The following is a 120,423-nucleotide window of genomic DNA, read 5'->3' as shown; positions in this document are numbered from 1 at the left end:
AAATACATAAATAAAAAACAAGATTAAAAAATTAAAAATAAATACAAAAATAAATGTAGAAATAAATACAAAAATAAATATATAAATAGAATTACATATCAATAAATAAATAAAAGCACTCTGCTCTCATATGTATTTATTTCATGCAGCAGACAATGTCAGCTTGAAATGCAGAAGGAAAAACTATTCAAATGAGGGGGCGGTCCTAAGTGTGTCTTGGGTTGAACTGTTCGCCTATTGGTTGATGGACATGTGAGTGCGAAAATGGACTAGGTATGCCTGCAAACGGCCACAGCAAGAGGAAGTCACCACACCACTCTCAATGGCGGTAAATATGGCTGCAATCTCCAGGGATCTCCGTTTGCTAGCAGATATTTCGGATAATGCTTCCCCGGATGACCTGCTTTTCCGGGTGGAAGCCTTATTGGAGCCTGATCTCTCTCCTCCCCGACGGAGCTTTTTCGCACTCACATGTCCATCGACCAATAGGCGAACAGTTCAACCCAAGACACACTTAGGACCGCCCCCTCATTTGAATAGTTTTTCCTTCTGCATTTCAAGCTTTTATTGATATGTAATTCTATTTATATATTTATTTTTGTATTTATTTTTAATTTTTGAATATTGTTTTTTATTTTTGTATTTATTTTTGCTTGTATTTATTTATGTATATATTTTTTAATTTTTGTTTTTATTTCCATTTTTATTTATTTTTGTGTATTTAATTTTTTTATTTTTTTTTTGTTTTTATTTTCACTTTTATTTATTTATTATTTTGGCAGTTTTGGTCCTCCATAAATTCTAACCGCTCTAATGTATATAAATGACGATAAAATGGATAAATGAACATTTCACATCACTTTTTCCTTTCCTGAAGACTCCCGAGTCACATGGGATATTTTTTGTATCTCTACTCACCGTTTGTTGACATAAAGCCAGCATTTGTCTCGTTATGGTCTTCTGCTCGTTAGGAATATTGATACTGCGCTGATGATATTTCTGATCATTGCTTCATTGTGATCTTTATCATATTCATGTTGGTCTCCTCTTTGCTTAATCTCGGCCCCCCTCGCCCTTAATTTCTCCTTTTTGTTTTATTTGTGACATTTCTTTTCTGTTTTTCACTTTTCAACTCGCTTTGCTTTTTTTTTTCCGTATTCCTTCCCACAGGTCGTGAGTCAGAGATTCCCACAGAACAGTATCGGTGCGGTGGGAAGTGCCATGTTTCTCCGTTTTGTCAATCCGGCTATCGTGTCCCCGTATGAGGCTGGAATCTTGGAGAAAAAACCCTTGCCGAGGATAGAACGAGGTCTGAAACTCATGTCCAAGGTACGGATGAAGTGATCTTTGTACTTTTGGTTGTCGAGTACCTTGAAGTTTAGCTTCAGTTTTACATCAAAGATTGACAAAATGGCGTTCAACCCGAAGGAATTACAACCCTTCCAATGCCATTACTTTAAAAAAAAAAAAAAATCAATTTAAATCAATTATTCATTCATTTTCTTCGCTTTTCCTCACGAGTGTCGCGGGGGTGCTGGAGCCTATCCCAGCTGTCTTCGGGCGAGAGGCGTCGTACACCCTGGACTGGTTACCAGCCAATCACAGGGCACATATAGACAAACAACCATTCACACTCACATTCATACCTATGGACAATTTGGAGTGGCTAATTAACCTAGCATGTTTTTGGAATGTGGGAGGAAACCGGAGTACCCGGAGAAAACCCACACATGCACGGGGAGAACATGCAAACTCCACATGGAGATGGCTGAGGGTGGGGAAAGACAAAATAAGAAGCCAAAAAGTTACCACTTCCACACAAAATAGGAGGAGAACTCATTCATTTTCTACCGCTTCTCCTCACAAGGGTCATGGGGGGTGCTGGAGCCTATCCCAGCTGTCTTCGGGCGAGAGGCGTCGTACACCCTGGACTGGTGGCCAGCCAATCACAGGGCACATATAGACAAACAACCATTCACACTCACATTCATACCTATGGACAATTTGGAGTGGCTAATTAACCTAGCATGTTTTTGGAATGTGGGAGGAAAGCGGAGTACCCGGAGAAAACCCACACATGCACGGGGAGAACATGCAAACTCCACATGGAGATGGCTGAGGGTGGGGAAAGACAAAATAAGAAGCCAAAAAGTTACCACTTCCACACAAAATAGGAGGAGAACTCATTCATTTTCTACCGCTTCTCCTCACAAGGGTCATGGGGGGTGCTGGAGCCTATCCCAGCTGTCTTCGGGCGAGAGGCGTCGTACACCCTGGACTGGTTACCAGCCAATCACAGGGCACATATAGACAAACAACCATTCACACTCACATTCATACCTATGGACAATTTGGAGTGGCTAATTAACCTAGCATGTTTTTGGAATGTGGGAGGAAAGCGGAGTACCCGGAGAAAACCCACACATGCACGGGGAGAACATGCAAACTCCACATGGAGATGGCCGAGGGTGGGGAAAGACAAAATAAGAAGCCAAAAAGTTACCACTTCCACACAAAATAGGAGGAGAACTCATTCATTTTCTACCGCTTCTCCTCACAAGGGTCATGGGGGGTGCTGGAGCCTATCCCAGCTGTCTTCGGGCGAGAGGCGTCGTACACCCTGGACTGGTGGCCAGCCAATCACAGGGCACATATAGACAAACAACCATTCACACTCACATTCATACCTATGGACAATTTGGAGTGGCTAATTAACCTAGCATGTTTTTGGAGGAAACCGGAGTACCCGGAGAAAACCAACTCCACACAGAGATGGCCGAGGGTGGAATTGAACCCTGGTCTCCTAGCTGTGAGGTCTGCGCGCTAACCACTAGACCGCCGTGCCGCCCGTCAAATCAATTAATTGACTATAAAAGATATATAAGTGATAAATTCTGAATAATTATGTTATATTCCACAATGAAATAATACATACTTTAGTACAGTTTCTTCATATTTATTTAATAATAAAAAAAAAACTCTCCAACAAAAATGGCACAATGTAAACATTCCGACACTTTCCAAGGAAAATAACATGAAATGAAGTCCACGGAGCTGGACACATCCAAGATGGAGAACTTGGAGAACGATATTACCAATCTGTAGTCCCAGCAAAGTGGTGGCCTATTGTGGCTTTTTCGGTAAAGTTGTTGTTATTGTCCGCATTAACGTGTCAATTGTGTATTTTCTTGTAGATTTTGCAGAGCATCGCCAACCACGTGTTGTTCACCAAGGAGGAGCACATGAGGCCTTTCAATGATTTTGTGAAGAGCAACTTTGATTCAGCTCGAAGGTGAGACCCTCATGGTAACGACAGCTATGGAGTATCTCCATCAATGACTGTAGTTATAACCATAGAAGTAGCTATGGCTAATAGCTAATAGCTTTTATTGGAAATGCATTACAGAAAAATCGGTTCTTTTTTTAATCTGTCCGTTGTGAGCGAATTTCCGATATATCCGAGTCCGATATATCCGAGGTTTACTGTACCTCAGATTAACACCCAACAGTACTGGCAAAGTGATATTCAGATCCGGAATTACTTCACGTTCAGAGTAAGAAACAAATAGAAGTCATTGAGCTCACCAGGAAAACAGAAAAAGCTCTAACGCAGGGGTCTCAAACTCGTGGCCCGCGGGCCAAATGCGGCCCGCGAGATGCTAGTTTGAGGCCCCCCACCTTGATACCAAAGTTTAGTGTTGAAATGACAGCTTAAAGCTTATTAAATCCTACCCCTCCATCTGGTACTTTTACAATCAGTAACTGTTACATTTGTTCACTTCCTGCTTTCATAATATAGTTTAAGTCTATTTTTTCTTATTTTTTTGTTTTTAATTTTTTAATTTTTATTTTATTTTATTTTTTGCCATGTACCGAAATACAGTAAACCTCGGATATATCGGATTCAATTGTTCCCACTGGTTTTGTCCGATATAAGCGAAATCCTTTATATGCGTATACCGGAAAATGTGCGTTTTACGCATATATGGGATTTATATCCAGTATATGCGTAAATGGGATTTCATCCGTTATAAAAAGGCACTTCCTTGACTATGTTTCCAATGTACCTGGACGCGCAGGCAACGCTGCAAACGCTGCAAATGACGTCGTATAGCGGCCTGTCACCATTCGGCGAATCGGAGCGCCACGATGCGGCCATCCGATATATGCCAGGGAAATTTCATGGAAATGCATTGGAACGGGACTGGAGATTTTGTCCGAAATAGGCGAAATCCGTTATAAAAAATCCGATATATGCAATGAATTTTTATTGGAAATGCATTACAGAAAAATCGCTTCTTTTTTATCCGTCCGTTGTGAGCGAATTTCCGATATATCCGAGTCCGATATATCCGAGGTTTACTGTAACATGAATATGTCATATTTTGTTTTAATATTAGCTAACATTTATATATATATATAAAATATTAGCTAATGTAGCTCATATTTTGTTAGCTTTATTTTCCCATATGTAGTGGGTAGTTGTTCCAGATCGTTGTAAAAGCACGGAAATTTGTAAGTTAGCGCTCCTTTTAGCGAACAACTGCAGGTCGACCTTGGCTTCACTTTTCGGTGTAATTGTGCTCTTCGTTCCTTGTTGCCATAGTTTTTTCTTGGACATAGCGTCGGACTCGCCGCCGAGTGACTCCGTAAACCACAGTCTGTCCTTCATCAGCGACGGCAACGTGCTAGCCCTCCATCGACTATTATGGAACAACCAGGAGAGGATCGGCCAGTACCTCTCCAGCAACAGGTTAGCGTGTACAGTACCGGTTACTGCGTATGATGACAATGTACGTGACTTTTTGGTAATCGTCTTTCCAGAGATCATAAAGCCGTGGGCAGGCGTCCTTTTGACAAAATGGCAACCTTGCTGGCTTATCTCGGGCCTCCTGAACACAAACCCGTGGCCGACACTCACTGGTCCAGCCTCAACCTGACCAGTTCCAAATTTGAGGAATTCATGACCAGGTAAGATTCGAGGTATCTCATTCTCAAAGTGTGGGGCCGTGGCTCCCTGGTGGGCCGTGGCGGTACTGCAGGTGGGCCATGAGCGGCCATGTACAACCAGCACTGCTCCCGATAGACTTCTACACCGCTATGTACATCTGTGCAATACTTTGTTTTTATACTCGGTATATATTACTCCATATCTCATCAACCTCCACGTGCAATATCAAGGCTCTAAATACGATATATTAAATGTCAAGTACTTCAATAATGCCTCATATTAACTCACTAGCAAGATCTCATAGTGCAGGGGTCTCAAACTCAATTTACTTGGGGGCCACTGGAGCTAGGGTCTGGGCAAGACTGGGCCGAATCAGGTTTTCCAAAAAAAAAAAAAAACCCCAAAAAACGCATTTATTAAAAACAGAAAAATTAATAAACTTTGTTTTGGTTTCGATTTTCTACAACAAAAGCTCTGATAAAACATTCCACTGTTCTCAAATATCTTACTTTTTAATTTTCTACACAAAATAAGATGAAAAATAAATAAACAAATCAAGAATAAAGAAAATCAATCAATCAGTAATAAATAAATATAATAATAATAATAAAAAGTTAAGAAAGCACATATAGTTGGTGGGTAGACAAATGATTTTTTTCATATTAAAATGAACAAAGCATTATTAGAGCCCTGTAGACATGACAAAACACGACTATAGTCACATTTATACTCTTTTTATTTACAACATATTGCGCAACTGCAGGGTCTTGAGACACATGCTAACTCGCAAACTAGAGAGCTAGCCACCTAAACGGTAGCCTTCAAGTTATTTCCTTTCAACTTAAATAGCCAAAAACTTACCACTTCCACACGGATAGGGAGGATAACTATTAACAGTTATTTAACCTTTAACATGAACATGAATCAAACGTAATCATTTTTTCTGGGTACATGATACCATACAGCATCCATATCAAACTTGCGCTTAAACTTTCATATCAAGGCGGGGGCCTCAAACTAGTGTCCTGCGGGCCACATTTGGCCCGCAGGCCGCGTGTTTGAGACCCCTGTCATAGTGTATAGACTGCTCATATATTTCATCTGGTTTCATATTATCTGCATACTGTATTTGTGTATCACTCTGGGTAAAACTGTTTATTTGTGTATACTTGGGTTGTTTATATTGTGTATTTTTGTTTTATATTGGGTATTTTTGTACTGCTTAACTGATTCTGTACTCTTGCTGCTGTGCAATGCAAATTTCCCCACTGAGGGACAAATAAAGGCATATCTTATCTTATCTTAAAAAAATTAATATTTGCAAAAACTAATATTTAAAAAATTATTTTTACTGTAAAATATTTATTGCACGATTAAAAAACAAAAAAAAATTATAGGCCTAAGTAATAACCTATTGAGTGTTTTTGACCTGTCACAATATTTTAGGAACCTTTATATAGTTTATAATATATACTTGTGTGTACACCAAAGATCATTTCAATCCTGAATCTTTATTATTATTATTATAATAATAATAATAATAAGTTAAGTGCTGTGAGAATTCAACATTTCTTCTATCTTCTGTCTTGTAGACACCAGGTGCACGAGAAAGAGGAGTTCAAAGCCTTAAAGACCCTCAACATTTTCTACCAGGCGGGAACGTCAAAAACTGGCAATCCAGTATTCTACTATGTGGCTCGCAGGTAAGACCGGAAAAAATCACTATTCCTGGAATAGGTGAAACATTGGGAAAATGTTTCCCATGATTGAATTGTATGGCTATACTCATTTAATAACATTTATATATATACATATATACCATATATACCATATATATATATCATATATACATTTAAACGACAACATAGCGACGTGAGTTGGAGTTGGATCACCACCACCACCGTCCAGTGTGGGTCTAAAACCTGTATAAACCCCTCCACAACGCAACCCAACACCTGACCGGCACATGGGCGCAATTCTTTGTTTCCTGGAAGCATCTTGGCTTCCTGGTGAAACATGCATGAGTGTCCAATGTGTGGTGTAGGGGCCATCTGTGGAACGTGGCTCAAACGTGCAGAAATACCATCAACAAAAACCTTGCCTTTTTATGACAATTTAGCCATTTTGGTTAGGAATAATCACTTGTATGATATTTAGTATTATATTTAGGACCACACAAGAATGATTTCATGTTAGAAACATCTTCATTTTTCACTTTTTTACATCTTTGACAAAGAAAATGACCCCGTACACCAATAGAAAATGGGAGGATCCATTGTGTGTTGCATAAAGGGAAGTTAAAAATGGGAATGGCATGATATCAAAAATATGTTTTTTGAGGAATACCTGGAATATGAAATGATGAAAACATTTTATGATGAAGATATTTCAAGAAAACAACCTGACCGGGTCATTTTTGCCCCACTTATGGAAGGTTGGGGTAGTAACACAAAAACTAAAATTTCTTAAAATGTATAAAAGGTAAGTTAAAAATGTCAATGGCATGATATCAAAAATATGTTTTTTGAGGAATACCTAGAATATGAAATGATGAAAACATTTATTATGAAGATATTTCAAGAAAACAACCTGACCGGGTCATTTTTGACCCACTTATGGAAGGTTGGGGTAGTAACACAAAAACTAAAATTTCTTAAAATGTATAAAAGGTAAGTTAAAAATGTGAACGGCATGATATCAAAATATGTTTTTTTTTAGGAATACCTGGAATATGAAATGATAAAACATTTTCATTATGAAGATATTTCAAGAAAACAACCTGACCGGGTCATTTTTGACCCACTTATGGAAGGTTGGGGTAGTAACACAAAAACTAAAATTTCTTAAAATTTATAAAAGTTAGAATGGCAAGATATCAAAAACATTTTTTTTTTGCGGAATACCTAGAATATGAAATGATGAAAAATTTTCATTATGAAGATATTTCAAGAAAACAACCTGACCGGGTCATTTTTGACCCACTTATGGAAGCTTGGGGTAGTAACACAAAAACAAAAAAATCTTAAAATGTGAATGGCATGATATCAAAAACATGTTTTTTGAGGAATACCTGGAATATGAAATGATAAAAAAATTTATTACAAAGATATTTCAAGAAAACAACCTGACCGGGTCATTTTTGACCCACTTATGGAAGGTTGGGGTAGTAACACAAAAACTAAAATTTCTTAAAATGTATAAAAGGTAAATTAAAAATTTGAATGTCATGATATCAAAAACATGTTTTTTGAGGGATATGTGGAATATAAAATGATAAAAAAAAAAATTTATTATGAAGATATTTCAAGAAAACAACCTGACCGGGTCATTTTTGACCCGCTTATGCATCTAAGGGTTAAATAAAAAAACAAAAAAAAATCATATTTTTTCCTTATACTTTTCTTCATTCTCGTGTATGGTCTCTCATGAGTTGGGCGTCTCGGGACACTCTTACTGGAGGACCCTTGGATCTTGTCCTCTTTGACCAGTCCATTCCATACTCTGTTTTATTGCGTACGTAATAAGTCTTTGTTATATTTGCTCAGGCTCGTGATGTCGTCCAAAAGTCGACACTGATCTTATATCGTCTGACTCCTCCCTTATTTCCTTTTCAAAGGCCATCTTTTTGGAGAGTTTTTTCGGCAGGAAGGTGGTGAGACAAATCTGTCCCGATGAGCTCGGTGCTACTTGTCCATTGTCAGCTCCTCCGCTGACAAACGGTGTCGGTCCCGCCCAGTCGTTCATCGTTATGTGCTGTTTTTGCAGTTTACGTTTCTTGATATAGATAACCAAGAAGCTAACAATCATCACTGCCAAAGCCAAACCTATTAGACCTGCTGCTACTTCACTGTGAAACGGTTTCTCGGGTTTTTCCTCAGTGGGTTTTATTTTATTATCTGCCTTTGTGGTAGGGATGGATGTTGTTCCCTCGGTGAAACGTGGAGCATGGCTACTCCGAAACAGGATCGTATTAGTCGGTTTGTTTTCAAGAGTTGTTAGAGAAACTGTGCTTGCAGAAGCTTTGAGAGTTGAGTCTGTGGAGAAATATCCGTAGTCCACGTTAGTCGTGGAGAATCGGAGAGTCTGTCCTGTGTACCGGTTTTGGGTAGATCCTATCAGCACTGGAGCTACAGTCGCCGTTATGGCGTCTGTGGCTATTTCTGCTGATGAGTTACCCGTGAGGCTGGTTGCTGTCGCTGCCGAGTCTCCATCTGACAGGAAGTTCCTGGAAATCAGAACCTCGGTTCGAGGGGTTGTTGACCGGAGTTTGTCGCTTTCCTTCTCGGTTTGATCCACCGCGATTGGTTGTGTAGTACTGTCAGGAAGTTCATTGAACCGATTGGAAGTGATTGTTGGGAGAGAACGTTTACCAGTTGTCACTTGCGTTGTACTGACAAGATGGCGAGATGTCACCGCACCGCTTGATTTCAGTAGCAATGTAAAAACCAAGCTTATAAAATGGAGCATCATTGTTTTTTTTTCGGTCTTGTTTCTTCTTGGTCAGTCTTAGCACCTGGAATTATAGAAATGTATTTCAGATATAATGCTTATCACAGCACGGGCAAGATAATAAAAAATATTAATTGGCTATGATTTCATTTATTTTGAACGTGCATTCAGTTTATTATTGAATGCTTCATGTTAGGATTCACAATTCAACATGTCCGGAAAAAAGTATCAAAAAGCAGGTTAAGGTTTGTCACATTATTTGAGCCCTCTAGACCAGGGGTGGGCAAACTTTTTGACTCGCGGGCCGCATTGATATGACAAAATTTACGGGGGGGGGGGGGGGGGGCAGACTATATATTTTACACGTAACAGTCCACCTGGTATTATTGTATCTGTAAAATTGTCATGCAATCTGCTATTATTATTAATTATTTTATATTTATATTTAAATATTTTAAAAATAATAAAATATTATAATAATTACAATAAAATTAAAATAATAATTATTATATTATTATTATGTAAATATGCAAATATAACTAATATTATATATAATTAATATAATAATTAGCATTAATATAATAATTATAATAATCATAATAGTTCTAATAATAATTATAATAATCTAATAATAATAATAATTATTATTATAATTATGTGCTTGTGTCCCTTTTTTCAGGAGCACTTTGTAAACAGACCATGTCAAAAAACGAAATTGATACAACCATCAAAAGGTTGGCTCAGGCCATGATGCCAGGTTGTATGTTGACTTTAAATGAAATACTTTGGAAAGATTGGGCGGGCCGTATTCAAACACTTGGCGGGCCGGATGTGGCCCCCGGGCCGTAGTTTGCCCACCCCTGCTCTAGACATTAACTAACACCCCTATAGTCACCTTTACACGAGAGTCAACCAATATAGTTGATATAATCAGACAAAATAAGCCATAAATAAGACTCCTGTAAAATGAGTGGCGTTTAGGCAGGAAGTAATGTAAGTAACGAGTCTTCGCCGATGTTGTTATTATTGTTATGATGCCTGTCGCGAGGTCGTTTAAACCTGCAATAAAGGCCTGTTGTTCCGGTGATCAAATCGGATGAATTAGTGACACCTAGTGACCAACATAGAATAGTACATTCACATCGTCTTTGTATTTTATTTCTTGAAAATGCTTAATTTATTTAGTTCAAATATTGTGTGCTTATTTTTTTGTACTTTAGCATTCAACCACAAAATAGTATGATTTATGAATTAATATTTTTTTTTAAACATGAGGCTGAAGAAGTCACAGAATTTGAAGTCCAAAGTAGCGATGGACGAGTAAAACAAAAAATTACCAATGCAGATTTTTTTTTACTTTTGACATATTTTCCATTGACTTTAAAGTAATAAATCAAATAGGCACTTAGTGTAATAAATGTATATTAAATCTCTTATTTCCAAATCATCTTTAACAATAACATGAACCAAACTGACTGATATATTTTAATGATAACTTTGAATAAACCTTTTTTTATCTATTAATGCCAGAAACATGCTAGAAACATTTTTTGTCATGTGTGTTCATGCGCATCAATTCATTGAATTTTGAGACTAATATGTGAGTCCTTTTATTTATCATTTTGAAAGCATAAAACAAAAATCAGTAAATTGTAAAGTAGTTGCTTACCGATGATTCTAGGATCCTCTTCAACCACTTCAGCTGCGTCTTTCACCAACGGAGTATGTGTTAGCGGTACGGTATCATGCCCGTTTGGCAGCATGTCTCTTCATTTGAAGCAGAAAGACTTGACTTTTTTTTTTGTACTTTGAGGAAGTCTCGGTTGTGAAACTGTTGATCCCAGTGCAATCTATGAAATCTACAACTGCGTTAACACTTGAGCACACAATTCTGCAACATGACACAATGAAGCACATACTTTATTTTCTCTAATTTCATCAAAAATCAACACACCTCATAATCTGCTGCGCCAAATGTGGCCCGCAGGACACTAGTTTGAGGCCCCCGCCTTGATATGAAAGTTTAATGTTTGATATGGATGCTGTATGGTATCATGTACCCAGAAAAAATGATTACGTTTGATTCATGTTCATGTTAAAGGTTAAATAACTGTTAATAGTTATCCTCCCTATCCGTGTGGAAGTGGTAAGTTTTTGGCTATTTAAGTTGAAAGGAAATAACTTGAAGGCTACCGTTTAGGTGGCTAGCTCTCTAGTTTGCGAGTTAGCATGTGTCTCAAGACCCTGCAGTTGCGCAATATGTTGTAAATAAAAAGAGTATAAATGTGACTATAGTCGTGTTTTGTCATGTCTACAGGGCTCTAATAATGCTTTGTTCATTTTAATATGAAAAAAATCATTTGTCTACCCACCAACTATATGTGCTTTCTTAACTTTTTATTATATGCCGTTTTGTTATTATTATTATTATTATATTTATTTATTTATTACTGTGATTGATTTTCTTTATTCTTGTTTTATTTTTTATTTATTTTGTTTTTATTTATTTATTTTCACAGTCTCACCCAGACCCGAGCTCCAGTGGCCCCCAAGTAAATTGAGTTTGAGACCCCTGATCTAAACCCTTCTATACGCCATTCACAAGTCCACTTTTATTCAAATATTAAAAATAAAAAAAATATATATATATATAATTTGTTATATATTAATAGAAATAAATAAATAAATAATCTATTTTTTTATATTTTTATAAAAACTTCAATGAAAAAAAAAATATATATATATTCTATTTTAATAAAATGAATTTAAATGAAAAAGAAAGCAGGCAAGGCAAGCAGCTTTGGTGTGCATTAGCGCCATCTGTGGAACAGAATCTATACCCTTCTATACGCCATAACACATATGTTATACTCCTTATAATACAGTACGCCTTATGTATGTATGTTATGTATCTGTTACAGTACATCTACCATAAAAATATGAACTTGGAAAGTAGTCGTGTCCTTGGAAAGACATACAATATAATTTACAGTGTAAAGGAGACCGTTCCAAGTGAAAGAACTCATTGATTTGAAACACAATCACACTCACAAATTACAAATATTTTTATTTAAAACATAAAACATGAAAAGTGTGCAGCCTCTAATTAAGTTAATCATGTAAACACAAGAAATATCCATTGATAGGCAGTTAGAAAAAGACCAAAACAATGGAACATAATACACGATAGAACCGCAGGTTAGCGTCATTAATAAACACAAAACACGTTTTTACAGTTTGAAACTTGTAGCCGAACCGCGTTAGTTGTTAGTCAGAAACCGATGACATCATAGACGCCAACTTCCACTTCCTGTTTCCGCGGATGACCAAACTAACAGGGGCGCTTGGTGCAAAACGTGTTGTCAAATTGCTCCTTCAGTGGTGGCGTTTGATGCTGGAGTCTACCAGATGCTGGAGTCTACCAGATGCTGGAGTCTACCAGATGCTGGAGACTACCAGATGCTGGAGACTACCAGATGCTGGAGACTACCAGATGCTGGAGACTACCAGATGCTGGAGACTACCAGATGCTGGAGACTACCAGCTGCTGGGGACTACCAGCTGCTGGGGACTACCAGCTGCTGGAGTCTACCAGCTGCTGGAGACTACCAGCTGCTGGGGACTACCAGCTGCTGGGGACTACCAGGTGCTGGAGTCTACCAGATGCTGGAGTCTACCAGATGCTGGAGACTACCAGATGCTGGCGTCTACCAGATGCTGGCGTCTACCAGATGCTGGAGACTACCAGATGCTGGAGACTACCAGATGCTGGAGACTACCAGATGCTGGAGACTACCAGATGCTGGAGTCTACCAGATGCTGGAGACTATCACATGCTGGGGTCTACCACATGCTGGGGTCTACCACATGCTGGGGTCTACCAGATGCTGGGGTCTACCAGATGCTGGGGACTACCAGGTGCTGGGGACTACCAGGTGCTGGAGTCTACCAGGTGCTGGAGACTACCAGGTGCTGGAGACTACCAGATGCGGGAGTCTACCAGATGCTGGAGACTACCAGATGCTGGGGACTACCAGATGCTGGGGACTACCAGGTGCTGGGGACTACCAGGTGCTGGAGACTACCAGGTGCTGGAGTCTACCAGGTGCTGGAGACTACCAGGTGCTGGAGTCTACCAGGTGCTGGAGTCTACCAGGTGCTGGAGACTACCAGGTGCTGGAGACTACCAGGTGCTGGAGACTACCAGATGCTGGAGTCTACCAGATGCTGGAGTCTACCAGACTCACACAACAAGTGGCATGTCCTCTAGATCTTTTGGGTTTTCCAAACAAGAGTCTTTTGAGCTTGAACTCACCATCTGACCGTCCCTATCGTTAAGATCCAAACCTGCAGCAGAGGCCCCGGGATCAATTCCCGCCTGAGCCCCCTCATCTTTCTGGTGCTTTTCTTCCTCCGCCATGTTGTCTTCGCCCACATCATCAAGCATGACACTGGTTTCACAAGGCCCGACCAGTCCTCCCAGTTCCGGCGGGTTAGCGTCCCAGTAGTCTGTACTGCTCACCAAGTACATGTTGGAGTGGGAGTTTCGTGGAGCGTAGACCTGCCGCCGAATGTGGCAGACTTGGCAAGCTAACGCCACGGTAGCGACCAGCAGGCACACGATCAGACCCCCCGCTGCGCCTACGGCAATCAAACCCGTGTCTGCGTCAACCCAGCAGTCCGCTCGCGTGCCGTTGTCCTCGGGACCGTTTGTAGTTTGGTTGGCCTCGATGGCTAAAAGCCGAAGGTTTGATTTGGTGTCGCAGAGTAACGGCACGAGAAACAGACACAGAGCTCTCGTTCCTTCCATTTGTTTTCTGGAATAAGAAGAAAAAAGATTAGACCAGGGGTGGGCAAACTACGGCCCGGGGGCCACATCCGGCCCGCCAAGTGTTTCAATATGGCCCGCCTGTTTTTTCCAAATATTTCATTTGAACTCAACATAAAACCTGGCATCGTGGCTTGGGACAATTTTGATGGTTGAGGTAGCTGCTTTATCAATTTCGTTATTTGATGTGGTCTGTTACAAAATGCTCCTGGAAAAAGGGACACAAGCACAATAATAGTAATAATAATAATAATAATAATAATGTCAATAATGATAATAATACTACTATTATATTAATATTGTTGTTAATAATATTAATATAATAATGGTAGTAATATTACAAAATACTCCTGGAAAAAGGAGCACAAGCACAATAATAGTAATACAAATAATGATAATAATACTACTATTATGTATATTGTTGTTAATAATATTAATATAATAATGGTAGTAATATTATTATTATTATAACAAAATAATAATAATATAATAACATTACTATAACTAATAATAATAATAATTCTAATAAAATAACAATAACAATAATAATAATAATAATAATAATAACAATGTTGTCAATAATGATAATAATACTACTATTATATTAATATTGTTGTTAATAATATTAATATAATAATGGTAGTAATATTACAAAATACTCCTAGAAAAAGGAGCACAAGCACAATAATAGTAATACAAATAATGATAATAATACTACTATTATATTAATATTGTTGTTAATAATATTAATATAATAATGGTAGTAATATTATTATTATAACAAAATAATAATAATAATAATAATAATAATAATATAATAACATTACTATAACTAATAATAATAATAATTCTAATAAAAATAACAATAATAATAATAATAATGTCAATAATGATAATAATACTACTATTATATTAATATTGTTGTTAATAATATTAATATAATAATGGTAGTAATATTACAAAATACTCCTGGAAAAAGGAGCACAAGCACAATAATAGTAATACAAATAATGATAATAATACTACTATTATATTAATATTGTTGTTAATAATATTAATATAATAATGGTAGTAATATTATTATTATAACAAAATAATAATAATAATAATATAATAACATTACTATAACTAATAATAATAATAATTCTAATAAAAATAACAATAATAATAATAATAATGTCAATAATGATAATAATACTACTATTATATTAATATTGTTGTTAATAATATTAATATAATAATGGTAGTAATATTACAAAATACTCCTGGAAAAAGGAGCACAAGCACAATAATAGTAATACAAATAATGATAATAATACTACTATTATATTAATATTGTTGTTAATAATATTAATATAATAATGGTAGTAATATTATTATTATAACAAAATAATAATAATAATATAACAACATTACTATAACTAATAATAATAATAATTCTAATAAAAATAACAATAATAATAATAATAATGTTGTCAATAATGATAATAATACTACTATTATATTAATATTGTTGTTAATAATATTAATATAATAATGGTAGTAATATTACAAAATACTAGTAATACAAATAATGATAATAATACTACTATTATATTAATATTGTTGTTAATAATATTAACAACAAAATTATATTAATATTGTTGTTAATAATATTAATATAATAATGGTAGTAATATAATTATTATAACAAAATAATAATAATAATATAATAACATTACTATAACTAATAATAATAATAATTATTCTAATAATAATAATAATAATAATAATACATTGAGAAACACACTTTACATCAAATAAATGATTTCAAAGTGCACATATAGCAGATTGCATGACACTTTTACATGTAAAATATGTGTAAAAATATAGGTGTAAAAATGGACTGTTACGTGTAAAATACTACATAATCCCCCCCGTCAATTTTGTTAAATTAATGCGGCCCGCGAGTCAAAAAGTTTGCCCACCCCTGGATTAGACAGAAGTTTTTTTGCTGCTTTTTGCTTAAAGTTATCATAAGTGTCAATTCAAGTATACATTTCAGGATATTGCCTAAACTCTGAAGTGTTGCACAAGATTGTGTAAAATACTTACTTCCTTTGTGAGTTCTTGGTGGAGTTGCAGAAGTGTTCTTGAAATGGTTTGAACACCCTTTAAGTTGCGCTTGTTTTGGATCCTTCACTTTTGTAACGCAAATCTGCCAACAAAAAAAAGCAGTACAAAAATACACAATATAAAACAAAAATACACAATATAAACAACCCAAGTATTCACAAATAAACAGTTTTACCCAGAGTGATATACAAATACAGTATGCAGATAATATGAAACCAGATGAAATATATGAGCAGTCTATACACTATGACAGGGGTCTCAAACACGCAGCCCGCGGGGCCAAATGTGGCCCGCAGGACACTAGTTTGAGACCCCGCCTTGATATGAAAGTTTAAGCGCAAGTTTGATATGGATGCTGTATGGTATCATGTACCCAGAAAAAAATATTACGTTTGATTCATGTTCATGTTAAAGGTTAAATAACTGTTAATAGTTATCCTCACTATACGTGTGGAAGTGGTAAGTTTTTGGCTTAAATGTGGTTTGTTTTTTTTTGTTTTTTTTTGAAAACCTGATGCCCAGTCTCACCCAGACCCTAGCTCCAATGGCCCCCAAGTAAATTGAGTTTGAGACCCCTTGTTTACACCAATAATATTTCATATAGTATTTCCAGTCGCCACCACCTCCAAATATCGTTTTTACTCAAACTGTTCCGAACTTGACGGATCAGAGCACGTGCCTGTCTTTAGGTGTTAAGGCGCCCCAGCGCGGTACGAATAGCGAGTACCCAGTGACATGCTCTAAACCAAAACCAAAGTTCAACAATTTTTTGTGTGTTTTCTGTAGATTCAAAACCGGCCAGATCAACGGAGACCTGCTTATCTATCACGTACTCCTCACCCTGAAACCGTACTACGCCAAGCCCTACGAGATTGTCGTGGACTTGACTCACGTGGGCCCCAGCAACCGCTTCAAGACCGACTTTTTATCCAAGTGGTTTGTGGTCTTTCCCGGTTTCGCCTACGAGAACGTGGCGGCCGTCTACGTCTACAACTGCAATACTTGGGTGAGAGAGTACACCAAATACCACGAGCGGCTACTGACCGGCTTGAAGGGAAGCAAGCGGCTCCAGTTCATCGACTCTCCGGCCAAGCTTGCCGAGCACGTAGAACCCGACCAGCAGAAGCTGCCTGCTGCCACGCTGACTCTAGAAGAAGACCTCAAAGTCTTCCATAACGCACTGAAACTGGCTCACAAAGACACCAAGGTTTCAATCAAGGTGAGGTATCTCATCGGTGAAGGCGACGTGACCGTTACTTAGGAACCATTTCTTTGTGCTTATCAGGTCGGCTCGACAGCGGTGCAGGTGACCTCAGCTGAGCGAACGCGAGTTCTCGGGCAACCCGTCTTCCTTAACGACGTCTACTATGCCTCGGAGATCGAAGAGATCTGTCTGGTAGACGAGAGCCAGTTCACCCTCACCATGGCCAACCAGGGCACGCCCCTTACCTTCATGCATCAGGAATGCGACGCCATCGTTCAGTCCATCATCCACATTCGCACGCGATGGGAGCTATCGCAGCCGGACTCAATCCCCCAGCACACTAAGATCCGGCCCAAAGACGTTCCTGGAACGCTGCTCAATATCGCTCTGCTCAACCTGGGCAGTTCGGACCCCAGTCTGAGGTCAGTCCTCCAGATCTGTTGCCGTTCTCTTCAACGACACTCTTATAAAAACACTGTGATAGTAATCGGCGAGAGGTTTTTCTTAAGGACCTCACGTCCTTAAGAACAGCACTCCTTTGCTGTTTTTGGACAGCACTACGATCTCTTTTCCGTCCTTGCGCTTATAAAAACACTGTGATAATAATCGGCGAGAGGTTTTTCTTTAGGACCTCACGTCCTTAAGAACAGCACTCCTTTGCTGTTTTTTGACAGCACTACAATCTCTTTTCCGTCCTTGCTCTTATAAAAACACTGTGATAGTAATCGGCGAGAGGTTTTTCTTAAGGACCACATGTCCTTAAGAACAGCACTCCTTTGCTGTTTTTTGACAGCACTACAATCTCTTTTCCGTCCTTGCTCTTATAAAAACACTGATAGTAATCGGCGAGAGGTTTTTCTTTAGGACCTCACGTCCTTAAGAACAGCACTCCTTTGCTGTTTTTTGACAGCACTACAATCTCTTTTCCGTCCTTGCTCTTATAAAAACACTGTGATAGTAATCGGCGAGAGGTTTTTCTTAAGGACCTCACGTCCTTAAGAACAGCACTCCTTTGCTGTTTTTTGACAGCACTACAATCTCTTTTCCGTCCTTGCTCTTTTGAAAACACTGTGATAGTAATCGGCGAGAGGTTTTTCTTAAGGACCTCACGTCCTTAAGAACAGCACTCCTTTGCTGTTTTTTGACAGCACTACAATCTCTTTTCCGTCCTTGCTCTTATAAAAACACTGTGATAGTAATCGGCGAGAGGTTTTTCTTAAGGACCTCACGTTCATAAGAACAGCACTCCTTTGCTGTTTTTTGACAGCACTACAATCTCTTTTCCGTCCTTGCTCTTATAAAAACACTGTGATAGTAATCGGCGAGAGGTTTTTCTTTAGGACCTCACGTCCTTAAGAACAGCACTCCTTTGCTGTTTTTTGACAGCACTACAATCTCTTTTCCGTCCTTGCTCTTATAAAAACACTGTGATAGTAATCGGCGAGAGGTTTTTCTTTAGGACCTCACGTCCTTAAGAACAGCACTCCTTTGCTGTTTTTTGACAGCACTACAATCTCTTTTCCGTCCTTGCTCTTATAAAAACACTGTGATAGTAATCGGCGAGAGGTTTTTCTTAAGGACCTCACGTCCTTAAGAACAGCACTCCTTTGCTGTTTTTTGACAGCACTACAATCTCGTTTCCGTACTTGCTCTTATAAAAACACTGTGATAGTAATCGGCGAGAGGTTTTTCTTAAGGACCTCACGTCCTTAAGAACAGCACTCCTTTGCTGTTTTTTGACAGCACTACAATCTCTTTTCCGTCCTTGCTCTTATAAAAACACTGTGATAGTAATCGGCGAGAGGTTTTTCTTTAGGACCTCACGTCCTTAAGAACAGCACTCCTTTGCTGTTTTTTGACAGCACTACAATCTCTTTTCCGTCCTTGCTCTTATAAAAACACTGTGATAGTAATCGGCGAGAGGTTTTTCTTAAGGACCTCACGTCCTTAAGAACAGCACTCCTTTGCTGTTTTTTGACAGCACTACAATCTCTTTTCCGTCCTTGCTCTTTTAAAAACACTGGGATAGTAATCGGCGAGAGGTTTTTCTTAAGGACCTCACGTCCTTAAGAACAGCACTCCTTTGCTGTTTTTTGACAGCACTACAATCTCTTTTCCGTCCTTGCTCTTATAAAAACACTGTGATAGTAATCGGCGAGAGGTTTTTCTTAAGGACCTCACGTCCTTAAGAACAGCGCTCCTTTGCTGATTTTTGACAGCACTACAATCTCTTTTCCGTCCTTGCTCTTATAAAAACACTGTGATAGTAATCGGCGAGAGGTTTTTCTTAGTCTGATTGACATCTTCATCTACAATCTCTTTTCCGTCCTTGCTCAGGTCTGCAGCTTATAATCTACTGTGTGCCTTGACCTGCACCTTCAACCTGAAGATAGAAGGTCAGCTGCTGGAGACGTCGGGCCTGTGCATCCCGGCCAACAACACGCTTTTCATCGTGTCCATCAGTAAGACGCTAGCGGCCAACGAACCGCATCTGACACTGGAGTTCCTGGAGGAGTGCATCTCCGGCTTCAGCAAATCCAGTAAGCACCCTCAACACCATTAGCAGCACTACTACACCTACAGACGGCCATCTTGATGTGATGGAAGGTAGCGCATTCAACATTCGCCATTTATGGATGCCCTGCACATTTATGGATTTTTGTCAAAATGTTTTTTTTCCTTCTCTCTCTTTTTTCTCCTTTTTTCTTTCTTTTTTTCTCTTTCTTTTCTGTACTTCATTTCCTTTCTTTCATTCCGATTCATTTGGTTACCTTGAACACAACCAAACACACAAAAATCAAAAATCCTTGCTGTGCTTGGCGGAGTTAATAATCATCATCATCATCAATAATAATAATAAGAATCGTCACCATAATAATAATCATAATCATAACAATAATCATATTCATAACCATAGCCATTGTTATTGTTATTATTATTATAGTTATTATTATTATTATTATTAAAAATAATAATAATTATATATTATTATTACGTGTTTAATTGTGTTCAAAACTACCAAGTGGATTGTAACTAAACCCTCAGTAATTGTTGGAAATTTTGGGGGTGATCTGGATCGCCGTCTGGGTATAATAATAATATAATAATAATAATCATCATCATTATTATTATTATTATTATTAAAAATAATAATTATTATTATGTGTTTAATTGTGTTCAAAACTACCAAATGGATTGTAACTAAACCCTCAGTAATCGTTGGAAATTTTGGGGGTGATCTGGATCGCCGTCTGGGTATAATAATAATACTAGACTAATAATAATAATAATTATGGTTATTATTATAATTATTATTAAAAAATAATTATTATTATGTGTTTAATTGTGTTCAAAACTACCAAATGGATTGTAACCAAACCCTCAGTAATCGTTGGAAATTTTGGGGGTAATCTGGATCGCCGTCTGGGTATAATAATAATATAATAATAATAATTATTACTATTATAATTATTATAAAAAAAATATTATTATTATGTGTTTAATTGTGTTCAAAACTACCAAATGGATTGTAACCAAACCCTCAGTAATTGTTGGAAATTTTGGGGGTGATCTGGATTGCCGTCTGCGTATAATAATAATAATAATAATAATAATAATAATAATAATTATTATTATTATTATTATTATTATTATTATTATTATTATTATTATTATTATTATTATTATTATTATTATTATTATTATTATTAATTATAATAATAATAATAATAATTATTATTATTATTATTATTATTATTATTATTATAGAACAATATAATAATACAACAATAACACTAACACTATTATTATTTATTTATAATTTTTTTTCCAAAATATGTTTTGAACTTTACCCACAATGACCCAAACCTTGACGTCCAAACCAAGTCACGTACCAAAGCGTGATCGCGGCGCACCGTTGCGCACTTGATGGCGCTGTAGCGTGTACGTAAGGATTTGTTGCTGTGCAGGTATCGAGCTGAAGCATCTGTGCTTGGAGTACATGACGCCCTGGCTGCTAAACCTGGTTCGCTTTTGTAAGCACAATGACGACGCCAAGCGCCAGCGCGTCACCGCCATTTTGGACAAGCTCATCACCATGACCATCAACGAAAAGCAGATGTATCCCTCCATTCAAGCCAAGATCTGGGGCAGCTTGGGTCAGGTGGGTCCGCCACACCGACAACTTGTAGCGGTTCTAATATGTATATTTCGACTTTATGTTTTTACTTATCTTATGCTTTCTCCTTAGATAACAGATCTGTTGGACGTGGTCTTGGACAGTTTCATCAAGACCAGCGCCACGGGAGGCCTGGGCTCCATCAAGGCTGAGGTCATGGCTGATACTGCGGTGGCTTTGGCATCAGGGAATGTTAAACTGGTCTCCAGTAAGGTGAGGTTAAACCCGGTCTGGCACCAAATACCTTTTCATGATGTCATATGTGCTATATATACTTACTACACTACACTTACTATGGTACCCATTATGGCATTGGATGCTCATATCATTATTATCATAACATTATTAAAAAAAAGACCTTAAACTATATTATGGAAAGCAGGAAGTGAACAAATGTAATAGTTAGTGATTGTAAAAGTACCAGATGGAGGGGTAGGATTTAATAAGCTTTGCTTCTTCCTACTCCTTTTGGACATGTGGAACTGGGAACTGATTATGGGATGCACTCAATTGGAATCTGATGCATGTTCAAATGAAAACAATTAAATTTTTAAAAAATTATTAAAAAAATAAAAATAATTAAAAAAAACTATATTTAATTTTTTTTTAAATGTATTTAAAAAAATACAAAAATGTATTTAACTAAACTAACTAAAATAATTAATAAAAAACTACAAAAAATAATTAAATGAAGAAATAAATAACTTCAATTATATTAGGAAAGCAGGAAGTGAACAAATGTAACAAAATTATTTTTTTTTTAAATTATTTAAAAAAAATAATTATTTAAAAAAGATTTGAAAAAATATTTAAAACAATTTAAAAAATGTATTTTTAAAAATTTAAACAAATTATTAAAAAAATACAAAAATTAATTAAATAAAGAAATAAATAACTTCATTTATATTATGGAAAGCAGGAAGTGAACAAATGTAACAGTTAGTGATTGTAAAAGTACCAGATGGAGGGGTAGGATTTAATAAGCTTTGCTTCTTCCTACTCCTTTTGGACATGTGGAACTGGGAACTGATTATGGGATGCACTCAATTGGAATCTGATGCATGTTCAAATGAAAAAAAATAAAAAATTTAAAAATTATTTTAAAAATAAAAAGAATTTAAAAAATTACAAAATATATTTTAAAAAATATTCAATTTAAAAAAATGTATTTAAAAAATAAAATAATTAATAAAAAAATACAAAAATTAATTAAATAAAGAAATAAATAACTTCAATGATATTAGGAAAGCAGAACCATTACCATTACCTTTTAGTCCATGAAAAATGATCAAATGACTTCTTGCAATATGGCCCCATATTAAATGCTTCTTAATGCATTAGTTCGTGTCGCCGTTTGTAGTTCATTTAGACATTTTTATGGGCTCAAAAATCATGCAGTTTTACCCTCATATTATCATACAGTATTATAGTCATGTTGAGGTTATCGTGTAGGACTATCCTCCTGTTGTATTAATAATACAGTATTTTATATGCACGGCATTGAATTAGTCTGTAAATAAATACTTACTTCTGTGAAGAAATAAGTCCAAATGAAATCTTCCACGTCTTGGGGGAAAAACTCTTCATCTGTGTATGCGCTGCATCAATGAGGCTTACTACTGGGATAAACAACACACACACACACACACACACACACACACAGACACACACAATAGTAAGCCCGGGCCCTGGCTCCTTTTATTGCGGACGCCAGCGTTGCCGTAAAAGGGCGCCATTGTGTAGACCGTTTCATCAGAGCAATCAGTGTTGACTCAAGTAATCGTCATCTTAGTGTGCGTATTTGGCGTCGACCGTCAGGAGATTCTGCTTTACTTTTCAAATACGTCCTAAATGACTTATTGTTTGTATTAATCAAACAATTGGTTGCTCGCTAACTATAAGACATTTGTATGAATGTATGTTTTTATAGCGGTTTAGCATAATATTGCAACATTTCTGTTTAATAGGAGAAATGACCTTGACAAGGACGTTTGAATGACAGTCCTCTTCCTTGTTTCCCTGACAGGTCATCAGTCGAATGTGTAAGATCATAGACAAGACCTGCCTGTCGCCAACACCGACGCTGGAGCAGCACCTGATGTGGGACGACATCGCCATTTTGGCACGCTACATGCTCATGCTGTCGTTCAACAACTCGCTCGATGTCGCCGCCCATCTGCCGTACCTATTCCACGTCGTTACGCTGCTGGTCGCCACCGGGCCGCTATCCCTCAGGGCCTCGACCCACGGCTTGGTCATCAACATCATACATTCCCTCTGCACTTGCTCTCAGCTTAACTTCAGTGGTGAGGGTTGAAATCGGCGCCGCAGTCGTAGATATTTATTCCAATCAATGCACTCGGCGTTAACGAGGTTTGTGTTTTACACCCGTTTCAGAGGAGACTAAACAGGTTCTGCGGTTGAGCCTGACGGAATTCTCCTTGCCCAAGTTCTACCTGCTTTTCGGCATCAGCAAAGTCAAGTCGGCAGCTGTCATTGCCTTCCGCTCCAGCTACCGAGATCGATCCTTCTCCCCGGGGTCGTACGAAAGGGAAACCTTTGCCCTTTCCTCCTTGGAGACCGTCACTGAGGCCTTATTAGAAATAATGGAGGTCAGTCACCGACTTGTGCTTTCACGCTTTCATATAGTTACAGCATGAACTGGGAGTAATGATGTTAATAATGGTAATGGTAATGGTTTGATTTCATTTGAACATAAATTGTTTTAAATATTTTTTAAATCTTTTTTTAAATAATTGTTTTAATAATTAAAAAAAAATTTGATTTAAATATTTTTCATTTGAACATGCATCAGATTCCAATTGAGTGCATCCCATAATCAGTTCCCAGTTCCACATGTCCAAAAGGAGTAGGAAGAAGCAAAGCTTATTAAATCCTACCCCTCCATCTGGTACTTTTACAATCACTAACTGTTACATTTGTTCACTTCCTGCTTTCCTAATATAATTGAAGTTATTTATTTCTTTATTTAATACATTTTTGTATTTTTTTAATATATTTTTTATTTTTTATATATATATTTTTTAGAATAATTAAAAAAAATAAAATTATTTTTTTAATTTGTTTTTATTTTTTAAATAATTTTTAAAATTTTTAATTTTATTTTTTTTCATTTGAACATGCATCCGATTCCAATTGAGTGCATCCCATAATCAGTTCCCAGTTCCACATGTCCAAAAGGAGTAGGAAGAAGCAAAGCTTATTAAATCCTACCCCTCCATCTGGTACTTTTAGAGTCACTAACTGTTACATTTGTTCACTTCCTGCTTTCCTAATATAATTGAAGTTATTTATTTCTTTATTTAATACATTTTTGTATTTTTTAAATATATTTTTTATTTTTTATATATATTTTTTAGAATAATTTAAAAAAATTAAAATTATTTTTTTTAATTTGTTTTTATTTTTTAAATTATTGTTAAAAATTTAAATTTAATTTTTTTTCATTTGAACATGCATCAGATTCCAATTGAGTGCATCCCATAATCAGTTCCCAGTTCCACATGTCCAAAAGGAGTAGGAAGAAGCAAAGCTTATTAAATCCTACCCCTCCATCTGGTACTTTTACAATCACTAACTGTTACATTTGTTCACTTCCTGCTTTCATAATATACTTTAAGTTTTTTTCTTTTATTTTATTATATTTTATTTTCCTCATACTCGGTGATATGAGCATCCAATGCCATAATGGGTACCATAGTAAGTGTCAATATAGTGATATATATAGCACATCATGACTGGTTCAAGACTCTTCATCCTTGTATTTAGCAAATTTATTTTATTTATTAATTTATTTTATTAATTTTTATAAATTTTTTTTAGTTTAAAAAAAAAAAAATATTTTTTTTTTTTGTCCCGTACCAAAGTACTCGGTGATATGAGCATCCAATGCCATAATGTGTACCATAGTAAGTGTCAATATAGTGATATATATAGCACATTATGACTGGTTCAAGACTCTTCATCCTTGTATTTAGCAAATTTATTTTATTTATTAATTTATTTTATTAATTTTTATTAATTTTTTTAGTTTTTAAAAAATATATATATATTTTTTATTTTTTGTCCCTATTCGTCAAAAATGTGCATAAAATGTGCTAAAAATGGACAAATGAAACACAGTCGGCTCTGGAACCCATTAAGCACAAAAAAAAGGAATTACTGTAATTCTGTTTAATTACATTCCTTTTTGGGAAATTCACTAATTAGTTTTCTGTGTTCTTGGTTTTCCAGGCTTGTATGAGGGACATCCCAGCCTGTAAGTGGTTAGACCAGTGGACGGAGCTTGCACAGAAGTATGTCGTTTTATCTCGCTTCAACGCAAATGCGTGCATACGTACGTAAGAATTGTAAAAATGAGAAATTGTGCCCAGGTTTGCGTTCCAGTACAACCCGTCTCTGCAGCCCAGAGCTCTGGTGGTGTTTGGCTGCATCAGTAAAAGGGTGAGCCATGGTCAGATCAAGCAGATTATCCGCATCCTCAGTAAAGCCAGTCCTCTTCTCAGCATCGATCGGGTAAGAAAGAACGTCTCTTTTATCAGACCGGGACATTTAGGAATTGAAAAATATTGTTTTGAACTTTCCTTAGGGTCTTGAGAGCTGCCTGAAGGGGCCTGATAACTACAACAGCCAAGTGTTAATTGAGGCTACAGTCATTGCGCTCACCAAACTGCAGCCTCTGCTCAGCAAGGTATAGAAATAGAACAACTCAACCGAACTGCAGCATCCATATTCCAATGCAGGGGTGGGCAAACTTTTTGACTGGCGGGCCGCATTCATTTAACAAAATTGACGGGGGGGGGGGCCAGACTCGATATTTTACACGTAACAGTCCAGCTGGAATTATTGTATCTGTAAAAGTGTCATGCAATCTGCTTTATGGACACTTTGAGATCATTTATTTGATGTAAAGTGTGTTATAAATTTATAATAAGAAGAATAAATTTATTATTATATTATTATTATTTGTATTATTATTATTATATGCTTGTGTCCCTTTTTTCAGGAGCACTTTGTAAATAACAGACCACATCAAATAACAAAATTATTAAATCTGTGTCATGCAATCTGCTATATGTGCACTTTGAGATCATTTATGTGATGTAAAGTGTGTTATAAATTTATAATAATAAGAATAAATTTATTACTATATTATTATTATTTGTTATTATTATTATTATTATGCGCCTGTGTCCTTTTTTCAGGAGCACTTAAATTTATAATAATAAATGTATTATTTATATTATTATTATTTGTTATTATTATTATTATTTGTATTATTATTATTATATGCTTGTGTCCCTTTTTTCAGGAGCACTTAGTAAAGAAACAATAATTGATAGTATTTATTATTATTTGATATTATTAATTTTATTATTATTATTATTATGTGAAGTGCATTATACATTTATAATAAGAAGAATAAATTTAGTATTATTTTATATTATTTGTTATTATTATTTTATATTATTATTATGTTATTATTATTATTATGTGTCTGTGTCCCTTTTTTCAGGAGCACTAGTAAACAACAGACCGCATCAAATAACGAAATTATTGTATCTGTAAAAGTGTTATGCAATCTGCTATATGTGCACTTTCAGATCATTTATTTGATGTAAAGTGGGTTATACATTTATAATAATATATAATAATAATAATATAATATAAACAGATCGCATCAAATAACGAAATTGATAAAACCATGAAAATGTCGTCTCAAGCCATGATGCCAGCTTGTATGTTGACTTTAAATGAAATACTTTGGAAAGAACGGGCGGGCCGTATTCAAACACTTGGCGGGCCAAATGTGGCCCCCGGGCCGTAGTTTGCCCACCCCTGTTCCAATGTGTGGATGGATCCGTGTTGCTGGGGTTCTAAGACCGCACCAAAAAACTCCAGTGTCTCGTGTTGTGTTTGGTGATTCCGACCCAAACTGAAAGGCTTTCTTCCGCAGGAGTCTCCCATGCACAGGGCGCTGTTCTGGGTCGCAGTCGCTGTGCTCCAGCTGGATGAAGTCAACCTGTATTCTGCCGGAACCGCTTTGCTGGAGCAGAACCTCCACACCCTGGACACCATGCATGTCTTCAACGACAAGGCAAGTCACGTCTTCCAGAGCAAAGACGGCGAAAAACGTCTGATGCAAGTCAAAGCGAGCGCTGTTTTGGCTTTAATTAGACAAGAAAAATTAGGAGAAATGATACATTTTCACGTCGGTGATCAACATTTACAATCGTTACATTTTTTTTAATCACTTTTTCCAAAATATATTGTATATTGTAGCGGAATGCTGCCTATACATACAGTATGCATAATTCTATTCCCAACTTAGGCATTTTCAAGTGTAAGAACGACAAATAAACTTCTTTTTTTGGACACATGGTCCAAAAATTGTGAAGTGTAATATGTGATGTATGTAAGTATGTATGTAAGTAAAACATATATATATATATATATAAACATATACAGTAAACCTGGGATATATCGGATTCAATTGTTCCCACTGGTTTTGTCCGATATAAGCGAAATCCGTTATATGCGTATACCAGAAAATGTCCGTTTTACGCATATATCGGATTTTTTACGGATAAATCGGATTTTACCCGTTATAAAAAGGCACTTCCTTGACTATGTTTCCAATGTACCTGGACGCGCAGGCAACGCTGCAAATGACGTTGTATAGCGGCGACGTCACGATTCGGCGAATCGGAGCGCCACGATGCGGCCATCCGATATATGCCAGGGAAATTTCATGGAAATGCATTGGAACGGGACTGGAGATTTTGTCCGAAATAGGCGAAATCCGTTATAAAAAATCCGATATATGCAATGAATTTTTATTGGAAATGCATTACAGAAAAATCGCTTCTTTTTTATCTGTCCGTTGTGAGCGAATTTCCGATATATCCGAGTCCGATATATCCGAGGTTTACTGTACCTCAGATTAACACCCAACAGTACTGGCAAAGTGATATTCAGATCCGGAATTACTTCACGTTCAGAGTAAGAAACAAATAGAAGTCATTGAGCTCACCAGGAAAACAGAAAAAGCTCTAACGCAGGGGTCTCAAACTCGTGGCCCGCGAGACGCTAGTTTGAGGCCCCCCACCTTGATACCAAAGTTTAATGTTGAAATGACAGCTTAAAGCTTATTAAATCCTACCCCTCCATCTGGTACTTTTACAATCAGTAACTGTTACATTTGTTCACTTCCTGCTTTCATAATATAGTTTAAGTCTATTTTTTTCTTATTTTTTTTGTTTTTTATTTTTTTATTTTTATATAATTTTTGTCAACTTCCTGCTTTCCTAATATAGTTTTATTTTATTTTTTTATTTTATTTTTTGTCATGTACCGAAACATCCGCTAAAAATCCGATATATGCAATGAATTTTTATTGGAAATGCATTACAGAAAAATCGGTTCTTTTTTATCTGTCCGTTGTGAGCAAATTTCCGATATATCCGAGTCCGATATATCCGAGGTTTACTGTATTTATAAATGTATAAACATATATATATATATATTGTAGTGTTGGATGAGACCCAATCATCAGGTTTGAGTAATTACTGACTTTGATTTAATTAATTTCTCACAATAAAAACACAAATGGGTGAGTTTCCCCACAATGATAAATATTTATGTATATTTTTTTCTGGCTGCTTTAGAGTCCAGAAGAGGTGTTCATGGAGATCAGGCGTCCTTTGGAATGGCACTGTAAGCAGATGGACCATTTTGTTGGACTCAACTTCAGCGCTAACTTCAACTTTGCACTCGTGGGCCACCTTCTCAAAGGTATTTCACTTGTGAAAAAGAAATGTTGGTAACATGAATTTTCACCATACGGCCAACGTTTTGGAGAAATCTATTAATGTCAGGCTGACGGCATAGCGTATTTCCATTTTTTGGTCATGTGCCTCCAGGTTACAGACACCCGTCAGCCACCACCGTAGCGAGAACCGTGAGGATCCTTCACACGCTCTTGGCTCTCATCAGCAAGCATCTGAAATGTGACAAGTTTGAAGTCAACACCCAGAGTGTGGCGTACTTGGCTGGTATTGGCGCTTACCAACTGGCTGGAATCTCACATTCTTCTACTGTGTTTACTGATAATCGTATGTTTTTTTTGTTTTGTTTTTTTGCAGCACTGCTGACTGTGTCTGAGGAAGTCCGAAGTCGCTGCAGTCTCAAACACAGGAAGTCGCTACTGATTTCAGACCTCTCGATGGATCCTGTTCCGATGGACACCTATTCCAGTCTCATCAGTGATCCCAGCTGCAGGTCAGCCGGTTCATGTTAATATTTAATATTTTATATTTTATATTATGCTCTTTTAAATCAGCTTTGTTATCGCTGTCCATTTCATAGCAGCACATTCTTATTCTGATTATTATGATGGTCGGGACAGATGAAGTATGCAACCACATTCTGGTCATTTTATTATCCTTCATTTTCACATTCCTTTTCTTTGTTGAAAAAGAAAAGGAATATATTTGTGGGGTCCAATTACCGTATTTTCTGGACTATAAGTTGCACAAGGCCAAAAATGCATAATCAGGTCGAAAAAAACATACATAAGTCGCTGCGGAGTATAAGTCGCACAATGCCAAAAATGCATAATCGGGTAGAAAAAAAACATACATAAGTCGCACTGGAATATAAGTCGCACAAGGCCAAAAATGCATAATCAGGTAAAAAAAAAAAAAACATACATAAGTCGCACCGGAGTATAAGTCGCACGAGGCCAAAAATGCATAATCAGGTAGAAAAAAACATACATAAGTCGCACTGGAGTATAAGTCGCACAAGGCCAAAAATGCATAATCAGGTAGAAAAAAACATACATAAGTCGCACTGGAGTATAAGTCACACAAGGCCAAAAATGCATAATTAGGTAGAAAAAACATACATAAGTCGCACTCGAGTATAAGTCGCATAATGCCAAAAATGCATAATCAGGTAGAAAAAAACATACATAAGTCGCTGCGGAGTATAAGTCGCACAATGCCAAAAATGCATAATCGGGTAGAAAAAAAACATACATAAGTCGCACTGGAGTATAAGTCGCACAATGTCAAAAATGCATAATTAGGTAGAAAAAAAACATACATAAGTCGCACTGGAGTATAAGTCACACAAGGCCAAAAATGCATAAATAAGTAGAAAAAAACATACATAAGTCGCACTGGAGTATAAGTCGCACAAGGCCAAAAATGCATAATCAGGTAGAAAAAAACATACATAAGTCGCACTGGAGTATAAGTCGCACAAGACCAAAAATGCATAATTAGGTAGAAAAAAACATACATAAGTCGCACTGGAGTATAAGTCGCACAAGGCCAAAAATGCATAAATAAGTAGAAAAAAACATACATAAGTCGCACTGGAGTATAAGTCGCACAAGGCCAAAAATGCATCATCAGGTCGAAAAAAACATACATAAGTCGCACTGGAGTATAAGTCGCACAAGGCCAAAAATGCATAATCAGGTCGAAAAAAACATACATAAGTCGCACCGGAGTATAAGTCGCACAAGGCCAAAAATGCATAATCAGGTAAAAAAACATACATAAGTCGCACCGGAGTATAAGTCGCACAAGGCCAAAAATGCATAAATAAGTAGAAAAAAACATACATAAGTCGCACTGGAGTATAAGTCGCACAAGGCCAAAAATGCATAATCAGGTAGAAAAAAAACATACATAAGTCGCACTGGAGTATAAGTCGCACAATGCCAAAAATGCATAATCAGGTAAAAAAAAAAAAAAACATACATAAGTCGCTCCAGAGTATAAGTCGCACAAGGCCAAAAATGCATAATCAGGTCGAAAAAAACATACATAAGTCGCACTCGAATATAAGTCGCACAAGGCCAAAAATGCATAAATAGGTAGAAAAAAAACATACATAAGTCGCACTGGAGTATAAGTCGCACAAGGCCAAAAATGCATAAATAGGTAGAAAAAAAACATACATAAGTCGCACTGGAGTATAAGTCGCACAAGGCCAAAAATGCATAATCAGGTAGAAAAAAACATACATAAGTCGCACTGGAGTATAAGTCGCACAAGGCCAAAAATGCATAAATAGGTTAAAAAAAAAACATACATAAGTCACACAAGGCCAAAAATGCATAATCAGGTAAAAAAAAACATACATAAGTCACACTGGAGTATAAGTCGCACAAGGCCAAAAATGCATAAATAAGTAGAAAAAAACATACATAAGTCGCACTGGAGTATAAGTCGCACAATGCCAAAAATGCATAATCAGGTAGAAAAAAACATACATAAGAAGACGTCAGGGAGCTGTGGGACGCCTGATCCAAAGTAAAATAGTAAAATATTTTTTAAAATGACATTTGAATGAGATTTCTCATGATTATGTGTCGCACTTCTGCCCTTCAGAACGCTGCGAGAAACTCAACCCTGGACATCCCCTCAGGTTTCCGAGCGCTACCTTTCAGCCCACCACTACCCCACAGTGGGCCAAATAAGCCCACGCACGCGCAAGTCCATGAGCCTGGACATGGGACAGCCGTCTCAGGCCACCACAAAGAAACTTTTGGGTACGCCGCAATGACGCAAACACGCACCCAACTTATGTACTCAATGAATTGTCCGTGCTTGCATGTTTGGCAGGTACGAGGAAGAGTTTCGATCATCTCATATCCGACTCCAAAGCACCAAAGAGACCTGAGATGGAATCGGGCATGACCACCCCTCCCAAAATGAGGCGCGTTGCAGAAAACGATTATGAGATCGGTGAGATGACACATCAGCTGATATGATCCTGATATGATTGCTGGTGTGTTCAAATGCAATCTATAATTTCAGAGACGCAAAGAATAGGAAACTCCCACCTCCGCAAGGTGTCCGTCTCGGAATCCAATGTTCTGCTGGACGAGGAGGTGCTCACCGACCCCAAGATCCAGGCTCTCCTTCTCACTGTGCTGGTAAAAAAATAAAAAAAAACAAAAACCATTCCACCCACCAAGTATCTACTGTTTAATTTTTTGTGGTCTTGGTCTGGTTTTTGTTCCTAGGCCACCCAGGTCAAATACACCACGGATGATTTTGATCAGCGGATTCTCTATGAGTACTTGGCTGAAGCTAGCGTTGTCTTCCCAAAGGTTTTCCCAGTTGTGTAAGTACCCCAGTGTGGTACTACTACTACTAAAACCTCTTTTAGGCATTATTAGAGACATGAAAATATCGCTTTTACACTCTTATTACTTGCACTGTGAGGCGTTCAGGCGCACTTGTAATTTTTACTTTTTATTGACGTACCCCTGGGAGTACGCCGACCCCACTTTGCCAGGTAGACTGAGATCTGAGACACGAACAGGACGTTACTGACGGGGACCACGGCTTGCGTTAGTCTTATGTTTGTGTTGTGTAAAAATGTGTTTACTTGTGCAAATGCATGCTTTGTTTTTTTTAACAGTTTTTTAACAGTTTTTTTTAACAATATAAATATAAAAGTGGCAGGTACTGTTCAAAATAAGTGTAAATATTGTACATCAAAAACAATAACCTATACAGCAGGGGTCTCAGACTCAATTTACTTGGGGGCCACTGGAGCTAGGGTCTGGGCAAGACTGGGCCGCATCAGGTTTTCCCCCAAAAAAAATGCATTTATTAAAAACAAAAAAATATACAAACTTTTTTAGTGCTCTGATAAAACATTCCACTGTTCTCAAATATCTTAATTTTTATTTTTCTACACAAAATAAGATGAAAAATAAATAAACAAATCAAGAATAAAGAAAATCAATCAGTAATAAATAAATATAATAATAATAATAAAAAGTTAAGAAAGCAAATAGACAAATGATTTTTTTCATATTAAAATGAACAAAGCATTATTAGAGCCCTGTAGACATGACAAAACACGACTATAGTCACATTTATACTCTTTTTATTTACAACATATTGCGCAACTGCGGGGTCTTGAGACACATGCTAACTCGCAAACTAGAGAGCTAGCCACCTAAACGGTAGCCTTCAAGTTATTTCCTTTCAACTTAAATAGCCAAAAACTTACCACTTCCACACGGATAGGGAGGATAACTATTAACAGTTATTTAACCTTTAACATGAACATGAATCAAACGTAATCATTTTTTCTGGGTACATGATACCATACAGCATCCATATCAAACTTTAAACTTTCATATCAAGGCGGGGGCCTCAAACTAGTGTCCGGCGGGCCACATTTGGCCCGCGGGCCGCGTGTTTGAGACCCCTGATCTACAGTAACAAGGTGTGGAATTTGAGTAAACAAAATGTAGTATTGCACTTGGATGAATGAGTATCAGTATTGCATGTTTGAAGTATTATAATACATAACAGTGAGATGTATAGTATATGTTTTAGTAGTATAAAAATAAGTATGTTCATTTCTGATTCATTGCAGTGATGGCTTTGGGAAAGAAGCTGTCCCTGAGTCCGTTTTGCGTATTTGTCCTCCTTAGGCACAACCTGCTGGACTCCAAGATCAACACGGTGCTGTCCATGTGCCAGGACACCAACCTCCTGAACCCGGTCCACGGCATAGTCCAGAGTGTGGTGTATCACGAGGAGTCTCCCCCACAGTACCAGCCCTCCTATTTACAAAGTAAGAAGTGCTGAGTTTCGCCGAGCACACGGCTTTCCGGTATTTGGACCCTGTCACCCCACCCGGTCTATACCTCTCCCTCTTCTGTTCATTTACCAGGTTTCGGCTTTAATGGACTGTGGAGGTTTGCCGGTCCTTTCTCAAAGGTAAGAGTCAGAACAGATTTGTACATAGATGGTGAAAATGCGATGAAAAAGCTCCAAAGAAGGAGGTCATGACTCTCGGTTTCATTTTACAAACATTAAACTCATCACACAGCAGCTTAACAGCAGCTATTTTAGCATCTAACTGCCAGAACATGAGCTCATTTTGTGAAAATGTGATGAAAAAGCTCCAAAGAAGGAGGTCACGACTCTCGGTTTCATCTCACAAACAACATTAAACTCATCACACAGCAGCTTGACAGCGGCTATTTTAGCATCTAACTGCCAGAACATGAGTTCATTTTGTGAAAATGCGATGAAAAAGCTCCAAAGAAGGAGGTCACGACTCTCAGTTTCATCTTACAAACATTAAACTCATCACACAGCAGCTTAACAGCAGCTACTTTAACATCTAGCTGCCAGAACATGAGCTCATTTTGTGAAAATGCCATGAAAAAGCTCCAAAGAAGGAGGTCATGACTTTCGGTTTCATCTTACAAACATTAAACTCATCACACAGCAGCTTAACAGCGGCTATTTTAGCATCTAACTGCCAGAACATGAGTTCATTTTGTGAAAATGCGCTGAAAAAGCTCCAAAGAAGGAGGTCACGACTCTCGGTTTCATTTTACAAACAACATTAAACTCATCACACAGCAGCTTAACAGCAGCTATTTTAGCATCTAACTGCCAGAACATGAGCTCAATTTGTGAAAATGCGATGAAAAAGCTCCAAAAAAGGAGGTCATGACTTTTGGTTTCATCTCACAAACAACATTAAACTCATCACACAGCAGCTTAACAGCAGCTATTTTAACATCTAACTGCCAGAACATGAGTTCATTTTGTGAAAATGCGATGAAAAAGCTCCAAAGAAGGAGGTCATGACTCTCGGTTTCATTTTACAAACATTAAACTCATCACACAGCAGCTTAACAGCGGCTATTTTAGCATCTAACTGCCAGAACATGAGCTCAATTTGTGAAAATGCGATGAAAAAGCTCCAAAGAAGGAGGTCATGACTCGGTTTCATCTTACAAACAACATTAAACTCATCACACAGCAGCTTAACAGCAGCTATTTTAACATCTAACTGCCAGAACATGAGCTCATTTTGTGAAAATGCGATGAAAAAGCTCCAAAGAAGGAGGTCATGACTTTTGGTTTCATCTCACAAACAACATTAAACTCATCACACAGCAGCTTAACAGCGGCTATTTTAGCATCTAACTGCCAGAACATGAGTTCATTTTGTGAAAATGCGATGAAAAAGCTCCAAAGAAGGAGGTCACGACTCTCGGTTTCATCTTACAAACAACATTAAACTCATCACACAGCAGCTTAACAGCGGCTATTTTAGCATCTAACTGCCAGAACATGAGTTCATTTTGCGAAAATGCGATGAAAAAGCTCCAAAGAAGGAGGTCATGACTCTCGGTTTCATCTTACAAACAACATTAAACTCATCACACAGCAGCTTAACAGCAGCTATTTTAACATCTAACTGCCAGAACATGAGTTCATTTTGTGAAAATGCGATGAAAAAGCTCCAAAGAAGGAGGTCACGACTCTCGGTTTCATCTTACAAACATTAAACTCATCACACAGCAGCTTAACAGCAACTATTTTAGCATCTAACTGCCAGAACGTTAGTTCATTTTGTGAAAATGCGATGAAAAAGCTCCAAAGAAGGAGGTCACGACTCTCGGTTTCATCTTACAAACATTAAACTCATCACACAGCAGCTTAACAGCAGCTATTTTAATATCTAACTGCCAGAACATGAGTTCATTTTGCGAAAATGCGATGAAAAAGCTCCAAAGAAGGCCATGACTCTCGGTTTCATCTTAGAAACAACATTAAACTCATCACACAGCAGCTTAACAGCAGCTATTTTAGCATCTAACTGCCAGAACATGAGTTCATTTTGTGAAAATGCGATGAAAAAGCTCCAAAGAAGGAGGTCATGACTTTCGGTTTCATCTTACAAACAACATTAAATTCATCACACAGCAGCTTAACAGCGGCTATTTTAACATCTAACTGCCAGAACATGAGTTCATTTTGGAGCGACCACAAAGTGATGTCTCCTGGTTTTCTGTTTTTCATCCCCACAGCAAACCCAAATACCAGACTATGCAGAGCTGATCGTCAAGTTCTTGGAGGCACTGATTGACAGCTACCTGCCCGCAGCCGAGGAGGAGCGAGGGGAGGAGCAGCTGCGGACGCCCACCTCACCTTACCCCCCCACCAGCCAGAGCCAGCTCAGCATCACTGCCAACCTCAACCTGTCCAACTCCATGACCTCACTGGCCACCTCGCAGCACTCGCCAGGTCCTTCACACGCGTAGCGATACCCGTAGACGTGGCGTTTGGCGTGAAGTGAAGCGTTCCCGAATAAGACTGTGTCTTCCTCCAGGTGTGGACAAAGAGAACGTCCAGTTGTCCCCCAGCTCGGCTCTCTCCGGCGGGGGTCGAACTCGCCACGGGTCAGCCAGCCAGGTCCAGAAGCAACGCAGCGCCGGCAGCTTCAAGAGACCCAGCATCAAGAAGATTGTCTGATGGTCCGATTGTCCCTCCTCTCGCCCCCCCACCCCCCCACCCATTTGCCGACTCGGCGTCATGCTGCATTTTTATCTTTTTACTATTTTAAATCCTTCGACGTAGAGGGAATATTCCACCGACTACGTTCTATGAGTTGCAAACATTCAAGACGGAGAAGCTGCTGCTGTGTGGACTCTGCTCCGGCGCCAGTTTGATTCCGGCCGCACGTCAACCATGACACTAATATTAATCCGGTTTGGACACTCCTGTGAACAAGGCGCTTCTCCGTGGTCGGACGTCGATGGACCGCGCTCGTCCTGTGAAGAGCCTTCGCTCGTCTGAGCGGATGCCAATCTCCTTTTCGGTGCTTCGCCCAGCCGGGAAAAGGACGACTCCAGATATAAAAGATGTTGGCGTTTTTCCTCCATAGTGTGCCTTTTGTCTGGATTTTCAGTGTGTACAATTTGTAAAGTAAACGTCAAACCTCGGTGTGGACACGGAACAGGTACTAATTACGAAGGTGCAATGTGGACGTCACAGCAGGCCCGCAGTGATCGCCGGATTATACAATCATCCCATGTTGCCTGCGAGTACGTCGTCCTCTACAGCCGCACGCAACCTGTGTAAATAGCGCTCGGCTCCGTCTTTGTTTTTCTTCATTTCACCAAATTTCTCGCTTTTTTTTGTGTGTGATTTTTTTTTTTTTTCAGCACTGTACAGTTTTAATTTGGACAAGGAAAGATTATTCGCTTTGATTTTTACTTGATATTTTATCATCTAGACGTATAATTGGCATTCTCCGCAATGTATATTTTAATGTCATACCGCATATTCATTATTCACCTCATTTTTGGTTTAAATTTGTGCTTTTTTCTCTCCGAAATTGTCACAATTTTTTTTTTTTTTTTGCAGAAAACAAATCTCAGTCACTCCAAGTCGGTAAAAATGTATAAATACGTGATAATCCAGCATACATGTCGACCATAACGTGTCCTGTGTGCAAAGATGGCGGCGCCCTGTTTGGCTACGGAAGCGTCTAGACTCGACTCTCTTCCAATAAAGTAAGCAAAAGTTAATATTTAATAGTAAATTGTTCCAGGAATTAATTGGAATAAATGGATTTAATTTCCCGTGTAAATATAGATGTGTGAAAATTAGCGTGGGACGTTCAAGGTCACCTTTCCAATTATAAATAATGTATATAATGAAATGAATTGACTTATGTTAATCTCCAAAAAAATGTATTCCATCTTTCATGTCCGATTCGGCCCAAAACAAACCCTCTCATTTTGGACTTTTCTCCTTTTTTTTTTTTTTTACCATCGCTTCCACGACGTTCCAATGGGCCGTTTTGGAAGCGTTTTTTTGTTTTTTCTGAATGGAACTGGTAAGGATGACGTGTCCATGACCTCTTAATCAAGCGGTTAACTTGCACTATTTTAATAACGATCATGTTTTGTCAAGCGACGCTAAAAATGTGGCATGTTTTATTTGACGCTTATGCAACGACGTTCATGTCACCGGTATTATTAGTCTTTAGTTTTTAATGCAGTATGTGTAACAGCTGTAAATACTTTATGTACAATTTTGAGATGGTATATTTACTACACTGTATATACATGTGATATTGTATCATTTTGTTTTTGTAAAGCAGTTGGTTTCTGTATAATAATATACATATTGAGCTATTCCAGTGTTAGTAATAAAATGTTTCGCTCTCCATTCTTTGGACTGGTACTCATTTATCACTGTTAATTGGTTCCGGTTCTGACTGTGATAAGTGAATTTATACACAGCTTATTTATAAATTTAAAAATCTTAGTAGGTAACCGGTTTACGACGTTCTAGATATGCTTTTTAAAATCATTATTAGAGCTCTCCAGACATGGACTAACACCCCTATAGTCACTTTTACACTAATAATACTCAATATAGTACATTGCGTGTCTCATGGAACATGACAGATATAACATTTGTTTAAAAATATTGTTATTTTGGGAGTATTAATAGATCATATTCAACACCATTTATGAATGAATATATTTTGGGAAAATGTGATGGGGAAAATCCACGACTATTCTGTTTTGTCTATACCCAAAGGTGGGATCTCTATTGGTCCACTTCCATACTGAGAGGACACAAACATAGGGTGCTACCAGGGATTCTGGATCCCATGAGAACCAATCACATTGCGGCACCCCCTTTTTTGTCAGTATCAATCCGCTGTAAGGATTCGCTGCTTCGTTATGGGGTTATGAATTTGATAGCATTTTTCTGGCCGCGGTTGCCGCGCTGGTGTAGCTCAGTGGTTACTTCGTCTAGTATCAATTCTCATTGAGAATTCGCTGCTTCTCGATCCCTACCCGGGATCGAACCACAGGCGCCGTCCAGTGCTTTTTGTTATTTTGTTTTTTTTCTCTTTAATACAAATGAGTGCTTGTGTCCACCTTAACGTATTGTTACCACATGTCCCAGAATGCATTGCAACAATTCGTGTCTGCCTTCCAAAGTTTTAAAGGTCAGTCGACATCTTCTCCGTGTGGAGTTATGAATAAGAGAGCATTTTCCCTCACGTGACCCCCGCATTGGTGTAGCTCAGTGGTTACTTCGCCTAGTAACAATTCTCATTGAGAATTCGCTGCTTCTCCATCCCAACCCGGGATCGAACCACGGGCGCCGTCCAGTGCTTTTTGTTATTTTGTTTTTTTTCTCTTTAATACAATTGAGTGTTTGTGTCCACCTTTACCAGTTCGTATATTGTTACTACATGTCCCAGAATGCATTGCGACACAGTGTCCTTGTGGAGTTATGAATAAGAGAGCATTTCCCTCACGTGTCCCCCGCACTGGTGTAGCTCAGTGGTTACTTCGTCTAGTAACAAATCTCTGTCAGATTTCGATGCTTCTCCATCCCTACTCGGGATCGAACCACGGGCGCCGTCCAGTGCTTTTTGTTATTTAGTTTTTTTTCTCTTTAATACAAATGAGCGCTTGTGTCTATCTCAGGGGTCAGCAACCTACGGCTCCAGAGCCGCATGTGGCTCTTCAGCCTCTTTGTTGTGGCTCCCTTTGCAATGCTCAAATATTTGTTTTAACACCCAAATGAGGAAAATATGCATCTTTGTAATTACTTTTGAAAAAAATGGGACTTTCTGTGAGACCGTATACTAGCAAGAGTACTTGATCAACTCCGCTTTTTCTCCTCTGAACTACTTTGATACCCCAAAATTCCCTCCAAATCTGGCAGTCAATCAAAATCTTGGGAGACTCGCAATTTGCTCTGGATGTGAGCATGTTGCTACACATTTCTTGCACGGGGAGAACATGCAAACTCCACACAGAGATAGCCGAGGGTGGGATTGAACTCGGGTCTCCTAGCTGTGAGGTCTGCGCGCTAATCACTCGACCGCTATGCAGCCCCTATATTCTGCTGTTAAATTATGTTTCGCGGCTCCATTCTATTTTTCTTCAGTGAGCGAGGGGGTAAAATGGCTCTTTTGATAGTAAAGGTTGCCGACCCCTGGTCTATCTTAACCAGTCCGTATATTGTTACTACATGTCCCAGAATGCATTGCGACATCGTCTCCGTGTGGAGTTATGGATAAGAGAGCATTTTCCCTCGCGTGTCCCCCGCATTGGTGTAGCTCAGTGGTTACTTCGTCTAGTAACAAATCTCTGTCAGATTTCGATGCTTCTCCATCCCTACCCGGGATCGAACCACGGGCGCCGTCCAGTGCTTTTTGTTGTTTAGTTTTTTTTCTCTTTAATACAAATGAGCGCTTGTGTCTATCTTAACCAGTCCGTATATTGTTACTACATGTCCCAGAATGCATTGCGACATCGTCTCCGTGTGGAGTTATGAATAAGAGAGCGTTTTCCCTCACGTGGCTCCCGCACTGGTGTAGCTCAGTGGTTACTTCGTCTAGTAACAAAACTCTGTCAGATTTCGATGCTTCTCCATCCCTACACGGGATCGAACCACGTGCGCCGTCCAGTGCTTTTTGTTATTTTGTTTTTTCTCTTTTATATAAATGAGTGGTTGTATCCATCTTTACCAGTCCGTATATTGTTACCACATGTCCCAGAATGCATTGCGACATCGTCTCCGTGTGGAGTTTATGAATAAGAGAGCATTTTCCCTCACGTGTCCCTCGCACTGGTGTAGCTCAGTGGTTACTTCGTCTAGAAACAAATCTCTGTCAGATTTCGATGCTTCTCCATCCCTACACGGGATCGAACCACGGGCGCCGTCCAGTGTTTTTGTCATGGTTGGGACCAATATTGTTATTTTTACTTCCTGAGTTGAAGTGTCACCATTTTCTAAGAGAAAGCGAAAACTTAGTGTGTCTAGCAATTGAAGGATGTATGTATGTTATATCGCTATGTCCGTTTTATAATGTTTTGTTTTTAGAACATTATAAATAAAGTTATGAATAAGACAGCATTAATCTCGTATTTTTCCGCACTGGTGTAGCTCAGTGGTTACTTCGTCTAGTAACAATTCTGTTAGAATTCGATGCTTCTCAATCCCTACCCGGGATCGAACCACGGGCGCCGTCCAGTGTTTTTGTCATGGGTGTGATAAATATCGTTAATTTTACTTCCTGCGTTGAAATATATGGAATCAATGAAATAAAATAGAGAATGTGTTGCAATGGCTATATAGTGATAGTATATTATGTATTACATAACACATGATGCATAATCAAATATTATTATCAGTTAGACGTGGACTATACTCGATAATTATCCATTTTGAAAAGAGAAATATTTGTCACGTGCCACTTAAAAAGGGAAAAGAAGCGATGTTGTCCCACTCAAAGGTGCAATGCGCCCTCTGCTGGTGCCTTGCTGTACTACACGACTCTGATTACGGCTGCAATATGAAATCAATTATTCTCACATCCAATGGCAATAAATACATTCAATAAATGGAATAAAAACATTTTCTCCGTGTCCTGTTTGTAGTTTAGCTTTAGACCACGACGACGGGGTTTTGAAGAAGATAGGATTGATCCCACGTCTTTCCCGCACTGGTGTAGCTCAGTGGTTACTTCGTCTAGTAACAATCCTCATTCAGAATTCGCTGCTTCTCAATCCCTACTCGGGATCGAACCACGGGCGCCGTCCAGTGTGTTTTTGTTTTTTGCTCGTTAATACAAACGAGTGTCCATTTATTAGCAGGAAAACAGAGCACTCGTTGTCTTTCAGGTAGATGTTAGCTACTGCATTAACAGTGCAGTAACATTTACTGAAGCTCTTATTCTACGCATTTGTATCCAACTTAATCTATTCAGCATGCTGATTATACCGCCCTCTACAGTACACATGCTAAACAGCAGCTTCAAACTGCACAATACACCGGTCGCTACAATATGATATTCGGTTTTCGTTCGCTCCATCGCAGTTCACCTTTTACAAACTCCCAGTTTTGGGGATTTTTAAGTGTAATTTTAGTGCTTTTGAAAATGTTCTACTGCGTATGAGTGAGGTTAAAAACCTAGCTTGGCTCTTTAAGATAAATTGCATTATGGGAAGTTGAGTGTTGTAGTCTTTCTGCGTCCCGATTGGCTATTGTCGCCTGTTGTGGTCGCCATATTGCTAATAAACTCGTTAACAATTAACGACAATTAATAGGCTCCACACGACGCCATTAAGGACAAGTGGCGGACAAAATGGATGGAGGGAATGTTCGATTAAAAGACCAAAGTTTTCCAGAACAAAGTGGAAGGTAAATAGAGTTTTAATCATTTTTCATTTAGTTGAGTTTACCCATATACCGCACCTAAGGTTATATTTTTCAGTAAATGAAGAGCTAGAAATGTCTCAGAAAGTAAAGGAAGTCGGCGACTTGATGATTTTATTTGCAGCCAAAGCGAAGCATTCAGTTTCCTAAAAAAAAAAGAAAAAGGATTGACACTGATTAGTACCATGACTAGTACATTCACTGCCCCGTAAATTCAAAAATATTTGGTAAAAAAAAAAAATATAGTATATATTTGTTTTAATTTATAAATACATGATAATAGAGGTAAAATATAAAGCATACATGTACTAAAAATAAAGTCCACAAGCCTCCAGTGTTAACCCTCCTCTTGTGTTAGGGTCGGGCACCGACCCGTTTTACATTTTAATGCATGAAAAGAATCCCATAACATTTGTTTATTGCATCAAGGCTTTTTCACTTTGTCAGGAAACTCTATTTCAACAAAAAAAAAAAAAAAAAAATATTTTTACTACATTTTAAAATGGTCTGGTTGAAATTATGACCACTGTATTGTTGGGGTCGGTTTGGACCCGGTTATAATAATATGACTGTAAAGCAATATTTTGAGCCACAACTGAAATCATAAGTGTACAATTAGCCAACACAATGACAACCAGCTCCTCTTCTCATCATGGAAGCTTCAGGGGATTCTCATTTTGACCGTTTTTTCCAGTATACCAGTATATCCAGTATAAAAATGTCCAGACATGTGAGGTGAATTCACTCATTTGATTGGCTGATTTCACATTTACAATTTGGATCATGGAAGGAACAGTTTGGATTATGGAAAGATCCATTTGGATCATGGAAAGAACAATTTGGATCATGGAAAGAACAATTTGGATCATGGAAAGATCAGTTTGGATCATGGAAAGACCAGTTTGGATCATGGAAAGACCAGTTTGGATCATGGAAAGACCAGTTTGGATCATGGAAAGACCAGTTTGGATCATGGAAAGACCAGTTTGGATCATGGAAAGACCAGTTTGGATCATGGAAAGACCAGTTTGGATCATGGAAAGATGAATTTGGATCATGGAAAGAACAATTTGGATCATGGAAAGAACAATTTGGATCACGGAAAGAACACTTTGGACCACGGAAAGAACACTTTGGACCACGGAAAGAACACTTTGGACCACGGAAAGAACACTTTGGACCACGGAAAGAACACTTTGGACCACGGAAAGAACACTTTGGACCATGGAAAGAACACTTTAGATCATGGAAAGAATGTCAACAAGTACAGTGAACCAAGATCTGGACCTGTTCCGACCCGTTAACATAAGAGATGATGCTAATACAAAGCTAACACAAGTGGAAGGTTAAAGATCATCTTACGGTCTATGACTATGTTGCATCAACGAATGTAATGACATCCGATGCTCCAGCAACTCTAACTTCACGAACTTCATACAAAACCCCCCCCCAAAACATTAACAATGTAAGAATTACATTTTTAATTGTGGTTACCTCCAACGGGGCAGGGACACTTGAAACGAACGCGATAATCCGAGCACGTGCCACCACTCTGGTCCTCGTTTCTACAGATGAATCCTGTAGACGTGTCAGATCTGTTGGGAAACACAATCATAACCTTTTACTATCAAGTGTATGTGATATTAATGGTATAACGGTTAATAATGGTTGATTGTTTTTTGTTTTGTCAGGTGTAAACGATTGTTCCGGGAAGATCGGCGAGTACTCACACATGAATGACATCGCCCGTCGAAGCCACGCTCAACCCCGATGTAGTTTGGACTTCAATTTCAGATGGCGTGGCGCAGATTTGACCCGGATTTTCTTTGCGCAGGTCAGCAAGTACCTCGTGGTCTGCGGTGAAAGAGGGGTCGTCTCGATCGTACCATGCAGTCCAGCATTCTGCAGAAGGTATGTCAAGTTAATGCTAAGATAATGAAATCGGTGATATATGCAGTATGTTTTTCAGTCGATTTAAATTTGGAATTGATATCAAATTTACAAATTTCTGAAGTGACCTGAAGTGGTTACCTGGCGGGCAGGGACACTTGAAACGGACACGATAGTCCGAGCACATGCGATTGTTCTGGTCACTGTTTTTACAGGCGAATCCTGTCTTGGTGTCGGCTCTGTTGGGAAATAAAAGCAAGCCAATCAGGACCACTGAAGCCCTGTAACCGTTTCGATATGGATCAGTCCAAAAATCAATTGTATTGATACCAAGGGTCGTATTGGTAATGTGATGAGGGGGATGTTTTTCACTTTGTATATTCATTTAGTTTCACAAATATTCTTTTGGTTAGTTGTGTTGAACACGTTGCTGCGTCGTTGATATTGCTACATTTACTGTAATTTTTCTCACGTTTTGAACCCTGCGATTTGTACAGTGATGTAGCTCATTTACAGCAAAAAGTACATTTGCCTTTTCTGGACTACAGAAAAGCTAGATGGCTAATTTTAACCACAGCGACGATGTGGCGAAAGAATAATGACACTGTTCAACTGCGATGCTGAAGAAGACGACTTTAGTGGTTTTAGTTCCCAGGAGGAGGAAGGGGACAGCAATGAATGACTTTTCCGGTTACTGTTTAACTAATCATGTTACATTATTATTGTGCGGAAATATGGGCTAATAACTATAAAAGCAATCTTCACTGGCTAAATGTACTGCAAAAAAGGCCAGTAAGGATAATTCATAATGCCGCCTACAGAGAACATACTAACTCCTTATTTCTAAAATCACAACTACTTCAACTTGCTGATAAAATTTTTTTATTTAATTTTAATTTTAATTTTAAATTTTAATTTTTAATTTATTTTTTTATTTTTATTTTTTTATTTTTTTAATTTTAATTTTAATTTTAATAAAAAAAATAAAATTTTAATTATTAAAATAATTAAAATAAAATTATTTTTATTTTTATTTTTATTTTTATTTTTATTTTTATTTTTATTTTTATTTTTATTTTTATTTTTATTTTTATTTTTTTTTAATTTTTATTTTTATTTTTATTTAATTTTAATTATTTTAATTTTAATTTAATTTGAAAAAACCTTAAACTACATTAGGAAAGCAGGAAGTGAACAAATGTAACAGTTACTGATTGTAAAAGTACCAGATGGAGGGGTAGGATTTAATAAGCTTTGCTTCTTCCTACTCCTTTTGGACATGTGGAACTGGGAACTGATTATGGGATGCACTCAATTGGAATCTGATGCATGTTCAAATGAAATAAAACCATTACCATTACATGTAAAAAATGTAATCAAAACATCTTTCTTGAGTAATATATTTCCCATGTTACGACATGGACCCTTGCGGCTTAAAGACGGGTGCACTTCATGTTCAAGTCCGGAAATGTCGGTACATATTGTTACGTACAACCAAGAAAGAAATGTACTTACACATGAATCACATCGCCGGTGGAAGCCATGCTCAAGCCAGATGTAGTTTGGACGTCAATTTCATAAAAGTCACTGCAGATTTCACCTTGTCTTTCCCTCCTCAGGGAACTAAGAGTCTCATAGTCTCCAGTATAGGACGGGTCGTCGCGATCGAACCATTTAGTGTAGCAATCTGCAGAAGGCATGCCAAGTTCAAGGAGTTCATCGACATCGGAAAAAAAATGCATTTCATTGTGAGGGGAAGCTTGTTACTGAAGAATGAGAATACTTGGACACGATGTCACTTAGGAATGATTTAGAAGAGATGTCCAAAGTGCAAAATCTCAACACTTGACGAAAAAACTACTTCTGCCCTCACCAGGGCAAATGATTGCTATTGTCTCCACTTTGCACTATTACGATGAAGTAAATGCTTGGAATATAATTGCTTATACGTACCGTATTTTCTGGACTATAAGTCGCTCTGGAGTATACGTCGCACAATGCCAAAAATGCAAAATTATGTAGAAAAAAACATACATAAGTCGCACTGGAGTATAAGTCGCACAAGGCCAAAAATGCATAATGAGGTAGAAAAAAACATACATAAGTCGCACTGGAGTATAAGTCGCACAAGGCCAAAAATGCATAATTAGGTCGAAAAAAACATACATAAGTCGCACTGGAGTATAAGTCGCACAGGGTCAAAAATGCATAATCAGGTCGAAAAAAACATACATAAGTCACTCCAGAGTATAAGTTGCACAATGCCAAAAATGCATAATCAGGTCGAAAAAAACATACATAAGTCGCACTGGAGTATAAGTCGCACAAGGCCAAAAATGCATAATTAGGTCGAAAAAAACATACATAAGTCGCACTGGAGTATAAGTCGCACAGGGTCAAAAATGCATAATCAGGTAGACAAAAACATACATAAGTCGCACTGGAGTATAAGTCGCACAAGGCCAAAAATGCATAATTATGTAGAAAAAAACATACATAAGTCGCACTGTAGTATAAGTCGCACAATGCCAAAAATGCATTTTTTGCGGGTAATTTATTTTCCAAACTACTTAACCAAAACAGACATTAGGTCCTCTTGGAAGGCAAGTTGTAACAATAAAAGAATAGAGAACAGGCTGAATAGGTGTAAGATATGCTAACACAATGCTAATTCAGCTACACAAAAAATAAACATGAACACAAAAGGTGTCCAGTGTTTATGGAACATAAACACTTTTTTTCATTTATAAGTCGCTCTGGAGTATAAGTGGCAGGAACAGCCAACCTATGAAAAAAAGTTCGACTTATAGTCGGGAAAATACAGTACATACAGTACAGTACTACAGTAATCAACCAAATGTAGCCTGCTTACCCCTGGCTTGCACCTCAGGTCCTAAAAATAAATAAAAAGATGGATATACATATAAATCAAGGACCATGATGGGAGACAACACAGAGCGCTATAATATAATATCATTCATGTGTAATGTTATATATATTGTTCATGGTAAATGTATTTTTATTTGAAGATAACCCAACTTATACTACCACAAAAGTACTTCAGAGTTGAGTTGTACTTTGTGCTTTATCTGCATTTTTTTGTCAGGTTCTCCGTAGCATTTGTAAGGCGAAAAGTCGATATTTTTCTTGCTTGTTTTATATGAATTTGTGGAATTTAGCAAAAACAGTTATTTATATATAATTCTAATCCAACACATATGTCTATATTAAAAGCGGACATTTTAAAAACTTTATTATCAACTGCTGTACCATTTATCAACTCCTATAAAGTTTTGGAGTGTGACCAACCGCGGGGGAGTGGGTGTGCCTGGAGGCGGGCCATGGGTGGAATAAATTAAAATTCCACGTTTCGTTTTTTTTTTTGCGAAATGCACAAAATTCAAATAAATACAGCTGGAATAGGTGCAGATTCTGGAAGATCTAGAAAGCTTTCTGTGGCGGTTATTGTGTGTAGCTGCTCTATAGGAGTCCACAACTCTAAAAATGAGCATAATAGGTCCCCTTTAAGGCTTCTGAAGTATTGGCGACCAATGTCGGGAGTAACAGCTTTCAAAAATAGCAGTATTATTTTTTTAAAAGAAATCCGATATAGTAGAACAGTAATTTAATTAATTTACTGTAATTTAGTTGGGTTACTTTAAAAAAAAAACTTCAAATAAATACTCTCGATGAATGTGCCTTATCGTTAGTCCTTTACGTATGTTTGTATACGCTATTAAAAAGCGAGATCTTAAAATCATCTTACCAGCATGCAGGGCGGCGATCAGGACACACGCCTGTGGGATGAATATTATTATATATTATTATTATTGGCACAGTGCTGCGTCAAATCCGACATACGTTATTGCAGTTTATACATTACCCATGCGATCATTGGCGGCGATGCCATGTTTCGATCAAGAGGGGAGACCTAAAGAGAAAAGTTTTTATCATTTTGCTGATATAGTTCATCTTCAAACAGCTAAAATAATGCATAAGGCTAAAAATAAGCAATTAGCTAAAAATGTCATCCAATACTTCTCTACAAGAGAGGAGAAATATGATCTCAGGGAAGAAGTACATTTGAAACACTTCTATGCTAGGACTACGTTATGCTAGCCATAGCATTTCAGTATGTGGAATCAAACTATATATCACCTCCTACTTTGGTACGGGACAAAAAAATTAAATTAAATTAAATTAAGAAAGCAGGAAGTGAACAAATTAGTTAAGTTACTGATTGTGAAAGTAGCAGATGGAGGGGTAGGATTTAATAAGCTTTGCTTCTTCCTACTCCTTTTGGACATGTGGAACTGGGAACTGATTATGGGATGCACGAAAAAAAATAAAATTAAAAATTTTAAAAATTATTTAAAAAATAAAAAAAATTATTTAAAAAAATATTTAAATTTTTCTAATTATTTTAAAAAATATATAAAAAATTAAAAAAAATGTATTTAAATAATACAACAATTTATTAAATAAAGAAATAAATAACTTCAATTATATTAGGAAAGCAGGAAGTGAACAAATTAAACAGTTAGTGATTGTAAAAGTACCAGATGGAGGGGTAGGATTTAATAAGCTTTGCTTCTTCCTACTCCTTTTGGACATGTGGAACTGGGAACTGATTATGGGATGCACTCAATTGGAATCTGATGCATGTTCAAATGAAATTAAACCATTACCATTACCATTACCATTTTCATTGCTTATCATTTTAACGGTAACAGTGAAGCTGGAGCCTATCCCAGCTGCCCTGGACCGATCAGTCAGCCAGTCGCACGTTTATTTCGCTTATCAAAATATATGCCAGTCGATGATGAAGGCGTTCTTGGAAGTCGGAACTGCATGAATTAATAATGGAGAACGAGAGTAAGGATATTCTATTTTCAGTTGACGGAGTTCTTACCTTGCGGAACGCTGTTGTTGCTTGTCCTCGGTCAAAACGGTCAAAGTGTTCCGCCTTAAATACTTAAATACCGCGCCGCTTCCCACAGCCATAGATGCCATTGTTGACGTGCCATTTGAAAGATCTTGGGGGCTGGTTGGAGGGCGTATTAAAGTTTGAAGTTCATTCTATTTAATGACGTTATTTTTGTATTAACATTTTACGAACAGACAAACAAATAAAGTCATCGCCTTGTTTAAAGAAGCAGATGACTGGAAGTATTTGATCTAATATGAAGTTTTCAAATGAATAACATGTTGAGGAAAATGTGTACAAAGCCTTGATTGACAGCGCCATTGAAGTCTAAACCCGCCGTTCTTGTGTACTTGTATGTGTCGTGTACTTCACATTTAATTGACTTTACATTTGCACGACTTGACTTTGAATAATATTTACATTTCTTTGATGATCTGAAACATGGCCGACACGGTGGACGGGTGGTTAGCAGGTTGGCCACTGGGAAGACCTGGATTCGAATGTCCGCTTGGGCATCATGTGTAGTTTGCATGTTCTTCCCATGCGTGGGTTTTTTTCTGGGTACTCGGCTTTCCTGCCATATTCCAAAACCCAAAATACTACAAGGAAGCGGAGAGGGGGGGTGGTGGGTTGGGGGAGAGTGGTAGTGGATCTAAGTTGGTTCCTGCCTGAGCTGCCCCTCTGGGGTACTGGGGGTGTACTGTATGCAGTACCTTGGTATCTGCCTCTGGGCGGGGGTCCGGGCCTTTGCTGTTATGGCCCTGGTCCATGGTCAGGTTTCTGGCCGGATGGGGGCGGAGGCCGGCCACGTTGGTGGGCACCCCAACATGGGGGGGTTGCAGCTGCAGACTTTGATCTACTCTATTGGGGGCGGGGGGTGTCCCTCCTGATGGGTTGGGGAGGGTGGTAGTGGATCTAAGTTGGTTCCTGCCTGAGCTGCCCCTCTGGGGTACTGGGGGTGTACTGTATGCAGTACCTCGGTATCTGCCTCTGGGCCGGGGGTCCGGGCCTCTGCTGTTATGGCCCTGGTCCATGGTCAGGTTTCTGGCCGGATGGGGGCGGAGGCCGGCCATGTTCGTGGGCACCCCAACATGGGGGGGTTGCAGCTGCAGACTTTGTTCTACTCTATTGGGGGGGGGGGGGTCTGCAGTGGGGACATGACCTCATATGGGTGCTTCCTGGACCGCTCAGTGCTGGGTTTGTTTGCTCGGTGGAAGAGGATGGATGCCCCCTGACCCCCACCCCCCCGGGTTCTTGGGTGGGGTTGCAGCTGCAGACTTTGTTCTACTCTATTGGGGGGGGGGTGTCCCTCCTGATGGATTGGGGAAGGTGGTAGTGGATCTAAGTTGGTTCCTGCCTGAGCTGCCCCTCTGGGGTACTGGGGGTGTACTGTATGCAGTACCTCGGTATCTGCCTCTGGGCCGGGGTCCGGGCCTCTGCTGTTATGGCCCTGGTCCAGATGGGGGCGGAGGCCGGCCACGTTGGTAGGCACCCCAACATGTGGGGGTTGCAGCTGCAGGCTCCGGTCTACTCTAATGGGGTGGTGGGGGGGTCTGCAGTGGGGACATGACCTCATATGAGTGCTTCCTGGACCGCTCAGTGCTGGGTTTGTTTGCTCGGTGGAAGAGGATGGATACCCCCTGACCCCCCCCCGGGTTCTTGGGTGGGGTTGCAGCTGCAGGCTCCGGTCTACTCTATTGGTGGGGGGTCTGCGGTGGGGACATGACCTCATATGGGTGCTTCCTGGACCGCTCAGTGCTGGGTTTGTTTGCTCGGTGGAAGAGGATGGATACCCCCTGACCCCCCCGGGTTCTTGGGTGGGGTTGCCTTTTGGCGAGGGATGCTCTTGCTATTCACTGCAGATCCCCTGGTGGGTTATTACTCAAGCAATAAAAAGAACAAACTCTGGGCCCTAAATAGCCCCCAGGTACACACAACAAGGTGTGTCATCTTATTCACGGTCTTGTTCAGGCTGGCAAAGGTTTCCAGCTAATTACAAGATTATAACAATATTAATTTGCCAAGGGCGTTTCTGCTTAAATCAATCTAATTATACAAATGAACCTTAAACAGGAAGTGGCCAAAAAAAGTACAATAAAATGCTAGCATGCTAGCATGCCAGCGGCACATGGATCTTTCTATGGTTACACATTTTTTATTTGTTTCTCTTCCTAGAAAATGGCGACATTTAAAGACAGGAAGTGAAGAAACTATCAGTAATAAATACGGAGAAGGGGCGAAGGGGTAGGATTCAATGAACTCTGCTTCTTCCTTCTCCTCTTTGGACATTTCAAATTGCACTTTGAATTGTGGAAATGTCATCACGCGATGTTCTTTCATGTAACTTGCATATCAGAAACCAATAAACATGAGCAGTTTTAATCTGCCATCTTTATTTGATTGGGAAACGGGCGTTTTCACAAAGATGATCAATTATAAAGATCAATTATAAAAAAAAAAAAAGGGAAGGTCAATTTGAGCTTTAATCATTTTTCACTAGATTAACTTTACCCATATGCCGTACTTGAATTTACATTTTTATCAGAAATGAATCAACGTTTCATTTGTCTCTTCGGGTTTTGAGGAGGTCAGGGACTTGGCGTTGTTTCATTTGCATCCAAAGGGTACTTCAACTTGAGGATGGGAAAAGGCGTTGGAGGGGCCATATCTGAAAAAAGGATTCATATTGACTCATCAGTTCATGTACGTACACGGGTCGATTATTATTACGATTACGCTGCACTGATAATGTCATCCCGTGGAAACTTTTTCGGGGGGCACTTGAATGCACCATAGTTGTGTGCTCTCGGATGCAAAATTTTGTTTCGGCAATCATTTTGGCCTCAAATTGCAGTGAGGTGAACACTATCTTACTTTTTATTCAAAGTGTGGGCCGTGGTCTCTTAGTGGGCCGTGGTGGTATTGCAGGTGGACCATGAGAGGTCATTAAAAATATGATTAATTTTTGCAAAGATTATTTTTTAAATTATTTTTATTCTAAAATATTTATAGCACAATTACAAATTAATTAATTTTGTCTTTAATTTCAATCCTGAATCTTAAAAATAAAAAATTAAAATAATAAAATAATAATTAAAAAAATAAAAGAGAAATAATAAAAAAATAATAAAATAAGTAAAATAAAAATAAAAATTAATAAGGTAAGTGCTCTGAGAACGCAGCATTTTGTCTGTACTGTTTATAGGACAAAGGTGGGCATTTTTTAGCTTTAAGTTAATATGTGAAAATCCATATTTTTATGACTCTGGGTTTTGCCCCAGCAACTCCCACACTGACTCTGTACACAAAACCATTATCAGAACAAATCATTTAAACGCGGTTACCTCGTGGGTAGCAGAAATCGAAAGGACACTTGAATCGAACACGATAATCCGAACACGAGCCACGCTTCTGGGAAGACTTTTTACAGATGAATCCTGTAATCGGGTCGGCCCTGTTGGGAACGTAAGGCAATCGCTCCATCAATCAATCAATCAATCAGGACAACATCGTAAACTGACAACATTGACTTGAATTTATTTTCAATGAAACATGAAGAAGATCTCGTACTTACACATCAATCACATCGCCTGTTGAAGTCATGCTCTTCCCAGATGTAGTCTGGACTTCAATATCAGATGGTTTTAGGCAGATTTTATCTGGATATTGTTTGCGCAGGTGAGCAAGAGTCTCGTAGTCTCCAGTACCAGTGGGGTTGTCCCGATCAAACCACTGAGTCCAGCAATCTGCAGAAGGCATGTCAAGTTGGAAAAGATGAGCAATAGCAATAGCAATATGGTTGCCGGATAGCACTGCACAGTTCCAATGGACTTTTGTGGAAATAATGGCCTATTTTTCCAGAGATAATAATAATAATAATAAAATCGTATGTTTTGCTCATTTGCGGGGTCACGCAGGACAATGCCAAACCCTGCTTCAGGGAAAATCATTCAATTCATGAAGTGGTTACCCTTGAAGGAGCAGAAGTCATTGGGACACTGGAAACGAACACGATAGTCCGAACACGAGCCAAACCGCTGGACTGAGTTTTTACAGATGAATCCCGTAACGGTGTCGGCTCTGTCGGGAAAACACAACCATGTCATCCATCCATCCATTTTCCTCCGCTTATCCGGGTCCGGGTCACGGGGGCAGCAGTCTTAGTAGGGAAGCCCAGACTTCCCGGTCCCCGGCCACCTCCTCCAGCTCCACCGGGAGGACACCAAGGCGTTCCCAGGCCAGCTGTGAGACATTTCCCGGCTGGGCATGCCCGGAACACCTCACCAGGGAGGCGTCCGGGAGGCATCCGAGTACCGATCTGTGACCGAACCTCACTGGTGGAGAATGAGACAGCGTTGTACAGTACAACCACTCGTACTTACAAAGTAATCACGTTGCCGGTTGAAGCCATGCTCGTCCCATGTGTAGTTTGGACTTCAATATCAGTCGGGTGTGGGCAGATTTGACCGGGATATTCTCTGCGCAGGTCACAAAGAGTCTCATAGTCTCCGGTAACGGTGGGGTTGTCCCGATCGAACCATGGAGTCCAGCAAACTGCAGAAGGTTGATAGACCGATTTGAGTGATGGAAACTAATAAAACAAGCAAGTGACTGATGACCTTTACCGGGCGGGAAGCAGAACTCGATGGGACACCGGAAACGGACACGATAATCCGCGCACCGGCCATGCCTCTGGGCAGAATTTTGACAGATGAATCCTCGAGTTGTGTCAGCTCTGTTGGGAAACACAATCAAGCCAATCAGGACTTGGATCTTAGTAACACTAGAACCTTTTACAGTTGAGATATGGACCATCGGGCGGATGAGCTTTGGGGGGCAAAAAGCCAAGCAATTTGAATGAATGATTTATTTGGCACCACTGCCAAATATTTTTTTTTTCAATCACAAAAATGGCTTGCAGGTCTGCTTCCAGAAAGAACCGCGAGTACTTACACAGTAATCACATTGCCGGTTGAAGCCATGCTAATCCCAGACGTGGTTTGGACTTCGATATCTAAGGGTGTTGGGCAGATTTTATCTGGATATTGTCTGCGCAGGTGACCGAGTGTCTCGTAGTCTCCGCTACCGGAGGGGTTGTCACGATCAAACCATTGAGTCCAGCAACCTGCAGAAGGGTGGCCAAGTTGGAAGAGTCGATCACATCAACTTATAAAGACAACTGAATTGTAATCTCGTAATTCCATTTGCATTTATGTCTGAAATGCGGCCATTTCCACGGTTAACAGAAAGTTCAAGTCATGAAGTATTTACCTGGTACGGAGCAGAAATCGAGGGGACACTTGAAACGAACACGATAATCCGAGCACCGACCACGCCTCTGGTCAACGTTTTGACAAATGAATCCTCTCCTCGTGTCAGCTCTGTGGGGAAACACGATCACGTAAGTCGGTAGAACATTGGACTGTCGGGTTCGATGTCCCCTTTGGCGGTGGGTGGACCAGTCCAAATATGGATCGTATTGTTGCGATCATTCTTATTCTTATTCGTATCGGAAGCATGATGAGAATTTGTATTTTTTTGTTGTTTTCTTCAAATATTTTCTTTAATTTTTTTGTTCAATCTGTACAGTACAAAAAACAGTTTGTCAATAGTACTTCATGGGGGGGTGTAAAAACATTTCTGTCTTCCAGTGGGGCCACGACAGAACGTAATGGACAGAAAGAACGTCTAGTACTTACATAACAATCACATCGCCTGTTGACGCCATGCTCAACCCGGATGTAGTTTGAACTTCGATATCGATGGCCTTTTCGCAGATTTTACTGGGATTTTCTTTGCGGAGGTGAGCAAGAGTCTCGTAGTCTCCTTTCCCAGAGGGGTTATCTCGATCAAACCACGGAGTCCAGCAATCTGCAAAAGGTGAAAGAGTTGATCAATACCAAGATCACGAATAACTTAAAATTGATTTGATTGAGGCATAGATTGAGTCAATCTGTTTTTTGAAGAAAAAATATTATATTTGAGTCCCTACTCGATGCCCTTCCCCTCCCACTCAACCTTGAAACGGTCGCCCACGAACAAAATATCTTCACCAATATCAATCTTTATGTTTGTTCCTCCTAGGACCAACTGAATGCGGCTGCCCGACCCACCTTTTGGTTGCGACCCACCAGTTGTCAACAGGTAAAAACTCTTATGTGACTTCAACCTGGCCTGTGGTTAATAATAATACATACAGTATAGAGGGAATAAACCAGGGGTCTCAAACTCAATTTACTTGGGGACCACTGGAGCTAGGGTCTGGGTGAGACCGGGCCACATCAGGTTTTCAAAAAAAAAAACGCATTTATTAAAAACAGAAAAATATACAAACTTTTTCAGTGCTTTGGTTCCGATTTTCTACAAGAAAAGCTCTGATAAAACATTCCACTGTTCTGAAATGTCTTAATTTTTATTTTTCTGCACAAAATAAGATGAAAAATAAACAAATCAAGAATAAAGAAAATCAATCAATCAGTAATAAATAAATATAATTATAATAATAATAAAACGGCAAATAATAAAAACTTAATAAACCACATATAGTTGGTGGGTAGACAAATGATTTTTTTTCAGATTAAAATGAACAAAGCATTATTAGAGCCCTGTAGACATGACAAAACACGACTATAGTCACATTTATACTCTTTTTATTTACAACATATTGCGCAACTGCAGGGTCTTGAGACACATGCTAACTCGCAAACTAGAGAGCTAGCGACCTAAACGGTAGCCTTCAAGTTATTTCCTTTCAACTTAAATAGCCAAAAACTTACCACTTCCACACGGATAGGGAGGATAACTATTAACAGTTATTTAACCTTTAACATGAACATGAATCAAACGTAATCATTTTTTCTGGGTACATGATACCATACAGCATCCATATCAAACTTGCGGGGGCCTCAAACTAGTGTCCTGCGGGCCACATTTGGCCCGCGGGCCGTGTGTTTGAGACCCCTGGAATAAACAAAATGGAGCCTACTTACCCTTTGGGACTTGTAGCGTGACATTTCCTGGAAAACAAACAAGGGCATTCACAGCACAGAAACACAGTGTAGTAATAAAAACATAAAGTATATATTATGTAAATAACGGTAATTATGATGAATAAAATGATCTTACCGACATGCAGGGCTGCAATCAGGACACACACCGTTACCCATCTGATCATCATTGGCGATGCCATGTTTCTACCAAGAGAGGAGACATTTTCATGAAAAAAAAAATATATTCATCTGATGTTATTATTTTTACGGGAAAGCTGGAGCCTATCCCAGCTGACATGCAAGGATAAGGATGTTTTTGGTACAGTAGATATGCTAAAAAGTCATTTATACAAGAACATGTTTTGTTTTTTATTATAGCTTTACAAAGTCACTTAATAATATAATAATAATAATAATATTTCAACTCTATGCTACTAAAATGACATGATTTTTAAATCATGCAATCATCAAATTGCGTTCCTTTTCTTGTTAAAATACAACTTTCTTCTCTTAATCTTTTGAATTTATTCTCCTAAAATTTATTTTCCAAATATTATTTTCTTATTGTAGATTTTCTTCTTGAATTTTGACTTTATTCCCATAGGGATTTGATTCTATTATAACTTTTTTCCAAATTCAAATTCAAAAATTACCACTTTTTTTTTGCTTTGTTTGTCTCTTGCTATATTAAAACTGGAAAACAATAAGGTATATTTTCTTTTTTCAACTTGATACTACAATGATAATATTCTCGTCATATTACAATGTTATGAACAGAAAATTTATTAATATTATTTTCTTATTGTAGATTTTTTTCTTGAATGTTGACTTTATTCGCATAGGGATTTGATTCTATTATAACTTTTTTCCAAATTCAAATTCGAAAATTACCACTTTTTTTTTTTTGCTTTGTTTGTCTCTCATTATATTAAAACTGGAAAACAATAAGGTATTTTTTCTTTTTTCAACTTGATACTACAATGATAATATTCTCATCATATTACAATGTTATGAACAGAAAATTACAACTCTCTCGAGTGTGTTTTGTTTTGTAATATTCCATTAAGATTACAGCTGATGTTTCCATATTTTACTTGTTTGTTTTCAAATATTTTTTTTAGAATACGCTGCAGACCAAAGAAACAAAGCCAAGGACCACAAATGGCCCCCAAGGCACACTTGCGGCACCCCTGCCCCTGCACTATATTATATATATTTTTTCAAAAACAATATAATTATTCATATTTTTTAAAGGGCTTCAAGAAAAAAAAACGTAAGGTGTTCCATAAGTCCCAATTGTAAGTATACAAACACGTAGTTCTGAAGAAAGCGAGCATCCTAAAATTAACAAATGATATCGCATGCAAATAAAAAAGCGTCAGTACTTACAGGATAGGATGCTGCCGCTGGTCGTTCTGCCAAAATGGTCAACGCGTGCAGCCTTAAATACTTTAAGGCAAGGACATTTTCCATTTCAAGGCATTTCACACACCTTAAAAATGCTAAAGACGACCGACCCCCCAAGGCAGTGGTCCTCAGTTATTTTCTGTCATGCCCTGCCTTGGGGACGCAAAGGTTTTCACACCGCCCCCTCGATTGAAAATACTATAAAAAACCCAAAAAACTACCACAATATATACTTATTTATCTGTACTAATCACCTTGCATGGATAACACTGTGGAGTAGGGCTTGATGAGTTGGTTGGGTTGCACTGTAATCCATTTCCGTTGCTATGGAGACAAAAACGGTATCTGCTACTCCTGAGATGTTCAAGCCAAAAATCAGTCCAAGATCCCAAAGAGTAGCAGTATCACGTCTTATCTTCCAAGTACGTATATTTCTATTTCAATCATTGTCTGCATGTTTTCATTCTTGTATGGATTTGACTGGGGCGGCACGGCGGTCTAGTGGTTAGCGCGCAGACCTCACAGCTAGGAGACCAGGGTTCAATTCCACCCTCGGGCATCTCTGTGTGGAGTTTGCATGTTCTCCCCGTGCATGCGTGGGTTTTCGCCGGGTACTCCGGTTTCCTCCCACATTCCAAAAACATGCTAGGTTAATTAGCCACTCCAAATTGTCCATTAGGTATGAATGTGAGTGTGAATGGTTGTTTGTCTATATGTGCCCTGTGATTGGCTGGCCACCAGTCCAGGGTGTACAGCTGGGATAGGCTCCAGCACCCCCCGCGACCCTCGTGAGGAAAAAGCGGTAGAAAATGAATGAATGAATGAATGAATGGATTTGACTGGTAAGACATGAAGAACCGGTCGGTGGCCTTGAAAGTCTTTGGTGATTCCGGACTATCTGAGGAAAGGATCTCCTTTTGCACAAGACACAGCAGCCCCTGTTGGAATGTGGTTCTTTGCTACGACTGATTTGCATGTCTTAAACTATCAGAATCCGGCTTGACCAGACGGATCCTGAAAAGCGGACCGTTCCGCATTTTGCATCTGTTTGCAAAGATTTGAATCTGTGTCAGTCCTTCCTCCGTTTGTTTCGATTTGGGCTTTTTCACCACAGCACTTCTGTTTCTTGAACTGTTATTTCATGATGCAGTGGAAAACGTGGCCAACGTGGCCAACCCTTTTTAATACGCCGTGAATTTGTCTGCATCATCGTTTGCATCATCGTTTGCGTATCTAATGAACACTGTGTAGCTATTTTGACTGGCAGCGGTACTCGGGTTATTTACGCAACCATTAAGAAATTTTATATAAATATATTTATCGTCATATTGATTAGAATTACGATATCAACTACCTGTAAACTTTGAAAATATGAATGTAAAATACTAATAATGCTAAGATCACACCGACGCCGAATCGATGGCGAATTAAATCGGCGAGCAAAGCGGCGGCAAAGCGTAATGAAAGCGTAATATACAAGCGTAAATACAGCGTAAGAAAGGTTTGAGCAATTCGGGACATTCGGCAAGATGTTTAAAAATTTGAGGCGATCTGTCACGAATTGCGTAAAGCGGGGAGAGCGTATTAAAGCTTATCAAAGCGTCACAAAGCTTATCAAAGTTTTGCTCAAAGCGTAGGAAAGCTTAACAGAGCTTGGTTCAAAGGATCTGCTGCATCTTTATATATTGTAGCGACCCTGACGTGTACATGTTGACGTTGTGCTCTTGGGTGTCTGACTGTACCGGGTGACCGTGAATGCACGAGGGGGTGGGGGCGTGTCGGGTGGAGGAAGTACTGTTGTGTAGCTGGCGGTGGTTGCAACGGCGTGGTTACGGCCGACAGTAGCCAGTGTTATTGTTGTGCAATAAAAAGCTTGTCGGCGATCGCAGTCGTGTGATTTCCATAGCGTCGGCAACGACGCTACAATATGCTCTGGATCAGAGGCGGGATGCAGTCAGGATCTCGAAATTTTCCATTGCGTAACAGAGCTTAACAGAGCATAAACATATCTGAGGAGATTGTGAGATTTTTTGAAAAATGAATTTGTCGCCGATTCAAAGCACGACATTCGGCGTCGGTGTGAACGTAGCATTATTATTAGTATACAATGGTATTTCAAATTTTATATCCAGTATATGTTTCATAGATAGAAATGATTTTGACTTGTAGCTTACATGCTGCAAAAGTGAGTCCAAAACGGCAAGAAGCACAAGAACATACTAAACAGTAGCGGTTGGCAAGAAAAATGAATGACTGGGAGGATCGACATGAGAAAGAGGACATGATCGACGCTGGGGAAGGTTGGGGAAACAATCTGGCAATGACTCTGGGGGATGAAGTAGCACTACTGCAAACAGAAAGCAGATGGCAGCAAACGCCATCTGATGGTCGACACAAGGAACGGCCTTCATTTGGGTCGAGGACCGCCTTCTGTTTTTTTTGTTGTAATGCTTTGGATCTTTCAAAAAAAAAAATGTGCAAAATGCAAATTTCCAACCGGTTTTAAGATTTTGATGACTTTGACGGTGGAATTCATCTCGATTTTGTCTAATTTGGCTATTGTGTTGCTGTTGTGTCAGTTCACTGCTGATGCCTTCACTGACCTTCGATGATCTAAAATGTCTTTTATTTCCTGCCAACTGTGCCTTCTATGACAATAAGTAATTGCCTTTATTGTACGGTTTTGGTGGTTTAAATCTAAATTTAAATCTTATTTAGATATCTTTTTTTGTGTCTTATACAAACCATAAACTCTATCATTCATTGTAAACATCTTACATACACCGCTTATGCAAACATAATGATTGTGATGTTGTAATGTCGCTTGCATGTGAGAAACAAACACATTGACCACTTGTAATATGCTACCTTTATTATTTGAGACTGATTTGATCCAAATGACAGTTCTAATTCATTTACATTTAGTTGAGTTTAGCCATATTCCATAAATGAGTACATTTTTTTTAGAGCAAATCAATGGCTTTAAAGGAGTTGTCAGGAAGGGCCGTGACTTGATGGTATTTAAACAGGTCCGACCCGATGAATAGGAACCATTTCTGGAAAAAAAGGATTCACACTGGTTAGTCATATACTATACATAGACGTACGTACATACATACATATAATGTATTTTCTGGACTTTAAGTCGCACAGGAGTATAAGTCGCACAAGGCCAAAAATGCATAATTAAGTAGAAAAAAAACATACATAAGTCGCACTGGAGTATAAGTCGCACAAGGCCAAAAATGCAAAATCAGGTAGAGAAAAACATACATAAGTCGCACTGGAGTATAAGTCGCACAAGGCCAAAAATGCATAATTAGGTAGAAAAAAAACATACATAAGTCGCACTGGAGTATAAGTCGCACAAGGCCAAAAATGCATAATTAGGTAGAAAAAGAATATACATAAGTCGCACTGGAGTACAAGTCGCACAAGGCCAAAAATGCAGAATCAGGTAGAAAAAAACATACATAAGTCGCACTGGAGTATAAGTTGCACAAGGCCAAAAATGCAGAATCAGGTAGAAAAAAACATACATAAGTCGCACCGGAGTATAAGTCGCACAAGGCCAAAAATGCATAATTAGGTAGAAAAAAACATACATAAGTCGCACCGGAGTATAAGTCGCACAAGGTCAAAAATGCACAATTAGGTAGAAAAAAAACATACATAAGTCGCACTGGAGTACAAGTCGCACAAGGCCAAAAATGCAGAATCAGGTAGAAAAAAACATACATAAGTCGCACTGGAGTATAAGTTGCACGAGGCCAAAAATGCATAATTAGGTAGAAAAAAAACATACATAAGTCGCACTGGAGTATAAGTCGCACAAGGCCAAAAATGCAGAATCAGGTAGAAAAAAACATACATAAGTCGCACTGGAGTATAAGTTGCACAAGGCCAAAAATGCAGAATCAGGTAGAAAAAAACATACATAAGTCGCACCGGAGTATAAGTCGCACAAGGCCAAAAATGCATAATTAGGTAGAAAAAAACATACATAAGTCGCACCGGAGTATAAGTCGCACAAGGTCAAAAATGCACAATTAGGTAGAAAAAAAACATACATAAGTCGCACTGGAGTACAAGTCGCACAAGGTCAAAAATGCATAATTAGGTAGAAAAAAACCCCATACATAAGTCGCACTGGAGTACAAGTCGCACAAGGCCAAAAATGCAGAATCAGGTAGAAAAAAACATACATAAGTCGCACTGGAGTATAAGTTGCACGAGGCCAAAAATGCATAATCAGGTAGAAAAAAACATACATAAGTCGCACCGGAGTATAAGTCGGACAAGGCCAAAAATGCATAATTAGGTAGAAAAAAACATACATAAGTCGCACCGGAGTATAAGTCGCACAAGGCCAAAAATGCATAATTGGGTAGAAAAAAACATACCTAAGTTGCACTGGAGTATAAGTCGCACAAGGCCAAAAATGCAGAATCAGGTAGAAAAAAACATACATAAGTCGCTCCGGAGTATAAGTCGCACCAGGTCAAGTCGCACATTTGGCCTATGAAAAATGCTTCAATTCACAAAGTGGTTACCTGAAGGGGGACAGAAGGGACACCAGAATCGAATGCGATAATCCGAGCACATCCCATGCTTCTGATCCACGTTTTTACAGATGAATCCCGTCTTGGCGTCGGATCTGTTGGTAAAGCACAGTCCTGTCAATCAGGTGGATAAATGGAATGATAAAAAATAGACATTTTTGTTGTTGTTGTGCTGTTCATATTGTTACATTTTTATGTTATTTGTGAATCTGAAAAGAGTAAAAGGAATTTAACAATGTTTACTCAATGATTAATTAAGATGGCGGCGCCCGAGTGCAAGCGAGTTAAGGCAGCCTTTTTTTAGTTTTTAATATTTAGGACTTTCTTTCAAATTGTTAGACGTGGAGAATTTGACTTTTGTCCAATTTTAAGCAAACAAAAGCAGCATTGATGTAAATTTGGTAACAATAATTTTGACACAAAGACACAAATTTCTCTGGGGGCAAATGGTACATTTTGCCATCTTTAGTCATTTTGCACTATTGACCTTTATTTCATTTGTTAAATAGAAAAAATAAAAAGAAATGTTTTTGCAGGTAATACACGCTCCCCTTACAGCGAGTACTTACGTATCAATCACATCGCCTGTTGAAGCCACGCTCATCCCAGATGTAGTTTGGACTTCAATATCTCGGGGTGTTGGGCAGATTTGACCCGGATGCTCCCTTTGCAGGTCACGTAGAGTCTCGTAGTCTCCGTTACCGGACGGGTCGTCTCGATCGAACCATTTAGTATAGCAACCTGAAGAAGGCGTATGAAGTTGAGTTGATCAATACCAAGATAATCATATATGTACCTCTTTCCGATCACATCCAATACATGAAGTCGATATAATCGGGATGTTTTAAGTCATGAGATTTTACCTCTTCGGGAGCAGAAATCGAGGGGACACTTGAAACGAACACGATAATCCGAGCAAAAGCTGTTCTTCTGGTCAGAGTTTTTACAGACGAATCCCACCTTGGTGTTCCATCTGTTGGGAAAACACAATCATGTCAATCAGGACCGGTTTAGAACACCATAACTCTGCGTGCAACTGACAATTATTTCAATCGTCCACTAAGTCAGACATCGTTTTTGGATTAGTGGACTCAAATGTTAATTGTGTCTATGAACTGCTGGACATGTTGGAGTCCACAGCTTGTTTTGAACTCGCAACTCGCTCTCAAAACCTATTCTAATAAATTCCAAAGTGTGGATACTCGGAGGGGAAATATCCACCCAAGCCTGATGTGAGTGTGGAAAATAACCGTCCTTGCGTTGTTGATATTGTTATATTTATACCTTGCTAACAACAGGAGGCTTTGAGGGGGAAAAAACGGAATGAAATGACCGCCAATAGTCTATTTTGCGTTTGTTTAATTATTTTTCGTTATTTTTCGTTATCTGGTTTCAGTTTCAATCAAAGAAATGTTTTTGTTGGCGAGTACTTACTGGGCAATCACATCGCCGGTTGAAGCCACGCTCATCCCAGATGTAGTAAGGACTTCGATATCAGTGGGGCTTTTGCAGATTTGACCCGGATTCTCCTTTTGCAGGTCACGCAGAGTCTCGTAGTCTCCGTAACCAAAGGGGTCGTCTCGATCAAACCATCTAGTATAGCAACCTGAAGAAGGCGTATGAAGTTGAGTTGATCAATACCAAGATAATCACATCCAATACATGAAGTCGATATATAATCGGGATGTTTTAAGTCATGAGGTTTTTACCTTTTGGGGCGCAGAAGTTGACCGGACACTTGAAACGAACACGATAATCCGAGCAAAAGCCGTTCTTCTGGTCAGAGTTTTGACAGATGAATCCCACCTTGGTGTTCCATCTGTTGGGAAAACACAATCAAGTCAATCAGGACCGGTTTAGAACACCAGAACTATGCCTGCAACTGACAATTAACTTAATCGTCCACTAAGTCAGACATTGTTTTTGGATTAGTGGACTAGCTAAATGCTAATTGCGTCTATGAAATATTGATTCTGATTTAATTTTCAATCAAAGGATTTTTTTTTTTTTTTTTTGGTAATACAGCGAGTACTTACGTGGCAATCACTTCGCCGGTTGAAGCCACGCTCATCCCAGATGTAGTAAGGACTTCGATATCAATCGGGGTTTGGCAGATTTGACCTGGATTCTCCTTTTGCAGGTCACGTAGAGTCTCGTAGTCTCCGTTACCGGACGGGTCGTCTCGATCGAACCATTTAGTATAGCAACCTGAAGAAAGTTGAAAAAAGTTCCGATACAAATATTCACATGAGTTGATTGACTGCTATGGCATCAGTACAGTGCCAATCAAAAACACAGATACAGTCGGCGGCGTTGCCAGCCAATCAGCTTGTATCATCATTGCTTGTCGTCAAAGGTCATTCCGAGTACTTCAGTCATACTTTAAAGGCAAGGCTCTGGGTAGTAATACTGTTTAGCACCTTTGCTAGCTCGTATATCCCAAATAAACAACATGTAGTCTTCTTACCTGTTGCGGCTTCCACGTTGTTTCCTAAAAATGGGGAAAAAAAGCGGATAGATATAAAAACCAAGGAAATGATATTGGATACAGAACAGACCAAATGGAAGCCATGGATGAAAATACTACCATATACCATATATAATTATGACACTTTTTTTGTATTATTTTGACATTCATGATCAATGTATAATTGTATAAATAATCAGTATTAATTAAAAATAAATTTTAAAATAAAAATAAATTTTTAAATGGTCTTACCAACATGCAGGGCTGCAATCAGGACAAACGCCTGCAGGATCAAATGTATTATTATTATTATTATTATTAGCACAATGTACTGTTAAATCTTCTTAGCAGTATTTCTATGAATTTTATACATTACCCATACGATCATTATTGAGGATGCCATGTTTCTGTCCTTTAAAAAGAAATGAAGAAATGTGTTTTAAGAGTCCATAATAATAATAATAATAATTATTATTACACGCTGTTATAAGTGTAAAAGTTCTTACCATACAGGATGCTGGTTGTTGGTTGTCGTCCGTCCAAATGGTGGAAGCGGGCAGCCTTAAATACTTTTGCCGAGAGATAACCAATCACTCGATTCCACTCGATAGAAAGCTGCCAGAGGTTACGGGGGTTCCTAAAGCAGCGGTAGTCGTTCACCCAGTGGACATATCATTCAGAAATACAATTCCGAGTCTTATAATATATGAATATTTATTAATATGAATTGCTGGTATTGCTCAAACATGAATAAAAACACGAAAGAACTTGCTAACCTTGGAGGAAATCAAACTGGTGGCACAAACACTCCGATAAAAATGAAATCAGGGCTCAAGTTGACCCGTTGTTGTGCTTTAGTGAGTCGTTCCGTTCTCGTTATCTGCACGCTAAGCAATTTATAAGATAACGTGGCATGAGTTGGACTTGCAACTTCTATATTTTACATGGAATCCAGATACGCAGGTTCCCATACGATACATTTTAAAACCAGAATGATCCATCGCGACGTACAAATGATTTGATTCGATTCCAGAGTTAACGGTTGTTGACGTAGACATCTGAAACCGATCATTCGCAGCCACAACCCCAAACGTCCCGTCCTTCAGGGCTCAGTGACGAACCAGTCAGTGTCCTGAAGGTCTTCGGTGATACGGGACTATCTCAGGATAGCTGTGACCTCTTACACGAGACACACCAGCACCGCTTGGCACGTGCTACTTTTTGTTGTTTTTCCATGTTATGAGTTCTTGTTATGAAATCTTGACCAGTTTGACCAAGACCGACCCTACAGATCGGACAAACCGTCCTTTAATCCGTATCTGTTATCTGACCTCTTTGCAAAGATAATAGTCCCTTTGTCCTTCTTTCCACAGCGTTCCACACCCTCCATCATAGTCATTCATATGTTTATTCATTCATTATTTCTTTCAGATATACCAGAATTTGCACATATCTACTCCAAACCTTGTCTATGTTGTTGGTTCCTATAAATCAGGGGTCTCAAATGTGGCCAAATGTGGCCCGCAGGACACTAGTTTGAGGCCCCCGCCTTGATATGAAAGTTTAAAGTTTGATATGGATGCTGTATGGTATCATGTACCCAGAAAAAAATGATTACGTTTGATTCATGTTCATGTTAAAGGTTAAATAACTGTTAATAGTTATCCTCCCTATCCGTGTGGAAGTGGTAAGTTTTTGGCTATTTAAGTTGAAAGGAAACAACTTGAAGGCTACCGTTTAGGTCGCTAGCGCTCTAGTTTGCGAGTTAGCATGTGTCTCGAGACCCTGCAGTTGCGCAATATGTTGTAAATAAAAAGAGTATAAATGTGACTATAGTCGTGTTTTGTCATGTCTACAGGGCTCTAATAATATGGATGCTGTATGGTATCATGTACCCAGAAAAAATGATTACGTTTGATTCATGTTCATGTTAAAGGTTAAATAACTGTTAATAGTTATCCTCCCTATCCGTGTGGAAGTGGTAAATTTTTGGCTCTTTAAATTTAAAGGAAATAACTTGAAGGCTACCGTTTAGGTGGCTAGCTCTCTAGTTTGCGAGTTAGCATGTGTCTCAAGACCCTGCAGTTGCGCAATATGTTGTAAATAAAAAGAGTATAAATGTGACTATAGTCGTGTTTTGTCATGTCTACAGGGCTCTAATGATATGGATGCTGTATGGTATCATGTACCCAGAAAAAAATGAATACGTTTGATTCATGTTCATGTTAAAGGTTAAATAACTGTTAATAGTTATCCTCCCTATCCGTGTGGAAGTGGTACGTTTTTGGCTATTTAAGTTGAAAGGAAATAACTCGAAGGCTACCGTTTAGGTGGCTAGCTCTCTAGTTTGCGAGTTAGCATGTGTCTCAAGACCCTGCAGTTGCGCAATATGTTGTAAATAAAAAGAGTATAAATGTGACTATAGTCGTGTTTTGTCATGTCTACAGGGCTCTAATAATATGGATGCTGTATGGTATCATGTACCCAGAAAAAAATGATTACGTTTGATTCATGTTCATGTTAAAGGTTAAATAACTGTTAATAGTTATCCTCCCTATCCGTGTGGAAGTGGTAAATTTTTGGCTCTTTAAATTTAAAGGAAATAACTTGAAGGCTACCGTTTAGGTGGCTAGCTCTCTAGTTTGCGAGTTAGCATGTGTCTCAAGACCCTGCGGTTGCGCAATATGTTGTGAATAAAAAGAGTATAAATGTGACTATAGTCGTGTTTTGTCATGTCTACAGGGCTCTAATAATATGGATGCTGTATGGTATCATGTACCCAGAAAAAAATTATTACGTTTGATTAATGTTCATGTTAAAGGTTAAATAACTGTTAATAGTTATCCTCCCTATCCGTGTGGAAGTGGTAAGTTTTTGGCTATTTAAGTTGAAAGGAAATAACTTGAAGGCTACCGTTTAGGTGGCTAGCTCTCTAGTTTGCGAGTCTGGGAACTGATTATGGGATGCACTTAATTGGAATCTGATGCATGTTCAAATTACATAAAACCATTACCATTACCATAACAGACTCTGAACTATTTACAGATGTTTACACGTGCGTGTAAAGGATTGACGTGTGTGTGTGTGCGTACAACAAGTACAACAACGGCGTCACCAAGGTCACCTCTATCTTTTGCGATGGTGACGGATCCCCAGCAGGATGAACTCTGTCCCAGTGGAAGCTGCCTGTACTTTTGTCCCTGCTGGATTTGTTTGTTTTCCTCAGGAAGTCCACAGCAACTTGTATGAGTCTGAAATTCACACCCAACTATAGGGGGTTCACACTCAGCCTCCCTAGGAAAGTCTCATCCAGTGTACTGGAGGGAAGGGTAAGGCCTTAAGTCCAACCTCAGCTCCAGGAGGTACAGGTCTACACCCTTGCAGGGGTACTGGGAAGTACATAGTTTGCCTATCCGGTCTACATGTGGTTTGTGGTCTTGGAAAAGGTATTGGACCGTGTCCCTCGAAGTTTCCTGTGGTGGGTGCTCCGGGAGAATGGGATCGGTACCATACGGTTTCTTGTCCACTTGGAACAGAAGCCTGGTTCGCATTGCCAGCACGAAGTCGAGCCCTTTGTCACTGATTTTCTTCGTAATCTTCATGGACAGAAATGTTAGGCACAGCTTAGACATCAATGGAGTTCAGTTTTGGGGCCTACGGATCTGGTCTCTACTGTTTGCACACGATGTGGTCCTGATGGCCTTATCGGGCCGTTTCCTTCTGCGTTTACTCGAGTGGTCTGAGTGTCAGGCTTCTGGGATCAGACTCATAAGTCCAAATCCGAGGCCGTGGTTCTCAGTTGGAAAAGGGATTTGACCGTGTTGGGCGTGAGTTCTTGCCCCAGGTGGACGAGTTCTAGTATCTCAGGGTCTTGTTCATATTTAGGGAAGGTTGGAGTGTGAAGTTGCTGTACCAGACCAGACAAAGCTGGACCAGATGTAATCATGTGACATTCCTCTATGTAACTCGCATGTCAGGAACAAATCAACCATGACCAGTTTTGATATTCTATCTTTATTTGATTGCGAAGTATGAATCATATTTCATTTCATTCCGTTTACCCATCCACCGTTACTGATTTTTTTTTTAGAGGAAGTCTTGACCTATGAATGTTTCAGGAAGTCAGCGGCTTGCTGTTATGTCATCCGCACAGGCAACCAAAGCGTACTTGGTAGTCATAGCAGTCTTCGCCCTTCTGGTCACTGTGGCGACAGGCAAAACCTTCAGAAGGACTGAACCTAAGAAAAAAGGGTTCACACCATTTAGTCGTGTTTACTCTTTAGTAGCAAAGAAATATAGCTTTTCATATTTCCAGTAACCATCAAAGTGTCCCCTTTTGAAATGAAATTAAAAAAAATTTTTTTTTTATTAAATTAAATTAAATTAAATTAAATTAAAATAAATTAAATTAAAATAAATTAAAATAAATTAAATAAAAATAAAATAAATTAAATTAAATCAAATTAAATTAAATTAAATTAAATTAAATTAAAATAAAATAAAATAAAATAAAATAAAATAAAATAAAATAAAATAAAATAAAATAAAATAAAATAAAATAAATTGCGAAAATCGACTAGGTATGCCTGCAAACAGCCACAGCAAGAGGAAGTCACCACACCACTCTCAATGGCGGTAAATATGGCTGCAATCTCCAGGGATCTCCGTTTGCTAGCAGATATTTCGGATAATGCTTCCCCGGATGACCTGCTTTTCCGGGTGGAAGCCTTATTGGAGCCTGATCTCTCTCCTCCCCGACGGAGCTTTTTCGCACTCACATGTCCATCAACCAATAGGCGAACAGTTCAACCCAAGACACACTTAGGACCGCCCCCTCATTTGAATAGTTTTTCCTTCTGCATTTCAAGCTGACATTGTCTGCTGCATGAAATAAATACATATGAGAGCAGAGTGCTTTTATTTATTTATTGATATGTAATTCTATTTATATATTTATTTTTGTATTTATTTCTACATTTATTTTTGTATTTATTTTTAATTTTTGAATCTTGTTTTTTATTTTTGTATTTATTTTTGCTATTATTTATTTATGTATATATTTTTTTATTTTTGTTTTTATTTCCATTAATATTTATTTTTGTGTATTTAATTTTTAGAATTTTTTTTTCATTTTTGTTTTTATTTTCACTTGTATTTATTTATGTATTTATTTATTATTTTGGCAGTTTTGGTCTTCCATAGTAGTTAACAGCATGGTAAGAGATTTTAGTTGTATTTTTTTAGATGGCTTTTCTAATCATCGATGTACAAAAAAAAAAATGTACATCCTTTTTTTAAAATCATCTGATTCATTTTCATTGTTTGTGAAATGGAAAAAATTGTGAAATGCATGAAAATGTGTTTTTCTTTGGAAAACAAAGACATTTTCAAGCGATCCCAAACTTTTGAGCGGTATTGTACTTTCTGGTTGACCGCATGGTGTACAGTAAAATACAAACTGTACATCTGAATCTTAACCACAATACTTACTTGTAAGGTATCTGTCCAGAATTGACGAATGGATATCCGTCGTCAGCAGTGACAACTTCTATGGAGACGGGGTGGTCGCAGATGACATCGGGATACTTGGTGGAAATTTTTTCGAAGAGCTCAAAGTCCCCCGTTCCATTTGGACTGTCACTATTGAACCAGTCGGTGAAGCACACTGTTGGGCAGAGCATCGTTATCGTTGGTTACATTTGATTTGTATAGGTTTCCATTTTTTTAGGAATGATCCCTGTCTTACCGTTCGCGTGGCAAAAGTCAAGAGGACACTCAAAACGTACACGATAATCGGAACAAATTCCCTTCTTCTGGTCTGAATTTTTACAGATGAATCCAGTTTCGGTGTCGGCTCTGCAAGCAGACAGTTCGAGTTCAGTGAGAACATTGTGAGGCGTGCGGCCAAATATCAGGTGATTATTACACGAGTTCCAATACTAGAGAAACCCAAATACTGTGAATGTAAAGTACCGTTGGTGCATTCCATACTCACACATAAATCACATCGCCTGTCGAATCCACACTGCCTCCGGATTTAGTCTCGACCTTAATTTCAACCGGAACGTCGCAAATTTTGTTTGGGAATTTGCTTCTCAGTTGAGTAAGCGTCTCAAAGTCGCCCCCGCCCCTGGGGTTGTCGCTGTTCAACCACTCGGTCCAGCATACTGATGCAGAAATGACATAGAAATAAAAATCAGTTCTTGTTCCGCGACAATTGATACTCTCTTAGCACACAAAACAAGGGGAAATGGTTGAATCGTGGGGTTACCTGGTGGGTTGCAGAAATCCAGGGGACACCTGAAGCGAACGCGATAATCTGAGCACAAGCCGCCATGAGGCTGACCGTAGTTTTCACAGACGAATCCTGTAATGGTGTCAGCTCTGTTGGGGAAAACACCGGCATGATCAAAGCTTTGGAACTTTGATCGTGGCAGGATGGGATCCGGATTTCTGATCATATTGTTACCTTGTTGATATTGTTCAATTCGAGAAGCTTTCGAGGGTAAGAAAAGCAGACGGCCGATATAGCCAAGTACAAAATCATATCAAATATGTGAAAATGGTATTTTAAACAATAAAAAAAATAAGATAACATATGCCTTTATTCGTCCCTCGGTGGGGAAATTAGCATTGCACAGCAGCAAGAAAACAGAATCAGTTAAGCAGTACAAAATACTCAATATAAAAATAAACAATATTAGCAACCTAAGTATTAACAAATTAACAATTTTACCCAGGGTTATATACAAATACAGTGTGCAAGATAATATGAAATATGAGATGAAACTAATTAATTAATCAAATTACAATTAATCATTTTTAATTAATTAATCAATTTTTAAAAAATAATTAATCATTTTTAATTACTTAATCAAATTTGTAAAAATTAATTAATCATTTTTAATTACTTAATCAAATTTGTAAAAATTAATTAATCATTAAAAAAAATTAATCATTTTTAATTAATTAATCAATTTTCTAAAAAAATAATCATTTTTTAATTACTTAATCAAATTTGTAAAAATTAATTAATCAATTTTTTTTTTTAAAAATAATTAATCATTTTTTAATTAATTAATCAATTTTCTAAAAAAAATTTAATCATTTTTTAATTACTTAATCAAATTTGTAAAAATTAATTAATCAATTTAAAAAAGTAATCATTTTTTAATTAATTAATCATTTTTTTAAATTAATCACATTAAAATTAATTCATAAATTATTAAGAAGTACTATAATACAATACTATACAAATACTATATCAATTAAAGCTTTATTCACAATTCACACCTTTCCGTTTATGATCAGTCATCGTTTCAACGGACAAATGACCGAAGTATCAAAAGTATCAAGTATTTTGAGCACTGAAGAGCTGTTCTCGGAAGTATCGCAATTTCACGGCTAACATACGCGTACATGTTTTTGCAGGTAATATTTGCTCCCCGTACAGAAAGATGAGCAAGCGCTTACACTGCAATCGCATCGCCCGTCGCAGCCACGGTGAAACCATCTGTGGTTTGGACTTCGATATCAAGTGGGTGTTTGCAGATTTGATATGGATTTTCATCGCGCAGGGATGCAAGCGTCTCAAAGTCTCCTCGACCAGCGGGGTTGTCACGATCAAACCATTTCGTGTAGCAATCTGCAAAATGCGTATCAAGTTGATCAATACCAAGGCTGTAAAATGAATGCTTTTAATTAGACTCATTTTTTTATTGTGCGGCGTATACAAGTCACAAGAAATGAGAATACTTGACATAATATCACTCCTAAATACCTCAACAACAACGGATTTCACAGGATTACCTTGGTCTTTGCAGAAATGGCTGGGGCAGATGAAACGAACTCGATAATCAAAGCAAATTCCGCTCTTCTGGTCGTCATTTTTGCAGCTAAAACCGATGGCAGGGTCAGCTCTGCGGATGACAGTTAGTGATTGTAAAAGTAGCAGATGGAGGGGTAGGATTTAATAAGCTTTGCTTCTTCCTACTCCTTTTGGACATGTGGAACTGGGAACTGATTATGGGATGCACTCAATTGGAATCTGATGCATGTTCAAATGAAGAAAAATTAAATTAATTATTTTTTAAATTATAAAAAAAATAAAAACAAATTATTAAAAAATATATTTACATTTTTTTAATTATTTAAAAAAATAAAAATAAAAAAATGTATTAAAAAAATAAAAAAAAATATTTTAAAAAATACAAAAATTAATTAAAGAAATAAATAACTTCAATTATATTAGGAAAGCAGGAAGTGAACAAATGAAAGAGGTCGCTTTAATCCAGACAGCTTGGACAGCCCATAACTCAATTCAATAGACCTGATTGCATGGAAAAGTATGGAAGCTTTCACCTGTGCTCTGACAAAAAATTGCATGAAACACGGTGTCGCTAAAGTCTGGACACATAATGATAATAATAATAATAATAATTTTAAGTAAATTATATAGTATGAATTAATTAATGTAATATTATACAATATATTTAGATTTACTATAGACTTTTTTTAATTCATAAAAAAGAACCTTGTAGTTTTAAATCAGCATTACTCCCACAATAAGTGATACATAAAGTACTTACATATGAATGATGTCGCCTGTTGTAGACGGTTTATGTCCGTCTACGGTTTCCACCTCGATGTCAATTGGGTATTCGCAGATTGCATCGGGGAATTTGCGACGGAGAGGCCCAAGTAATTCAGAGTCTCCGTTCCCTTTGCTGGGGCTATCTTGATTAAACCAGCGAGTATAGCACACTAAAGAAATAAAAAAAAAAAACATTCTTAGCTGTAGTTAGAAGTATTTAATCCGTAAGCGCTCAGTCATTTGCTCTTCGGGTACAATGATGGGGGATATACGGCAGAACAAGTGGAACATGTACAGTAGAACACAATGATGTGTTTTTGTAAAGTACCGTATTTTCTGGACTATAAGTCGCTCCGGAGTATAAGTCGCACAAGGCCAAAAATACATAATTAGGTAAAAAAAAAAACATACATAAGTCGCACTGGAGTATAAGTCGCACAAGGCCAAAAATGCATAATTAGGTAAAACAAAAAAAAACATACATAAGTCGCACTGCAGTATAAGTCGCACAAGGCCAAAACTGCATAATCAGGTAGAAAAAAACATACATAAGTCAAACTGGAGTATAAGTCGCACAAGCCCAAAAATGCATAACGAGGTAGAAAAAAACATACATAAGTCGAACTGGAGTATAAGTCGCACAAGGCCAAAAATGCATAATCAGGTAAAAAAAACATACATAAGTTGCACTGGAGTATAAGTCGCACAAGGCCAAAAATGCATAATTAGGTAAAACAAAAAAAACATACATAAGTCGCACTGCAGTATAAGTCGCACAAGGCCAAAAATGCATAATCAGGTAGAAAAAAACTTACATAAGTCGAACTGGAGTATAAGTCGCACAAGGCCAAAAATGCATAATTAGGTAAAAAAAACATACATAAGTCGCACAAGGCCAAAAATGCATAATTAGGTAAAAAAAAACTTACATAAGTCGCACAAGGCCAAAAATGCATAATCAGGTAGAAAAAAACATACATAAGTCAAACTGGAGTATAAGTCGCACAAGCCAAAAAATGCATAATTAGGTAAAAAAAAAACATACATAAGTCGCACTGGAGTATAAGTCGCACAAGGCCAAAAATGCATTTTTTGCGGGTAATTTATTTTCCAAACTACTTGACCAAAACAGACATTACGCCATCTTGGAAGGCAAGTTGTAACAATAAAAGAATAGAGAACAGGCTGAATAGGTGTAAGATATGCTAACACAATGCTAATTCAGCTACACAAAAAATAAACATGAACACAAAAGGTGTCCAGTGTTTATGGAACATAAACACTTTTTTCCATTTATAAGTCGCTCTGGAGTATAAGTGGCAGGAACAGCCAACCTATGAAAAATAGTGGCACTTATAGTCCGGAAAATACGGTAATACCGATTAATGTTAAAGTTGAACACTTTCATAGTTCATGATATATTCCTTAATTGAACGCAAGAGTTTTTATGTACTTTGAATTGAACAAAAGAACAACAAAAGAACTGAAATTGACAAATACAAGAAGTTTTCATGGAAGGTTTAAGAATAAAAGTTGATACTTCCTTAGCTGGTTTCATCTGAATTCACTGAATAAATATTGGTGACTTGTTACAATGACGCCAAAGCCACATTTCAACAGTTCATTTGTTTGGTTTAGACAAAAAAAACCAAAAACTGAAATTGCCGTATGATTACCGTCTGGTTTGCAGAACTCGAGGGGGCACATGAAACGAACTTGATAATCCGAGCACAAACCCTTTGGCTGGTCGCAAGTTCTGCAGACAAATCCGGTTTTTGTGTCGGCCCTGCAGGGACGAAAAGAGGAATCGGTCAGTATCTATTTGAGCACTTCAGACATGTTGAATAGCCAAAGAATGTTCCAGCGGATGCATATTTGATCTTCTGACTGTGAGGCCAACATGGTAGCCACTAAGCCACGGTGTTATGCGATTGGGCGGTCGATAGGTAAGTATAGGTCATGACAACGCCTGATTAATTAGCCATATTGTATGAAAAACATCAAGTACTTACGCATAAATCACATCCCCCGTTGACTCCACACTCTTCCCCGATGCCGTTTTGACCTGGATTTCGATTGGATGTTCGCAGATTTGCCACTCGTAAGCGTTGTGAAGATCCACAAGAGTCTCAAAGTCCCCGTCATCGGATGGCTTGTCTCCGTTAAGCCACGGCGTCCAGCATTCTGGAGTAATATTTTTCAAGTCAATCATCCATCCGGTTATATCTACTTGCGTATATCTAGCTGTAGGGCACATGGGCAATTGCCCCAGCCGCCAAGGATGAGAGGGATCATATTTATATGTGCTGTTAGGAATGGAATATTTTCCCTCTGCTATCAACAAGCCTTCAAAGCAGAGGGAAAATATTCATCCTTTGCTTTGAAGCAGACGGTATAAAGTATATTTTTATAAAGTATAAAAATAGAGCAAAGAAGAAGAGGTGCAAAGGTTGACCTTCTATGGGGCAGAAGTTGATGGGGCACTTAAAACGAACACGATAATCCGAGCACTGGCCGCTTGACTGGTCTTCATTTTTACAGATGAATCCTCTGGTTGCATCAGAACTACACAGGGGAACAGATTCAGTTGCACTTCAAATGATTCACACTCTCAGATATTTGTGCAGCGTTTTTCTGTCCTTGTTAGACCCAGTTTGTGCTGCTCTCTGAAGGGAGTAGTTAACAGCATGGTAAGAGATTTTAGTTTTTGTTTAGATTTTTAGATGTGCAGCGTTTTTTTGTCCTTGTTAGACCCAGTTTTTGCTGCTTTCTGAATGGATTAGTTAACAGCATGGTAAGAAATTTTAGTTTTTGTTTAGATTTTTAGATGTGCATCGTTTTTCTGTCCTTGTTAGACCCAGTTTGTGGTGATCTCTGAAGGGAGTAGTTAACAGCACGGTAAGAGATTTCAGTTTTAGTTTACATTTTTAGATGTGCGTCATTTTTATGTCCTTGTTAGACCCAGTTTTTGCTGATCTCTGAACGGAGTAGTTAACAGCATGGTAAGAGATTTTAGTTTTAGTTTAGATTTTTAGATGTGCATCGTTTTTATGTCCTTGTTAGACCCAGTTTGTGCTGCTCTCTGAAGGACATAGCTAACAGCATGGTAAGAGATTTTAGTTTTAATTTAGATTTTTAGATGTGCGTCGTTTTTCTGTCCTTGTTAGACCCAGTTTGTGGGGATCTCTGAAGGGAGTAGTTAACAGCATGGTAAGAGATTTTAGTTTTAGTTTACATTTTTAGATGTGCATCGTTTTTCTGTCCTTGTTAGACCCAGTTTGTGGTGATCTCTGAAGGGAGTAGTTAACAGCATGGTAAGGGATTTCAGTTTTAGTTTGGATTTTTAGATGTGCATCGTTTTTCTGTCCTTGTTAGACCTAGTTTGCGCTGCTTTCTGAACAGAGTAGTTAACAGCATGGTAAGGGATTTCAGTTTTAGTTTACATTTTTAGATCGCATCGTTTTTCTGTCCTTGTTAGACCCAGTTTTTGCTGCTCTCTGTCCTTGTTAGACCCAGTTTGTGCTGCTCTCTGAAGGGAGACGTTAACAGCATGGTAAGAGATTTTAGTTTTTGTTTAGATTTTTAGATGTGCAGCGTTTTTCTGTCCTTGTTAGACCCAGTTTGTGCTGCTGTCTCATTTTCATTGCTTGTGAAATGGATAAAAATGTGTTTTTTTTGGGGGGAAAACAAAGACATTTGCAAGTGATCCCAAACCTTGGAGCGGTAGTGTATATATTGACGCTATATCCAGTTCTTACACAGTGATATTATCTCCCGTTGAAGACACATTGTCTCCAGATACCGTCTGAACCTCAATTCCGATGGGCACCGGACAGATCTCTGACGGGTGTTCAAGGCGCAGTTTTTTCAGAGTCTCAAAGTCCCCGCGCCCAGAAGCGTTATTTCTGCTAAACCATGGAGTCCAGCATTGGCGAGCTAACGTCCATCCAGGTAGGATATGGTGGTTGCAGTTGGTTTTTGCATGTGGGGGGGGGGGGGGGGGGGTGACAGAAGACAAATCAGAAACGAAGGACTTTTGTAAAGCACCAGAAAACACAAACTCACATGAACGACCGTTCAGAAAACCAGCTTGCACCTCGTTTCCTAGAAAAAGACGTAAAAATGGACATAAAAATATAGCAAAATGATGGAGTGGCTTTTTGAGGTTTTATCTAAAATTTCATTATCCTCATGAGGGTCTTGTGGGGGGGATGGAGCCTATCCCAGCTGTCTTTACACCCTGGACTGGTGGCCAGCCAATCCCAGGGCACATATAGACAAACAACCATTCACACTCACATTCATACCTATGGACAATTTGGAGTGGCTAATTAACCTAGCATGTTTTTTTTGGAATGTGGGAGGAAACCGGAGTAAACCAGAGAAAAAACATGCAAACTCCACACAGAGATGGCCGAGGGTGGAATTGAACTCAGGTCTCCTAGCTGTGAGCCCAGCTTGTTTTATATCAATTAAAAAAAAGACAAATTCCTGTGGCGAGTCTGACTATGCCCGCTACCTGTCGTGAACCTCTGACCCGCATTCGAGACCTACTACGCGGTGGCTTTTGGCCTAATTGACAAAGAATTAGTTTTGACATTTTTAATCAAAAAGATGTCATATGGAATCAATGTAAGGTGATCATAATAATAGATCATAAAGCAGTTTTTACCATGAATGATAATACTGTAGATAAATGATTTTGCGTGATTTAAAAATGACCGTACCAGCATGCAGGGCCGCGATAAGAACACACACCTGTAGGATCAAATATATTATAGCACAATGTTCTATTAAATCTAATATGCAGTATTTAAGATGATACATTACCCATCCGATCATGAACTGGGCCGCCATGTTTCTATCCAAAGGGGGAAAAAAGTGATGAGCGTTGTTAGCTATCCCAGTTGACTTGTTTACACTCTGAAGTGATCACTCGCTGATAAAGTAAACCTCGCATATATCGGAAATTCGCTCACAACGGACAGATAAAAAAGAACCGATTTTTCTGTAATGCATTTCCAATAAAAATTCATTGCATATATCGGATTTTTTATAACGGATTTCGCCTATTTCGGACAAAATCTCCAGTCCCGTTCCAATGCATTTCCATGAAATTTCCCTCGCATATATCGGATGGCCGCATCGTGGCGCTCCGATTGGCCGAATCGTGACAGGCCGCTATACGACGTCATTTGCAGCGTTTGCAGCGTTGCCTGCGCGTCCAGGTACATTGGAAACATAGTCAAGGAAGTGCCTTTTTATAACGGATAAAATCCCATTTACGCATATACCGGATATAAATCCCATATATGCGTAAAACGGACATTTTCCGGTATACGCATATAACGGATTTCACTTATATCGGACAAAACCAGTGGGAACAATTGAATCCGATATATCCCAGGTTTACTGTATTTCGGTACGTGACAAAAAATAAAATAAAAAAATAAAATAAAACTATATTAGGAAAGCAGGAAGTTGACAAAAATAAAATTAAATAAAAGTTAAAAACAAAAAAAATAAGAAAAAATAGACTTAAACTATATTAGGAAAGCAGGAAGTTGACAAAAATAAAATTAAATAAAAATTAAAAAAATTAAAAAAACAAAAAAAATAAGAAAAAATAGACTTAAACTATATTATGAAAGCAGGAAGTGAACAAATGTAACAGTTACTGATTGTAAAAGTACCAGATGGAGGGGTAGGATTTAATAAGTTTTAAGCTGTCATTTCAACATTAAACTTTGGTATCAAGGTGGGGGCCCTCAAACTAGCATCTCGCGGGCCGCATTTGGCCCGCGGGCCACGAGTTTGAGACCTCTGTGTTAGAGCTTTTTCTGTTTTCCTGGTGAGCTCAATGACTTCTATTTGTTTCTTACTCTGAACGTGAAGTAATTCCGGATCTGAATATCACTTTGCCAGTACTGTTGGGTGTTAATCTGAGGTACAGTAAACCTCGGATATATCGGACTCGGATATATCGGAAATTCGCTCACAACGGACAGATAAAAAAGAAGCGATTTTTCTGTAATGCATTTCCAATAAAAATTCATTGCATATATCGGATTTTTTATAACGGATTTCGCCTATTTCAGACAAAATCTCCAGTCCCGTTCCAATGCATTTCCATGAAATTTCCCTGGCATATATCGGATGGCCGCATCGTGGCGCTCCGATTGGCCGAATCGTGACAGGCCGCTATACGACGTCATTTGCAGCGTTTGCAGCGTTGCCTGCGCGTCCAGGTACATTGGAAACATAGTCAAGGAAGTGCCTTTTTATAACGGATAAAATCCCATTTACGCATATACCGGATATAAATCCCATATATGCGTAAAACGGACATTTTCCGGTATACGCATATAATGGATTTCGCTTATATCGGACAAATCCGATATATCCGAGGTTTACTGTATATATATTCATGACTAATATCGAAGTCTCTTACTGATTTACATTAGCATCATATCTCATAAACGTTGACATTTTCTTCACATCCAGTGTAAGAAAAGACAAGTCAAAATAAAACAAATTAAATAACAAGTAAATTGCCGTTGAGAAAATGATAGGATTTTAAGGAAAGTGCAAAAATAAAACTGGAATGTTAGAATAAGGCATTGAGAATAAATATATAAATACAGGAATAGCACAATTTCTAAGAACACAAATGATAACATATGCTGTGAAAAATGCTCTTACAGTGCAGGATGCCGCCGTTGGTTGTCCTCGATCGAAATGGTCAACGTGTCCCAGCTTAAATACTTGGACATCCAAGGAAGATCGCCCACAGGAACATTCCAGATGATGTCATTTCACACACCCAACCACAAACGAGCGACAATTAGTTTGCCATTTAAAAGCGATTATAGATAATCGGAGGGTGTCTACTAAGTGTTTTGCTGAATCATTGAGGAACTTAAGAAACAGAAAACGAAACTGGACCTCGTGCGGATGCAGCAAAAGGGTGGCTCGTACGTTGGAGGTCCGTTGGTGGCCGAGCGCTGGTCTCGACCTTGGCCTCCCCTTGTGGCACTTCCTGGGTGAGCTGTTCGGCAGGTGTCGGACGGCTCGCCTGCGCGCCCCCTTCCGCTTGCTCATGTGCGGGGCCCCCCCGCCTCGCCCGCTCCTTTGTCTGCCTCGCTGCTGTAGCCCCGACGCCGTGGTCAAGGGGGATCTGGGGTGCTATCCCCCTGGCGGTCCGTGTCTCCCTGGGCTCGGGGCCTGGTTGTGGGTCTGGGACCTGCCCTATAACGCCCCGGACACCCCATCCGGGGACGTCCACGGTGTGCTTGCTTGTGTGCATATTGAGTGGATGGGGTGTACATGTGCTATTTTTATGTATTTATTGTTTAAATACTTATTAATTATTAGTTTTATTATCATTACATGTGTATATATATATATGTGTGTGTATGTATAGCTATGTAGATATACAGGGGGTGGGGTCTGCGGGGGTCTGGCGCTGGGTGTTCCATCTCTGCCGCCCGGTCCTCCATGGGGCAGTGGGTCCGGGCCTCTTCTGTCCCGGCTGGGGCAGTCTTGTGTCGGTGGTCGGGCCTGGGGTTACCTGGGGCGGGCCGGGTTCCGCTTCCTGGGGGTGCGAGGAGGCGGCGCCTCCGGCCGTTTGCCAGGGCTCCCTTGCGGTTGTCAGGAGCGCCCTTGTGCCCGCAGGTGTGTGGCCCTCGATGCCCCTCTGCCCTAGCGGGGTGTGGTCTCCCGCCGGTCTCGGGGGTGTGGCCCTCCTCCAGCCTGCTGGCGCCCTGTTGCTGGTTGGGATTGCTCTTCCATGGCCCCTTGCTGGTCTCTTCAGGGGGGATGCTTCAGGGGGCGGGTGTAAACATTCATTCATTTTCTACCGCTTTTCCTCACGAGGGTCGCGGGGGTGCTGGAGCCTATCCCAGCTGTCTTTGGGCGAGAGGCGGGGTACACCCTGGACTGGTGGCCAGCCAATCCCAGGGCACATATAGACAAACAACCATTCACACTCACATTCATACCTATGGACAATTTGGAGTCGCTAATTAACCTAGCATGTTTTTGGAATGTGGGAGGAAACCGGAGAAAACTCCACACAGAGATGGCCGAGGGTGGAATTGAACCCTGGTCTCCTAGCTGTGAGGTCTGCGCGCTAACCACTCGATCACCGTGCCACCCGGGATTATGTCAAAACATATTTTGCCATGAAGCAAATATGCGACAAATACGGCAAAACATTGGGAGAAAGAGTACCACAAGCTACCCAGCATGCCTTGCGACAGGAATATAGGAGTGTAATGGAAATTGCACATGTGTTTGTAAGTCGGTTACTTTGTGCGTCGTGCGTGTTGACGCGTTGTGTTGTTTGCATGGCCTTCAGATGGCATCGGACTATTTTGGGTGACTCAAGCGTGGCCGCAATCGCGCTGCAAGTCACGTTGCCAGCTACGCTTTACGTGTACACCCGACCTCTCGCCAAAGTCAGCCGGTACAGGCTCCAGTTCACCCACCACCCTATAGGAAATGAAGGATTAGGATGTTTACATGCACTAAAACAAGCAGGCTTTGGTAACCCCTGACGTTTTCGGGTGTGTCGCCTCATTTTCATACCATCGGCAGGTGGCAAAATATCATTTTGGTCACATCATTATTCATCATTATTGTGCAAAGGGCGTCTCTGCTTAAAATTAAAGTCATTGTAAAAGTTCAACTTGGAACCTGAGTGAGCCAAATACAATTAAAGCCTTGTAAGGAGCAAGGAAACAAAAATAGATTCAGTCGCCAGCCAATCAGGGCCGCAAGTGCAAACGAGCATTCACACTCGCATTCACCGCAATTAAGCTAACGTTCCTATTTCTGGAATGTGGGAGGACCCGGAACATGCTCCGCACAGAGATGCCCAAAAATAGATTTGAATGACGATGCCTCCTTCTCCGCTTGTACAAGAACCGAATAGCACCTGCTCCCATGGCATCCCGTACTCCCAGGACACCCCCCACAGGACACCCCGCAAGGGACACGGTCGGATGCCTTGTCCAAGTCCAGAAAGCACATGTAGACAGGTTGGGTTGGCTAAAAATGTAGAACTTGTCCAGTGTCCCGTGACCGGGAGCTGGGGTTCAATGAACGCCCATACCCTGTAGAACCCCCTGTCGTTGGAACACACCGGTCACCCTTCTTAAAAGCGGGGACAACCACACCGGTCTGCCAATCCAGAGGTACTGTCCCTGACCCCCGACTCGATATTAGTCGAGATAGTCCCAGTCAACCCAGTCCGTGCCCTTTGACTCTGCTTCTTCTATGGAAGGGATGTCGGTGGGATTTAGAAGGGCCTCAAAGTATTCCTTCCACCGTCCGACTGTATTCTCATTCGGGGTCAATAGACTTCCATCCTTGGAACTCCTTCTGTGTGAATTTTAAACATGAAAATATGAGATGTCACCTTTCAGCTGCACTGCAGTTTTTATGTAAAGATCTTCATCCCGGGACACCGCAAGGGACACGGTCGAATGCCTTGTCCAAGTCCAGAAAGCACATGTAGACAGGTTGGGTTGGCCAAAAATGTAGAACTTGTCCAGCGTCCCGTGACCGGGAGCTGGGGTTCAATGAACGCCCGTACCCTGTAGTTGTACCCTGCTAAACCCCCTGTCGTTGGAACACACCGGTCACCCTTCTTAAAAGCGGGGACAACCACACCGGTCTGCCAATCCAGAGGTACTGTCGCTGACCCCCGACTCAATATTAGTCGAGATAGTCCCAGTCAACCCAGTCCGTGCCCTTTGACTCTGCTTCTTCTATGGAAGGGATGTCGGTGGGATTTAGAAGGGCCTCAAAGTATTCCTTCCACCGTCCGACTGTATTCTCATTCGGGGTCAATAGACTTCCATCCTTGGAACTCCTTCTGTGTGAATTTTAAACATGAAAATATGAGATGTCACCTTTCAGCTGCACTGCAGTTTTTCTGTAAAGATCTTCATCCCAGGACACCGCAAGGGACATGGTCGGATGCCTTGTCCAAGTCCAGAAAGCACATGTAACCAGGTTGGGTTGGCCAAAAATGTAGAACTTGTCCAGCGTCCCGTGACCGGGAGCTGGGGTTCAATGAACGCCCGTACCCTGTAGTTGTACCCTGCTAAACCCCCTGTCGTTGGAACACACCGGTCACCCTTCTTAAAAGCGGGGACAACCACACCGGTCTGCCAATTCAGAGGTACTGTCCCTGACCCCCGACTAAATATTAGTCGAGATAGTCCCAGTCAACCCAGTCCGTGGCCTTTGACTCTGCTTCTTCTATGGAAGGGATGTCGGTGGGATTGAGAAGGGCCTCAAAGTATTCCGTCCACCGTCCGACCGTCCAACTGTATTCTCATTCGGGGTCAATAGACTTCCATCCTTGGAACTCCTTCTGTGTGAATTTTAAACATGAAAATATGAGGACACCCCGTGTAAGTATTCACGGATGTCACCTTTCAGCTGCACCGCACAGTTTTTCAATCAAGCGTCCAAAAAAAGCACTTGACTTGGCAGCTCCAAGCAAAAAACTGTCCAAACAATAGATTGGGCTTGGTCTTAGTTTATTTGCGTAAGCTGAAGATAAACCCTTGCAACTGTTCATTGGGCTTAATTGCTTGTTGAATGTTGTCTTTTAATTAATACTCCGCCCCACATAATAGCTGTACTTTGGATGTCGGTGGCATGTCGGTTGCCCGTCCACCTCACTGACGTGAGCTGGAGTATGTAAACTCATTTGACACGCCTGCCATGTTCTGCTGTTTTTCATAATCATCTCTACTGGCAGTATGAGGTGATTCCTTAACCCTACAGAAGTTGCACAGGTTGTCCAACTTCTCCAGGATGGCGCATCCACACGAAGGTTTAATGTGTCTCCCAGCACAATCTCCAGAACATGGAGATTTCAGGAGACTGGTGGTTATTCTCGGAGAGCTGGACAGGGCCGTAGAAGGCCCTCAAAACCACAGCAGGACCGATACCTGCTCCTTTGTGCAAGGCGGAACACTGCTCGTGCCCTACAGAATGACCTCCAGAGGACCACTGGTGTGAATGTGTCCAAATCCAAACAATCAGGAACAGACTTCATGAAGGTGGCCTGAGGGCCCGACGTCCTGTAGTTGGGGCCCTGTGGTCACTGCCCAGCACCGTGGAGCTCGACTGGCATTTGCTCAAGAACACCAGAATTGGCAAGTCCGCCACTGGCGCCCTGTACTTTTCACACACGAGAGCAGGTTCACCCTGAGCACCTGAAAGAGTCTGGAGAAGACAAGGAGAACGTTATGCTGCCTGCAACGTTGTTCAACATGACAGGTTTGGTGGTGGGTCAGTGATGGTCTGGGGACGCACAGACCTCGACTGCCTAGGAAATGGTGCTCTGACTGCCATAAGGTATCGAGATCAAATCCTTGGACCCATTGTCAGACCCTACGCTGGTGCAGTAGGTCCTGGTTTCCTAGGACCTACTCTTGCCTCACGTACGTGGCAAGAGTATGCAGGCAGTACCTGGAGGATGAAGGAATTGAAACAATTGAATGGCCTTCACCATTCCCTGACTCGGCATCCTTTAGTTCCTAAGACACTGCCCTGTCATTATTTGAAGAGCTTGCAACCAAAAGGCGCTAAATCCATTTTGACTGATTTCACTGATATCATCTCCATGGTGACCCTTAGCCATCATTGACATTTAACTCATGCAGTCCTGATTGGCACTCTTGTTCTTATGGGAATTCTTGTTGCTGTTTTTGTCTCTCTCTCTACCGGGCCGCACGGTGGTCGGGTCAGATGATCGGGAAGACATGGGTTTGATTCTCCACTTGGGCATCTCTGTGTGGAGTTTGCATGTTCTCCCCCCGGGTACTCCGGTGTCCTCCCACATTCCAAAAACGTGCATGTTAGGTTAATTGGTAAGTAAAGGCTTGGGAATTTCACAATGTTGGAGCAATGTTTCACCACTTGGAGCAAAGTTCCCGATAGCCTCCTTGAAACACTCACATCAAGCATGCCCAAATTCATTTTTGAAGTGATTAACAAGAACTGTGGAGCTACTCATTACCGAGTCCAGAGATTTTTTTTTTGTTTTAGTTTGGAGAGTTGTCATTTTTTTAGCTATATGGTCTTAAACTTTTGAACAGCCAAAAAACACAAAATCATTAAAAATTCAAAAATGTCAATTAAAACGAATGGGTGCCAGTATTGGGTGTCTGTATTGGCAATAGGATCAATTCCAACATTCCAAGTACTGCCCAAGCCAATTAGAAAGTGCAGTGTAGTGATGGCAGTCAGGGACATGTTTGCTTTGTGCTACAAGTCAACAGCACCACCTGGTGGAATTTCAGGGCCGTACACATTATTCAACTGAGGATTAACCAATCACCATTACATACAGTGTGGTATGGAGGACCAAAACTGCCAAAATAAAATATAAATAAATAAATAAAAGTAAAAATGAAAAAAAAATCAAAAAATTAAATACAAAAAAATTAATATAAATGGAAATACAAATAAAAATAAATAATATATACATAAATAAATACATAAAAGCAAAAATAAAAAACAAGATTCAAAAATTTAAAATAAATACAAAATAATGTGGAAATAATTACAAAAATAAATATATAAATAGAATTACATATCAATATGGACTAGGTATGCCTGCAAACAGCCACAGCAAGAGGAAGTCACCACACCACTCTCAATGGCGGTAAATATGGCTGCAATCTCCAGGGATCTCCGTTTGCTAGCAGATATTGTCCCGGTAAATGTATACTTTTCTCCCTGTATACTTCCTCTTGCTGTGGCTGTTTGCAGGCATACCTAGTCGATTTTCGCACTCACATGTCCATCAACCAATAGGCGAACAGTTCAACCCAAGACACACTTAGGACCGCCCCCTCATTTGAATAGTTTTTCCTTCTGCATTTCGAGGACCAAAACTGCCAAAATAATAAATAAATAAATAAAGGTGAAAATAAAAACAAAAATGAAAAAAATATCAAAAAATTTAATACAATAAATAAATATAAATGGAAATAAAAACAAAAATAAAAAAATATATACATAAATATTTTTTTATTTTTGTTTTTATTTCCATTTATATTTATTTTTTATTTTGGCAGTTTTTGGTCCGTAGTGTGGTACACAACAGTACTACAAAAGTGTAGGTCTAACTCAGGTTTGTTTAGACTTTTTCCATTGAAATATGAAAGGGTGTAAAGGCCACAACATGTTCAGAAGTAATATATATTTCAAGAAGAAACTGCATGTCAGCTTTGTGATATAGGTAAGTTGTTGTTATAATGTTCATTTTCCAAATATTGATTTTATTATAAATATTTCAACTTTACTTTAAATAATCTTTGTAAATTGTATTGTATTGTTTTCATAATTATTTTTATTTTATTCCCACAATATAAGTTATCTCAAGCTGAAACCAACTTGGGTCTAAAATACGGTAATAAAAACACTAAATACACAAACCATAATAATAAAGAATTTCTGACATGTATCACCATTGCTTTTAGTGAGGAGAAAGTAGAAGAGTCAGGAGTAGTACCCTGTTTCATTACTATACCCTGTTTATTGTAGCAAAAGATAATCGTAATGTGATATTTTTACATTGTTGTATTGTTAAATTATTGTTCAATTTTGCCTAAAATATTTGGACTTTTAATAAATTAAAGGCTGAATCATAAAATCATTCAAGAATCTTAATTGTTGCAATTAAAAACAAGTAAAACGCATCGGTATCGGCCTGACTCAATCCTGTATCGATACCTAATTTTGCCGTATCGCCCTTACCCAGTGTGGAGCATGGCAATCACTGCTGTTGGCCATGATGCCATTGCCGCATCGTCACTTATCGCGAGACTACAACGCGAGATTTGAGCAGCTGTTGAGTGTATGTGTTTTTTAGACTAGTTCTAGTCGGACAACACGTGGGGGGGAAAGAGGTTGACTTTGTATGGGACACTTTTTATATATATATATATATATATATATATATATATATAAAGAAAAATCCGACACTTACTTTGACACCAGCCTTGCTCTCACCGTGGCGGCATCAAGGACTCGAATTTTCCGTAAGTGAAACCGATACATGTAGAAATGGTGGCAAGGGTTTGTAACTGCATGCTCACGCAGCGTGGCCTGGGTCACACAAACTCGCCGCGATGTAACGGCCCTTTTACACACAAACAACTTGTGTTAACGATGGTCGTGCGTTTCTTCCAAAGTCGCTTGGCTGCCCATGTCATTGAGCAGCTAGCTTACCAAAGCTAGCTCCATGTTTGTGACATAACAAGACAAACGTCTCCCCGAGTGTCAGTAAAGCGAACGCCGGAACAAAATGAACATCAACAGTCGTGACAAGCAGTTACAAGCAGCGGTAACGCTTTCATTTGAGTCAGGCCGGTTAGCAAGCTAACGCCGAGGTCTGAGGCCGATCCGGTAAAGATGGACTCTTGTTGGCTAGAATGTCCTTAGGTTACATCGAGACGCCGGTGCGTTACGTTGTATTTCAATCAAAAGCATGAAAAACGGTGTTTATCGACACCATTAGGGTGTCCGGGCCGACAATAATGTCATATTCTTGTCACCGTTCTTTGACTTTTGTACGTCATTCCTAAAATGACGTATAAAATGGTATCCTTAACGAGGCATGCTTTATTCCCAGCAGTGCCAGTTAGCTTAATGCTACCAGCGAAGCTTTTTGGAATTACTCGTATGTTTCGCGATGCACACGATTTATTAAACACGTATTTGCATATTATTATTATATATCTATAGCATGCATACATATTGTTAGATTTTGATATTATTCAGTGGTACTAACTTCGCATTTCCCTTGGTCAGCCACCAGCCTGGTTGGGTTATTTAAATTCAAAGGTTGTGTTTTCAGCTTTTATCAAAAGCATGCCCTTTTCAATCAGTAAAAATGTTCCGATGTTTAATATTTGATTTGTCCTTTATGTCATTTCAAGGGGACAGACGTCCCTGTTGTAGCTTCCGGTTCACGCTGTGGTACATGATGCTAACTTGTCGGCTAGCTTACTCCAGATTAAAAAAACAAACAAACTCCAACGCTACTTTTATTATATTTAGAATGTTTTAAGCAATACCTCCACCAAATTAATTGTTTGTGGGGATTTATTGTTTAACGTTTTGGCGTTAAGAGTGACCTTAGAAGTTGGCGTTATGACCTTTTTAGTGTACTTTTAGAGCACCAACTAAATGCTTTGTTAGTGTCACGTGGGGTTCTTACTGTCTGGCGATAGGCTAGCTTTTAAATTGGACCGGCTGAGAATAGTGCACAATAGTACACACTAACCGGACCCAATTCACAATGTAACATGTCCATGACTGGAACAATAAAACCTATTCAACCATTTTGCTAGAAAGACATACTCAAAATGAATCAAGGTTTTTCTATGAAGCTGATTTTTGTATCAAAGTAAAGGGGAAACTTGAATGCTTAGCATGGATAAGAGAATGTAGATAACTGTGCTACCGGGATACACAAAAACGTTCCTGGGATTTCTTTTGGCAGATTGGAAAAAAAAAAATGGTCATCCGCATAATAAGTCCCATCCGGACGGGAACGGATTGCTGGGTGAAAATGAGGTAATACACACTCGGGTTGAATGAGTATATTTCACGTTTTTTACTTTACACTGCTTAGTGATGAGCGTAAAAGACGGCACGCACCTTTTTATTGTCTTACCAAACCCGTCACACACACACACGGCGGACATACTACCGGCCTTAAATGAAAGTGCCCTTTGCGGTCTGTGTAAACAAGTGTCATAAAAATATCTACATATGCAGTTGGAATTGCATGGGTGACTCCATCTTCCTTAACCACAAGCATTACAATATGTTAAATATTTTGTAGCAATGTGTGCAGAGGCTGACATCCCATTGGAACAGGTAGCCGCTTTGTTACCAAACACTAAATGCGCTTTACAATGTAATTTAATTATGGCTGTTCTATATAAGTCTCAGCTGAATTTAAATTGTATACCATTTTTATGGTCATATCGTGATACATGTGGAAAAATATCGAGCTGTGTGCTAAAGTCCACGTCACCCAACCCGAGTCACCGATAAGAGGTTTTGTTCATATATTGACCTACATTGGATTGGTTAGCGTCTTTATGCGCAAAATGTATCAAAGAGCCCTTCGCATGTTGACATTTTTAACTTTCAAGCTCGGTCCACGTTTGTCACATCAGTCTTTTTTTATTTAAATTGTATTTTTTTTATGAGATTGACATGACAAGACTTTCAGTAATAATACCGTACATCCTTTTATAAATGAGACCCAAGGTCTGTTAAGGAAAGGCATGTGTGCAGGACCTTTTTTTAAACATGGAGGGCGGGAGTCATTCCTGTAAGTGGACGTATGGTTGCCTTTGGATGTATTTTATTTCTGCTGAAGAAAAGCCTGCATGACAATTTAAAGTAACTGACTTATAATAAATGCAATTAATGATTTAAATGTAAAAAAAAAAAAAAAAAACAGCAGGGGTGAGATGTGCAATATATTTTGAATAAAAAGGCTATCAAGTCCAATGCAACCTTTAATTATTACATCATCTTTGGCAAAAAGGCATTCTAATATTTTGCTGGTCATGTTGGACAATGATTTGTTTTGCGTTGAACCTCCCACCCATGTTAAGTCAAATATTAAATCACAAAATATAACAACAAAAAGCTGAAATGTTGATACGAAGAACTGTTTTTTTTTTTCTTAAAGGGGAGTACCACCATGAACTCCAGACTACACTCAGCTACACTCCCTTTTTTTTAATATATAAATTATTATTTTTTTTTTTACAGTTTTGAACCCTGCCACTTCAGAAAATGATACAACATATTGGCTGAAAGAACTACAGTTCCCATGAAGCTTAGCGTGCAGTGTCAGGAAGTAGTGGATTTCTGAAGTGGACACTAATATCAGGTTTTTGAGGTCTTATGCAATGATTATGTTTTGATCTATTATTCTTCGATTGGGGTTTGCAAGCATCTGATGGCGCATCACCAGAGCTAACATTGAGTGGAGGTAGGATTGCAAGGTTTATAGCGTCGTTCTCTTACAAGACACGGAGCTAATATGTCTTTGTTGCTAGGTTTTTCAATTTGTTTAGACAGTTTCTTATGCTACGTTCACACCGACGCCGAATCGATGGCGAATTAAATCGGCGGCAAAGCGTAACAAAGCTTAATGAAAGCGTAAAGACCGTAATACAGCGTAAGAAAGGTTTGAGCAATTCGGGACATTCGGCAAGAGCGCCAAAAATTTTTAAACTGTTTAAAAATTTGAGAGATTTTTTTGAAAAATGACGCCGAATTCGTCGCAGATTCAAAGCGCGACATTCAGCGTCGGTGTGAACGTAGCATTACATTTTTTTTGTCGCATATGTCAATTATGTCATCAATAGCAACATTTATTTACCATGCACAACCTTTATTTTTGTGGATTGGGTCAGGGCACACAATTTTTTGATGTAACTTCCAGACCCTTTTTCAATCTTTGCATCCAACTTTTAAGTCAAACATATTTTTTTTTAAGTATATATTGGTCTAAAATAGGAAAAATGTACAAACATCCTCACTAAAAATGCAAACGTGTGCCTTAATATCCGACCACCTATTTAACAGATCCGCCATGGTGCGCCATGGTGCGCCTCAGCTTGCCGCCGCTCGCTCATCTTCATCATGGTCATCGTGCCATCGCGGTCTCTCTGACTTAGATTTCCACTTCGGTTTTGGAAAAGTTTCGCTTCGTCGTTTTTGTCTTCTTGGCTGCCACGATTCAGAAGAAGCGAGCGAAGTGCAATCGAGAGTCATTAAATATGGATGCCACTTTACGTTACGACCATTCGTGGTGAGTTGAAGGCGTGGCGAGGACGTGACGTGACGTGAGGTGCATTTGGACAGCGCCAGGTCTAAATACGAGCAGGGAAGCGCAGCGATTGGTTTACGGCTGTAACTCTTGTGTCTTGCAAAATGGCCGTCTCGCATTGCAAATGAGCTCCAGCTTCTTCTCTCTCCGCCTGCAGGTGCAGCTAGTGTCCTGAGGAGATGCCGCTGAGGTTTCGCTCGGTCGTGCCCTACACACTACCCGGAGTCCTCGTATTGATTGGTTGGTGGTGGTACACCTCCCGTAAGAAAGAGCGCCTCACCGGCCATGACAAGCCGCGTGACGCCCCAGCTACCGCGGCCCTGAGGACGGTGGGTAGCAATGGCGTGTGCGACAAAGGCACCGTCACGCCTACGAACGACACGGAACACCACGTCCTCTGCAGACACTCGACAGTTACCAGTCAAGACGACGGTCATGAGAACATCTCCCAGGCTCTTGTTCAGGATGCATATGCAACGTGTTCGCTCGGACAAACTTCCAAAGATGCGGCGTCCGACGTGGATAGACCCCCGGTCTCAGCTCTGCCCCCATATGAGCGCGGCGACGGTCACAGAAAAGAACACGGCTGTTCGCAGAAAATCCCTCAACACGCCTTGGCGACAGAGGCGGAGCTCTACATAAAGAGCGACCTAAGTGCCGTCAAAGAGATTGCCCCGCCCTGCCGATCCACCAAAGTTCCGCACTCGGTCCCCGCGTCGGCGTGCCTTTTGGATAAAGAGAGGCCCGAGCCGGAGGGAGAAGTTGCCGAGAACCACAACGCCGTAATGACGCAGAATGACGGCTGTGTGGTCACCCCCGCTAAAGTGCAGGGAGTGACTCCATCACAGTTTGATTCCCTCGATGATCACGCGTCGCTGCACGACTTCAATCAACACATTTTAACCAGCACCCCTACCTCCTCCCCGCTTCTGACCTCGGATGCCCAGACCGCGTCGTTGACGGAGCGGGAAGTCCCAAATCATGGCGCCGAACAGAATTTGGAGGTTCTGGCAGCCGGACTCATAACTGAGGTCATCTCGGCAGCCACCCAGCAGGTCCTCGGTGTCGCCAGCTGCCAGGTTGCGGACCAAGACAAGAAGTGCCACCACCGTGGATTGTCTGACGCATCTCAGACACACCACGAGCCTCCACAGGTGGAGGTCAAACGGAGCACGGAGCAAGTGATGCCCAACGGCTGTTCTGCGGCGTCAGTCTGGGGGTCTGAAGTCAGTGGGTCGGTTCACCAGGCAGACGATACGCGGGGGGACCCTTTGCCAAAACTGTCCCACCAAGCGGCAACGAGTACACCTCTACCAAGCCTGAACCCCAAAGGTGTGGAATCGACCACACGGGCCGAAGACTCTGCTTGTAGCACATGCTACTCCGAGGATGGCGTCAGCACTGAGGACCAGCAGCTCTTTGACAAGAAGCGGGACATCTTCCAGGTTAGAGACTTATCCGAAAAAGAAGACGCACTGCCCCAATCGCTGGTTGAGACCGCCACAGAGGCCATGATTTTGGCTTTGACTGAAGAAGATTCAGTGAATGTAAATAGACCTGACGGAATGGACTTGAGGAATGGCGCTCACGGTGCGTGCGAAGTGGAAACAGACCAGTCTGGAGGTGAGTTATGAGTGTTTCTCTCTCTACGTCGGGGGGTCTCAAAGTCCGCTTATGTGTGGGCAGCTGGAGGTAAAAACCGGGCGAGGCCGGGCGACATGAAGTATTCCACAAATTGAAATGCAAATATGGAAATGTATTGGGATGTAAAACCACGTACTGCTGGTTCTGCCCTACGTGGTCTACGCTCCACAAGCATCATCACGCCTTGGTGTGATTGTAGTGGCAACGGTACGGAACTCCGTTTCTTCTTCTTCTTCTTCTTTTCGGCAGTTGGCATCCGCAGTTCAACGTTGACTTTACTTAGCCTGGCCGCATTCCCTGGCATCGTCGTGTGTGTCTAAGTCGAGAAACGGGTTTTTCTCACCCCAGCACCCAGCTTTATTCCCTGCCATATTGCTTTATATTGCATTATTTAATAATCTCTTTTTTACATTTCTAAAAATCAATTCGGCATCGTTTCACTCTCCCGTGAGATGCATTGAGTGGTTTTTTTTTCTGCCACTCCCAGGTAGCAATAGGAAAATGAAAGTGTTTTAAGATAAAGTCAAACCCAAAATTATATATTTTTAATATATTTTTAGGTTTCAGATGATTTCCCTTGCACACCCAGTATAAAAATATGAACTCAAACTTGAGTATATAAATAACGAATATGATAAAAAATAAAATGCTGAAAGCTAGTCATCCAATCAGATATGTTCAGTGCTGCAAGAAGTGTTTGAAACAAAAGCTTATTAAAATAAGACAAAAAGGATCGGATGGGCATAACATTGAGATAATGGCCATTAATGTATGAACGCTGACAAGCATATTATAGCAGGTATAGGTAATACAAGCGTAGAACTCGGTGCCCTTTGTGAACGCATGCACACGCGCGCAAACACTTCAGTTCCACATGTGAAAATTATAAATAGTTCATAATAAATTATTTTCATGTAAAACAACCATTTTTTTTGTTTAATATTGTGGCATAGTTGTTTACATATTTTGGCTCAATTTTTGTCAAAGTGAAAGTTATGCTTCAAATACAGTACACCTCGGATATATCGGAAATTCGCTCACAACGGACAGATAAAAAAGAACCGATTTTTCTGTAATGCATTGCCAATAAAAATTCATTGCATATATCGGAATTTTTTTATAACGGATTTGGCCTATTTCGGACAAAATCTCCAGTCCCGTTCCAATGCATTTCCATGAAATTTCCCTGGCATATATCGGATGGCCGCATCGTGGCGCTCCGATTCGCCGAATCGTGACTGGCCGCTATACGACGTCATTTGCAGCGTTTGCAGCGTTGCCTGCAAAGGCAATTTGAGAGCGATTTATAAAAAAAAAAAAAAACAAACAAAGTCCACCAAACCTTTAGACTCCAGAGTTCTCCTCCATGTACTTCTTGCCATCGCGTTCAAGTATTGCATAATATGCCGATAACGTGCTATCACATAAGTTATACTGCTTAAGTCTGAACAGTGACGCTTTTTTTTCTCTCATGTAAAAGTATAACTGCTGTTCCTAACATTGTGAACATGACTTTCAAATAGTCTGATTATATTTTGAAATTGGAACATAAATAGAATACAATGTGGCAAAAAAAATAAATAAAATCACACCTACAGCATTTGGAATGTGCCGATACAACCTTTTCACTTACGATCAGATACTGATATTGCAGCCTTTGAAGTATCAGCAGGTACCGATATGAAGTCTTGCCAGGGTCCTCTCACTTTTTTTTTTTAATTTTTATTTTTTTTGTGGTGCAACTTTGGATGCGCGGTAGGGTTGGCTGTGTTAAACTTTTTAAAATCATATGTACGGTTATGAAAATAGGCCTTCGTAGCATTAAAAATCATTCTATAACTTTTTCTTACACACCATGACCAATGATATTGTTTGGCTTTTGTAACAAACCTGTCAATCAAGTCCCTAATACAATAAAATTTCAGTCCATGCTGAAGAAAATAAATTGGAACGATGGGTGTGCAGAATACTTTTAGGGTAGGACTAATCATTAGGATCAATTTGTGGTGTGATTAAGAATATGTGACGTCCCAAATTACGTAATTATTGAATTGAATCCCAATCTGTTTTTGCATGGATCAGCCTTTCGGAAAAATATGCAAACGCGCTACGTTTGGTTGATGTTCCCAGTCAAATCATCACATTGAAATCAGCAATAATTCATCTGTGATCGTTGCAGCACATGCGGTGCACGTTGTATGTTGGCTAAGTAAAAAAAAAAAACAAAAAAAAAACGGCGTCTTGTTAGATGTTTGTTGTGGAAATAGAGGCCTGGACTGCAAGCGAGTAAACGCTAGCTTACTCTGGACTGCAAAAAAGAAGTGTTTAGAACCGGGGTGGGCAAACTACGGCCCGGGGGCCACATCCGGCCCGCCAAGTGTTTCAATATGGCCCGCCTGTTTTTTTCCAAAGTATTTCATTTAAACTCAACATAAAACCTGGCATCGTGGCTTGGGACAATTTTTTGATGGTTGAGGTAGCTGCTTTATCAATTTTGTTATTTGATGTGGTCTGTTGTTTACAAAATACTCCTGGAAAAAGGAGCACAAGCACAATAATAGTAATAATAATAATAATAATAATGTCAATAATGATAATAATACTACTATTAATATTGGTGTTAATAATAATATAATAATGGTAGTATTATTATTATAACAAAATAATAATAATAATATAATAATATTACTATAACTAATAATAATAATGATTCTAATAAAATAACAATAATAATAATAATACATTTATAACACACTTTACATCAAATAAATGATTTCAAAGTGCACATATAGCAGATTGCATGACACTTTTACATGTAAAATATGTGTAAAAATATAGGTGTAAAAATGGACTGTTACGTGTAAAATACTACATAATCCCCCCCCCCCGTCAATTTTGTTAAATTAATGCGGCCCGCGAGTCAAAAAGTTTGCCCACCCCTGGTTTAGAAAGAGGCATCGACTATTTTGTTGATACTTTACTGGCCAAAATTGCATACAGCTGTACTGTGAGCAACAAATACACACAAAGTATTTGAGTTTGTGTATAGTTTGTGTATATATTATCACGGGGGAAGACTGGCTAATGTGATCAGCTTTCAAGGCCTTTCCAATTTCCTACCCAATCTGTGGTCACGGAGCTTCCGTGGAAGACAATGGAGCCAACCTTGTTGAGTTTTGACTTGTCTTACGGCCGACGCACATGATCTTCATCCTTTTGTCCTTATTCACAGCCCAACTTGACTCATCAAATTCAGACTCAGGCGCATGATTTTGTTGATTCCGTCGGATGCTAAAGGTTGGCTGCTCTATTTTACGGCTCAGAAGAAAGTCCAAGAAAGGACAAACGGGAACAATCCAATCCAATCCACTTTATTTATATAGCACATTTTATAAACAGAGTTTCCAAAGTGCTGCACAGACTAGTAAAAATAAAAAGTAATAATCCAAAACTAAAAGAGCATTTAAGAAATAAAATAATAAAATATATATTAAAATATTAAAAACAAGAAACAAAGCAATAAAAGTATAAAAAATAGAGCCAATTACAATAAAAAGGAAGAACTAAAAGACACAGGACCATACGACTCACTCTGAGTTAAAAGCCAGAGAATAAAAGTGGCTTTTAAGACGAGACTTAAAGCTTTCGATATTGGGGGCTTTTTTTTTACTTGGGAGGGCAGAGAGTTCCATAGTTTGGGGCCGACCACAGAAAAGGCTCGGTCCCCCCTGGTCTTAAGTCTCGTCTTGGGCACCACAAGTTGGAGCTGGCCCTCGGACCTCAGTGACCGAGCTGGAGAGTAAACTTGGATGAGGTCCGAGATGTATTTGGGGGCCGGCCTTAAACGCCTTAAAAACAAACAATAAAATCTTAAAATCAATCCTAAAACGAGTTTAGTTTAGTGGTTAGATTTTGTTATATGCTATGTTTTTGGTACACCCCTGGACTGGTCGCCGGCCAATGACACCTAAGGACCATTTAGAGTCGCTTTTTGGCAGACAACAAAGTTAATAAGCAGCTGTATGTATAAAATTGTCGATTATCGCTTTCTTAATTTTCTTTATGAAATCCTCGCTTAGCAAAGCAATTAGAAACTAAAGTCTGTCCATCCAAAAAAAAAAAAATATACGCCATCGTTTTAAAGTTCTCAAATTGATGAACAGATTTTAGCCCGACATTTTTGCAACGATTGTGGCGCACCGTTGGCTTTTGAATAACTACCCGTCACTTCCTGTGCAGGCTCCGATGTGAACAGCATGGACTCGGGTGACAGCGGCTGCACGATGGGCGCTGGGGAAGGTCACAGAAGCCAAGCGTCCTCCTCGAGCTCGGACCTTGTCTTCTGGGAGATAGAAGTTCCAAAGGTGAGACAGAACGGTCTTAATGTGTACGCTCCATACCCAATTTCACTCACGTCATACAGCTATTTTTACTAACTTATTTATGATAAATGCCTTTGCAATTTGTCATATTTAAGTCGTAGTCCTTTTCTCTGCTTTAATGGCGAAATAGACGGCAACCCACTTAAGTTGGACCGGTTTGTCGGCAACTAGTCTTCCGACCAGCTTATCAAGTCCTGGTTCACGGTGTTGTTCTTAGTCTTCAGATGATGTCACCATTTTGTTGTGTTGTTGACTTTATCATTCTGGTTTGGGGCCATCCATCATTTTCAAGAGTACAAAGAGTACTCTTTTGAGCAACCCCCCTCCCCCCCTAAAAAGAGTACAATCCCAAATGAAAAATGTTGATAGGTCCATGACCAACTGACTCAATACAGCCAGGAAATTGGAACATGTCCAATAGTGTTCTCTGGCTGTATTTTGGGTGATATATATATTGAATGTTTTTGCCGTCTGTCTCGTCCAGCTTCTTGTCGGCCGCTTAATTGGCAAGCAAGGAAGATATGTGAGTTTCCTGAAGCAGACCTCGGGAGCAAAGATCTACATCTCAACTTTGCCTTACACCCAGGAGTTCCAAATATGCCACATCGAAGGTGAGTCGGGGGTTTAATGTCCGCGTCTCAATAGGGCCACCATTGGAATGGGATGGATTTATCGCCGCTGCGTTTGACTGAAGTGGATCTAACCCAGGGGTGGGCAAACTACGGCCCGGGGGCCACATCCGGCCCGCCAAGTGTTTGAATATGGCCCACCTGTTCTTTCCAAAGTATTTCATTTAAAGTCAACATACAAGCTGGCATCATGGCTTGATCAATTTCGTTATTTGATGTGGTCTGTTGTTTACAAATGCTCCTGAAAAAAATGGACAGAAGCACATAATAATAATAATAATAATAATAATAAACCAGTCCAGGGTGTACCCTGCCTCTCGCCCGAAGACAGCTGGGATAGGCTCCAGCACCCCTGTGACCCTTGTGAGGATAAGCGGTAGAAAATGAATGAATATCTTTTCAATGTTAGGTTGCTGTGTGATGAGTTTAGTGTTATTTGTAAGATGACAACATGAGTCAGAGTGTTATATCTAATGTCCTAGATAGGTAGAAAATGAATGAATGAATAATAATAATAATAATTTTAATTTATAACGCACTTTACATCAAATAAATGATCTAAAAGTGCACATATAGCAGATTGCATGACACTTTTATGTGGAAATTATGTGTAAAAATATACGTGTACAAATGGACTGTTACGTGTAAAATACTATATAGTCCGGCCCCCCCATCAATTTTGTTAAATCAATGCGGCCCGCGAGTCAAAAAGTGTGCCCACCCCTGATCTAACCTCATATTTTGACGTCAACCCTGCTTAGGTATGCAGCAGCAAGTTGACAAAGCTCTCTCTCTGATTGGGAAGAAGTTTAAAGATCTGGATTTGACCAACCTTTATGTACCTCCGCAACCCCCCCTCACGTTGCCGTCGCTCCCCATGACTTCCTGGGTAAGAATGGATGTTTGCTGAGTCATTGTTTTGTTTCACACAGTCTTCTTATTATATATATACATATACAGTAAACCTCGCATATATCGGATTCAATTGTTCCCACTGGTTTTGTCCGATATAAGCGGAATCCGTTATATGCGTATACCGGAAAATGTCCGTTTTACGCATATATCGGATTTATATCCGAAAATCGGATTTTATCCGTTATAAAAAGGCACTTCCTTGACTATGTTTCCAATGTACCTGGACGCGCAGGCAACGCTGCAAACGCTGCAAATGACGTCGTATAGCGGCCTGTCACGATTCGGCCAATCGGAGCGCCACGATGCGGCCATCCGATATATGCCAGGGAAATTTCATGGAAATGCATTGGAACGGGACTGGAGATTTTGTCCGAAATAGGCGAAATCCGTTATAAAAAATCCGATATATGCAATGAATTTTTATTGGAAATGCATTACAGAAAAATCGCTTCTTTTTTATCTGTCCGTTGTGAGCGAATTTCCGATATATCCGAGGTTTACTGTATAATATAATAATACAACATCAAGGGTGTCCAAACATTGTCCACTGAGGGCAGAGCTATAAAAAAAAAGATGAATGTGGGTGACCAATAATATCATTATTATTGTTATTAATTAATTTTTACTTTGCAAAAAAATGGGCTAATAAATTGACAATAAAAGCATAAATACTGCGGATTTCAGAAAACACATGGAATGATACGGCACTCTACAGGAAGCAATGAAGTCTGGAAAATTCAATAATAATAAAAAAATATCCAAAAATTGTTACAACTATAATGATGAAAATGGTCATATTAATGATGATTAGAATAATGGTAATAATGATAAAGATTATAACGATAATGATAATAATAATATTACAATGATCATAGTAATAACAGGGGAAAATAAGACAGTGGCATGAACATGATTATATCTTATTAATTATTATAATATAAATTATAATAAAAACATAAAAAACATGATTATATCTTGCAAAAAGGGGTAGGCATTTAGAATCTTTTGCTTCTGCCTACTCCTTTTGGGCTTGTGATCAGATAGTTGAATACAAATGGAAATAATGGGGAAAAATAATAATAATAAAAATAAATAAATAAAATAAAAATGAATAAATAATACAAATAATAATAAATTATAATAAAAACATAAATAAAAACATGATTATATCTTGCAAAAGGGGTAAGCATTTATAAGCTTTTGCTTCTGCCTACTCCTTTTGGGCTTGTGATCAGATAGTTGAATACAAATGGAAATAATGGAAAGTTATATTTTGATTGATGTAATGTTTCATATATTTGCCCAAATAAAAAAATAAAAATAAATAAAAAGCAATTAAATAAAGACTTGGTGGATGTCCATGCTTATGTGTGCTCTTATTTTTTTAATTCTCAGGTTCTAACACGATCATGATTGTGCTGTACTTTTGTCGTCCAGCTTCTTCTGCCCAGCGGCGTGACCGTGGAAGTGATCGTGGTGAACATCGTGTCAGCCGGGCACGTCTTTGTCCAACAGCACACTCATCCCACTTACCACGCCTTGAGAAGCCTGGACCAGCAGATGTTCCTGTGCTACTCCCAGCCGGGCACGCCCACCCTTCCGTCGCCGGCTGAAGGTAACCTGACTCGCAAACAAAAGTTCTGACATTCCATTTTTTTGCAACGATCAGGAAAAGCAGACGATCCGTTCGTCTTTAATGGATGCTCTTTTTTGTACAAATTGAGCACAGTGTCTCGCTGCCTTTTGTCCTCCAGTTGGAGTCATATGTGCTGCTCCGGCAGTGGAAGGAGCCTGGTGGAGAGCTCAGGTCATCACTTTCTACAAAGAATCAAACGAGGTGGAAATAAGATATGTTGATTATGGCGGCTACGACCGCGTCAACATTGATTCACTACGGCAAATACGGTAAGATTTGGTAAGCTTGTGCTTTTCAGTGTTTTGCCGATGGAGAAGGGTCGCTTGGGCGTGAATGCAGAAATGAAGTGTCAACAAATAAATGGCTAATTTCATATTAGCTTATAGAGTGGGCGTGTGGAGAAGCGAGTCGCCGGTTGGTGTCACTACGCCAGTCATGTAGTTCTTCGGCATAACAATGTTAAAAATACAGTAAAGTCTCGTTATATCGATATTGTCGGGAGTCGGAAAAAATATCGATATAACCGGACTGTCGATATATCCGATCCTGCGCCGAACTGCATTAAAAGTGGGCAATAATGCACTCGACATTGTTCTATAGCAGAGGTAGGGAACCTATGGCTCGGGAGCCAGGTAGGGCTCTTTTGATGACTGTATCTGGCTCGATATAATCGATATTTTTGCTAACATTTTAAAGTAAACATCACAGAAATGACTTTTAAAAATAATATTCGAAATCAACAACTTTCTTATGCATTTTAATCCGTCCATCTATTTTCTACTGCAATACGGTCAACCATATCTATCTTTCCTGATGATATTTTCCAGGTCAAACACCAAAACTTGATTATTACTGGGTAATGCGGTTGTCTACCTCGGTCATTGAGATGTCAACATGTAAATATAAACTTTCCTCCTTTAGTCAAATAGTCACCTAGCTAAAGCTGCAGAACCAAGCCTTCTGGCAAAGATGGCCAAAAGAATGAAATATACGGAGTACGGTGCAAAACCATGCAGCAGCAGAAGTTGCATTAATGGCAGCAAGTATTTGATTTATTATTGGACACTGCGCTGCTCACGAAAGTGTGCTGGCCACACCCCCTTGGCGTGGGGTAGTGTGCCTGGTCTACGTAATTAGAGCCCATTATATCTAAAACTGTTGGTCTTACATAAAAATGCACACATTTTATTGCATTCAATGTTTAAACTTTACTTTTTTATACACATTTTAAAATATCTGGTCTTCATGGCTCTCTTAGCCAAAAAGGTTCCCGACCCCTGGTCTATAGTATAGAATACGGATGTGTGGCATATCACAGCATCAACATAACTACTGAAGAATTACGAATGAACAGGAGGCGAGACACGGACTTGGTGGATGTCCGTGCTTATGTGTATATATATAGTGCTTATGTGTGCTCTTATTCTATAGTATAGAACAATACTCGAGCAGCTTAAATCAATCTTTGCTTAAGGATTTCAATACCAAAAAAAGAACACGGCGAACGGCTGCTTCCAGTCAACTTTATTTTTCACACTTCTATGGAGGACCAAAACTGCCAAAATAATAAATAAATAAAAGTGAAAATAAAAACAAAAATGAAAAAAAAATTAAATACACAAAAATAAATATAAATGGAAATAAAAATAAAAAAAATATACATAAATAAATAAATAAAAGCAAAAATAAATACAAAAATAAAAAACAAGATTCAAAAATTAAAAATAAATACAAAAATAAATATATAAATGACTGTATATTGGCATGTTCTCAAAAAAGAATTTCGACGGTGAAAGCGATATTTCTGCTGTATTTTATGCATCCATATTTACCACATAAAATGCCATTAAATTGTGTGTTTTACATTCTGACGCCTCTTTCTTCCAGATCTGATTTTGTAACGCTACCGTTTCAAGGGGCCGAAGTACTACTTGACAACATAGCGCCCCTACCAGGTACGCTAGCATTGCCGTTGAAACGCTAATAGTTGAATTCCGGTGAGTCACGTGTTCTTTATGTCTGCTACATCAATCAGGAGAGGATCGTTTCTCGTCTGAGGCCACGTCAACGCTAGAAGAGATGACACGAGGTGTTTCATTGCTTGCGCAGGTAAGCTTTGGCTCGTCGAGTCCTTCAGACCGTTGGCGTTGATTTGGTGTTGACCGCTTCTTTCTCCGACTCTTAAAGGTCTCAAACTACGATAGCAACACAGGTCTCCCACTGGTTCATCTGTGGAACATAATGGGGGAGGAGGTAAGGCACCCCGGCAGAATGCTTCTTATGAATTGATTTAGCTGTACTTGCATGCGTACGTACGTGTGTTACCAAGAAAAGGTTGCAGTGGAACCAAATAGGATTTAAACACACAAAGTAAAACGGTTCAAGTGTTAAAGTCCTACACAAGTGACACGCGGCTAGCACTGATTAGCAGCACACTCGCAACCATCAAAAGGTTATAAGTATATATAAGTATAAGTATATATAAGTATATAAATGTCAAGAATATTGTAAAATATTGCATTCACATATTTCCTTTTATACAAGGTCACCAAATGCACGCGCCGCATCGGCATTTGGGGACAATGATGGGAAGGGGAAAAAAAAATAAAAACCTGAGAGTCTTCACACAAGACTTTCACACAAGCATGGTGCGTTCAAGGACCACTGGGAATAAACAATGAAACATCAGCAGACAAAACATGCAAATCTTTGCTTCTGAAAGTTTTCAATAGGCTTTTTTTTTTGTTGTTTTCTGTAAATATTTAACTGCTTAAGTGTGGCCAAACTGTGGCCCGTGGGCAATGATTAGACATTAAAATGCCTTTTAATAAATGCGCAAGGCATGTTTAAAGAGATTATTGCAAATGTTAATTTGAAGTCAGTTTTTAACAATTATTTGCGGTTTTCGACCATTCGGCGGTGTCCCCCGAACATCTACCGTATGGATAGATTTCATTAAATTTTTTTTATTTTTTTTTGTCGTATTTTGCTGTCAAAGCGTTATTTGTTGTCTTCCTCAGGTCATTTCAATTAACCGCTCGCTGGCAGAGAGGGGCCTGGGGGTCTGGGTGGATGGATTTTGAACCGTGGCGTTCAAAGACACATCACTGGATGAAGAGTGTTTAGTTTTGTTTTGTTTTTTTTTGGTCCTGTTGTTCCTTTTTCGTTTAAAAAAAAAAAAGATGAAATAAAAATAGTTTTCAGGCATACACAAACCACTGGTTCACAATTAGATCATTTAAATGACATTTTTGGTATAGGATGTAAGTGAATAAAGGTTCAACTCCTATGTTTTTTCTCCAACACACACTGGGTCTTAGCACACTGTCTAAAAAAAAAAAATCAAACCTGTGTAGACACTGAACTAGAACTTCACTCAGAACATTTATTTCGGTTCTAAGAACTCTTTAAGAAAGAAAAAAAGTTGCCATGAGCCATTTAGCGGAAGGACATGTCATTGCTCTATCGAGGCCTAACAAGGCTATATTAGTTACCCGAGGTGTGGACTTGACTTCACAATATCATCAAAGACTTGCGACTCGACTTGGATTTTGCGTTGAGTAAAGTGTCTAATTCACTTTTTCCGGGATGGTAACAGAATTTGGATTTAGCTTTCAAGAAGCGTTTCAAGAGTAGAAGCTGAGGGCCGAGTTGGTTACTTGCAGTTTTCTATGCAACCACTCGGGGGCAGTGTTTTGCTTAGAGTCGCTTTCCAGCGATTTTTGTTTCCTGTGGAGGATAACACAACGGCGTAACTTTGAAATAGTAAAGCATCACCAGTTACTGAAGAGCATTTTAACGCCATTAGTCCCAACGTGGATTATTTCCTCCTCCATCCTTATCCAAGCGTTTTACTCACAAGGCCATATGTGGACTACGTATGTATGGAAAATACGATAAACTGGTGTGATTTGCTGATCAAGATCCTCAATGGTGACCCAAAGGGAAACAAAGCTCCTAGACCAGGGGGGGGGGCAAACTTTTTGACTCGCGGGCCGCATTGATATAACAAAATTTAGGGGGGGGCAGACTATATATTTTACACGTAACAGTCCACCTGGTATTATTGTATCTGTAAAATTGTCATGCAATCTGCTATTATTTATTTTATATTTATATTTAAATATTTTAAAAATAATAAAATATTATAATTACAATAAAATTAAAATAATAATTATTATATTATTATTATTATGTAAAATATGCAAATATAACAATAATATTATATATAATTAATATAATAATTAGCATTAATATAATAATTAATAATCATAACAGTTCTAATAATTATAATAATTATAATAATCTAATAATAATAATTATTATTATGTGCTTGTGTCCCTTTTTTCATGAGCACTTTGTAAACAACAGACCATGTCAAAAAACGAAATTGATACAACCATCAAAAGGTTGGCTCAGGCCATGATGCCAGCTTGTATGTTGAGTTTAAATGAAATACTTTGGAAAGATTGGGCGGGCCGTATTCAAACACTTGGCGGGCCGGATGTGGCCCCCGGGCCATAGTTTGCCCACCCCTGGTCTATCCCCATATTTTGATTCGCCGTTCTCAAATCAAAACTATTTTTATCCACAACGTAACTACCATATGGAATATGCGGGTATCAAACACAAATGCACCCACAGAGCATGCTGGGAAGCCCAGGTTCACACCTCCTCAATGGGGTTACCCAGCATACCTTTTGGAGTCCATATAGTTATTAGTGTGTAGGTGTTTTTTTTTTCCGGTATCCACATTGCCCATGTGGTTTTACTTTTGGTTGGTAGGAATTTTGGGTTGGGTACACGCTGGACCGGTCGCCAGCCGATCACGGGGCACGGCTTGAACAGCGTGTCAAAATTCGACGTCTTCAGTCACTCAATGTTGCTAACAAGCGGGGGGGGGCGGGGCTCTACTGTACACTTAAAAATAAGCAGTTAAAATGTGACATTTTTGTATTGTTTCTAAATCATCACTCTTGTGTGGAATGATGGATGTGAAACTTCCATAATCAATTCCCTAAATCTATTTGGCCATGTTTGGTTGGTCGTTGGCATTTTGTAAAAAAAACAAACAAACATTCAAGTCATTAAGATGTTTGATTAGTGATTACACTCATTTGCTTTATCGCCGATTACGCAACTCTTTCATATTTTGTCTTAAATGTACAAACTGTACCCACAAGCATCCTTTAATAGAAGAGTTTGGACAGAACCTGTACATATGGAGGCCTTTTAAAGAGTGGATGGCTTGTATTTAAACACTTCCATTCAACAACAATAGCGGAGCAGCGGCCATGTTGTTACTGTCTCCCGGGAACGGGTGTATTCTTGCTCTTCCGATTCTTCCAATGTAAATGAATCACGTCCCACCGTACCTGCTATAGCTTCTCTGTAAATAAGATCTATTACTCTACTTTTCTAGAATACTGATAGAAAGGAACATAAAGGGAAAAGTCTTATTTATGTATTCCTGTCCTGGGTCGTCCCGCCTCAACCGTTCAGTCACGCATACTTTTTTTTTTTTTTTTTTTTTTTTTGGAAGCTGTGGGACTGGTTTTTGTGTTTGCATAGCTAGACAAGTCATTATTGGATTATTTTTAAACAAGTGTTGCTGTGCCCAAATGAATTAAAACATGTACAGATGAGGGTTTTGTTGGAAGACTATTTGGATTGTACAGAACTATTGGGGGGGGGGGACAATAAAGTGTGTCAAAAGTGTTTGTGTTCACTCTTTTCAAAGTTGTCTTCATTATTTGACCAACATTGGAATTTGATATTCATGTTATTTTACTTGAAAATATACTCGAATTATTGACTTTTGAGTTATTGCCATTAATCTATAAAAATTACACCAAAAATCAGACATATTGTGAATATTAAAAAATCATATATATCGATGTTATGACGTTAGAATCGATACTGATACTACAAGGTATCGATATTCGGGAATACTCGGGCAACATCGGCTAACATCCTGTAGCACGGAGAGTCAGGACATCAAAATAAAAGCACGCCAGTAAAATAACACTTTATTATTACAGTTTTGGTGTTAGTTTAATTTTGGTGTTAATATGTTAATATACAGTTGAGTCACAGATCACAATGTGGCTCATTTTCTTGGAAATATTTCCCTAATTTTATGACGTAAATTACGTAAATTAGGTGTGGGTCTACGATTATACTTAAAATGTGTGTGTGTTTCTGTGAATTAACCATTTTTAATGCTGTGAAAGGCTACTTTTAAAAGGTATAATTTCAATTAGAAATTTTTAATTATTATTTTGGGCTTAGTGTATGAACGCTCAACAGGCTAACGTGACACATCCGGTTGCTAGCTTAGGTAGCTTGGTGCTAACAGCGCGAAGGGACAGTTATACTTCACGAAACTGTCCACGATGTCTGCTCTAATGTGAACCATCTCCACTGCGGATGCTTGTATCTTTTCAGCCGGTGAGTACCAGCGTCCTTCCCACTGTATTTCGACTCGTAGTTTATTTGATTTGATATAACGGGGCCGAGGCCTTAAGGGTCAATTTGTCAGCAGCATCACACACACAAACGTCCGTTAGCTGCGGTCGCTAGCATCAGCGGAGTCGTCATATTTTACCATTAAAAACGGATTCTATTGTTAAAAGTTACACATTCACCAAAAGGAGTGTGATTGTTGTTTGTGAGTCGAGATTTGACGGTGCGTACTGGTTAGCAGCGGGTTGATGCTGCCACACAGGCAAGGGAGGGTCGAGCGAGCGTCAAATGCAAACAACACAATATCTACTTCCATATTTTAAATAAAATAATGACTCAGCGTTAATTTAGATTAAAACGTGCTTGACCCAGACAAGTAAACTACTTGCTGTCTACTCATCGTCGAGTCGTTTGCGTATACACTGATTCGCATCCTCAAGATTCCAAATTTCTGATGCCTCAGGCATAAAAGTAGCTATCGGCTGTCCCGAAAGCCTCGTCTTCCACTTTTCAAATCAACATTCGCATTAAAGGTGACTGTTGTAACACAATCTGTCAATTCCAGCTCTCTTTTATTGCCATTGTTAGTTCACAACAAGGACGTAAGGTTGTGGTTGCACACTTGAGTTGACGCTCCGGGAAACAGCGCCCCCTTGCGCTCCAACAGAGAACTGCACGTCAAATCCTGGCATAAGAACGACGTGCGATTTCCAAAATCTCAAATAACAGCATAAAAAGTCTCTAGATTTGTCGCCAGTGGGATATATTATTAGATATATTACATAATGTTTATTCATCAAAGAGTATGACAATTTTGATGCTAAAAGCGAGTGTCTTTGAGACCCTTGATAGAAGTTATGGTGGCCATTATGATGACTTCTTTAATACCCATGTGACATAACTGTGACATGCTTTGTGATGTTTGTACAAAGCAATCTAAAGAAATGACTATGAAGACTATTGAAATATTGTCACGGATTCTAACAGGAGTCGACTGGAGAGACCACTGTTGTGTACGGTAAGGAGTATTGTTCCTATGTTACAATTTGACGTTATTGGTTACCAACCAAACGTGTGTTCCTGTAAATTGAAGTCAAAGTGACATTTTTTTCTTTTTCTTTTGACACAAGTTTCTTTGAATTCAATAGTGTTTCTCACCTCCAAACCGTAAGTCAAAATGGAGTGCCAACATTTGGTAAAATAAGGTGAGAAACGATTTAATTCAAGAACCAACATATGCCAAAAAAGGAAGATGGTGTCTTTGGGAACCTTAAATGATCATTGATCCCTTCCATTTCCATACATCTGTAATTGTTATAGTGCGGCACGGTGGTCTGGGGGTTAGTGTGCAGACCTCACAGCTAGGAGACCAGGGTTCAATTCCCACCTGGTGAGGGCAGCTTATATTCAGATGCTCTCAAATCTTTTGGAATTGACAGTAATAAGATTTTAGCATTCATTGATTTGAAAAGGGGCGGCACGGCGGTTGAGTGGTTAGCGCGCAGACCTCACAGCTAGGAGACCAGGGTTCAATTCCCACCCTCGGCCATCTCTGTGTGGAGTTTGCATGTTCTCCCCGTGCATGCGTGGGTTTTCTCCGGGTACTCCAGTTTCCTCCCACATTCCAAAAACATGCTAGGTTAATTGGTGACTCCAAATTGTCCATAGGTATGAATGTGAGTGTGAATGGTTGTTTGTCTATATGTGCCCTGTGATTGGCTGGCGACCAGTCCAGGGTGTACCCCGCCTCTCGCCCGAAGACAGCTGGGATAGGCTCCAGCACCCCCCGCGACCCTCGTGAGGAAAAGCGGTAGAAAATGAATGAATGAATGTAATTGTTATAAGCCAAAAAATAATTACAAAAATTAGAAGCCGCTGATGACATCATAGACGTGCGACTGATTAAAAAAATCTATTGAGAATGTAGGACTCTTTTGTGTATTATTATAGCTTATTATAGCTTACTATTATAGCTTATAGCTATTACAGCTTATTATTAATAATATAATATTTAATAAGCTGACAAAACGTGGCAAAATTGCAGTTTCGATTTTCAAAGTTAGCCAAAAACACGCTAACTGCTTTCTGCCTCGCTCATGACCAGTATACCCGACTAATTGTGAACAAAGCCAAACCCGTCAATAAAGTCTTTGTAAATGAATAAAATACCCTATATAATATAATACTGAATATAATACTGAATATAATACTTTTTCTTCCTTTTTTCTCCCGTTGTAGGTTGTCATAACCTGTAAAAGTGGCTGTAGTTTTCAACAACAACATGTAAAGAGCCATAAAGGGCTACCTAATGGCTATCTTATAAAGGGGCATAAATTGGGGCGGCTGGAAGAGAGGACGTACTGTGTTGGGAACAACACGTAGCGGCCATCCTAGCTGTAGGTTGGCCAGAACTGGAGGATGACCAGCCTGTTCAAGCGCAGCAGTAGCAATGGAGGGTCCAGAAGCGGCGGCGGCGGCGGCGACGGGCAGGGTGAGCTCAACAACAGCAGACCCAACCGGCAGGTCCGCCGCTTGGAGTTCAACCAGGCAATGGAGGACTTCAAGACCATGTTTCCATCGATGGACTATGAAGTCATCGAGTGTGTCCTGCGTTCCAACAACGGAGCCGTGGATGCGACGATTGATCAGCTTCTGCAGATGACCATTGATGGACAGGTTTCAAACGACAGCTCTGACTCTGATGACAGCATCCCGCCAGAGGTCAGTGGAAAGCGTCTAAGGCAGGGGTCTCAAACTCAGTTTACCCGGGGGCCACTGGAGCTAGGGTCTGGGCGAGGCTGGGCCGCATCAGGTTTTCCAAAATAAAATAAAAAACGCATTTATTAAAAACAGAAAAATATACAAACTTTTTCAGTGCTTTGGTTCCGATTTTCTACAATAAAAGCTCTGATAAAACATTCCACTGTTCTCAAATATCTTAATTTTTATTTTTCTGCACAAAATAAGATGAAAAATAAACAAATCAAGAATAAAGAAAATCAGTCACAGTAATAAATAAATATAATAATAAACAGCAAATAATAAAAACTTAAGAAACCACATAAAGTTGGTGGGTAGACAAATTATTTTTATAGATTAAAATGAACAAATCATTAGAGCCCTGTAGACATGACAAAACACGACTATAGTCACATTTATACTCTTTTTATTTACAACATATTGCGCAACTGCAGGGTCTTGACACATGCTAACTCGCAAACTAGAGAGCTAGCCACCTAAACGGTAGCCTCCAAGTTATTTCCTTTAAACTTAAATAGCCAAAAACTTACCACTTCCACACTGAGAGGGAGGATAACTATTAACAGTTATTTAACCTTTAACATGAACATGAATCAAACGTAATCATTTTTTCTGGGTAGATACCATACAGCATCCATATTATTAGAGCCCTGTAGACATGACAAAACACGACTATAGTCACATTTATACTCTTTTTATTTACAACATATTGCGCAACTGCAGGGTCTTGAGACACATGCTAACTCGCAAACTAGAGAGCTAGCGACCTAAACGGTAGCCTTCAAGTTATTTCCTTTCAACTTAAATAGGCAAAAACTTACCACTTCCACACGGATAGGGAGGATAACTATTAACAGTTATTTAACCTTTAACATGAACATGAATCAAACGTAATCATTTTTTTTGGGTACATGATACCATACAGCATCCATATTATTAGAGCCCTGTAGACATGACAAAACACGACTATAGTCACATTTATACTCTATTTATTTACAACATATTGCGCAACTGCAGGGTCTTGAGACACATGCTAACTCGCAAACTAGAGAGCTAGCCACCTACACGGTAGCCTTCGAGTTATTTCCTTTCAACTTAAATAGCCAAATACTTACCACTTCCACACTGAGAGGGAGGATAACTATTAACAGTTATTTAACCTTTAACATGAACATGAATCAAACGTAATCATTTTTTCTGGGTACATGATACCATACAGCATCCATATCAAACTAACATTAAACTTTCATATCAAGGCGGGGGCCTCAAACTAGTGTCCTGCGGGCCGCGTGTTTGAGACCCCTGGTCTGCGGTCATCATCATCATTAACTTGCAAGTAGTTTGCAACAAAAAGCAATTTAAATAACTCAACAAGTCTAAACGAAGATTTGAATGGTAATACTGGTTTACGGTCATTTACCCGCAGATCCTGGAGAGGACTCTTGAACCAGACAGTTCGGATGAGGAACCGCCTCCTATCTACTCCCCGCCCACATACGATATGCACATTTATGACAGAAAATTTCCAGAAGCCACACCAGCGCCCCCGCCAAGGTAAGGAGGAAGAATTGGACTCGGTGAGCGCACCCCTTGGCTAGGCTAGGCTAGGCTAGGCTAGGCTAGGCTAGGCTAGGCTAGGCTAGGCAGTTCCAACATCGCTCCCTCGCTCCATTGGGCTTTTTTTATTGTTTACATGAAGACATTTGAATGGAGGAAGATGCTGCATCTTAAAGGATATGTGTTCTTGGTAGAGCTAGCTATCACTCTACTGTTGCTACAGTTTTGGTGTTAATTGGCATTAGAATTATATTTCAAAGTAAACAGCTTCAATTACATGATGAATAAATATTTTATTGGGTTATTGTCATAAAATGCTAGCATGAGAAATATGGCAACCTCATTGCTGCAGAGCACAGCTTCTTTTCCTTCAATAACATGTTACTCAATATTATTACCCAAATGTTGTTGTAATGTGTTTTTTTTTATTTTTATTTTTTACTTTGCCTCCCTCACAGATTTGAAGCCCAGCCGCCTTCAGGTCATAAGGAGGTCAGAGGTTTCCGAAACTGGAACCCTCCTTTGCTTGGGAATCTGCCAGATGATTTCCTGAGGATCCTGCCACAACAATTAGAAATTATAAAGGTAAAAAAAAACAATACATCATATTTAAAGACTCATCTGGTTTCCACAACAGTTGTAAGACTTGTGGAAATAATAAAGGATTACAAATCAATTACAAGTTACTAAAAAGTAGGGTTCTCAAATATAGCTAATTAATGTCATTATAATAATATGCATCATAATAATATGCAAAGTTTGCAAAGCAATGGTGATGGCAAACATGACAAATTAATTCTCCCATGTCAAGCACAAACGCAAGAGTTGTGTACGACGAGTCTCTCATGAAGTGCGAGTCCGAGTCAGCGAGCACATCAGCCAAAAATACTAAACACTTAGTTTGGTAGACGCTAAATACACTTGCTGTATTACACTTTGTTACCAATAAATCAATAAATATGCTTACACTTGTCTCAAACTGTAATTTACTAAAACGGGTTAAGGTTTGGAGGTTTTTATACAAAACTATTATATCATTATATTGCGATACATTTTGTGAAACATGCTAAGGTCCGTATCATATCGCCCACACCTAAAGGAGTTTTTTAGTTACGCAGCCCCGGCAAACTAAAACTGATCAAAGTGTTGACATGCGCTTAAAGGATGCGGTATTATTTTGATTGTAACCGTTTATCCTGTTGTCCATCGCAGAGCACTCAAGGCCATCTCCCCCAACCTGCTTCGTCATCCTCATCTTCAGGCTCTTCAATGGACCACTGGACAGCCCGGTCAACCGCTCGATGTGGAGCTGCAAGCACCCCCGGTGGTCCAGGTGCTACAGAGCAAGACAAGAAGCTGAAGCAGTATCTGGAAGACGAGCGCATCGCCCTTTTCCTCCAAAACGAGGAGTTCATGAGAGAGCTGCAGCGAAATCGGGACTTCCTTGTTGCCTTAGAGAGAGGTATGAGGACTTCCTTGTTGCCTTAGAGAGAGGTATGAGGACTTCCTTGTTGCCTTAGAGAGAGGTATGAGGACTTCCTTGTTGCCTTAGAGAGAGGTATGAGGACTTCCTTGTTGCCTTAGAGAGAGGTATGAGGACTTCCTTGTTGCCTTAGAGAGAGGTATGCGGACTTCCTTGTTGCCTTAGAGAGAGGTATGAGGACTTCCTTGTTGCCTTAGAGAGAGGTATGCGGACTTCCTTGTTGCCTTAGAGAGAGGTATGAGGACTTCCTTGTTGCCTTAGAGAGAGGTATGAGGACTTCCTTGTTGCCTTAGAGAGAGGTATGAGGACTTCCTTGTTGCCTTAGAGAGAGGTATGCGGACTTCCTTGTTGCCTTAGAGAGAGGTATGAGGACTTCCTTGTTGCCTTAGAGAGAGGTATGAGGACTTCCTTGTTGCCTTAGAGAGAGGTATGAGGACTTCCTTGTTGCCTTAGAGAGAGGTATGAGGACTTCCTTGTTGCCTTAGAGAGAGGTATGAGGACTTCCTTGTTGCCTTAGAGAGAGGTATGAGTTTGAAACACAGTGTGGGGCGGGTTCGTAAAAACGGGTCTAATGTGGAATTAACCATTTTCGTTTTTTTTTTGCTAATTCCTGCATTGCCGAGTATCAGACGCAAGACATTTAAAAAGCAGTTTTTGGACTTGTGGACCCAGAGTTGAGCATGCCCTATTTGGGGCTGCAGAGCCACCACTACGCTAAAGGCTTCATAGGCCAGGGGTTCTCAACCTGGGACCCGCGTTCTCTAATGGTCATTTAGTCGTGACGCACTTTTACATCCATCTTATTTTTATGCGTCCATTCGTCCAGTCTCTCACCTTATGTTGACCTTGACCAGATCTTCAGTACGTAAACGTCTTAAGATGCGTACAGAGCTCCCCAGGGGGTAAACTAGTTGTAAACATGTAGTATATTGTGTGTGCATTTAGGTATATATATATATATTTATAGCTAAATATGTACCGGCATATTAACTTTGATCTCTGCATTTAGATCGCTTGAAGTATGAATCCAAAAAATCAAAGCTGGGTTCATCGAGCGTGGAGAACTGCGCAGGTAAGAAGAAATCCCACACATGTATAGATTTACAAATCCATTAGTGTCATCATGGAGGAGTGGAAGAGCCTCTCTGCTCAATTCCAAGACATTTTCACTGTGGAGGTTCCATCACTTGTTGCCAGCTATGTAGTACATCTCTACTGCTTCCCAGGCTGTACACTGTCTACTGTAAAGCCAAGTATGAGAATAATGTAATATGGTGAGGAAAAATACCATGGTTTTCTTAGCATAAAAAAAGATGTTAAGTGAAAGAAAAACGAATAAAGTTGTAATTTTTGGAAAATTAGATTTAGTTACGAGAATAATTCCAAAATATTTTGGGAATTAAATCATAATTACGAGAAGAACATCTACAAAAAAAAGTTTGAATAATTGGAAACAACAGAAAAAAAATAGTCTGCATTTTCACAAGAATAAACTTGTAATATTTTGTTCTTGTAAATGCAGTACTTTCTCTGCTCTGCAGGGGGCAACAGTGAGGCATAGGCGTTAGTATGAAGTCTTCCATTCAAATCTAACTCAACACTTAGAAAAAACAATAGACACTGAAAATTTGACTTTAAACCACAACCGTTATGCAAAATGTCCATTTATCAAATATAACGACACAATGATCTGATTATTTACGGATGGAGCAGCTCTGCGTCCAAAGCAGACATTTTTTACAGGCTTCTTGTTGTGTTGTTTTTGTCATTCACGACGTAACTCTCGCTAAAAGCAGAGATCTACTCTCTTTATTGTCTTTATTGATATTTCTCTTATTATTATATTATTTATTTATAATTTTATTTATATTATTTATATTTATCTTTATATTTATATTATATTTATATATATTTATATTTATATTATTATATTGTTTTATGAATGATGATGTATTACAGGGGTCTCAAACACGCAGCCCGCGGGCCAAATGTGGCCCGCGCAAGTTTGATATGGATGCCGTATGGTATCATGTACCCAGAAAAAATTATTACGTTTGATTCATGTTCATGTTAAAGGTTAAATAACTGTTAATAGTTATCCTCCCTCTCCGTGTGGAAGTGGTAAGTTTTTGGCTATTTAAGTTGAAAGGAAATAACTCGAAGGCTACCGTTTAGGTGGCTAGCGCTCTAGTTTGCGAGTTAGCATGTGTCTCGAGACCCTGCAGTTGCGCAATATGTTGTAAATAAAAAGAGTATAAATGTGACTATAGTCGTGTTTTGTTATATTTATTATATTTATTACTGATTGATTTTCTTTATTCTTGATTTGTTTATTTATTTTTCATCTTATTTTGTGTAGAAAAATAAAAAGTAAGATATTTGAGAACAGTGGAATGTTTTATCAGAGCTTTTATTGTAGAAAATTGGAACCAAAGTGAAGTTTTTAAAAAAAAATTGTTTTTAATAAATGTGTTTTATTTTTTTTTTTTGAAAACCTGATGCGGCCCAGTCTCACTCAGACCCGAGCTCCAGTGGCCCCCAAGTGAATTGAGTTTGAGACCCCTGATGTATTAGATAAAGAAATTGCCCTAGTGCTTCATCTTCTCCGTATGCAACCTTGATGGATAACAGTTTGACAACCAAAACCAATAATCTAGTGCCCAGATTTGATATGGCGTTCATTCCCATGATGAGCGTTATGTAAACGCGTGGCTGTATATCTGTCGAGAGTACATCCCGTATCAGTACAATGTGTCGGTGTTGTTGTCTTTGTGCAGGGGAACCGTTATCTGCATCTTCTTGGGAGGCCGTGTCAGACGACGCACTCTTCAGAGACAAACTCAAACATATGGGCAAATGTACGTATTCTGTTTCGGAATTGAAAGATTCCATATGTGCGTAGTAGTCCTTTCATTCCTTTTCAGATGCTCACAATAAATTGTGTTTTTTTTTTTTGTTTCAGCCACAAGAAGGAAGCTGTTTGAAATTGCCAAAACCTTCTCAGAAAAGACAAAAAGAAGAAAGTCCAAAAGGAGAGCACTTCTAAAGCACCATTCGTATCCTTACTTTATTTCTCAAACGTGATCAGTAAAGTTGACACGTAAAAGGAAATGAATTTATTCATCTGGTGTAATCCACTGCTTTATTATGGCGGTAAGTCTCATGTCAAGGTTTCTGACTTCCTGTTTAATGTCAACATTTGACGGTCACGTACATAATCTTGCAGTATTAACTTTTCTTAATTAAGGCGCTTACCAGATTGGGGACCGCTAATTCCACAGCCAATCTCCTTGACGATGTTGAAGGGAACTCCTGCGGTAAGAAATTCATGTCATCTTTTTCCACCGACCAAGTTGATTTTTTCTTTATTTTTATTTTTTTGCACGTTTGTCACATTTGAATACTTCGGATCAGCAAATAAATTAGAATATTCAGTTTTTGAATGAAACTTTTTATTAAGGGAGAAGAAAAAAAACCCTAACCTACACGGCCCTTTGTAAAAAAAAGATGATTTAAAACATATCTGGTGTAACACACCTGAGTTCGGAAAAAAGGTTATATCAAGGTATTTCTAAAACTTTGGGACTCCAGCAAACCTCAGTGAGAGCCATTATATCACAATCCATTATCCACATTCAAAACATTGAACGGTGGTGAAACTTCCGCGGAGTGACCCGCCAACCAAGAGGTCAAAAAAGACCCCACAACAACATTGAAAGACCGCTTAAGATCGCTTAAGGTCAGTGTTAATGACCAGAGTTCCAAGACCAAAATAACAAAATGAGACATTGATGATCCCTAAGACCTTTGAGAAAAAGTACTATGTGGTCTGATGAAACAAAATCTTGACATCTGACATTAAAAGCAACGCCGCATTATACCAACAGTAAAATATGGTGGCGGTAGTGTGATGGTCCGTGGCTGTTTGGCTGCTTCGGGACCTGGAAGCAGGAGCCATGAATTCCGAGTGTCTGCCAAAAACCCCGGAAGGAGAATATCTGGCCATTTGTAGGTGACCTCCGACTGAAAACCAAAACACGCCAGCAAGTCCACCTCTAAAAATAGCTGAAGAAAAACAAGGTCCTAACCTGAATCCAATTGAGATGGCGTGGCATGACCCTAAAAAGGCGCTTTGTGCTGGAAAACCGTCCAATGTTGTTAAATTGCAACAATTCTGCAAAGATGAAGTAGTCCCTTTCTAACGAACCTCAAGTCCAGCCCAGTATCTTAGTCTCTGCAAATTCAAATTGTGTCCATAATCACCTGTATTTTGGAAATGTGTGACGCCAATGAACAAATCATTTAACGGGAGATTTTTTCTGATGTTTCTGTGCCGGTCCCCAGAGGAAGAATGTCAATCTAGAAGAGGGGTCACTCAGGAAGAGAACGAGCAACGCAACGAGCCAGACTCATGGTAAAGACAAGTCCTCCTCCCACTCATCCCACACAGTCTTGCATCATAAGACTTCAGCCTCTATTTTGAACATTTGAATACATTTTAATTTGAGCTGTTGGTGACAGTAATGACATAGTAACGCATGCTAGATTAATTGTCCGTAGGTATGAATGTGAGTGTGAATGGTTGTTTGTCTGTATGTGCCCTGTGATTGGCTGGCCACCAGTCCAGGGTAGGCTCCAGCTCGACGCCAGTGAGTATAAGCAGCATAGGAAATAGATACATGGATGGACATGCATCGGAACTGCATTGTTTATGTGTTAAAATGTCCCTTCAATGCGTAGCCTCCTGCGTGCTACAACGCACCAAACATGATCTCTTCTATTGTGCAGTTGCGTCATCATCTGTGACTCTCGCACAAAAAAAAACGTAAAAGACGTATAAATTTGTCTTTGGTAGCGAATTAATATTATGAAAATAGTATTACAACATTATGCTAGTCAGAATCTTCATTTTTTTTATATTGATGTTAAGACATTTGTGCTATATGTGAAGAGCTTGCAACCAAAAGGCGCTAAATCCAATTTTCACTAAGTTGCATGTTTTTCATGAGTTTAATAGACCTCTGTCATGTGTATCCAAATCACATATTTTGGTCTTGAAATCATTTTAAAAAATATGAAAAAAAGTGATATGAAATGTATGCTTTCAACCAAAAGGCGCTATTTCCATTTCAGATTTCAACCAAAAGGAGCTAAATCAATTTCTTTATTCTTTATTCTGATTGGCCCAAGTTTCCCATCTATTGATAATCTGACCAATCAGAGAGAAGAATACAATTGGCACTGCACATACAGAAAGCCAGTATCAGTGCGCATCCTGTTTTGTTTGTGTACATGAAGTACACGTATGATAGTTACAGTATGTTATGCAATTCAGGAGAACACAAATTGTGTTTTTACAGTATTCTGTAACATGGAAGTTTTTTTTTTACGCCATAAAAGGCATGTCTCTACCTTGACACCTCCAACTTTCATGAGAAACATTATTTTACTTGTACTAAAAAACATACAATGTAAAGAGTTTGGAATGAGATGATTTTTGTCACTGTCACCTTCATGGTGCAGTCAAATATGAGCACTGCTTTTAGTAACATTTTTATTCATTTCATTCATAATAATTATTTTGTATTGTATGTTGAGAATGGCTTCTGTGTTGTAGTTATTGTATTAGCATAGCACATTAAAGCACCTTACATTCTTTTACAACAATGCCATTGAAGAAGTTAAAGGTGACTTCAAATTTTCAGCCAAAAGGCGCTAAATCCGAAAAAAAAAATGTAATTTAAAAAAATATATAAAATACATGGTGTGTGCAGGATTTTTATAGCATGCATTTTTATGACCTATATTGATAGCTCTTTCATTTGCAATATAGACTTGATGACCAAATAGATTGATATGTGCGTACTTAAAAATCATTGATTTTCTCGAAATCAGTCAAAATGGATTTAGCGCCTTTTGGTTGCAAGCTCTTCATTTGTACCATGCATCTATCCCAGAGGTAGGGAACCTATGGCTCGGGAGCCAGGTAGGGCTCTTTTGATGACTGTATCTGGCTCTCAAGCGTTTCTTACCACAATAAAAATGTATTTTTGCTAACATTTTAAAGTAAACATCACAGAAAAATAATCAACAACTTTCTTATGCATTTTAATCCGTCCATCTCTTTTCTACTGCAATACGGTCAACCATATCCATCTTTCCTGATGATATTTTCCAGGTCAAACACCAAAACTCGATTATTACTGGGTAATGCGGTAGTCTACCTCGGTCATTGAGATGTCAACATGTAAATATAAACTTTCCTCCTTTAGTCAAATAGTCACCTAGCTAAAGCTGCAGAACCAAGCCTTCTGGCAAAGATGGCCAAAAGAATGAAATATACGGAGTACGGTGCAAAACCATGCAGCAGCAGAAGTTGTATTAATGGCAGCAAGTATTTGATTTATTATTAGACACTGCGCTGCTCACGAAAGTGTGCTGGCCACACCCCCTTGGCGTGGGGTAGTGTGCCTGGTCTACGTAATTAGAGCCCATTATATCTAAAACTGTTGGTCTTACATAAAAATGCACACATTTTATTGCATTCAATGTTTAAAAAAATGTATATGGCTCTCACAGATACACATTTTTAAATATCTGGCCTTCATGGCTCTCTTAGCCAAAAAGGTTCCCGACCCCTGGTCTATCCGTTTACCTGCATAATGCTGTGTGGGAAATTCTGCTCTTCCACGAGAAAGATACTTACGGTGGAGTTACATACACTTCCTGGATTTTATAATTTCATAATGTAGATGTTGACTTTTTAGTAACAACACGGCGAACCAGGACTTGATGTGTTGATCCGTGTAAGACGGGGCCGTCCGCATAAGCCGCTGGTTTTGTATACGTTGTTTTGGACCAAGCATCCAGCGATAAAAGAAATGATCTTCTGCATTTCAGATCCTCCCAGGCGCCCATGATATCATGGTTGCTTCGGTTGAATGAGAATCGGTGATGGCCTCGAAGTCCTCACCCAAAAACCAGCCAACGGAAAGCTCTGCTCCCCTCCTTCCCATCCTAAGGAGAGAAAAGCAGGGCTCTTCTTCTCTGGATGGACTGTCAATTCTTATGTTATGAAATACAGTATTCCTGTATTGTTTATGTACCATTTTAAGTGTAAAGGAAAATGTATTAGTCCCTTCTTTTTTCTTTTTTTTTTTTTTTTATGAACCGCTTCCTCAATACCTCTCTTTCAGGGGTGCACTAGCTATAGCGATGTATCTTTTGTTACTTGTTCAGTCGTATACAGTAGCATTTTTGTGTGTTTGCGACTCTGCATCCTCAGGTTGGGCATTATAAACCCAAAACTTGGAAAGTGCCCCTTTTCTGTACGCTATAAACCGGTGGCTTTCCTTCCTGAGGGTATGCAGCTTTAGAAAAATCAAGACAAAATATATTTTTAAACGCGCTAAGCTAATGGATAGTT

The 120,423-nt window shown here is 39.2% G+C and overlaps 5 protein-coding genes across 10 annotated transcripts in view; 3 read left to right on the top strand and 2 right to left on the bottom strand.

Annotated features, from left to right (window-relative positions):
• The window catches only part of nf1a (neurofibromin 1a), a 75,734-nt gene extending 36,972 nt beyond the window's left edge, over positions 1-38,762 (top strand). For all 3 annotated transcript variants that reach the window (XM_058080479.1, XM_058080480.1, XM_058080478.1), the window contains 27 exons: positions 1,171-1,329; positions 3,195-3,292; positions 4,607-4,753; positions 4,825-4,971; positions 6,544-6,654; positions 17,130-17,562; positions 17,629-17,969; positions 19,885-20,087; positions 21,516-21,709; positions 21,797-21,937; positions 23,751-24,030; positions 24,122-24,336; positions 25,979-26,040; positions 26,119-26,260; positions 26,334-26,435; positions 27,702-27,842; positions 29,413-29,539; positions 29,668-29,799; positions 29,890-30,025; positions 32,152-32,312; positions 32,386-32,508; positions 32,581-32,699; positions 32,790-32,890; positions 34,221-34,363; positions 34,463-34,509; positions 36,624-36,840; positions 36,926-38,762. In XM_058080479.1, the coding sequence (XP_057936462.1) occupies positions 1,171-1,329; positions 3,195-3,292; positions 4,607-4,753; positions 4,825-4,971; positions 6,544-6,654; positions 17,130-17,562; positions 17,629-17,969; positions 19,885-20,087; positions 21,516-21,709; positions 21,797-21,937; positions 23,751-24,030; positions 24,122-24,336; positions 25,979-26,040; positions 26,119-26,260; positions 26,334-26,435; positions 27,702-27,842; positions 29,413-29,539; positions 29,668-29,799; positions 29,890-30,025; positions 32,152-32,312; positions 32,386-32,508; positions 32,581-32,699; positions 32,790-32,890; positions 34,221-34,363; positions 34,463-34,509; positions 36,624-36,840; positions 36,926-37,068 (4,365 nt within the window). In that variant the 3' untranslated portion in view covers positions 37,069-38,762. The remainder of the gene's footprint in view (positions 1-1,170; positions 1,330-3,194; positions 3,293-4,606; positions 4,754-4,824; positions 4,972-6,543; positions 6,655-17,129; positions 17,563-17,628; positions 17,970-19,884; positions 20,088-21,515; positions 21,710-21,796; positions 21,938-23,750; positions 24,031-24,121; positions 24,337-25,978; positions 26,041-26,118; positions 26,261-26,333; positions 26,436-27,701; positions 27,843-29,412; positions 29,540-29,667; positions 29,800-29,889; positions 30,026-32,151; positions 32,313-32,385; positions 32,509-32,580; positions 32,700-32,789; positions 32,891-34,220; positions 34,364-34,462; positions 34,510-36,623; positions 36,841-36,925) is intronic.
• On the bottom strand, positions 5,903-11,189 carry LOC131134844 (protein EVI2B). Its single transcript, XM_058080503.1, has 2 exons — positions 11,070-11,189; positions 5,903-9,464 (listed from the first exon to the last, which is right to left on the bottom strand). The coding sequence occupies exon 2, from the start codon at positions 9,419-9,421 to the stop codon at positions 8,483-8,485; it is 939 nt and encodes a 312-aa protein (XP_057936486.1). The 5' UTR covers positions 9,422-9,464; positions 11,070-11,189; the 3' UTR covers positions 5,903-8,482.
• Positions 38,763-60,999: 22,237 nt separating the features above from the next.
• On the bottom strand, positions 61,000-78,457 carry si:dkey-205h13.2 (uncharacterized). The gene is made up of 27 exons (XM_058080593.1): positions 78,358-78,457; positions 77,696-77,734; positions 77,389-77,566; positions 76,086-76,195; positions 75,643-75,814; positions 75,307-75,416; positions 73,626-73,800; positions 72,847-72,956; positions 72,511-72,682; positions 71,309-71,421; positions 71,033-71,204; positions 70,784-70,893; positions 70,528-70,702; positions 69,206-69,275; positions 68,386-68,633; positions 68,153-68,288; positions 65,544-65,606; positions 65,414-65,449; positions 65,290-65,320; positions 65,038-65,061; positions 64,607-64,778; positions 64,280-64,389; positions 64,005-64,176; positions 63,434-63,543; positions 63,140-63,311; positions 62,562-62,665; positions 61,000-61,064 (listed from the first exon to the last, which is right to left on the bottom strand). Exons 1-27 carry the CDS (start codon positions 78,455-78,457, stop codon positions 61,030-61,032), a joined length of 3,219 nt encoding a protein of 1,072 aa, XP_057936576.1. The 3' UTR covers positions 61,000-61,029.
• Positions 78,458-87,531: 9,074 nt separating this feature from the next.
• akap1b (A kinase (PRKA) anchor protein 1b) lies at positions 87,532-104,723 on the top strand. Of its 3 annotated transcripts, XM_058080486.1 has the most exons (12): positions 87,532-87,702; positions 89,169-89,242; positions 91,684-93,149; positions 97,410-97,534; positions 98,037-98,163; positions 98,943-99,070; positions 100,534-100,711; positions 100,851-101,001; positions 102,620-102,687; positions 102,768-102,841; positions 102,920-102,985; positions 103,753-104,723. In XM_058080486.1, the coding sequence occupies exons 3-12, from the start codon at positions 91,706-91,708 to the stop codon at positions 103,813-103,815; spliced, it is 2,424 nt and encodes an 807-aa protein (XP_057936469.1). In that variant the 5' UTR covers positions 87,532-87,702; positions 89,169-89,242; positions 91,684-91,705; the 3' UTR covers positions 103,816-104,723. The 3 variants fall into 3 exon arrangements, with proteins under 3 accessions (XP_057936469.1, XP_057936467.1, XP_057936468.1); XM_058080484.1 differs by lacking the exon at positions 89,169-89,242 and having other exon boundaries at positions 87,533-87,702; XM_058080485.1 differs by lacking the exons at positions 87,532-87,702; positions 89,169-89,242 and adding an exon at positions 87,816-88,122.
• A 2,297-nt stretch (positions 104,724-107,020) lies between these two features.
• Positions 107,021-120,173, top strand: cuedc1b (CUE domain containing 1b). Of its 2 annotated transcripts, XM_058080496.1 has the most exons (12): positions 107,049-107,182; positions 108,185-108,215; positions 109,436-109,918; positions 111,384-111,511; positions 111,973-112,099; positions 112,727-112,976; positions 114,007-114,069; positions 115,775-115,855; positions 115,960-116,053; positions 116,256-116,314; positions 117,342-117,411; positions 119,898-120,173. In XM_058080496.1, coding segments are annotated over exons 3-12 (1,176 nt in total). In that variant the 5' UTR covers positions 107,049-107,182; positions 108,185-108,215; positions 109,436-109,615; the 3' UTR covers positions 119,899-120,173. The 2 variants fall into 2 exon arrangements, with proteins under 2 accessions (XP_057936478.1, XP_057936479.1); XM_058080495.1 differs by lacking the exon at positions 108,185-108,215 and having other exon boundaries at positions 107,021-107,182.
• The last annotated feature ends 250 nt before the right edge of the window (positions 120,174-120,423 follow it).

The sequence above is a fragment of the Doryrhamphus excisus genome, chromosome 8 (genome assembly GCF_030265055.1).
Source record: "Doryrhamphus excisus isolate RoL2022-K1 chromosome 8, RoL_Dexc_1.0, whole genome shotgun sequence".
Classification (NCBI taxonomy): domain Eukaryota; kingdom Metazoa; phylum Chordata; class Actinopteri; order Syngnathiformes; family Syngnathidae; genus Doryrhamphus; species Doryrhamphus excisus.
This window is presented reverse-complemented; position numbering and strand designations above follow the sequence as displayed.

Excerpts from the sequence above, each read along its gene's own strand:
- LOC131134844 (XM_058080503.1), bottom strand. The coding sequence starts at position 9,421 with ATGATGCTCCATTTTATAAGCTTGGTTTTTACATTGCTACTGAAATCA.
- akap1b (XM_058080486.1), top strand. The coding sequence starts at position 91,706 with ATGCCGCTGAGGTTTCGCTCGGTCGTGCCCTACACACTACCCGGAGTC. Across the intron at positions 97,535-98,036 it reads GGGAGATAGAAGTTCCAAAG|CTTCTTGTCGGCCGCTTAAT; the intron begins GTGAGACAGAAC and ends TGTCTCGTCCAG. Across the intron at positions 102,842-102,919 it reads GTGTTTCATTGCTTGCGCAG|GTCTCAAACTACGATAGCAA; the intron begins GTAAGCTTTGGC and ends CGACTCTTAAAG.
- si:dkey-205h13.2 (XM_058080593.1), bottom strand. The coding sequence starts at position 78,457 with ATGTATCATCTTAAATACTGCATATTAGATTTAATAGAACATTGTGCT. Across the intron at positions 75,417-75,642 it reads ACGGGGGATGTGATTTATGC|GGCCGACACAAAAACCGGAT; the intron begins GTAAGTACTTGA and ends TCGTCCCTGCAG. Across the intron at positions 65,607-68,152 it reads AAAAGATAGAGGTGACCTTG|TATTTAAGGCTGCCCGCTTC; the intron begins GTGACGCCGTTG and ends TCTCGGCAAAAG.
- cuedc1b (XM_058080495.1), top strand. The coding sequence starts at position 109,616 with ATGACCAGCCTGTTCAAGCGCAGCAGTAGCAATGGAGGGTCCAGAAGC. Across the intron at positions 109,919-111,383 it reads ATGACAGCATCCCGCCAGAG|ATCCTGGAGAGGACTCTTGA; the intron begins GTCAGTGGAAAG and ends ATTTACCCGCAG. Across the intron at positions 112,100-112,726 it reads AACAATTAGAAATTATAAAG|AGCACTCAAGGCCATCTCCC; the intron begins GTAAAAAAAAAC and ends TGTCCATCGCAG.